Here is a 144,179-nt window from a genome sequence, read left to right on the forward strand (position 1 = left end):
GCTGTCCGGTCCTCTGGCAGTCTCTATGGGGGTGCCACAGGGTTCAATTCTCGGGCCGACTCTTTTCTCTGTATATATCAATGATGTTGCTCTTGCTGCGGGCGATTCCCTGATCCACCTCTACGCAGACGACACCATTCTATATACTTTCGGCCCGTCATTGGACACTGTGCTATCAAACCTCCAAACGAGCTTCAATGCCATACAGCACTCCTTCCGTGGCCTCCAACTGCTCTTAAATGCGAGTAAAACCAAATGCATGCTTTTCAACCGATCGCTGCCTGCACCCGCATGCCCGACTAGCATCACCACCCTGGATGGTTCCAACCTTGAATATGTGGACATCTATAAGTACCTAGGTGTCTGGCTAGACTGCAAACTCTCCTTCCAGACTCACATCAAACATCTCCAATCAAAAATCAAATCCAGAGTCGGCTTTCTATTCCGCAACAAAGCCTCCTTCACTCACGCTGCCAAGCTTACCCTAGTAAAACTGACTATCCTACCGATCCTCGACTTCGGCGATGTCATCTACAAAATGGCTTCCAACACTCTACTCAGCAAACTGGATGCAGTCTATCACAGTGCCATCCGTTTTGTCACTAAAGCACCTTATACCACCCACCACTGCGACTTGTATGCTCTAGTCGGCTGGCCCTCACTACATATTCGTCGCCAGACCCACTGGCTCCAGGTCATTTACAAGTCCATGCTAGGTAAAGCTCCGCCTTATCTCAGTTCACTGGTCACGATGGCAACACCCATCCGTAGCACGCGCTCCAGCAGGTGTATCTCACTGATCATCCCTAAAGCCAACACCTCATTTGGCCGCCTTTCGTTCCAGTACTCTGCTGCCTGTGACTGGAACGAATTGCAAAATCGCTGAAGTTGGAGACTTTTATCTCCCTCACCAACTTCAAACATCAGCTATCCGAGCAGCTAACCGATCGCTGCAGCTGTACATAGTCTATAGGTAAATAGCTCACCCTTTTTCACCTACCTCATTCCCATACTGTTTTTATACTGTTTTTATTTATTTACTTTTCTGCTCTTTTGCACACCAATATCTCTACCTGTACATGCCCATCTGATCATTTATCACTCCAGTGTTAATCTGCTAAATTGTATTATTCGCCTACTTCCTCATGCCTTTTGCACACATTGTATATAGACTGCCCATTTTTTCTACTGTGTTATTGACTTGCTAATTGTTTACTCCATGTGTAACTCTGTGTTGTCTGTTCACACTGCTATGCTTTATCTTGGCCAGGTCGCAGTTGCAAATGAGAACTTGTTCTCAACTAGCCTACCTGGTTAAATAAAGGTGAAATAAATAAAAATAAAATAAAAATATTTAGCGCACACCGCTAACTAAGCTAGCCGTTTCACATCCGTTACACTAACATTCCACTCCCTGTACCAGTCTTTTTAGCTAACATTCCACTCCCTGTACCAGTCTTTTCAGCTAACATTCCACTCCCTGTACGTCTTTTTAGCTAACATTCCACTCCCTGTACCAGTCTTTGTAGCTAACATTCCACTCCTTGTACCAGTCTTTTTAGCTAACATTCCACTCCTTGTACCAGTCTTTTTAGCTAACATTCCACTCCCTGTACCAGTCTTTTTAGCTAACATTCCACTCCTTGTACCAGTCTTTGTAGCTAACATTCCACTCCCTGTACCAGTCTTTGTAGCTAACATTCCACTCATTGTACCAGTCTCTTTAGCTAACATTCCACTCCTTGTACCAGTCTTTGTAGCTAACATTCCACTCCTTGTACCAGTCTTTTTAGCTAACATTCCACTCCTGGTACCAGTCTTTTTAGCTAACATTCCACTCCTTGTACCAGTCTTTTTAGCTAACATTCCACTCCTTGTACCAGTCTTTTTAGCTAACATTCCACTCCCTGTACCTCCGCTACAAGACCATGGTGCTTGCCTACGGAGCTGTGAGGGGAACGGCACCTCAGTACCTCCAGGCTCTGATCAGGCCCTACACCCAAACAAGGGCACTGCGTTCATCCACCTCTGGCCTGCTCGCCTCCCTACCACTGAGGAAGTACAGTTCCCGCTCAGCCCAGTCAAAACTGTTCGCTGCTCTGGCCCCCCAATGGTGGAACAAACTCCCTCACGACGCCAGGACAGTGGAGTCAATCACCACCTTCCGGAGACACCTGAAACCCCACCTCTTTAAGGAATACCTAGGATAGGATAAGTAATCCTTCTCACCCCCCTTTAAGATTTAGATGCAATATTGTAAAGTGACTGTTCTACTGGATGTCATAAGGTGAATGCACCAATTTGTAAGTCGCTCTGGATAAGAGCGTCTGCTAAATGACTTAAATGTAAATGTAAATGTACCAGTCTTTTTAGCTAACATTCCACTCCCTGTACCAGTCTTTTTAGCTAACATTCCACTCCTTGTACCAGTCTTTTTAGCTAACATTCCACTCCTTGTACCAGTCTTTTTAGCTAACATTCCACTCCCTGTACCAGTCTTTTTAGCTAACATTCCACTCCTTGTACCAGTCTTTTTAGCTAACATTCCACTCCCTGTACCAGTCTTTTTAGCTAACATTCCACTCCCTGTACCAGTCTTTTTAGCTAACATTCCACTCCCTGTACCTCCGCTACAAGACCATGGTGCTTGCCTACGGAGCTGTGAGGGGAACGGCACCTCAGTACCTCCAGGCTCTGATCAGGCCCTACACCCAAACAAGGGCACTGCGTTCATCCACCTCTGGCCTGCTCGCCTCCCTACCACTGAGGAAGTACAGTTCCCGCTCAGCCCAGTCAAAACTGTTCGCTGCTCTGGCCCCCCAATGGTGGAACAAACACCCTCACGACGCCAGGACAGCGGAGTCAATCACCACCTTCCGGAGACACCTGAAACCCCACCTCTTTAAGGAATACCTAGGATAGGATAAGTAATCCTTCTCCCCCCTTTAAGATTTAGATGCACTATTGTAAAGTGACTGTTCTACTGGATGTCATAAGGTGAATGCACCAATTTGTAAGTCGCTCTGGATAAGAGCGTCTGCTAAATGACTTAAATGTAAATGTAAATGTACCAGTCTTTTTAGCTAACATTCCACTCCCTGTACCAGTCTTTTTAGCTAACATTCCTCCCTGTACCAGTCTTTTTAGCTAACATTCCACTCCCTGTACCAGTCTTTCTAACATTCCACTCCCTGTACCAGTCTTTGTAGCTAACATTCCCTCCCTGTACCAGTCTTTGTAGCTAACATTCCACTCCCTTTGCAGTCTTTTAAGCTAACATTCCACTCCCTGTACCAGTCTTTGTAGCTAACATTCCACTCCCTGTACCAGTCTTTTAGCTAACATTCCACTCCTTGTACCAGTCTTTTTAGCTAACATTCCTCCCTTGTACCAGTCTTTTTAGCTAACATTCCACTCCCTGTACCAGTCTTTGTAGCTAACATTCCACTCCCTGTACCAGTCTTTTTTAGCTAACATTCCACTCCTTGTACCAGTCTTTTAGCTAACATTCCACTCATCGTACCAGTCTTTTAGCTAATGTAACAGTATAATTTTAAACCTCCCCTCGCCCATACCCGGGCGCGAACCGGGACCTTCTGCACACAACGACAACAGTCACCCTCGAAGCATCGTTACCCATCGCTCCACAAAAGCCGCGGCCCTTGCAGAGCAAGGGAACTACTAAACCAGGGTCTCAGAGCAAGTGACGTTAACCGATTGAAACGCTATTTAGCGCACACCGCTAACTAAGCTAGCCGTTTCACATCCGTTACACTCACCCCCCTTTGACCTTCACTCGCTTTTCATGAACCAGTAATCGGGTCAACAGCATCAATGTAACAGTATAATTTTAAACCGTCCCCTCGCCCATACCCGGGCGCGAGACAAGGGACCTTCTAAGCACAAACAGCAGTCACCCTCGAAGCATCGTTACCCATCGCTCCACAAAGCCGCGGCCCTTGCAGAGCAGAGGGGGGAACTTCTACTTCAAGGTCTCAGAGCAAGTGACGTAACCGATTGAAACGATATTTTTTTTTTTTATTTTTTATTTTTTTTTTAAACCTGGATAACACTTGCCAGCCCAGCTTCCCCTGCCCATCCACCGCTGCCCCTGGACACTGATCTCTTGGCTACATAGCTGACGACGCTGGACTGTCCATTAATCACGGTACTCCATTCTGCTTGTTTGTTTATCTGTCGGCCCAGTTGCCTAGTCAACGCCATTTTACCTGCTGTTTGTTGTGCTAGCTGATTAGCCTCGCCTACTGTTTTTAGCTAGCTTTCCCAATTCAACACCTGTGATTACTGTATGCCTCGCTGTATGTCTCTCCCAAATGTCAATATGCCTTGTATACTGTTGTTCAGGTTAGTTATCATTGTTTTAGTTCACAATGGAGCCCCTAGATCCACTCTGCATACCCCTGTTACCTCCTTTGTCCCACCCCCCACACATGCGGTGACCTCACCCATTACAACCAGCATGTCCAGAGATACAACCTCTCTCATCATCACCCAGTGCCTGGGCTTACCTCCATGTACCCGCACCCCACCATACCCCTGTCTGCGCATTATGCCCTGAATATATTCTACCATGCCCAGAAACCTGCTCCTCTTATCTCTGCCCCCAACGCTCTAGGGCGACCAGTTTTGATAGCCTTTAGCCGCACCCTCATACTACTCCTTCTCTGTTCCGCGGGTGATGTGGAGGTAAACCCAGGCCCTGCATGTCCCCAGGTACCCTCATTTGTTGACTTCTGTGATCGAAAAGTCTTGGTTTTATGCATGTCAACATCAGAAGCCTCTCCTAAGTTTGTTTTACTCACTGCTTTAGCACACTCTGCTAACCCTGATGTCCTTGCCGTGTCTGAATCCTGGCTCAGGAAGGCCACCAAAAAGTCAGAGATTTCCATACCCAACTATAACATCTTCCGTCAAGATAGAACTGCCAAAGGGGCGGAGTCGCAGTCTACTGCAGAGATAGCCTGCAAAGTAATGTCATACTTTCCAGGTCCATACCCAAACAGTTTGAACTACTAATTTTGAAAATTACTCTCTCCAGAAACAAGTCTCTCACTGTTGCCGCCTGCTACCGACCCGTCAGCTCCCAGCTGTGCCCTGGACACCATTTGTGATTGATCGCCCCCATCTAGCTTCAGAGTTTGTTCTGTTAGGTGACCTAAACTGGGATATGCTTAACACCCGGCAGTCCTACAATCTAATGCTGAATGCCCTCAATCACGCAAATCATCAAGGAACCCACCAGGTACAACCCTAACTCTGTAAACAGGGCACCCTCATAGGCGTCATCCTGACCAACTGGCCCTCAAATATACCTCCGCTGTCTTCAACCAGGATCTCAGCGATCACTGCCTCATCGCCTGTATCCGCCAGACGCAGTCAAACACCACCCCTCATCACTGTCAAACGCTCCTAAAACACTTCTGTGAGCAGGCCTTTCCTAATCGACCTGGCCCGTGTATCCTGGAAGGACATTGACCTCATCCCGTCAGTTGAGGATGCCTGGTCATTCTTTAAAAGTAACTTCCTCACCATTTTGGATAAGCATGCTCCGTTCAAAAATGCAGAACCAAGAACAGATACAGCCCTTGGTTCTCCAGACCCTGACTGCCCTCGACCAGCACAAAAACATCCTGTGGCGGACTGCAATAGCATCGAATAGCCCCCGTGATATGCAACTGTTCAGGGAAGTCAGGAACCAATACACGCAGTCAGTCAGGAAAGCTAAGGCCAGCTTCTTCAGGCAAAAGTTTGCATCCTGTAGCTCCAACTCCAAAAGTTCTGGGACACTGTGAAGTCCATGGAGAACAAAGAGCACCTCCTCCCAGCTGCCCACTGCACTGAGGCTAGGAAACACGGTCTCCACCGATAAATCCATGATTATCGAAAACTTCAATAAGCACTTCTCAGCGGCTGGCCATGCCTTCCGCCTGGCTACTCCAACCTCGGCCAACAGCTCCGCCCCCCGTAGTTCTCACCCAAGCCTCTCAGGTTCTCCTTTACCGTCAGATAGCAGATGTTCTGAAAGAGCTGCAAAACCTGGACCCGTACAAATCAGCTGGGCTTGACAATCTGGACCCGCTATTTCTGAAACTATCTGCCGCCATTGTCGCAACCCTATTACCAGCCTGTTCAACCTCTCTTTCATATCGTCTGAGATCCCCAAGGATTGGAAAGCTGCCCGCAGTCATCCCCTCTTCAAAGGAGGAACACCTGGACCCAAACTGCTATAGACCTATATCCATCCTGCCCTGCCTATCTAAGGTCTTCACCAAGTCAACAAACAGGTCACTGACCATCTCGGAGCCGTGCCTTCTCCCGCTGTGCAATCTGGTTTCGAGGCGGTCACGGGTGCACCTCAGCCACACTCCAAGGTACTAAATGATATCATAACCGCCATCGATAAAAGACAGTACTGTGCAGCCGTCTTCATCGACCTCGCCAAGGCTTTCGACTCTGTCAATCACCAAATTCTTATCGGCAGACTCAACAGCCTCGGTTTTCGGATGACTGCCTTGCCTGTTCACCAATTACTTTGCAGACAGAGAGTTCAGTGTGTCAAATCAGAGGGCATGCTGTCCGGTCCTCTGGCAGTCTCTATGGGGTGCCACAGGGTTCAATTCTCGGCCCGACTCTTTTCTCTGTATATATCAATGATGTTGCTCTTGCTGCGGGCGATTCCCTGATCCACCTCTCGCCAGACGACACCATTCTATATACTTTCGGCCCGTCATTGGACACTATGCTATCAAACCTCAAACGAGCTTCAATGCCATACAGCACTCCTTCCGTGGCCTCCAACTGCTCTTAAGCGGTAAAACCAAATGCATGCTTTTCAACCGATCGCTGCCTGCACCCGCATGCCGACTAGCATCACCACCCTGGATGGTTCCAACCTTGAATATGTGGACATCTATAAGTACCTAGGTGTCTGGCTAGACTGCAAACTCTCCTTCAGACTCATCAAACATCTCCAATCAAAAATCAAATCCAGAGTCGGCTTTCTATTCCGCAGCAAAGCCTCCTTCACTCACGCTGCCAAGCTTACCTAGTAAAACTGACTATCCTACCGATCCTCGACTTCGGCGATGTCATCTACAAAATGGCTTCCAACACTCTACTCAGCAAACTGGATGCAGTCTATCACAGTGCCATCCGTTTTGTCACTAAAGCACCTTATACCACCCACCACTGCGACTTGTATGCTCTAGTCGGCTGGCCCTCACTACATATTCGTCGCCAGACCCACTGGCTCAGGTCATTTTACAAGTCCATGCTAGGTAAAGCTCCGCCATCTCCAGTTCACTGGTCACGATGGCAACACCCATCCGGCACGCGCTCCAGCAGGTGTATCTCACTGATCATCCCTAGCCAACACCTCATTTGGCGCCTTTTCGTTCCAGTACTCTGCTGCCTGTGACTGGAACAATTGCAAATCGCTGAAGTTGGAACTTTTATCTCCCTCACCAACTTCAAACATCAGCTATCCGAGCAGCTAACCGATCGCTGCAGCTGTACATAGTCTATAGGTAAATAGCTCACCCCTTTTTCACCTACCTCATTCCCATACTGTTTTTATACTGTTTTTATTTATTTACTTTTCTGCTCTTTTGCACACCAATATCTCTACCTGTACATGCCCATCTGATCATTTTATCACTCAGTGTTAATCTGCTAAATTGTATTATTCGCCTACTTCCCTCATGCCTTTTTGCACACATTGTATATAGACTGCCCATTTTTTTCTACTGTGTTGATGACTTGCTAATTGTTTACTCCATGTGTAACTCTGTGTTGTCTGTTCACACTGCTATGCTTTATCTTGGCCAGGTCGCAGTTGCAAATGAGAACTTGTTTCTCAACTAGCCTGGTTAAATAAGGTGAAATAAATAAAAATAAAATAAAAATATTTAGCGCACACCGCCCCAACTAAGCTAGCCGTTTCACATCCGTTACACTAACATTCCACTCCCTGTACCAGTCTTTTTTGCTAACATTCCTGGTACCAGTCTTTTTTAGCTAACATTCCACTCCTGTACGTCTTTTTGCTAACATTCCACTCCCTGTACCAGTCTTTGTAGCTAACATTTCCACTCCTTGTACCAGTCTTTTTAGCTAACATTCCACTCCTTGTACCAGTCTTTTTAGCAACATTCCACTCCCCTGTACCAGTCTTTTAGCTAACATTCCACTCCTTGTACCAGTCTTTGAAGCTAACATTCCACTCCCTGTACCAGTCTTTGTAGCTAACATTCCACTCATTGTACCAGTCTCTTTAGCTAACATTCCACTCCTTGTACCAGTCTTTATGGCTAACATTCCTCCCCTTGTACCAGTCTTTTTTAGCTAACATTCCACTCCTGGTACCAGTCTTTTTAGCTAACATTCCACTCCCTGTACCAGTCTTTTTAGCTAACATTCCTCCTTGTACCAGTCTTTGTAGCTAACATTCCACTCCCTGTACCAGTCTTTGTAGCTAACATTCCACTCATTGTACCAGTCTCTTTAGCTAACATTCCCTCCTTGTACCAGTCTTTGTAGCTAACATTCCACTCCTTGTACCAGTCTTTTTTAGCTAACATTCACTCCTGGTACCAGTCTTTTTTAACTAACATTCCCTCCCCTGTACCAGTCTTTTTGCTTCTAACATTCCACTCCTGTTGCCAGTCTTTTTAGCTAACATTCCACTCCCTGTACCAGTCTTTTTAGCTAACATTCCACTCCTTTATGCCAGTCTTTGTAGCTAACATTCCTCTCCCTGTACCAGTCTTTGTAGCTAACATTCCCTCCTTGTACCAGTCTTTTTAGCTAACATTCACTCCTTTGGAAAACAACAGGAGTGGCAAGGAGTAGAATGTAAGCTGAACAGACACTGCGACCAGGCTAATATGCATGCTCTTTGGATGGATGTGGCTCCCCATGTCTCTGTCTCTCTGTCTGTCTTTCTTTCTTTTTCTCTCTATATGCCCTTCTTTCATCTCCCATCCTCCATGATCCCTCCCTCTCTCACCAACCGTCCTTGGTGCTTTCTCTTTCTCTTCACCCGTATCTCAGTGTGTTTACAGGCAACGTGTCCCAGTGGCTTACTACTGCAGGTGCATGCAGGTGTATGGGTGAAAACAACAAGCTCCCCTTTAAAGCCGCTAGGCCCCTAGGCTGCACCTATCCGTTTGACTGGCATGTTTTCCACCCCTCAATGTCAGGAAAGGACAGAAGGAGAACAGTAGGGTTATTTGAAGGTCTGTTCTCAAATCTTCCTATATACGTTAGCTAGCTATCACATGGACCGTTGAATGAAGCTCACGGTGTGTTGACGACTTTGTTGTGTAGTCTTACTTCAAATCTGTTGTTAACAATGGCTATGTTTTTGAGACTTATCTGAATTAGGTCAGTTATAGCTTCAGAAAATGTCAATGCGGCACACACTGCCATAGCGCTGCAGATTAACCTTCTCAATTATACAAACAAATGGTGGATTTTAAAAGTGTAATACTTTTTAATAATACAATAATAATATGATTCAAGTTTAAATATACCAAGTAGGCAACAGTTCCATCAATTTCTGCTTCCAGGAGAGCAAGGGATTATTTATAACTGCAGTATTGTTTCAGCCCTGGGTTTTAAGAGTCGCAGGTGGGGGGGGATTGCTTTCCACCCATAAATGTTTATTCAATAGGAAATAAACAAACCTGCAATTACATTGGTGCTTGGATTGTGTCAAGCCCGGCTTGCCTCTAGTGATAAATCTGTAGCCTCCATACTCTGGCTTGAACAGTGATGAGACTTATGAGGTCTCAGAGGAAGATGTAACGTTGTGGAGAGAGGAGAGAGGAAGACATAAGGCAAAAGACAAAATACTATTTTAGGGTTTTAATTGGTTTACAGATGTTGATGTTTTTTTTATTGACGCTTCATGAAATAGGTAGCATTAGACTGCACTGTACGGCATTCTACAGCTAAGTCTTGGATGAGTTGATGCATTTTGAAATACAATACAATCCATATGTAGGCCATTTTATTCATTTTTATTTATTTAACCTTTATTTAACCAGGTTAGTCCATTGAGATAAAACACATCTTTATCTCAATGAGATTAAACTTTGGTTGACTAAGAGTTAAATAAGTAAACTTATATAGCCTACATATTGATTGTGTGTATTCGCTCAACTCATCCCAAGTGGCAAATACCCAAGAGACGGGCACCCTTTCCCAGAGAAAAGAACACATTTTCAGTAGGGGCAGAGCTTCTCTGTTATGAATAACTCTTCTCTTTCCAGAGGGAAGAGCTTCTCTGTTATGAATAATACTTCTCTTCTCTTTCAGTAGGGAAGAGCTTCTCTGTTATGAATGACCACACATACTTCTCTTCTCTTTCAGAAGCGAAAAGCTTCTCTGTTATGAATAATACTTCTCTTCTCTTTCAGAAGGGAAGAGCTTCTCTGTTATGAATGACCACACACTTCGTCAACCATTTTGAAAAGAAGGTCGATGACATCCGATCCTCGTTTGCTAAGTCAAACGACACCGCTGGTTCTGCTCACACTGCCCTACCCTATGCTCTGACCTCTTTCTCCCCTCTCTCTCCAGATGAAATCTCGCGTCTTGTGACGGCCGGCCGCCCAACAACCTGCCCGCTTGACCCTATCCCCTCCTCTCTTCTCCAGACCATTTCCGGAGACCTTCTCCCTTACCTCACCTCGCTCATCAACTCATCCCTGACCGCTGGCTACGTCCCTCCCGTCTTCAAGAGAGCGAGAGTTGCACCCCTTCTGAAAAAACCTACACTCGATCCCTCCGATGTCAACAACTACAGACCAGTATCCCTTCTCTCTTTTCTCTCCAAAACTCTTGAGCGTGCCGTCCTTGGCCAGCTCTACCGCTATCTCTCTCAGAATGACCTTCTTGATCCAAATCAGTCAGGTTTCAAGACTAGTCATTCAACTGAGACTGCTCTTCTCTGTATCACGGAGGCGCTCCGCACTGCTAAAGCTAACTCTCTCTCCTCTGCTCTCATCCTTCTAGACCTATCGGCTGCCTTCGATACTGTGAACCATCAGATCCTCCTCTCCACCCTCTCCGAGTTGGGCATCTCCGGCGCGGCCCACGCTTGGATTGCGTCCTACCTGACAGGTCGCTCCTACCAGGTGGCGTGGCGAGAATCTGTCTCCTCACCACGCGCTCTCACCACTGGTGTCCCCAGGGCTCTGTTCTAGGCCCTCTCTTATTCTCGCTATACACCAAGTCACTTGGCTCTGTCATAACCTCACATGGTCTCTCCTATCATTGCTATGCAGACGACACACAATTAATCTTCTCCTTTCCCCTTCTGATGACCAGGTGGCGAATCGCATCTCTGCATGTCTGGCAGACATATCAGTGTGGATGACGGATCACCACCTCAAGCTGAACCTCAGCAAGACGGAGCTCCTCTTCCTCCCGGGAAGGACTGCCCGTTCCATGATCTCGCCATCACGGTTGACAACTCCATTGTGTCCTCCTCCCAGAGCGCTAAGAACCTTGGCGTGATCCTGGACAACACCCTGACGTTCTCAACTAACATCAAGGCGGTGTCCCGTTCCTGTAGGTTCATGCTCTACAACATCCGCAGAGTACGACCCTGCCTCACACAGGAAGCGGCGCAGGTCCTAATCCAGGCACTTGTCATCTCCCGTCTTGATTACTGCAACTCGCTGTTGGCTGGGCTCCCTGCCTGTGCCATTAAACCCCTACAACTCATCCAGAACGCCGCAGCCCGTCTGGTGTTCAACCTTCCCAAGTTCTCTCCACGTCACCCCGCTCCTCCGCTCTCTCCACTGGCTTCCAGTTGAAGCTCGCATCCGCTACAAGACCATGGTGCTCGCCTACGGAGCTGTGAGGGGAACGGCACCTCAGTACCTCCAGGCTCTGATCAGGCCCTACACCCAAACAAGGGCACTGCGTTCATCCACCTCTGGCCTGCTCGCCTCCCTACCACTGAGGAAGTACAGTTCCCGCTCATCCCAGTCAAAACTGTTCGCTGCTCTGGCCCCCAATGGTGGAACAAACTCCCTCACGACGCCAGGACAGCGGAGTCAATCACCACCTTCCGGAGACACCTGAAACCCCACCTCTTCAAGGAATACCTAGGATAGGGTAAGTAAGGGTAGGTAATCCTTCTCCCCCCAACAAGATTTAGATGCAAGTGGCTGTTCCACTGGTTGTCATAAGGTGTATGCACCAATTTGTAAGTCGCTCTGGATAAGAGCGTCTGCTAAATGACTTAAATGTAAATGTAAACATACTTCTCTTCTCTTTCAGAAGGGAAGAGCTTCTCTGTTATGAATAATACTTCTCTTCTCTTTCAGTAGGGAAGAGCTTCTCTGTTATGAATGACCACACATACTTCTCTTCTCTTTCAGAAGCGAAAAGCTTCTCTGTTATGAATAATACTTCTCTTCTCTTTCAGAAGGGAAGAGCTTCTCTGTTATGAATGACCACACATACTTCTCTTCTCTTTCAGAAGGGAAGAGCTTCTCTGTTATGAATAATACTTATCTTCTCTTTCAGAAGGGAAGAGATTCTCTGTTATGAATGACCACACATACTTCTCTTCTCTTTCAGTAGGGAAGAGATTCTCTGTTATGAATGACCACACATACTTCTCTTCTCTTTCAGAAGGGAAGAGATTCTCTCTTATGAATGACCACACATACTTCTTCTCTTTCAGGCGCACTGCGCCCGTACCGCCACAGGAGTCGCTGGTGCACGATGTTACAAGGATATCCCTCACGTCAAGCCTAGGCCAATTGTGTGTGGCCCCACGGACCTCCTGGTCGCGGACTGTTATGCGACAGAGCCTGGGCGCGAACCCAGAGTCTCTGGTGGCACAGCTGGCAGTCAGCGCCCTTAACCACTGCGCCACTGGGAGGCCCTCACATTGCTCTTTTCACTCTCTAGCTAGCATTCGTGCGCAAACACACACATACAAAGACACACCAACCTCTAAAACACACTCTTTAGGAAAGTCTGTCACCCAGTCAGAGACAATTAGTGGCTTCCAATAAATCAACATCTCGTTTTCAAGTGGTTGCGATAATATTGTAACTCACACAACACTGACATCAATATCCTGGGAGATTCGTTTCTGGGAGCGGAAACTAAATTACACATTTTTATAGATTCATGAAGACCACTTGTACTTGTGTTGCTGTTGATTACACAAAAGTTAAATAAAAACAAATTGATAACACATACAGTGCCTTGCGAAAGTATTATTTATGAACTTTGCGACCTTTTGCCACATTTCAGGCTTCAAACATAACATCTTTGCTTCAAACAAAGCTCTTGTCTAAATGTTTGCATCTGAGGGGACTACCCGTAAAGTACCCTCCCGTAACTGAACGTGTTGTGTGTTCTCAGCTCTCAAATGATTTCTTTCTGGGTTTTGCAGAGAAATGAGAGGTAAGCAAGGTCACTGTAGGAGACCTCAAGTATTTCCTCATTCTGATTTAAAGGCTACAGCAAGGCTTTGATGTATCTTGGTCTGTTAACTCAAAGGAATTGAGCTTGAGGTCTTTGACCTTGACCCACTAGAATTACTGCAGTGTAATCTTACGAAAGAAGTGAGACAGAATGAGCCTACTTTGCAGCCATCAGAAAACACAGGAAGAAAAGTTGAAATGGTTGAATTTGTTACCGTTTTTTTCTCCACTATACAGGCTTAGTTGTTATATCCACGTGAATGCTTAAGAAAGGTGAAGCCTTAACCCATTACCAGTGTCTTCCAGAAGACACCCTGAGTATCAGGTGAACATTTCTGGTTTTGTCTTTCTTTTTTACTCACTCTGGAGGAGGGGGCAGCCCACTTTTCTTATGTGGCAATCCTAGGAGTATGAGCACCACCACTTCTCAGTTATGTGGAGAAAAGTTTTCCATTGGGCGAAAAGAGGGGGAAGAACAGAGGGGATGAAAGTAGGAATGAGAAGGAGGACAGAAGGAGAGACAAGATAAGGCAGACAAGGAGGAGGTATAAGGTTTCTGTTCTACACATCCTCAGGACTGAAAGCCTTTATTGTTCTCTCCGGTGTTCCTCCCCACAGGTGTTTCTGTGACGGACAGATGAGTCCAGAGGGCTCGATGGGATGGGCTGAATAATAATTTATTGATTTGTCTAATGACGGAATGGATGACTGTTTAACAGAGGTGATAAATAACCTTGCCTGTGGCCTGTAGATTTGAGTTTGTCCTCAAGTTAATGCTAAAGCTTAAAGATGGAATCTGGTGAAACTGCCACATCCGTTTGGGCTATTACAACAACAAAGACGTTACTGCAAACAACAAACACTGTTTTTTGCCCTCAGACAAAACTGCACGCGTGGTAGAACAGAACATTATGTACAGAATGTTTTTACCACGCTCCTCCTCTCCATTTGGAAGCTCCTCCTCTCCGTTTGGAAGCTCCTCTCTCCATTTGGAAGCTCTCCTCTCCATTTGGAAGCTCCTCCTCTCCGTTGGAAGCTCCTCCCTCTCCGTTTGGAATCTCTCCTCTCCATTTGGAAGCTCCTCCTCTCCATTTGGAAGCTCCTCCTCTCCGTTTGGAGGCTCCTCCTCTCCATTTGGAAGCTCCTCCTCTCCGTTTGAAGCTCCTCCTCTCCGTTTGGAATCTCCTCCCTCTCTCCATTTGGAAGCTCCTCCTCTCCATTTGGAAGCTCCTCCTCTCCCGTTTGGAAGCTCCTCCTCTCCGTTTAGAACTCCTCTCTCTTTGGAAGCTCCTCCTCTCCATTTGAAGCTCCTCCTCCTCTCGGTTTGGAAGCTCCTCCTCTTCCGTTTGGAAGCTCCTCACCTCCGTTTGGAAGCTCCTCCTCTCCGTTTGAAGCTCCTCACCTCCGCTTGGAAGCTCCTCACCTCTCATTTGGAAGCTCCTCTCTCCATTTGGAAGCTCACCTCCGTTTGGAAGCTCCTCCTCGTTTGGAAGCTCCTCCTCTGCGTTTGGAGCTCCTCACCTCCGTTTAGTCAACAAAACAAAAACCATAACAAAGGCGCTGGGGTGAACAGGGACGCTGTTTCCCTAATGGAGACTCCATCTTTAATTGGTGAAACTGTCCATTTGGGATAGTACAATAACAAAGAAGTCACTACAAAACCATAAACACTGTTTTTTTCTCCTCAGACATCACTGCGTGATCAACCTTTTTTATCACACTGTGCAGATGCTCTCTTTTCAGTTTTCCTCCATTTCATGAACAAAACAAACAAAAAATAACAAAGGCTGTGGGGCTTAAGAGTGGTGCTGTTCCCACTTAATGCAGATTCCAGATTGAAGCTTCACTGGCTATAATAGTATTGTTTATTAGATGTGTAAAGGAGGTGGTTTACTGTGTTAGCCTGCTGATTAAAGCGCAACTGAAGGCAATAAACAACTTATCTGATCCAAAAACGGCCTATGTGGCATCCTTATTATTCAGAACATTTATTCTAGTGTCAAAATTTACTACAAAGTGTAAATAGGATAAAATGTTTCATAAAAGTCAGTCTTGTCCAAAACTGAGTTTTGTATGTGACTTTGTCATTACTAACTGGTTTTGATTTCGACAAGGCTCACTTGCCCACTAACACAGGGATACACAGCTGCATTGATTGCTCTCTATCCAATCCTACTGCAGAACACACAGACAATGAGACAAACCTGCCCAGCAGTGCAGCGGGTCGGACTTGGTTTACATAAGACAACACATTGCTAGATGTACAATTGGGTGACTAAAACCTTCTCAGTAAAAACTTCCTTGAGTTATCTTAGATTCCTTCTGACTATTTAGGAGAAATAACACTATTTCACCACCAGATGTGAAATTGTAATTCCACATGTGAAAGTGAGATTTCAACATGCAGAGTTTATCATATGTGAAACTGCATATCTGATTTTCATATGTGAAAGCGCAAGGTTGATTTAAACAATGTAAAAACACATGCAAATCGGTGTGTTCAGTCACTCTTTCAGCCCAGGCATTAGCTGGCTCAGGAGCTGTAAAAACAGGACATGCAAATGTGAAACTGCATTCTCTTTTCAGTGGCCAGGCATTAAAAACTTATGCTGGCTCCATTTGGGGTCTCTCATTTGGGTAGGACTATGTGTTACGGAGGGGATTCCATGCACCACACTTGCTTGATGAGTCACCTTGTCTGAGACCTGGAGACTTGAGTAAACTCCCAAGCTAGCTAATGGCTAGGCTTTAGCTCGGAGGCTATTGCAGTCTTGTGGCATGCAGGAGACTCCGATTCGAACCCAGTCACAGGGGGAAGTATTTGAGTATTTCAACTCATTGGTAACTGTATAACTGATGAACATGGGGTTTCAAACATAAACATTAACACACTGTCTGGTTTGGTAAATAGACATTTTATTTTCTACATCCAAGACCAAGCTGTGAGGTCTAAAGTAAGTGTGAGATGTGTCAATAGCAATCTGATAAATCTATACATTTTCTGTCTACAAACATGTTGAATATTCAGATGTGTTTGACACTGAGTCAAAGCAGATGTAGTGATGTCTAATTTAACAGAGATTAGCTTCTGTTTAGGATGTCCAGGTTTAAAATAGCATAGATGAGCTAATGATTATACATGCACCCAATGTTTCCAATCAATCAAAACGGATAACAGGCTGCTCGAGATGAGGAAGGATGATTTTAAATTAGAATTGTTCTTTGCGGCGGACCAGACCGTGAGGTCGTGCTGAACTTTTCAGGTTAGCTGCTAGTTAGCAGGAGAGAATAAATGTGGTTTGTTTTAATTGGTAAATGATACATACAATAGCCTACCACCAACACACTGCTATACACAGACAGGAATGGGGGAGGTGTGGGTCTTCTGGGATAGAACAAAGAGGAGGAGGATGTTATTGAGGAAATATGGAAGAGATCAGGTGAGGAAATAGGAGGTGTGGGGCCGCTGAGGGATGATGGGAAAAGGTGTTAATAGAGAGAAAAATATTAGGAGTTGTTGGGGGAAAAGGAGAGGAGAGAAGTGAAAAAATAAAGAACACTGGTTGTACAGTATGTTCTTGCTTCTGTTGCACGCTACACTTGAATAAAGTATCATTTTAAATGAAAGTTATATATTAGGTTTGTTTAAGTGGTAATTAAGGTATTTTTTACACTTCAGAAAGAGCTAATATCTTCAATGTGATAGATCAGCTCTTGATTAAATCTCTTCAACCTGGTTCTTGGAAAGCAACTGATGGTTCTAGTTTTTCCAAGTAATTCTCTGTTTTCCACTGCCCTCACTGTCTTTGTGTTTCAAACATGAGCTGGTCCGGGAGTGTCGTGTCGCACTCGACGGCAGTTGCTATCCATTGGAGCTCTGCGATTGGTTGCCCAAAATTCTGCGGCGGGGCTTGTGAAGGGTCCATTCAACTGAAAAAGGCCATGGGGTTTCAAACATCATCAACATTAACACAATGTCTGTTCTGGTGAATAGAAATGTGATTTATATTTTCTACTCATCCAAGAACAGGCTGTGTCTAAAGAACATGAGAGACGTGTCAATAGCAATCTGATGTCTATTCATTTCCTTTCTACGAACATGTTGTTACCTCAGTTGCATGATACATTTGGATAAAGTAATTTTTTTGTTGTTTAAGTGGTAATAAAAAATGTAAGTGGTATTATAAAAGATTATTGCATGAAATTAGGCCATTTTTTCCCTGAACAGGCAAATGACAGTTTCCAGGTTCCCACCTCATTGCTTTCACCAATCTAACCATGTCAGGATCAGATCGGGTCATCAAAAGAAGGAAGTAGCACTATCACACATGCACCCAATTTGTTCCAATCACTCTCAAAATGGCTGACGGGCTGCTTGAGAGGATGAAGGATGATTTGAAATTGTTCTTTGTGATGGAGCAGACCGTGAGTCGTGATTAACTTTTCAGGTTAGCTGTTAGTTAGCAGGAGAGGGTATGTAGTTTGTTTTAATTGGAAATCGCATATACAATAGCCTACATACACACTGTTTACACATAATCAAGAATGGGAATGTATTTTGGGAGAGAAAAAGAGGGTATGTATGTGATGGAGGAAATATGGAAGAGGTCATGTGTCACGTGAGGAGGTGTGAGGGATGATGGGAAAAAGGAGATGATAGAGAGAAAAAGATAAGGAGAGGAGAGAGGTGATCAAATACTGGCTGTACACAGAGACATGTGTGATGGTGTGTGTGTGTGTGTGGTGTCAATATTTTCTATGTGTGTGTGTTCCAGGTTTCTACCATGTGACTAATAACATAATCTAATCTAATCCTAAAAGGGTTCTTCAGCTGTCCCTCTAGGATAAACCTTTGAATAACCCTTTTTGTTTCCAGGTAGAACTATTTTGGGTTCCACGTACAACCTTCTGAGTAAAGGGTTCCACATAACTCAAAATATATATATATACACACAGTACCAGTCAAACGTTTGGACAGGTCTACTCATTCAAGGCCTTTTCTTTATCTTTAGAATTTTCTACAGTGTAGAATAATATTGAAGACATCAACACAAAACTATGAAATAGCGCATATAGAATCATGTAGTAACCGAAAAATATATTTTATATTTGAGATTCTTCAAAATAGCCACCCTTTGCCTTGATGACAGCTTTGCACACTCTGCACTCTCAACCAGCTTCACCTGGAATGCTTTTCCAACAGTCTTGAAGGAGTTCCAACATATGCTGAGCACTTGTTGGCTGCTTTTCCTTCACTCTGCAGTCCAACTCATCCCAAACCATCTCAATTGGGTTGAGGTCAGGTGATTGTGGAGGCCAGGTCATCTGATGCAGCACTCCATCACTCTCCTTCTTGGTCAAATAGCCCTTACACAGCCTGAGAGTGTGTTGGGTCATTGTCCTGTTGAAAAACAAATTATAGTTCTACTAAGCGCAAACTATAAGGAATGGCGTATCGCTGCAGAATGCTGTGGTAGCCATGCTGGTTATGTGTGCCTTGAATTATAAATAAATCACTGACAGTGGCACCAGCAAAGCACCCCCACACCATCACACCTACTCCTCCATGCGTCATGGTGGGACCCACACATGCAGAGATAATCTGTTCACCTACTCTGCGTCTCACAAAGACACGGTGGTTGGAACCAAAAATCTCAAATTTGGACTCATCAGATCAATGGACAGATTTCCACAAGACTAATGTTCATTACTCGTGTTTCTTGGACCAAGCAAATCTCTTATTATTATGTTTTAAATGACCTTCAAATCTTAAAGTAATAATGGACTGTCTTTTCTCTTTGCTTTTTTGAGCTGTTCTTGCCATAATATGGATGCAAGGGTTCAAATCAAATCAAAATGTATTTGTCACATACACATGGTTAGCAGATGTTAATGCGAGTGTAGCGAAATGCTTGTGCTTCTAGTTCCGACAATGCAGTAATAACCAACAAGTAATCTAGCTAACAATTCCAAAACTACTACCTTATAGACACAAGTGTAAGGGGATAAAGAATATGTACATAAAGATATATGAGTGAGTGATGGTACAGAGAGGCATAGGCAAGATACAGTAGATGGTATTGAGTGCAGTATATAGATATGAGATGAGTATGTAAACAAAGTGGCTAGTGATACATGTATTACATAAAGATGCAGTAGATGGTATAGAGTACAGTCTAAACATATACATATGAGATGAATAATGTAGGTTATGTAAACATTATATTAGGTAGCATTGTTTAAAGTGGCTAGTGATATATTTGACATAATTTCCCATCAATTCCCATTATTAAAGTGGCTGGAGTTGAGTCAGTGTGTAACTTTTGCTAGACGTTCTTGTTAAATGCCGACCAACCATCCTACTTTAATTTTTGCATTTATAAATGTTCTGTCTCCTGTAACCATACCAAACGTAACATATCATACTAATTTGCAAGTCCCGGATTTACATTTACTATGTTACGCCTAGTCTATGAGACCAGGCTGGGAGAAGTGTTGAAGGAAAACTTGAATGGCTATTCAGAGAAGAATAGTGTTGTTGGTTGCACATTTTATATCAAAAGCTTGGAAGATGGGACAACACAAGTTGTAGAACTGAAAGGTGTTTGTTTGATTAAAATATTTGTTCATTTCAGTAGGAATGCAAATGGGTGTGTATGTGTTTGTATGTGTGTGTGTATGTATGCATGTTTGTATGTATAAAGTTACGTATGTACAGTATGTATGGACGGGTATGCATATGTAAGTATGTTCATTTTCTTTGGATACAGCAAATACAGTGTCCATGTGGGATGGGCATCATGAAGATGAATGACACAATAATAAATAAAATAAAACATCTAATCACATACAAACACACAATAAATACATTGCTGGAGACAAAAGGAGGAACAAACAATGAATGAGGATGACGAGCATTCAGAATTCAGAAGACTAAAAGAACATATTGGCAGTCCAACAACCTTTGATAGGTTGTGGCAGCCACTTGCCCTCTGTCACAATCTATGATGCTCATCATTAATCATTGTCTTTCCTGAGGTCAGTTATGACAGCAGAGGGCTAAAGAGTCCTCCTCTTGGGGTAGCTTGGTTCCCATTTACAATGTGAACAATGTGCTTCCCGTTCAACATGTTAATGATGCCCTTGAGGAGCGGTGCATGTGTGTGTGTGTGTGTGTGTGTGTGTGTGTGTGTGTGTGTGTGTGTGTGTGTGTGTGTGTGTGTGTGTGTGTGTGTGTGTGTGTGTGTGTGTGTGTGTGTGTGTGTGTGTGTGTGTGTGTGTGTGTGTGTGTGTGTGTGTGTGTGTGTGTGTGTGTGTGTGTGTGTGTGTGTGAGCGTATGTGTGTGTTTGTGAGCGTATGTGTGTGTGTTTGTGAGCGTATGTGTGTGTTTGTGAGCGTATGTGTGCGTGTGTGTTTGTGAGCGTATGTGTGTGTGCGTGAGAGAAAAATAGAGAGAGAGTGAGTGAAATTGTGGCATATTTAAAAGAGATCCTAAGACACACATTTTTAGCTTGGCTTTTCCTCAGGGTGCATTTTTTTGTCTTTCAGTTTTTATTGTTATTCTTTTGTTCTTTCCATCCTCTTATGTTTGTTGTGTGGTAAATATTTCTTTTTTTATTTTTGTTGTTTGCTATATAATTAAAGTTAGATTTGATTTGATAGGGTTGAAAGCTACTGGTAATTTACAAAAGTTACCGAAATCTTCAGTAATTTTGGTAATTAACAGCAAGGGCAATGGGCAATGATCACAAGTTAGTCACAACGTGGCTAATAGGCTAGCACACATGTGTCAAACAAGGCCTGCGTGCCAAAAAGGACACACAGCGAGTATAATTAGTCAACAGTTGAGTGATCTACTTTATGAAACAACAGCTTGATGTCTTGATGTCTTTGAATTCAACTTCAATTGTGCTGCTTTCGTGTGTCCTGTTTACAGTGCGCAGCAGAGGGAAAGTGTACAGACATATGTCACAGTCTTAGCTAGGCTACTGAAATATTGCAGCCCGAAGCGGTTTTAATGCTTGACAATGAATAACCCAAAAACACCATGCAAAAGAGACACATGTAGGCCTATTACAGCAGCATTTGAGCAGAATCCTGCCTACTCAACTACAACTTGCAGACTTGTTTACATGTTGAGGGGTTTTGTGCGCTTTACCTGACAACTTTACGTTTTTACTTTTTAATTACCGTTTATATTTTGAATTTTTCCCTCACTCAACTTTTTTCATTCAACTTTTCCTCCTGACGCTTTATCTGGACGTGGTTCGTCAGGACCTCCAACAGCAGCTAAGTAGTAACATTAACATGATGAATAGTTTCATTAACATGATGGTTTATCTGGACGTGGTTGGTCAGGACCTCCATTAGCAGCTAAGTAGTAACATTAACATGATGGTTTTATCTGGGCGTGGTTCGTCAGGACCTCCAACAGCCGACTAGCTAAGTAGTAACATTAACATGATGGTTTATCTGGACGTGGTTCGTCAGGACCTCCAACAGCCGAAGCTAAGTAGTAACATTAACATGATGGTTTATCTGGACGTGGTTCGTCAGGACCTCCAACAGCCGAAGCTAAGTAGTAACATTAACATGATGCTTTATCTGGACGTGGTTCGTCAGGACCTCCAACAGCCGAAGCTAAGTAGTAACATTAACATGATGGTTTATCTGGACGTGGTTCGTCAGGACCTCCAACAGCCGAAGCTAAGTAGTAACATTAACATGATGGTTTATCTGGACGTGGTTCGTCAGGACCTCCAACAGCCGAAGCTAAGTAGTAACATTAACATGATGCTTCATCTGGATGTGGTTCGTCAGGACCTCCACCAGCCGAAGATAAGTAGTAACATTAACATGATGCCTTCTACAGTGCCTTGCGAAAGTATTCGCCCCCCTTGAACTTTGCGACCTTTTGCCACATTTCAGGCTTCAAACATAAAGATATAAAACTGTATTTTTGTGAAGAATCAACAACAAGTGGGACACAATCATGAAGTGGAACGACATTTTATTGGATATTTCAAACTTTTTAACAAATCAAAAACTGAAAAATTGGGCGTGCAAAATTATTCAGCCCCCTTAAGTTAATACTTTGTAGTGCCACCTTTTGCTGCGATTACAGCTGTAAGTCGCTTGGGGTATGTCTCTATCAGTTTTGCACATTGAGAGACTGAAATTTTTTCCCATTCCTCCTTGCAAACAGCTCAAGCTCAGTGAGGTTGGATGGAGAGCATTTGTGAACCGCAGTTTTCATTTCTTTCCACAGATTCTCGATTGGATTCAGGTCTGGACTTTGACTTGGCCATTCTAACACCTGGATATGTTTATTTTTGAACCATTCCATTGTAGATTTTGCTTTATGTTTTGGATCATTGTCTTGTTGGAAGACAAATCTCCATCCAGTCTCAGGTCTTTTGCAGACTCCATCAGGTTTTCTTCCAGAATGGTCCTGTATTTGGCTCCATCCATCTTCCCATCAATTTTAACCATCTTCCCTGACCCTGCTGAAGAAAAATCAGGCCCAAACCATGATGCTGCCACCACCATGTTTGACAGTGGGGATGATGTGTTCAGGGTGATTAGCTGTGTTGCTTTTACGCCTAACATAACGTTTTGCATTGTTGCCAAAAAGTTCAATTTTGGTTTCATCTGACCAGAGCACCTTTTTCCACATGTTTGGTGTGTCTCCCAGGTGGCTCGTGGCAAACTTTAAACAACACTTTTTATGGATATCTTTAAGAAATGGCTTTCTTCTTGCCACTCTTCCATAAAGGCCAGATTTGTGTAATATACGACTGATTGTTGTCCTATGGACAGAGTCTCCCACCTCAGCTGTAGATCTCTGCAGTTCATCCAGAGTGATCATGGGCCTCTTGGCTGCATCTCTGATCAGTCTTCTCCTTGTATGAGCTGAAAGTTTAGAGGGACGGCCAGGTCTTGATAGATTTGCAGTGGTCTGATACTCATTCCATTTCAATATTATCGCTTGCACAGTGCTCCTTGTGATGTTTAAAGCTTGGGAAATGTTTTTGTATCCAAATTCGGCTTTAAACTTCTTCACAACAGTATCTCGGACCTGCCTGGTGTGTTCCTTGTTCTTCATGATGCTCTCTGCGCTTTTAACGGACCTCTGAGACTATCACAGTGCAGGTGCATTTATACGGAGACTTGATTACACACAGGTGGATTGTATTTATCATCATTAGTCATTTAGGTCAACATTGGATCATTCAGAGATCCTCACTGAACTTCTGGAGAGAGTTTGCTGCACTGAAAGTAAGGGGCTGAATAATTTGCACGCCCAATTTTTCAGTTTTGATTTGTTAAAAAAGTTTGAAATATCCAATAAATGTCGTTCCACTTCATGATTGTGTCCCACTTGTTGTTGATTCTTCACAAAAAATACAGTTTTATATCTTTATGTTTGAAGCCTGAAATGTGGCAAAAGGTCGCAAATTTCAAGGGGGCCGAATACTTTCGCAAGGCACTGTAATTGCAGTCGCTGTACTCATAATATACAGGAGAACGATCACCTTATGGTGTAAGCCCAGCTTCAGACGCAATCGTTAGGCACGGGTAATTTCAGTGTAGGAAAGGATGAAACAGCATCTGTGCCACCAGTAAGTACAGATAGTAACATTAGTATAAATCCCCTCAAGCACGGTCCCCTCTCGCAACTTTCTCATGGCTTCTGGAGGGAAATGCTGTAGGAATGCTCAACCGGTGTTGCTCATTCAGCCGACAGAAACTTCCAACCAGTTTTCCCCATTAAGCAGCGAGTCGGAGTCTGAGGCCGAGCCTTCTCTTGTCTCTACTCCTCCGTTACGGGGTCTGAGACGCCTTGAAGCCTCCCACCATTAGCTCTGACGAATTGAAAACCCTAGTCATTGGCGACTCCATTACCCGCAGTATTAGACTTAAAACGAATCATCCAGCGATCATACACTGTTTACCAGGGGGCAGGGCTACCAACGGTAAGGCTAATCTGAAGATGGCTAAAGCTAAACGGGCGAGTGTAGAGAGTATAGAGATATTGTTTTCACGTCGGCACCAACGATGTTAGGATGAAACAGTCAGAGGTCACCAAGCGCAACATAGCTTCAGCGTGTAAATCAGATGTGAAAGAAAGATGTGTCTGCATCAAGTAATTGTCTCTGGCCCCCTCCCAGTTATGGGGAGTGATGAGCTCTACAGCAGAGTCTCACAACTCCATCACTAGTTGAAAACTGTTTTCTGCCCCTCCCAAAATATATAATTTGTAGATAATTAGCCCTCTTTCTGGGACTCACCCACAAACAGGACCAAGCCTGACCTGCTGAGGAGTGACGGACTCCATCCTAGCTGGAGGGGTGCTCTCATCTTATCTACCAATATAGACAGGGCTCTAACTCCTCTAGCTCCACAATGAGATAGGGTGCAGGCCAGGCAGCAGGCTGTTAGCCAGCCTGCCAGCTTAGTGGAGTCTGCCACTAGCACAGTCAGTGTAGTCAGCTCAGCTATCCCCATTGAGACCGTGTCTGTGCCTCGACCTAGGTTGGGCAAAACTAAACATGGCGGTGTTCGCCTTAGCAATCTCACGAGGATAAAGACCTCCTCCATTCCTGCCATTTTTGAAAGAGATCGTGATACCTCACATCTCAAAATAGGGCTACTTAATGTTAGATCCCTTACTTCAAAGGCAGTTATGGTCAATGAGCTAATCACTGATCATAATCTTGATGTGATTGGCCTGACTGAAACATGGCTTAAGCTTGATGAATTTACTGTGTTAAATGAGGCCTCACCTCCTGGTTACACTAGTGACCATATCCCCGTGCATCCCGCAAAGGCTGGGCGGAGGTGTTGCTAACATTTACGATAGCAAATTTCAATTTATAAAACAAAAAATGATGTTTTCGTCTTTTGAGCTTCTAGTCATGAAATCTATGCAGCCTCCTCAATCACTTTTTATAGCTACTGTTTACAGGCCTCCTGGGCCATATACAGCGTTCCTCATTGAGTTCCCTGAATTCCTATCGGACCTTGTAGTCATAGCAGATAATATTCTAATTTTTGGTAACTTTAATATTCACATGGAAAAGTCCACAGACCCACTCCAAAAGGCTTTTGGAGCCATCATCGACTCAGTGGGTTTTGTCCAACATGTCTCTGGACCTGCTCACTGTCACAGTCATACTCTGGACCTAGTTTTGTCCAAAGGAATAAATGTTGTGGATCGTAATGTTTTTCCTTATAATCCTGGACTATCGGACCACCATTTTATTACGTTTGCAATTGCAACAAATAATCTGCTCAGACCCCAACTAAGGAGCATCAAAAGTCGTGCTATAAATTCACAGACGACACAAAGATTCCTTGATGCCCTTCCAGACTCCCTCTGCCTACCCAAGGACGTCAGAGGACAAAAATCAGTTAACCACCTAACTGAGGAACTCAATTTAACCTTGCCCTAGATGCATACCCTAGATGCAGTTGCACCCTAAAAACTAAAAACATTTCTCATAAGAAACTAGCTCCCTAGTATACAGAAAATACCCGAGCTCTGAATCAAGCTTCCATAAATTTGGAACGGAAATGGCGCCACACCAAACTGGAAGTCTTCCGACTAGCTTGGAAAGACAGTACCGTGCAGTACCGAAGAGCCCTTACTGCTGCTCGATCATCCTATTTTTCTAACTGAATTGAGAAAAATAAGAACAATCCAAAATGTATTTTTGATATTGTTGCAAAGCTAACTAAAAAGCAGCATTCCCCAAGTGAGGATGGCTTTCACTTCAGCAGTAATAAATTCATGAACTTCTTTGAGGAAAAGATCATGATTATTGGAAAGCAAATTACGGACTCCTCTTTAAATCTGCGTATTCCTTCAAAGCTCAGTTGTCCTGAGTCTGCACAACTCTGCCAGGACCTAAGATCAAGAGAGACACTAAAGTGTTTTAGTACTATATCTCTTGACACAATAAATCCTGGGGCTGTAAATGAACAGATATGAATAACATTTAACATTGCTAAAATGCTGTCAGTTCCATTTAAATTTGAGCCAGTTTGCTACAGCAGGAAAATAATCCTGCAGCAACAGGAAATGTGAATTATTATTTGGATTATAATTAACATTTTTGTAGGGGTTGATGCAGTACATTTTTGTAAGGGAAAATCAAGTCTGGAATTTCTATGTGGAAATTACAAACTTCAGAAGCCTTTTTAAACCTCAGATACAGTACAAGTTCTACTTTTCCTGCAACCGGATGACAGAATGAAGATCCTACATCTGTATTATATGTGTCCATATTGTCCATGACTTTCTAGTAGATCGACCACATGGTTCAAGAGAAAATAGCCTAATTAATCATTAAGAAATAATTAAATCAAATGTGGCATTATTTTCAATTCAGAGTCAAAGATAGCTCAAAAGAAAACCAAGGGTTAGATCTATCTGAGCTCATTCAGATGAGAAATCAGGCCTGGGCCAAAGCAATGGAAACTGGCTCTATAGTGACTGGCAATCTTTCAGACAATTGAGAAACAGATGTACTATCTCGACTAAGAAAACTAACTCGAGCTACTTATCTCTGACTCTACGAATGATCCTTCTACATTTTGGAAAACAGTAAATGCACTGATGCTTGCAAATTCCTCTTATTCCCTGACTAAGCAAGTTCTCTCTGACTGGCATCATAACTGAGAAGAAGGGATAAGTGAGACTTTAATCATCATTTTATTTTGGCAGGCTTTTTATTTGAGATAAATGGTGGTTTAATTGACCCTGTTCAGTCAATCAACTGCTCTTCCCCGTTTAACCCATCTGCCAGCCTCTAGCTGTCATGACGCTTAACGTTTAATCAACTGCTCTTCCCTCTGCCAGCCTCTAGCTGTCATGACGTTTAACCAATCAACTGCTCTTCCCTCTGCCAGCCTCTAGCTGTCATGACGTTTAACCAATCAACTGCTCTTCCCTCTGCCAGCCTCTAGCTGTCATGACGTTTAACCAATCAACTGCTCTTCCCTCTGCCAGCCTCTAGCTGTCATGACGTTTAACCAATCAACTGCTCTTCCCTCTGCCAGCCTCTAGCTGTCATGACGTTTAACCAATCAACTGCTCTTCCCTCTGCCAGCCTCTAGCTGTTATGACTTTCAACCCATCAACTTCTAAGAAATGTTTTTTTAAATTTCAACAATTTACTACTTGCAATGTGCTAAATGCCTTGCTTAAGATTGATGTAATAAAACTCCACTGGGGCAGATATGCTTGATCCATTTTTGCTGCAGCTCTCTGTCGCCCTGATCCTGAATCATTAACCCATATATTTAACCAAACTATTATATCTGGTACTATCCCTAAGATTTGGAAGGCAAACCATGTACAGTGCTCCCTCTTCACAAAGGTGGTGACTCTTGTGACCTAAATAATGATCACCCTATTTATAAGCGTTCTTGTCTAGCTAAATTATTGGCATCCATTCTTTCTTATCTTTGAAATGTATATCAGCCAGATTTTAGACCAATAGCACGATCTCTGCTGCATCCCTAGTTTTTATCTAACTAGGCAAGTCAGTTAAGAACAAATCTTATTTACAATGATGGCCAACACCAGCCAAACCCGGACGATGCTGGGACAATTGTGTGCCGCCATATGGGACTCCCAACCACAGCCAGGTGTGATAAAGCTTGGATTCGAACCAGGGTGTCTGCACTGAGATGTTTTATTTTTTCATTTCACCTTTATTTAACTAGCACACCTTTTATTTAACCAGGTAGGCTAGTTGAGAACACCTTTATTTATTTTTGAGAACACCTTTATTTAACCAGGTTTCAGTTGAGAACACCTTTATTTAACCAGGTAGGCTATTTTTATTTAACCAGGTAGGCTAGTTGAGAACACATTTAACCAGGTAGGCTAGTTGAGAACACCTTTATTTAACCAGGTAGGCTAGTTGAGAACACCTTTATTTAACCAGGTAGGCTAGTTGAGAACACCTATTTAACCAGGTAGGCTGTTGAGAACACCTTTATTTAACCAGGTAGGCTAGTTGAGAACACCTTTATTTAACCAGGTAGGCTAGTTGAGAACACCTTTATTTAACCAGGTAGGCTAGTTGAGAACACCTTTATTTAACCAGGTAGGCTAGTTGAGAACACCTTTATTTGCAAGTTGAGAATATGTGGCCAAGATAAACCAAAGCAGTTTGACACGTACAACAACAGAGTTACACAAACATGGTAGTAAAACAAACATACAATCAATAATACAGTGGAAAATATATAAACAGCATGTGCAAATGAGGTAGGATAAGAGAGGTAAGGCAGTTGAGAACACCTAAACCAGGTAGGCCATGGTGGCGAAAGTGCAAGTAGAGATCTGGGGTGCAAAGGTTTGAGCAAGATTAATAAATAAATACAATATGGGGATGAGGTAGATTGGATGGGCTATTTAAATAAATACAGATGAGCTATGTGCAGTGATCTGTGAGCTGCTCTGACAGCTGGTGCTTAAAGCTAGTGAGGGAGGTAAGAGTCTCCAGCTTCAGAGATTTTTGCAGTTCGTTCCAGTCATTGGCAGTAGAGAACTGGAAGGAGAGGCGGCCAAAGGAAGAATTGGCTTTGGGGGTGACCAGCAAGATATACCTGCTGGAGCACGTGCTACAGGTGGGTGCTGCTATGGTGACCAGTGAGCTGAGATAAGGGGGGCTTTATCTAGCAGAAACTTGTAGATGACCTGGAGATGCAGGGCCTTAGACTGCTGCACCACTCGGGAGCCCAGCTATAAATGATATGGTTAAATGTATGGATAAAAAGCAACATTGTGCTGCCCTCTTCACTGACCTGTCAAAGACATTTGATACTGTTGCTCACTCACTGCTAATTCAAAGGCTTTAATCGATTGGCCTAGATCAGGCTGCATGCAACTGGTTTAAGAATGACTTGACAGATGGAACTCAATGTGTATCTACTGATGGTGTTAAATGAGGTTTCCTGGATATTATGAAAGGCTTCCTGCAGGAGTCGGTTCTGGGTCCTGTACTTTTTACTGCTTACATGAACAATATTGACTTGTCTGTAAAGAATTGTAACCTGCACTTGTATGCCGATGATACTGTTGTGTGCTATTGGTTGACCAGACGCCATCTGACCTATAGTCTGCCTTCATTGTATTACAGAAAACTTTATTGACCTGAAATGAGTATTGAATGCAGGTTAAACTAAGTATACATTGTTCTCTTGTGTATAAAAATCACTCTACTTTGGATTGTGTCCATATTGATTGTGTCCCTGCTTACAAATATCAAGGCATCTGGATAAAGGAAAAGCTGTCTTTAAAAAGCATATTGATGAGTCAGTTAAGAGGCTGAGAATAAACATGGGCTTCTATAGAAATAGGTCCTGGCTCTCGCTAAATAGTAGAAAGCAGATTATTTAGTCAACGATCCTATCGGTCCTACACTATTGCGACATCATCTAAATGAACGTAGCTGCCACTTCATTAAAGCCGTTTAAAGCGACAGTTTTACTATTCATCACTGCATTCTCAACCAGAAAGTTGGTTGGCCCTCTTTGATGTCACATAGGTCGATACATTGCTATGTTTTCATATACAGGATAAAGCCGTTTCACAAAAGGTCCCACTGTACCTAACATCATTACTAAACTTTAGACAAGAGTTACCACAACGGGATCAGGGATGGCCAACTCTGGAAATTCCTTTGGTCTCTACTGAGTTATCAGCTTTTAGTTTTCTTGCACCTTATTCGTAGAACAATCTTCAAAATGTTATTACATGTGATGTTTTGGTGGCCACAGGGCAATTCAGAAAGCTAATTGAGGAGCTTATTACTGATGAATGTGATGTTTTGGTGCCCATAGGGCAATTCAGAAAGATGATTGAGGAGATTATTACTGATGAATGTGATGTTTTGGTGCCCATAGGGCAATTCAGAAAGATGATTGAGGATCTTATTACTGATGAATGTGATGTTTTGGTGCCCATAGGGCAATTCAGAAAGATGATTGAGGATCTTATTACTGATGAATGTGATGTTTTGGTGCCCATAGGGCAATTCAGAAAGATGATTGAGGATCTTATTACTGATGAATGTGATGTTTTGGTGCCCATAGGGCAATTCAGAAAGATGATTGAGGATCTTATTACTGATGAATGTGATGTTTTGGTGCCCATAGGGCAATTCAGAAAGATGATTGAGGATCTTATTACTGATGAATGTGATGTTTTGTGCCCATAGGGCAATTCAGAAAGATGATTGAGGATCTTATTACTGATGAACGTGATGTTTTGGTGCCCATAGGGCAATTCAGAAAGATGATTGAGGATCTTATTACTGATGAATGTGATGTTTTGGTGCCCATAGGGGAAATGTTTTGGTGCCCATGATTGAAAGATGATCAATGATGAATGTGATGTTTTGGTGCAGAAAGATGATTGAGGATCTTATTACTGATGAATGTGATGTTTTGGTGCCCAATTCAGAAAGATGATGTTTTGGTTCAGAAAGATGATTGAGGATCTTATTACTGATGAATGTGATGTTTTGTGCCCATGGGGCAATTCAGAAAGATGATTGAGGAGCTTATTACTGATGAATGTGATGTTTTGGTGCCTCTAGGGCAATTCAGAAAGATGATTGAGGAGCTTATTACTGATGAATGTGATGTTTTGGTGCCCATAGGGCAATTCAGAAAGATGATAATTTCATATTGTTTAATTATTTAATGTATTTTGCCACACAGATGGCCATAGATGATTAGAGACACCTGTGATATTCTGAAGTACCCAAAGCAGCCACTAGATGTCCTGTGACAGATTACATAAAATCCTTGAAAGATAGCAAAATACTGGTAGTTTACTGGTAGACTTAGGTTTCCAGTAATATACCCTCCCTTTACACCCCTAGTCTGAGATGACTTTGCACATATTTCCCAAAGCGCTCTTTCTCTGTTGATCCTGAGTGATAGGTTGTCTCAATGTAATCCAGGTATGAAATTATCGTTAATTTCAAATACAATCTGTTTTGTGGCTTAGTTGTGGTCAATTTGCAGTGTACAAAATATTATAATTATGTTCTGGCCCCCCGAACATTTGCTCCGACAAAATTGGCCAAAATCGGTTGCCTAACCACTGGCCTACAGGATGTGTGTTTGGTGCCACCTGTGGATCACCCAGAGACACCAGCTGCTCTAATACAGACTGGTAGAGTTGAACTCTAATGGTAGTTCTGAGGGAAAGGAGAGATGAAGGGAAGGGAGATGAGGGGAGTGGAGGAAAGGGGAGGAGGTAGAGGAGTAGAGGGAAGGGTAGGAGATGAGATGATGAAGGGGTGGAGAGGAGGGGAAAGGTGTGGAGAGGAGGGGAAGAGAGGAGAGCAGAGCAGAGCAGAGAGGAAAGGATGCAAGGGGAGAGCCCTGAGTGGTTAATTATAACTGAAAGCAGTGCCCTTCTTTTTTTATCTCACGTGTCTTTTCATCCTTCCTTTCTCCAGAGACAGACAGAGAGAAAGCACAGAGAGTGCCTCTGCTGGTGCTAGGACTAAAACCTCTCCCTCAACGTCAGCAAGACTAAGAAGCTGATCGTAGACTACAGGAAATAGGGTGGAGGGAGGGTCAAGAGCTTCAAGTTCCTACGTGTCCACATCCAGAACAGTCATGAATGTACGGCAACCCCTCTTCTCTCTCAGGAGACTGAAACGATTTGGCATGGCCCCTCAGATCCTTAGGAACTTTTACAACAGCACCACTGAGAGCATCCGGACTGGTTGTATCACTGTCTGGTATGGCAACTGCACGGCCCGCAACAGGAAGGCTCTACAGAGGGTGTTGCGGACAGCCCAACAAATCACTGGGGGGCGAGCTCCCAGCCATCCAGGACATACATGCCAGTCACTGTCTGAGAAAGGCCTAAATAATTGCCAAAGATTCCAGCCACCCGAGACATGGACTGTTCTCCATGATCCTGTCCGGCAGGCGGCACCGGTGCAATCAAGGCTCAGGCAAAGAGTGATAAATACCTGGCCATAAGACTGTTAAATATCCAGGTTACAACACTCTATTTTCCCAGGGGGCAGTAGCAACCTTGTCCAGGTGCTGAGCCTGATTGATAAGGACACAGGTGATACCAATTAAGGTGATGGTCAGTCAGTGTCCCAGCTTGTGGAGGCTTGAGGCTGCTGGTTTAGTTTGGGCATGCCTGTGGTTTTATGTTTTGTATGTTTATTTTCATCACCATCTGAACAAATAAAGTCAAGACGGAGCTGGCACTGACCTCAGTAAGTTGCTGTCTCCTGAGCACATCCAACACAGTCCTCAAACGCTGATTTCTCACATAAATGCACACATTCATTCAGGTTACAGAGCACGTAACTAAGCCTAGGACCCATAGACAATGCGAGTGTAACAATATCCGTAGGCTGGTTATTGGGTTCATAACAATTGGTTCAATTATTTATTGAATGAGCAGAAATTACACATGGTGTATGTACAGCTTCATTAAAGCAAAAGAAGCAAACATATGTTAACACAGTCATTTTAAATGTATTGTGTAACTACAAAACTCAAGTGATTGATTGACAGTAGCTATTGAATGATACATACAGTATGTGTGAAGTGTGTGTGCTTGGGTGTGTTTCTCTGCTACATCTAGTTCACAGTACCATTCTACAAAAGTACAGTCTTTTTCAGACTGTCATTAAGATATTAGAGAGGTTATTTAACAGTAGTACAGTTACATTGCATGTCTCCCCATATTCCTTGACCTTATGGTATTTTTCTAAAATCCCTGCAGTTCTCAGATGCATGATTTCCATTCCCATGATATCTGCAGTAGAAACAGAGTTAGACTGGCCACTCTCTCAGAACCTAGAATCAGGAACAACAGAGTTAGACTGGCCACTCTCTCAAAACCTAGAATCAGGAACAACAGAGTTAGACTGGCCACTCTCTCAGAACCTAGAATCAGGAACAACAGAGTTAGACTGGAACCTAGAATCAGGAACAACAGTCTGGCCACTCTCAGAACCTAGAATCAGGAACAACAGAGTTAGACTGGCCACTCTCTCAGAACCTAGAATCAGGAACAACAGAGTTTGACTGGCCACTCTCTCAGAACCTAGAATCAGGAACAACAGTGTTTGACTGACCACTCTCTCAGAACCTAGAATCAGGAACAACAGAGTTAGACTGGCCACTCTCTCAGAACCTAGAATCAGGAACAACAGTGTTTGACTGACCACTCTCTCAGAACCTAGAATCAGGAACAACAGTGTTTGACTGAACTCAGAACCTAGAATCAGGAACAACAGTGTTTGACTGACCACTCTCTCAGAACCTCAGAATCAGGAACAAGAACCTAGAATCAGTTAGACTGGCCACTCTCTCAGAACCTAGAATCAGGAACAACAGAGTTAGAACCTGAATCCAACAGAGTTAGACTCTCTCAGAACCTAGAATCAGGAACAACAGAATGACCACTCTCTCAGAACCTAGAATCAGGAACAACAGAGTTAGACTGGCCACTCTCTCAGAACCTAGAATCAGGAACAACAGAACCTTCAGAACAACAGTGGACTGACCACTCTCTCAGAACCTAGAATCAGGAACAACAGTGTTTGACTGACCACTCTCTCAGAACCTAGAATCAGGAACAACAGAGTTAGACTGGCCACTCTCAGGAACAACAGAGTCAGAACCTAGAATCAGGAACAACAGTGTTTGACTGACCACTCTCTCAGAACCTAGAATCAGGAACAACAGAGTTAGACTGGCCACTCTCTCAGAACCTAGAATCAGGACTGGCCACAAGAACCTAGAATCAGGAACAACAGTGTTTGACTGACCACTCTCTCAGAACCTAGAATCAGGAACAACAGAGTTAGACTGGCCACTCTCTCAGAACCTAGAATCAGGAACAACAGAGTTAGACTGGCCACTCTCAGAACCTAGAATCAGGAACAACAGTGTTTGAGACCACTCTCTCAGAACCTAGAATCAGGAACAGAGTTTGACTGACCACTCTCTCAGAACCTAGAATCAGGAACAACAGTGTTTGACTGACCACTCTCTCAGAACCTAGAATCAGGAACAACAGTGTTTGACTGACCACTCTCTCAGAACCTAGAATCAGGAACAACAGTGTTTGACTGACCACTCTCTCTCAGAACCAGAATCAGGAACAACAGTGTTTGACTGACCACTCTCTCAGAACCTAGAATCAGGAACAACAGTGTTTGACTGGCCACTCTCTCAGAACCTAGAATCAGGAACAACAGTGTTTGACTGACCACTCTCTCAGAACCTAGAATCAGGAACAACAGAGTTAGACTGGCCACTCTCTCAGAACCTAGAATCAGGAACAACAGTGTTTGACTGGCCACTCTCTCAGAACCTAGAATCAGGAACAACAGTGTTTGACTGAACTCTCTCAGAACCTAGAATCAAACAGAGTTAGACTGGCCACTCTCTCAGAACCTAGAATCAGGAACAACAGAGTTAGACTGACCACTCTCTCAGAACCTAGAATCAGGAACAACAGTGTTTGACTGACCACTCTCTCAGAACCTAGAATCAGGAACAACAGTGTTTGACTGGCCACTCTCTAGAATCAGAACCTAGAATCAGAACCTAGAACAGGAACAGAGTTTGACTGAGAACCTAGAATCAGGAACAACAGAGTTTGACTGGCCACTCTCTCAGAACCTAGAATCAGGAACAACAGAGTTAGACTGGCCACTAGAATCAGGAACAACAGAGTCAGAACCTAGAATCAGGAACAACAGTGTTTGACTGACCACTCTCTCAGAACCTAGAATCAGAACAACAGTCTGGCCACTCTCTCAGAACCTAGAACAAACAGAGTTCTCAGAACCTGAATCAGGAACAACAGTGTTTGACACTCTCTCAGAACCTAGAATCAGGAACAACAGTGTTTGACTGGCCACTCTCTCAGAACCTAGAATCAGGAACAACAGTGTTTGAACCTAGAATCAGGAACACTCTGACTCAGAACCTAGAATCAGGAACAACAGTGTTTGACTGACCACTCTCTCAGAACCTAGAATCAGGAACAACAGTGTTTGACTGGCCACTCTCTCAGAACCTAGAATCAGGAACAAACAGAGTTAGACTGACCACTCTCTCAGAACCTAGAATCAGGAACAACAGTGTTTGACTGGCCACTCTCTCAGAACCTAGAATCAGGAACAACAGTGTTTGACTGACCACTCTCTCAGAACCTAGAATCAGGAACAACAGAGTTAGACTGGCCACTCTCTCAGAACCTAGAATCAGGAACAACAGAGTTGACTGGCCACTCTCTCAGAACCTAGAATCAGGAACAACAGTGTTTGACTGACCACTCTCTCAGAACCTAGAATCAGGAACAACAGTGTTTGACTGACCACTCAGAACCTAGAATCAGGAACAACAGTGTTTGACTGACCACTCTCTCAGAACCTAGAATCAGGAACAACAGTGTTTGACTGACCACTCTCTCAGAACCTAGAATCAGGAACAACAGTGTTTGACTGACCACTCAGAACCTAGAATCAGGAACAACAGTGTTTGACTGAACCAGAATCAGGAACAACAGTCTGACTCAGAACCTAGAATCAGGAACAACAGTGTTCTCAGAACCTGAATCAGGAACAACAGTGTTTGACTGACCACTCTCTCAGAACCTAGAATCAGGAACAACAGAGTTAGACTGGCCACTCTCTCAGAACCTAGAATCAGGAACAACAGTGTTTGACTGACCACTCTCTCAGAACCTAGAATCAGGAACAACAGTGTTTGACTGACCACTCTCTCAGAACCTAGAATCAGGAACAACAGTGTTTGACTGACCACTCTCTCAGAACCTAGAATCTCCTAGAATCAGAACAACAGTGTTTGAGAACAGAACCTAGAATCAGAACAACAGTGTTTGACTGACCACTCTCTCAGAACCTAGAATCAGGAACAACAGTGTTTGAACCACTCTCTCAGAACCTAGAATCAGGAACAACAGTGTTTGACTGACCACTCTCTCAGAACCTAGAATCAGGAACAACAGTGTTTGACTGACCACTCTCTCAGAACCTAGAATCAGGAACAACAGTGTTTGACTGACCACTCTCTCAGAACCTAGAATCAGGAACAACAGTGTTTGACTGACCACTCTCTCAGAACCTAGAATCAGGAACAACAGTGTTTGACTGACCACTCTCTCAGAACCTAGAATCAGGAACAACAGTGTTTGAGACCACTCTCTCAGAACCTTCAGAACTGACCACTCTCTCAGAACCTAGAATCAGGAACAACAGTGTTTGACTGACCACTCTCTCAGAACCTAGAATCAGGAACAACAGTGTTTGACTGACCACTCTCTCAGAACCTAGAATCAGGAACAACAGTGTTTGACTGTTTCAGAACCTAGAATCAGGAACAACAGTGTTTGACTGACCACTCTCTCAGAACCTAGAATCAGGAACAGACCTAGTGTTGTGACTGACCACTCTCTCAGAACCTAGAATCAGGTGTTTGACTGACCACTCTCTCTAATGGTCTGGGTGATTTAGTACTTTACCAGTTCAGTACCTTATCAGACTGTTTTCCTTACTCTGCTTTTGTTATTTTGAGGTTACAGAGACTACCTTGTAATCTTGTTTATCTCCCTAATAAACCTGTAGTTAACCTGATATTTTTAATCGGACAGACTTGTTTTGTGTTGTATTTACACCAGGGTAGTCAGTCTTTTGGATATCTACCCACCTGTAGGTCTGCGAATTTGAAGTTAAAACCGCCAGGAGCATAGATACCAAGAAAAAGAGAACAATTTAATAAATAATACTAAAACCCTTCCAAAATTGCAATAATAATTTCTATTTGATAGGTAAAGAATACACAAATATTGTTTCTCACAAAATGTATTGTTTCCCACACAAACTTCCCTTATTTACAAATGATTTATAAGTTTGGTTGTAAGGCCCCCCTCTTTCAACAACATTTCTGAGTACTCTGTAGGTTTTCAGGCTTCCTGGGAGCCACCAAGTCTGACAATAGGGAAAGCTCATGTCCTTCCACACTCAAAGGTGTGCTAACTGCTTCCTGTGTTGCGACATCTCCTTGAAGTTATAGAAGCTCAACCGTAGTTGGTGATGGCACTTCAGGGAGTCTTGGTTCATTTGATCTCAGGATCATTCTCCTTGGTAGCCCCAGTTGAGAGCCAAGTCTTAACATTGTTCTTTTCAAGTTCTGGGATGTAGGTGTAGTCCTTTGCTGTTTTCAATGTGAAGAAACCTTATTTTATAGTCTGAATGATAGAATAATATTTGAGTATTTTGTCTATTGAATTTCATTATCAGTGCAGACAATATTGACAATATAACGGCAATGACATGTATTATGACATAATATAAAAATATAACAGCGCTAACATGTGACTCATTATATATTGATTTGTACTAATGACATTTTCTTGGTTGCACATCATACAAATATTTTTCACAACCACGAGGATGACTAACACTTGCAAAACCCTTACAAAAAAACACGTCAAATTTGCATTTGCTCTTGTCAAATCAAATGTTCACATGTGAAATAGCTGTTTTCACATGTTGAGCTTAAAAATGTGAGTGATTACAGCACTTTTTTATGTGAGAAGAAAACTTATTTTCACATCAGAAAATTGTATATGCATTCTCATGTGAAAAACTTTCTCATGTGAAATCTACCATTTACATGTGAAATTGCAAGTTCACAAGTGAAAACCATTCACATGTGTAAATATAATTTTTAGTTTCACAATTTATTGCAAGATCACATGTGGTGAAATGGGGTTATTCTCCTCACATGTGAAGAGTTGGCATTAACATGTTGCAGTAGCAATGTTTCCACATATGGAATTGTAAATTCTGTAATGCCTGAATATGAAAGTTTAAGTGTGTTAAATATTTAGATTTTCAATTTCTGAGCATTCCATTCAGAATGTTACTGCTGCAGGCACCCACCTCTCTTCTTCAGACATTGGAAGAAACCCAGTGAAAAGAACAGAGAAGCTAGCACTCTGTGTCTCCTTATTTATATTTTGTAACATGTTAAAAGTAGCACTGTTAGAGTTCTAATTGGCGCTGTTAACTCAAGATTTAGTGCACTATTGTTTTTATCACATTGTCTGAAAGCGTAAAAATACACTGAACACATACAATACATCATCTCTTCAGCTAAAAACAACAACGCAATGTCAAAACAAGTTAACTTTGAGGTAATTCACCTGATTTTGCTAACCGTTACCGGCAATATTCTTGTAAACGAAAATGCTCGCCTAACCTGCTACGAAAATCACTTAGTATCAAATTGGAGTGAAAATAATGTGTCCTGAAAAAAACTTCAGTCTCTACTGCTACCTTTAGTCAACAAGTTTGGGAGTAAAGACCCCCTATTGGCAACTACTCCTAGTGGTGAAAGTAAGAACTGCAATTGAAGCCAGAAAATTAATGCAGTGAAATAGGAGGATAATCATTCTGTCAAATGTTTTTTTTATTTTATCCATGTGTATGTGTAGTGTATGTTATCGTGTGCATGTGTCTGTGCCAATGTTTGTGTTGTTTCACAGTCCCAGCTGTTCCATGAAGTGTTTTTTAAATCTAATTTTACAGCTTGCATCAGTTACTTGATGTGGAATAGAGTTCCATGTAGTCATGGCTCTATGTAGTCTGTTCTGGGGACTTGGGACTGTGAAGATGACTCTTGTGGCATGTCTTGTGGGGTATGCATGGGTGTAAGAGCTGTGTGCCAGTAGTTTAGACAGATTCAACATTCAACCTCTCATAAATAAAAGCAGCGATGAAGTCAATCTCTCCTCCACTTTCAGGCTCTCCTCCACTTTCAGCCAGGAGAGATTGATATGCATATTATTAATATTAGCTCTCTGGGTACATCCAAGGGCCATCCTTGCGGCCCTGTTCTGAGCCAATTGCCATTTTCCTAAGTCCTTTTTTGTGGCACCTGACCACACGACTGAACAGTAGTCAAGGTGCGACAAAACTAGAGCCTGTAGGACCTGCCTTGTTGATAGTGTTGGCTGAGCATCGCTTATTACAGACAGACTTCTCCCCATCTTAGCTACTACTGCATCAATATGTTTTGACCATGACAGTTCACAATCTAGGGTTACTCCAAGCAGTTTAGTCATCTCAACTTGCTCAAATTCCACATGATTTATTAGAAGATTTAGTTGAGGTTTAGGGTTTTGTGAGTATTTTGTTCCAAATACAGTGCTTTTAGTTTTAGAAATATTTAGGGCAAACTTCTTCCTTGCCACCCACTCTGAAACTAACTGCAGCTCTTTGTTGAGTGTTGCAGTCATTTCAGTCGCTGTAGTAGCTGCTGTGCATAAATCACATCATAGTTTATTTGTCACGTGCGCCGAATATAAAAGTCAAATGCTTACTTCCAGGTTCTAACCAATAGTGCAAAAAAAAGGTATTAGGTGAACAATTGGTAAGTAAAGATATAAAACAACAGTAAAATGACAGTGAAAAATAACAGTAGCGAGGCTATAGAAGTAGTGAGGCTATAAAAGTAGCGAGGCTATATACAGACAGCGGTTAGTCAGGCTGATTGAGGTAGTATGTACATGTAGATATGGTTAAAGTGACTATACATATATGATGAACAGAGAGTAGAAGTAGCATAAAAGAGGGGTTGGCGGGACACAATGCAGATGGCCAACCGAGCTATGTGTGGGAGCACTGGTTGGTCGGGCCAATTGAGGTAGTATGTACATGAATGTATAGTTAAAGTGACTATGCATATATGATAAACAGAGTAGCAGCAGTGTAAACGAGGGGTTGGGTTGGGGGGTGGCGCACACAATGAAAATAGCCTGGGTAGCCATTTGATTACCTGTTCAGGAGTCTTATGGTTTGGGGGTAAAAACTGTTGAGAAGCCTTTTTGTCCTAGACTTGGCACTCCGGTACCACTTGCCATGCGATAGTAGAGAGAACAGTCTATGACTGGGGTGGCTGGGGTCTTTGACAATTTTAAGGCCTTCCTCTGACACGGCCTGGTGTAGAGGTCCTGGATAGCAGGCAATTGCCGTACCAGGCAGTGATGCAACCAGTCAAGATGGTCTCGATGTTGCAGCTGTAAAACCTTTTGGGGATCTCAGGACCCATGCCAAATCTTTTTAGTTTCCTGAGGGGGAATAGGCTTTGTCGTGCCCTCTTCACGACTGTCTTGGTGTGTTTGGACCATTCTAGTTGGTTGTTGATGTGGACACCAAGGAACATGAAGCTCTCAACCTGCTCCACTACAGCCCTGTTGATGAGAATGGGGGTGTGCTCAGTCCTCCTTTTCCTGTAGTCCACAATCATGTCCTTAGTCTTGGTTACGTTGAGGGATAGGTTGTTATTCTGGCACCACCCAGCCAGGTCTCTGACCTCACTATAGGCTGTCTCATCGTGTAGTGTTGAGTCATCCATATATAGACACTCTGGCTTTACTCAGTCAGTGGCATGTCGTTAGTAAAAATGTTTAAAAAAGCAAGGGGCCTAAACAGCTACCCTGGGGAATTCCTGATTCTAACTGGATTATATTTGAGGCTTCCATTAAATAACAGCCTCTGTGTTCTGTTAGGCAAGTAACTCTTTATCCACTTTTTCCAGCAGCGGACTATGATCAAAAATGTAAATCTGCACTGAAGTCTAACAAGACAGCCCCCACAATCATTTAATCATCAATTTCTCTCAGCCAATCATCAGTCATTTGTGTAAGTGCTGTGCATGTTGAGTGTCCTTCCCTATAAGGTCCCTCAGTTGATTTTCAAGCTAGATGCAACTACAACGACCAGGGACCTTTTCAAAAGCCTCATCAAAATGGCAGTGATTGGTACTGTAGATGGTTAACAATAACAAAACAGACATAGAATATTTCTTTAAGCATGGTCAAGTTAATAATTATGCTTTGCATTATGTATTAAACAACCCAGACACATCAAAGATAGTCGTCCTTCTGAACTGAACACGGAAAAATAATTCACTTTTTGTCCTAAACACATATTCTTACAGTATGATTGGGGCAAATCCAACACAACTGTGTAACTGCCTCCTTATTTCCATGCATGGTGGTGCCTGCATCATGGTATGGGTAAGCTTGACATCGGGAAATGGGATGGAGCTAAGCACATTCAAAATCCTAGAGGAAAACCTGCTTCAGTCTGCTTTACACCAGACACTGGGAGAGGAATTCACCTTTCAGTATGACAATAACATACACCTTAAGACCAAATCTACACCAGAGTTGCTTACCAAGAAGACAGGAAATGTCCCTGTGTGGCCAAATTACAGTTGAGACCTAAATCTGCTTGAAAATATTTGGAAAGACTTGAAAATAGCTGTCTAGCCATGATCCCATCCTCTTGACAGAGGTTGAAGAATTACGAAAAGAATAATGGTCTAATATAACGGGTAATATGTATACCGCTCTTAGACACTTACCCAAGAAGAATCACAGCTGTAATCTTCTGCCAAACATGTTGTGACTCAGGAGCTGAATACTTATCAAATAACTCAAATCTAGTCGTTGTAGTTATATCAATCTTTAAAAAGGTACATTTTTTCTTCTACTTTGACATTACCGAGTATTTTGTGTAGATTGTTCATTAAATTGTGATCCATTTGAATCCCACTTTGTAACAATACAATGTGAAGAAATCCAAGGGGTATGAATACTTTTGCAAGGCACTGTAAGACAAAAGAAACATGACACAGTGTGTGACTGATGAATCAGAGCAGGAATTGAAGAAATTTATTCAAATGCTGCAAGTGAACTCTAGAATTGAACAAATAACTATGCAAATGGAAATCATTGGTCGATAACCAGAGTAAGTTACAAAAATAGGATTTAGATTCCTATGCAATGTTCTACAAATAGTTCATTTTGTCTGCCAGAGGGGCTGCTCGTCCTGGAGTGAAGGGGTGGCATCGCATATGTGGGGTAGACCTGGGGCTCATTAGGATATAAGGGGGCAGTAGGGGGTACGTGGGCGACCCATGTGATAGCTGTTTTGAGGAGGTGCATGGGGTCCTCTGGGTAACAGGGAGCTTTGCATGCCCCGGCTGAGGAAGAGACAGCAGAGGAGGAGCAGGAGGGCAACATGTCCTGGGAGGGTAACCACTGCTGGTCAACGACCCAGTGTTGTATCCAACATGTCTGACAGAAAGAAGGTTTTGATAATACAAAAGTTGCCACATTGATTGCAATCCTAATGAATAGAAAAATATATATAATTTTTATAATAACAATGCGTGTATAAATGCTCAGCCATAACCTCATGTTATTTATTACATTTATTTCTTTTAAAATAATCTTCCAAAGACAAAAAAATATCACCTCAGGCGGGTCACCCCCAAGACTGACCTGGCAACAGCGTACTAGCCCGAGTCCTGTGAGAACGAGGAGTTCAGGGTATTCCTCCCCTGGGAGGTAGCAGAGGAGATTGGGGTGTAGGGATATTGAGTAGAATAATTGTTCATGTCTCCATAAAACACCTCTATGCTTCAATATCGATCACAAGTTTTTCCCTACACTCACAAAAACAAAAGACATCACTTCCCTGCAATAGGACACAGTGTGCTCGTAAGTCTTATTACCTTGATAAACAGCTTATTTTATAAGGCATTCAATCACCTTGCAACAACTAACCCCTAAACTCTTGCTTAACACAAAGTAGCCAGCTAGTAAATGAATTGAAATGTACAACCACCACACTAACGTAAGACCTACTGTGTAAATTGTTCCTAGACCATGGTTCTTTTGAAGTCCTTCAATGTCGACTTTGCTGAAAGTCTTGTTGAAGTCTTCTCGTTGAAATCACAGCTAATGTTGCGGACAGGCAGTGAGTGGATCTCTACGGAGGTGTCTACGGATCTAGGGATCTCTCTAGCTAACTGACACTGCAATTCAAATATTCCCGCCCCAACGTAAGTGGTACTAGCTAGTTGGTTGGGTGTGTATTGACATGACGCTATGACGTCTCCTCTTTCCAAGTGCAAGTGTCATGCAGGTCAGACACCAGAAAATAACAGTTTAAGTTCATGCACAATAATTGGGAGTGTACGATCCCAGAAATCCTTGATAACGAGTAACTGGGTATAAAAACGTCCAGCTGGAGCCATCTGAGCGTTTGGCTTCTGAACCCTCAGCAGCTAATGACTTAACGCTGGCTGTACTTTGGTCTGACCCACTACAGGCAGTCCGGCAGAAACCAGGCAGATGTTTTCATATCCAGAGCTTTATTCTCTAGGTCACCACCACACAGCTGCACAAACCCACACATCATTGAAGTATCTTTGTGGTTACAGTTAGAAATGGACTTGTGGTTCTGAAAGATAAGAACAGAAACACAGTGTTGGAAACTAAACAATAGGAAGATCTACACAGGAAGGAATGTCCTAACATTACACCTGAACAGGGATATTCACACAGCATATCAACATGTGGATAAATATCTCACTGGAGAGAGAGAGAGAGCTAACTAGTCTGACAAGCTAGATATAAGGCCCGCTCTCTCAGGCCTGGTGAGGATCTTATCAAATCTGTCTCTGGGGTCATAAATTATACTGCACCTGCATGAGCTCCAGTTCTGAAACTTCTAATCTAGACTGTTCTAGAGGCTTGCCCTGACACCTGCAAATGGCAACCATAATGGCTACTATGAAAACGCTGCGGTAGCATGGGTATACAGACTATACAAATGACTCTAGACAAATAAGCATCTACTGCGCAGATGCTCATGCAATCAAGGCGAAACTGGCACTTATGCAATATAAACAACATGGAGTATCTGAAATATACATAAGCCGCAGGATAAGAACATTACTTTAATACAGTTACAGATGTGACAAGGTAACTTAAGGTAAATGACTTGCAGTCAATCATCATTGCGTAGCATAAAACATCCCAACAATAAACCCCACAACTCACTTTCTTGGATGCACGCACAATCTTCTTAGTAAACACAATGAAAAACCTTGATTGCAAGCCAAAACTTGCGTCTTCTTCTTGGAACTACATAAACACTCTGAGCTAGAGTGGGCGGGTGCAGTGTCCAAATGTGCATTCAGGCATGCTGATTGGCTGAAACTTCAGCGTTCTGATTGATAGCTGAGATGGAGAGATATCCACCCTAACTGGACTCTGGGAAAGGTCAGGTGCAAACTAATGGACTTTTTTTTTTACATCAGGAGTGTACGATCCCGGAAATACTTGTGCCAGTGCGTGGTCAGGAGTGTGCTCCCGCTCACAATACATTTCACTGATTGTGTACAGGTTGGAAAATACCCGGAAACACCTATTTTCATGCAGTTATCACTGGCTGTCTAACTGCACCCATACCGACCACACACACACACACACACACACACACACACACACACACACACACACACACACACACACACACACACTTCACCCTGCTGCTGAGCCTATTGATCTACCTCCACAGTGTTCCTGCACACTGTTTCACATAGTTTATTATGGTCAATTCTTGTGTTCATTTATTAAATATTGTATTACCTTCTCTTTTTTAATGTACTATTTAATTGTACCGTTACACCCGCTGCATTCTGTGCATGTGACAAATAAACTGTGGTTAGATTTGATCAACATAGTCCTTCATTATCTCTCTGCAGTTACACAGGGTTCTACTCCATGTAGTCTGTCTGTCCTGTCTGTCTGTCCTGTCTGTCTGTCCTGTCTGTCTGTCTGTCTGTCTGTCTGTCTGTCTGTCTGTCTGTCTGTCTGTCTGTCTGTCTGTCTGTGTCTCTCACCCATTGCTGCTTTATCCCCAACTTCTTTGCAATGAACACAATCTATTGACTTGTGCATCAATACTCTTGATGCATATCTTTTTGCATTGAACGCAATGTATGATTCATAGTTCGTGACGCATATCACTTTGCAAAAGGTTCACATTTTGTGGCTTATCAATTGATACCTGCCTGGTGTGGGAAATGTATGTTTGAGTCTTTCTCAGAAGATTTTAATAGTTTGCTTCACGCCATGAGAATCTCCGGTGGCCAACTTCGTTTAAAGAGGAACTTCAGCACTTTATAACCTCATATTCATTATCTTTACAAGGATACTATGTAATATTTCACTTCAAATGACAGGCATATAGAGACAGTCACGCAGACAGAGCGAGACAGACAGAGACAGACAGATAGACAGTCACGCAGACAGAGCGAGACAGACAGAGACAGACAGATAGACAGTCAGGCAGACAGAGCGAGACAGACAGAGACAGACAGATAGACAGTCAGGCAGACAGAGCGAGACAGACAGACAGATAGACAGTCAGGAAGACAGAGCGAGACAGACAGACAGATAGACAGTCAGGAAGCTGCATGGTGTTCCACTCTAGCTGACAGACAGAGCAGACAGTTATGCTGCATGGTCCACTTAGGCATGGTGTTCAGACAGATGCTGCATGGTGTTCCACAGAGGTGTTCCATGCTGCATGGTGTTCCACTCAGCTGGTGTTCCATCCTGCATGGTGTTCCACTCTAGCTGGTGTTCCATGCTGCATGGTGTTCCAGTCTGCTGGTGTTCCAGCTGGTGTTCCATGCTGCATGGTGTTCACTCTAGCTGGTGTTCCATGCTGCATGGTGTTCCACTCTAGCTGGTGTTAATGTCTCTAGCTTGTTCCATGCTGCATGGTGTTCACTCTAGCTGGTGTTCCACTCTAGCCACCACTCTAGCTGGTGTTCCATGCTGCATGGTGTTCCACTGCTGTGTTCCACTGCTGGTGTTCCATGCATGGTGTTCCATGCTGGTGTTCCATGCTGCATGGTGTTCCATTCTAGCTGGTGTTCCATGCTGCATGGTGTTCCACTCTAGCTGTTCCATGCTGCATGGTGTTCCACTCTAGCTGGTGTTCCATGCTGCATGGTGTTCCACCACTCTAGCTGGTGTTCCATGCTGCATGGTGTTCCACTCTAGCTGGTGTTCCATGCTGCATGGTGTTCCATTCTAGCTGTTTCCATGCTGCATGGTGTTCCACTCTAGCTGGTGTTCCATGCTGCATGGTGTTCCACTCTAGCTGGTGTTCCATGCCATGCTGCATGGTGTTCCACTCTAGCTGGTGTTCCATGCTGGTGTTCCATGGTGTTCCACTCTAGCTGGTGTTCCATGCTGCATGGTGTTCCACTCTAGCTGGTGTTCCACGCTGGTGTTCCATGCTGCATGGTGTTCCACTCTAGCTGGTGTTCCATGCTGCATGGTGTTCCACTCTAGCTGGTGTTCCACTCTAGCTGGTGTTCCATGCTGCATGGTGTTCCACTCTAGCTGGTGTTCCATGCTGCATGGTGTTCCATTCTAGCTGGTGTTCCATGCTGACAAGGTACAGATCTGTCGTTCTGCCCCTGAACAGGCAGTTAACCCAGTGTTCCTAGGCCATCATTGAAAATAAGAATTTGTTCTTAACTGACTTGCCTAGTTAAATAACGGTAAAAAAAATTGTGCGCCGCCCTATGGGACTCCCAATCACGGCCGGATGTGATACAGCCTGGATGTGTGTATGTGTATGATAATAGCTTTAATAGGATTTGCTGGGGAGAAGTAGCTGGCAGGGGAATATAGCAGAAACTATGCTAGATGGTCATATACAAGAAAGAGAGGCAGAGAGAGCGCATTAAGACCTTTCACTTCTGCTTTTTACAAAGGCGCTGCACCGCGGCTGACCCTTTGCTTTCAACCCTTTCGTGTGTGCGTGCATGTGCATGTGCAGGACCAAGAGAGAGAGATGTCTAAGATGAGTATGAAAATATTTCCCAAAGCTCTCTCTTTGGGTTGATCCTGAGTTGATAGGAGGTTGCCTACAGGATGTGTGTTTGGTGCCACCTGTGGTTCACCAAGAGACATCAGCTGCTCTGATAGAGCATCGACTGGTAGAATGGATCTGGGGCTTCAGAGGCAGAGGAGAGGGGAGAGGAGAAGGGGAAAGGAAATAAAAGGAGAGGAGGGGGTAAGAAATGAGAGGAGAACAGGGGAGAAGAATTGAGAGAATAGAAGAGAGGCGAGTAGATAAGAGGTAAAGAGAGGGAAGGACAAAAGAGAAGATAATAAGAAAGGAGGTTATTTATAACTGAAAGCAATGGTCCAATCTGCTCTCCTCCCAGTTTCCATTCAAAGCGGTGAGGTAGTAACAGTTGAAGCCAAACTTCATCCATTCTTGTGAACTGTACCCTTTGACCATTAAAGACTGTTTCAGTCTTTCTGTTTCACTCTGTAACTGGTCTCTCTCTTTAATCAAGTTGTTGTGGCTGGTCTCTAGCTGGTTTCGCTCTTCAGTCAGATTGTTAGGGCTTTTCTGCAGCTGGTTTCTCTCTTTAGCCAGGTTGTTGTAACTGGTCATTTGATTTCTATGATAGACTAACAGACTTATGATCCCAGCCAGTAGGAGTGCACACAGCAGCCCCAGACACACTGCACCAACGCCGGAGGGTTTCTTCCACCACTGAAAAGATACTGAATGTTGAGCACCAACTCCACCCTTCTTGTTGGGCTTGTCGGATCTTACATTGACAATCATCATCAATATCGTCATCATCAATAACCATGGAGTTCATTGCATTAGGTTCATCATATTCAACTTTATCTGGATTTAATCACAGGAGGTTGGTGGCATCTTTATTGGAGAGGATGAGCTCGTAGTAATGGCTGGAGCTGAATGAGTGGAATGGTATCAAATACATCAAACACATGGTTTGGTGCCATTCCATTCGCTCCATTCCAGACGTTATTATGAGCCGTCCTCAAATACAATACATGCACTTTTTCTGTTACCTCAGTTGCAGGTCTGTATCTGTCCTGTATGTTCGCTGAACTACTCTGGTCGATGTCTGTGACTAACTGCAAGTAACACTGTTTTAACTGTCAACCAAAAAGAAAGGCAAACTGTCAATCCTGTCAAAACAACAGGACACTGACGGAGAGCCACATGACTTCCACCGACCCCAAAAACATGAATCAGTAAGTTCACACCTCCTTATATACTCTTATTGTGCTTCAGTTTTGCCAGGTGATGAGATTAGTCTGTGTTGGTAATCTATGTGAAAAGGTATTCAGAAGTAATGCGTCGGTCAGCTGTTTGTTCACCCACACCTGCACGCAATTGCTAAAACCCCATCTGCAACCGCCTGACTTTACGTGATAAAGTGAAAATCTGAGGCCTTGTACCAAACCCTAACCTGCAAACATAGAAAATGGTTCCCAACCTTTTTCTGTTACTGTACCACCAACTAGGTGTGGTATCCGAAGGACCCCTAGGGGTGATTGGCCTATCTAGAGGGGGTACTAGGACCCCTAGGGGTAATTGGCCTATCTACAAGGGGTACTTGAGAAGACTCGTGAGACCATAGGCCTACTGGGAAAATACTTCAGGGGTACTCAGGGCAGAGCAAAATTCAGATATTTTGTATTTATTTTGATTGAACCTTTATTGAACTAGGCAAGTCAGTTCAATAAAGGTAAAAAAATAAATAAATAATGAACTGAATTTTGCTCTGCCCTGAGTACCCCTGGAGTACCCACTTAAGTGCATTTTCCCAGTAGGCCTATGGTCTCACGAGTCTTCTCAAGTACCCCCTGTAGATAGGCCAAGAGTACCCCTAGGGGTCCTAGTACCCCTGGTTGGGAACCACTGCCCTAGACGACTAAACACACCCTTTCTCACCAGAAAATATGTCACACATCGATAGAATGAATGCTTCAATCTAGTTGACATCTGCACAATTTAGTCTTTCATCTCTGCTTCTTTCGCCCAGCAAAGTTTTTTAGGGACCGGGAGAAATGCAACATTTCCAAATACTAGACCGGTTTTAAGGGAATTAAAATCTATGAAAACGACCCCAACATGTTTCTGATTAGATTTCAGTTCGGCTTTTGGATGCATATTTTTTTGTGGTTGAAATAATATCAGCTTTTATGATGCTCATAAAGAACCATTTCGCAGGTTTTCTCTTTTTGAATTCAACTCTGACATGGTCCTTTTTGCCTCTGTGGATCATAGTGAATGTTTTTTGCTTAAGTTCCTGAAAGCATTTGGAAGTACCATGTATTTGGCACACGTACAGTTAGGCCCTAAAGCTTAGGCTTATGCCCTAATTCCAGATACAAAGAATGAAAGAAAAAGCTAAATGTAGTCTATAGATACGAATTGCACAAGAATGATACATGTATAGGCTCTAAATCCATGTTATTTTAGCCCGGTGTTGAGGTTACTCTCTGTGAGTAGTTATTCAGAGATGTGTGTTTGACAGAGAAAGACACTCAGGCATACAGAGACAGACATGAAATAAAAATGATATTCTGGTATTTACAGTGTTTACATAATCAACATGAGAACTTTTCAAATAAATGTTCCAACATGAAGAATTTCTCAGCTGTGTGATTGGTCAGTGAACTATTTTGGTAATGGCTTACAGTCCTACTATAAACACAATGTTTTGAAGCATTTACAATCCAGTGTTATTTCCCAGTGGTTAGGCCATAATACACGAGTGGGAGAATGAGTCAATCTATAAAGTACATCATGTGACTTTTTATTCAATTTCTACCTGCTTACTCTTACCTTCTGATAACAGTCCCTCTCAACAAGATCTCGCAGTCTCACTGCAAAATGAGACGTTCATCCACGTTCTCCAAATGTCAAATTTTGAAGTTGCTCCAAACGGCACATTTCAAAGTGTTTTTGTTGCTCCTGGTGCTCTGTACCGTTCCATAAAGGTTACGTTTAGGCACTCATTCCGTGAGGTTAATGTGAGGGTTAAGGCCTGGGATAGGATTTAAACATTAAGTTAAGACACTCATTCCGTAAGGTTAATGTGAGGGTTAAGGCCTGGGATAGGATTTAAACATTAAGTTAAGACACTCATTCCCTATGGTAAAGGTGAGGGTTAAGGCCTGGGATAGGGTTTAAACATTAAGTTAAGGCACTCATTGCCTATGGTAAAGGTGAGGGTTAAGGCCTGGGATAGGATTTAAACATTAAGTTAAGACACTCATTCCGTAAGGTTAATGTGAGGGTTAAGGCCTGGGATAGGATTTAAACATTAAGTTCAGGCACTCATTCCCTATGGTAAAGGTGAGGGTTAAGGCCTGGGATAGGGTTTGAACATTAAGTTAAGACACTCATTCCCTATGGTAAAGGTGAGGGTTAAGGCCTGGGATTTTGAACATTAAGTTAAGACACTCATTCCTATGGTAAAGGTGAGGGTTAAGGCCTGGGATAGGGTTTGAACATTAAGTTAAGACACTCATTCCCTATGGTAAAGGTTAAGGCCTGGGATAGGGTTTGAACATTAAGTTAAGACACTCATTCCCTATGGTAAGGGTTAAGGCCTGGGATAGGGTTTGAACATTAAGTTAAGACACTCATTCCCTATGGTAAAGGTTAAGGCCTGGGATAGGGTTTGAACATTAAGTTAAGACACTCATTCCCTATGGTAAAGGTTAAGGCCTGGGATAGGGTTTGAACATTAAGTTAAGACACTCATTCCCTATGGTAAAGGTGAGGGTTAAGGCCTGGGATAGGATTTAAACATTAAGTTCAGGCACTCATTGCCTATGGTAAAGGTTAAGGCCTGGGATAGGGTTTGAACATTAAGTTAAGACACTCATTCCCTATGGTAAAGGTTAAGGCCTGGGATAGGATTTAAACATTAAGTTCAGGCACTCATTGCCTATGGTAAAGGTTAAGGCCTGGGATAGGGTTTGAACATTAAGTTAAGACACTCATTCCCTATGGTAAAGGTGAGGGTTAAGGCCTGGGATAGGGTTTGAACATTAAAGTTCAGGCACTCATTGCCTATGGTAAAGGTGAGGGTTAAGGCCTGGGATAGGATTTAAACATTAAGTTCAGGCACTCATTGCCTATGGTAAAGGTTAAGGCCTGGGATAGGGTTTGAACATTAAGTTAAGACACTCATTCCCTATGGTAAAGGTGAGGGTTAAGGCCTGGGATAGGGTTTGAACATTAAGTTCAGGCACTCATTGCCTATGGTAAAGGTGACGGTTAAGGCCTGGGATAGGGTTTGAACATTAAGTTAAGGCACTCATTCCCTATGGTAAAGGTTAAGGCCTGGGATAGGATTTAAACATTAAGTTAAGACACTCATTCCCTATGGTAAAGGTGAGGGTTAAAGCCTGGGATAGGGTTTGAACATTAAGTTAAGACACTCATTCCCTATGGTAAAGGTGAGGGTTAAAGTTTGGGATAGGATTTAAACATTAAGTTAAGACACTCACTCCCTATGGTAAGGGTTAAGGCCTGGGATAGGGTTTGAACATTAAGTTAAGACACTCATTCCCTATGGTAAAGGTTAAGGCCTGGGATAGGGTTTGAACATTAAGTTAAGACACTCATTCCCTATGGTAAAGGTGAGGGTTAAGGCCTGGGATAGGGTTTGAACATTAAGTTCAGGCACTCATTGCCTATGGTAAAGGTGAGGGTTAAGGCCTGGGATAGGGTTTGAACATTAAGTTAAGGCACTCATTCCCTATGGTAAAGGTTAAGGCCTGGGATAGGATTTAAACATTAAGTTAAGACACTCATTCCCTATGGTAAAGGTGAGGGTTAAAGCCTGGGATAGGGTTTGAACATTAAGTTAAGACACTCATTCCCTATGGTAAAGGTGAGGGTTAAAGTTTGGGATAGGATTTAAACATTAAGTTAAGACACTCATTCCCTATGGTAAAGGTTAAAGCCTGGGATAGGGTTTGAACATTAAGTTAAGACACTCATTCCCTATGGTAAGGGTTAAGGCCTGGGATAGGGTTTAAACATTAAGTTAAGACACTCATTCCCTATGGTAAAGGTGAGGGTTAAGGCCTGGGATAGGATTTAAACATTAAGTTAAGGCACTCATTCCCTATGGTAAAGGTGAGGGTTAAAGCCTGGGATAAGGTTTAAACATTAAGTTAAGGCACTCATTCCCTATGGTAAAGGTGAGGGTTAAGGCCTGGGATAGGATTTAAACATTAGGTTAAGACACTCATTCCCTATGGTAAAGGTGAGGGTTAAGGCCTGGGATAGGATTTAAACATTAAGTTAAGGCACTCATTCCTTATGGTAAAGGTGAGGGTTAAGGCCTGGGATGGGGTTTAAACATTAAGTTAAGACACTCATTCCCTATGGTAAAGGTTAAGGCCTGGGATAGGATTTAAACATTAAGTTAAGGCACTCATTCCCTATGGTAAAGGTGAGGGTTAAGGCCTGGGATAGGATTTAAACATTAAGTTAAGACACTCATTCCCTATGTTGAGGGTTATGGCCTGGGATAGGGTTTAAACATTAAGTTAAGGCACTCATTCCCTATGGTAAAGGTGAGGGTTAAGGCCTGGGATAGGATTTAAACATTAAGTTAAGACACTCATTCCCTATGGTAAAGGTGAGGGTTAAGGCCTGGGATAGGATTTAAACATTAAGTTAAGACACTCATTCCCTATGGTAAAGGTGAGGGTTAAAGCCTGGGATAGGGTTTGAACATTAAGTTAAGACACTCATTCCCTATGGTAAAGGTTAATAATAATAAATAATAAATGCCATTTAGCAGACGCTTTTAAGGCCTGGGATAGGATTTAAACATTAAGTTAAGGCACTCATTGCCTATGGTAAAGGTGAGGGTTAAAGCCTGGGATAGGGTTTAAACATTAAGTTAAGACACTCATTCCTTATGGTGACGGTTAAGGCCTGGGATAGGGTTTAAACATTAAGTTAAGGCACTCATTCCTTATGGTGACGGTTAAGGCCTGGGATAGGGTTTAAACATTAAGTTAAGGCACTCATTCCTTATGGTGACGGTTAAGGCCTGGGATAGGGTTTGAACATTAAGTTAAGACACTCATTCCCTATGGTAAAGGTTAAGGCCTGGGATAGGGTTTGAACATTAAGTTAAGACACTCATTCCCTATGGTAAGGGTTAAGACCTGGGATAGGGTTTGAACATTAAGTTAAGACACTCATTCCCTATGGTAAAGGTTAAGGCCTGGGATAGGGTTTAAACATTAAGTTAAGGCACTCATTCCTTATGGTGACGGTTAAGGCCTGGGATAGGATTTAAACATTAAGTTAAGGCACTCATTCCTTATGGTGACGGTTAAGGCCTGGGATAGGGTTTGAACATTAAGTTAAGACACTCATTCCCTATGGTGAGGGTTAAGGCCTGGGATAGGGTTTAAACATTAAGTTAAGGCACTCATTCCCTATGGTAAAGGTTAAAGCCTGGGATAGGGTTTGAACATTAAGTTAAGACACTCATTCCCTATGGTAAAGGTTAAAGCCTGGGATAGGGTTTGAACATTAAGTTAAGACACTCATTCCCTATGGTAAGGGTTAAGGCCTGGGATAGGGTTTAAACATTAAGTTAAGACACTCATTCCCTATGGTAAAGGTTAAGGCCTGGGATAGGGTTTAAACATTAAGTTAAGGCACTCATTCCCTATGGTAAAGGTTAAGGCCTGGGATAGGGTTTAAACATTAAGTTAAGGCACTCATTCCCTATGGTAAAGGTTAAGGCCTGGGATAGGATTTAAACATTAAGTTAAGGCACTCATTCCTTATGGTGACGGTTAAGGCCTGGGATAGGATTTAAACATTAAGTTAAGGCACTCATTCCCTATGGTAAAGGTGAGGGTTAAGGCCTGGGATAGGGTTTAAACATTAAGTTAAGGCACTCATTCCCTATGGTAAAGGTGAGGGTTAAGGCCTGGGATAGGGTTTAAACATTAAGTTAAGACACTCATTCCCTATGGTAAAGGTGAGGGTTAAAGCCTGGGATAGGATTTAAACATTAAGTTAAGACACTCATTCCCTATGGTAAAGGTGAGGGTTAAGGCCTGGGATAGGGTTTAAACATTAAGTTAAGGCACTCATTCCCTATGGTAAAGGTGAGGGTTAAGGCCTGGGATAGGGTTTAAACATTAAGTTAAGGCACTCATTCCCTATGGTAAAGGTGAGGGTTAAAGCCTGGGATAGGGTTTAAACATTAAGTTAAGGCACTCATTCCCTATGGTAAAGGTGAGGGTTAAAGCCTGGGATAGGATTTAAACATTAAGTTAAGACACTCATTCCCTATGGTAAAGGTGAGGGTTAAGGCCTGGGATAGGGTTGAACATTAAGTTAAGGCACTCATTCCTTATGGTGACGGTTAAGGCCTGGGATAGGGTTTAAACATTTAGTTAAGGCACTCATTCCCTATGGTAAAGGTGAGGGTTAAAGCCTGGGATAGGGTTTAAACATTAAGTTAAGACACTCATTCCCTATGGTAAAGGTGAGGGTTAAAGCCTGGGATAGGATTTAAACATTAAGTTAAGGCACTCATTGCCTATGGTAAAGGTGAGGGTTAAAGCCTGGGATAGGGTTTGAACATTAAGTTAAGGCACTCATTGCCTATGGTAAAGGTTAAGGCCTGGGATAGGGTTTAAACATTAAGTTAAGACACTCATTCCCTATGGTAAAGGTGAGGGTTAAAGCCTGGGATAGGGTTTGAACATTAAGTTAAGGCACTCATTCCCTATGGTGAGGGTTAAGGCCTGGGATAGGGTTTGAACATTAAGTTAAGGCACTCATTCCCTATGGTGAGGGTTAAGGCCTGGGATAGGGTTTGAACATTAAGTTAAGACACTCATTCCCTATGGTGAGGGTTAAGGCCTGGGATAGAGTTTGAACATTAAGTTAAGACACTCATTCCCTATGGTAAAGGTGAGGGTTAAGGCCTGGGATAGGATTTAAACATAAAGTTAAGACACTCATTCCCTATGGTAAAGGTTAAGGCCTGGGATAGGGTTTGAACATTAAGTTAAGACACTCATTCCCTATGGTAAAGGTTAAGGCCTGGGATAGGGTTTGAACATTAAGTTAAGACACTCATTCCCTATGGTAAAGGTTAAGGCCTGGGATAGGGTTTGAACATTAAGTTAAGACACTCATTCCCTATGGTAAAGGTTAAGGCCTGGGATAGGGTTTGAACATTAAGTTAAGGCACTCATTCCTTATGGTGACGGTTAAGGCCTGGGATAGGGTTTAAACATTTAGTTAAGGCACTCATTCCCTATGGTAAAGGTGAGGGTTAAAGCCTGGGATAGGATTTAAACATTCACCATTGCCTATGGTAAAGGTGAGGGTTAAGGCCTGGGATAGGATTTAAACATTAAGTTCAGGCACTCATTCCCTATGGTGAGGGTTAAGGCCTGGGATAGGGTTTGAACATTAAGTTAAGACACTCATTCCCTATGGTAAAGGTGAGGGTTAAGGCCTGGGATAGGGTTTAAACATTAAGTTAAGACACTCATTCCCTATGGTAAAGGTGAGGGTTAAGGCCTGGGATAGGGTTTGAACATTAAGTTAAGGCACTCATTCCCTATGGTGAGGGTTAAGGCCTGGGATAGGGTTTGAACATTAAGTTAAGACACTCATTCCCTATGGTAAAGGTTAAGGCCTGGGATAGGGTTTAAACATTAAGTTAAGGCACTCATTCCCTATGGTAAAGGTGAGGGTTAAGGCCTGGGATAGGGTTTGAACATTAAGTTAAGACACTCATTCCCTATGGTGAGGGTTAAGGCCTGGGATAGGGTTTGAACATTAAGTTAAGACACTCATTCCCTATGGTAAAGGTTAAGGCCTGGGATAGGGTTTAAACATTAAGTTAAGACACTCATTCCCTATGGTAAAGGTGAGGGTTAAAGCCTGGGATAGGGTTTGAACATTAAGTTAAGGCACTCATTCCCTATGGTGAGGGTTAAGGCCTGGGATAGGGTTTGAACATTAAGTTAAGACACTCATTCCCTATGGTGAGGGTTAAGGCCTGGGATAGGGTTTAAACATTAAGTTAAGACACTCATTCCCTATGGTAAAGGTGAGGGTTAAAGCCTGGGATAGGGTTTGAACATTAAGTTAAGGCACTCATTCCCTATGGTGAGGGTTAAGGCCTGGGATAGGGTTTGAACATTAAGTTAAGGCACTCATTCCCTATGGTGAGGGTTAAGGCCTGGGATAGGGTTTGAACATTAAGTTAAGACACTCATTCCCTATGGTGAGGGTTAAGGCCTGGGATAGAGTTTGAACATTAAGTTAAGACACTCATTCCCTATGGTAAAGGTGAGGGTTAAGGCCTGGGATAGGATTTAAACATAAAGTTAAGACACTCATTCCCTATGGTAAAGGTTAAGGCCTGGGATAGGGTTTGAACATTAAGTTAAGACACTCATTCCCTATGGTAAAGGTTAAGGCCTGGGATAGGGTTTGAACATTAAGTTAAGACACTCATTCCCTATGGTAAAGGTTAAGGCCTGGGATAGGGTTTGAACATTAAGTTAAGACACTCATTCCCTATGGTAAAGGTTAAGGCCTGGGATAGGGTTTGAACATTAAGTTAAGGCACTCATTCCTTATGGTGACGGTTAAGGCCTGGGATAGGGTTTAAACATTTAGTTAAGGCACTCATTCCCTATGGTAAAGGTGAGGGTTAAAGCCTGGGATAGGATTTAAACATTAAGTTAAGGCACTCATTGCCTATGGTAAAGGTGAGGGTTAAGGCCTGGGATAGGGTTTGAACATTAAGTTAAGGCACTCATTCCCTATGGTGAGGGTTAAGGCCTGGGATAGGGTTTGAACATTAAGTTAAGACACTCATTCCCTATGGTAAAGGTTAAGGCCTGGGATAGGGTTTAAACATTAAGTTAAGACACTCATTCCCTATGGTAAAGGTGAGGGTTAAAGCCTGGGATAGGGTTTGAACATTAAGTTAAGGCACTCATTCCCTATGGTGAGGGTTAAGGCCTGGGATAGGGTTTGAACATTAAGTTAAGACACTCATTCCCTATGGTAAAGGTTAAGGCCTGGGATAGGGTTTAAACATTAAGTTAAGACACTCATTCCCTATGGTAAAGGTGAGGGTTAAAGCCTGGGATAGGGTTTGAACATTAAGTTAAGGCACTCATTCCCTATGGTGAGGGTTAAGGCCTGGGATAGGGTTTGAACATTAAGTTAAGACACTCATTCCCTATGGTAAAGGTTAAGGCCTGGGATAGGGTTTAAACATTAAGTTAAGACACTCATTCCCTATGGTAAAGGTGAGGGTTAAAGCCTGGGATAGGGTTTGAACATTAAGTTAAGGCACTCATTCCCTATGGTGAGGGTTAAGGCCTGGGATAGGGTTTGAACATTAAGTTAAGACACTCATTCCCTATGGTGAGGGTTAAGGCCTGGGATAGGGTTTAAACATTAAGTTAAGACACTCATTCCCTATGGTAAAGGTGAGGGTTAAAGCCTGGGATAGGGTTTGAACATTAAGTTAAGGCACTCATTCCCTATGGTGAGGGTTAAGGCCTGGGATAGGGTTTGAACATTAAGTTAAGGCACTCATTCCCTATGGTGAGGGTTAAGGCCTGGGATAGGGTTTGAACATTAAGTTAAGACACTCATTCCCTATGGTGAGGGTTAAGGCCTGGGATAGAGTTTGAACATTAAGTTAAGACACTCATTCCCTATGGTAAAGGTGAGGGTTAAGGCCTGGGATAGGATTTAAACATAAAGTTAAGACACTCATTCCCTATGGTAAAGGTTAAGGCCTGGGATAGGGTTTGAACATTAAGTTAAGACACTCATTCCCTATGGTAAAGGTTAAGGCCTGGGATAGGGTTTGAACATTAAGTTAAGACACTCATTCCCTATGGTAAAGGTTAAGGCCTGGGATAGGGTTTGAACATTAAGTTAAGACACTCATTCCCTATGGTAAAGGTTAAGGCCTGGGATAGGGTTTGAACATTAAGTTAAGGCACTCATTCCTTATGGTGACGGTTAAGGCCTGGGATAGGGTTTAAACATTTAGTTAAGGCACTCATTCCCTATGGTAAAGGTGAGGGTTAAAGCCTGGGATAGGATTTAAACATTAAGTTAAGGCACTCATTGCCTATGGTAAAGGTGAGGGTTAAGGCCTGGGATAGGGTTTGAACATTAAGTTAAGGCACTCATTCCCTATGGTGAGGGTTAAGGCCTGGGATAGGGTTTGAACATTAAGTTAAGACACTCATTCCCTATGGTAAAGGTTAAGGCCTGGGATAGGGTTTAAACATTAAGTTAAGACACTCATTCCCTATGGTAAAGGTGAGGGTTAAAGCCTGGGATAGGGTTTGAACATTAAGTTAAGGCACTCATTCCCTATGGTGAGGGTTAAGGCCTGGGATAGGGTTTGAACATTAAGTTAAGACACTCATTCCCTATGGTAAAGGTTAAGGCCTGGGATAGGGTTTAAACATTAAGTTAAGACACTCATTCCCTATGGTAAAGGTGAGGGTTAAAGCCTGGGATAGGGTTTGAACATTAAGTTAAGGCACTCATTCCCTATGGTGAGGGTTAAGGCCTGGGATAGGGTTTGAACATTAAGTTAAGACACTCATTCCCTATGGTAAAGGTTAAGGCCTGGGATAGGGTTTAAACATTAAGTTAAGACACTCATTCCCTATGGTAAAGGTGAGGGTTAAAGCCTGGGATAGGGTTTGAACATTAAGTTAAGGCACTCATTCCCTATGGTGAGGGTTAAGGCCTGGGATAGGGTTTGAACATTAAGTTAAGACACTCATTCCCTATGGTGAGGGTTAAGGCCTGGGATAGGGTTTGAACATTAAGTTAAGACACTCATTCCCTATGGTGAGGGTTAAGGCCTGGGATAGAGTTTGAACATTAAGTTAAGACACTCATTCCCTATGGTAAAGGTGAGGGTTAAGGCCTGGGATAGGATTTAAACATAAAGTTAAGACACTCATTCCCTATGGTAAAGGTTAAGGCCTGGGATAGGGTTTGAACATTAAGTTAAGACACTCATTCCCTATGGTAAAAGGTTAAGGCCTGGGATAGGGTTTGAACATTAAGTTAAGACACTCATTCCCTATGGTAAAGGTTAAGGCCTGGGATAGGGTTTGAACATTAAGTTAAGACACTCATTCCCTATGGTAAAGGTTAAGGCCTGGGATAGGGTTTAAACATTAAGTTAAGGCACTCATTCCCTATGGTAAAGGTTAAGGCCTGGGATAGGATTTAAACATTAAGTTAAGGCACTCATTCCTTATGGTGACGGTTAAGGCCTGGGATAGGATTTAAACATTAAGTTAAGGCACTCATTCCCTATGGTAAAGGTGAGGGTTAAGGCCTGGGATAGGGTTTAAACATTAAGTTAAGGCACTCATTCCCTATGGTAAAGGTGAGGGTTAAGGCCTGGGATAGGGTTTAAACATTAAGTTAAGACACTCATTCCCTATGGTAAAGGTGAGGGTTAAAGCCTGGGATAGGATTTAAACATTAAGTTAAGACACTCATTCCCTATGGTAAAGGTGAGGGTTAAGGCCTGGGATAGGGTTTAAACATTAAGTTAAGGCACTCATTCCCTATGGTAAAGGTGAGGGTTAAGGCCTGGGATAGGGTTTAAACATTAAGTTAAGGCACTCATTCCCTATGGTAAAGGTGAGGGTTAAAGCCTGGGATAGGGTTTAAACATTAAGTTAAGGCACTCATTCCCTATGGTAAAGGTGAGGGTTAAAGCCTGGGATAGGATTTAAACATTAAGTTAAGACACTCATTCCCTATGGTAAAGGTGAGGGTTAAGGCCTGGGATAGGGTTGAACATTAAGTTAAGGCACTCATTCCTTATGGTGACGGTTAAGGCCTGGGATAGGGTTTAAACATTTAGTTAAGGCACTCATTCCCTATGGTAAAGGTGAGGGTTAAAGCCTGGGATAGGGTTTAAACATTAAGTTAAGACACTCATTCCCTATGGTAAAGGTGAGGGTTAAAGCCTGGGATAGGATTTAAACATTAAGTTAAGGCACTCATTGCCTATGGTAAAGGTGAGGGTTAAAGCCTGGGATAGGGTTTGAACATTAAGTTAAGGCACTCATTGCCTATGGTAAAGGTTAAGGCCTGGGATAGGGTTTAAACATTAAGTTAAGACACTCATTCCCTATGGTAAAGGTGAGGGTTAAAGCCTGGGATAGGGTTTGAACATTAAGTTAAGGCACTCATTCCCTATGGTGAGGGTTAAGGCCTGGGATAGGGTTTGAACATTAAGTTAAGGCACTCATTCCCTATGGTGAGGGTTAAGGCCTGGGATAGGGTTTGAACATTAAGTTAAGACACTCATTCCCTATGGTGAGGGTTAAGGCCTGGGATAGAGTTTGAACATTAAGTTAAGACACTCATTCCCTATGGTAAAGGTGAGGGTTAAGGCCTGGGATAGGATTTAAACATAAAGTTAAGACACTCATTCCCTATGGTAAAGGTTAAGGCCTGGGATAGGGTTTGAACATTAAGTTAAGACACTCATTCCCTATGGTAAAGGTTAAGGCCTGGGATAGGGTTTGAACATTAAGTTAAGACACTCATTCCCTATGGTAAAGGTTAAGGCCTGGGATAGGGTTTGAACATTAAGTTAAGACACTCATTCCCTATGGTAAAGGTTAAGGCCTGGGATAGGGTTTGAACATTAAGTTAAGGCACTCATTCCTTATGGTGACGGTTAAGGCCTGGGATAGGGTTTAAACATTTAGTTAAGGCACTCATTCCCTATGGTAAAGGTGAGGGTTAAAGCCTGGGATAGGATTTAAACATTAAGTTAAGGCACTCATTGCCTATGGTAAAGGTGAGGGTTAAGGCCTGGGATAGGGTTTGAACATTAAGTTAAGGCACTCATTCCCTATGGTGAGGGTTAAGGCCTGGGATAGGGTTTGAACATTAAGTTAAGACACTCATTCCCTATGGTAAAGGTTAAGGCCTGGGATAGGGTTTAAACATTAAGTTAAGACACTCATTCCCTATGGTAAAGGTGAGGGTTAAAGCCTGGGATAGGGTTTGAACATTAAGTTAAGGCACTCATTCCCTATGGTGAGGGTTAAGGCCTGGGATAGGGTTTGAACATTAAGTTAAGACACTCATTCCCTATGGTAAAGGTTAAGGCCTGGGATAGGGTTTAAACATTAAGTTAAGACACTCATTCCCTATGGTAAAGGTGAGGGTTAAAGCCTGGGATAGGGTTTGAACATTAAGTTAAGGCACTCATTCCCTATGGTGAGGGTTAAGGCCTGGGATAGGGTTTGAACATTAAGTTAAGACACTCATTCCCTATGGTAAAGGTTAAGGCCTGGGATAGGGTTTAAACATTAAGTTAAGACACTCATTCCCTATGGTAAAGGTGAGGGTTAAAGCCTGGGATAGGGTTTGAACATTAAGTTAAGGCACTCATTCCCTATGGTGAGGGTTAAGGCCTGGGATAGGGTTTGAACATTAAGTTAAGACACTCATTCCCTATGGTGAGGGTTAAGGCCTGGGATAGGGTTTGAACATTAAGTTAAGACACTCATTCCCTATGGTGAGGGTTAAGGCCTGGGATAGAGTTTGAACATTAAGTTAAGACACTCATTCCCTATGGTAAAGGTGAGGGTTAAGGCCTGGGATAGGATTTAAACATAAAGTTAAGACACTCATTCCCTATGGTAAAGGTTAAGGCCTGGGATAGGGTTTGAACATTAAGTTAAGACACTCATTCCCTATGGTAAAAGGTTAAGGCCTGGGATAGGGTTTGAACATTAAGTTAAGACACTCATTCCCTATGGTAAAGGTTAAGGCCTGGGATAGGGTTTGAACATTAAGTTAAGACACTCATTCCCTATGGTAAAGGTTAAGGCCTGGGATAGGGTTTGAACATTAAGTTAAGACACTCATTCCCTATGGTAAAGGTTAAGGCCTGGGATAGGGTTTGAACATTAAGTTAAGGCACTCATTCCTTATGGTGACGGTTAAGGCCTGGGATAGGGTTTAAACATTTAGTTAAGGCACTCATTCCCTATGGTAAAGGTGAGGGTTAAAGCCTGGGATAGGGTTTAAACATTAAGTTAAGACACTCATTCCCTATGGTAAAGGTGAGGGTTAAAGCCTGGGATAGGATTTAAACATTAAGTTAAGGCACTCATTGCCTATGGTAAAGGTGAGGGTTAAAGCCTGGGATAGGGTTTGAACATTAAGTTAAGGCACTCATTGCCTATGGTAAAGGTGAGGGTTAAGGCCTGGGATAGGGTTTGAACATTAAGTTAAGGCACTCATTCCCTATGGTGAGGGTTAAGGCCTGGGATAGGGTTTGAACATTAAGTTAAGACACTCATTCCCTATGGTAAAGGTTAAGGCCTGGGATAGGGTTTAAACATTAAGTTAAGACACTCATTCCCTATGGTAAAGGTGAGGGTTAAAGCCTGGGATAGGGTTTGAACATTAAGTTAAGGCACTCATTCCCTATGGTGAGGGTTAAGGCCTGGGATAGGGTTTGAACATTAAGTTAAGACACTCATTCCCTATGGTGAGGGTTAAGGCCTGGGATAGGGTTTGAACATTAAGTTAAGGCACTCATTCCCTATGGTGAGGGTTAAGGCCTGGGATAGGGTTTGAACATTAAGTTAAGGCACTCATTCCCTATGGTGAGGGTTAAGGCCTGGGATAGGGTTTGAACATTAAGTTAAGACACTCATTCCCTATGGTAAAGGTTAAGGCCTGGGATAGGGTTTAAACATTAAGTTAAGACACTCATTCCCTATGGTAAAGGTGAGGGTTAAAGCCTGGGATAGGGTTTGAACATTAAGTTAAGGCACTCATTCCCTATGGTGAGGGTTAAGGCCTGGGATAGGGTTTGAACATTAAGTTAAGACACTCATTCCCTATGGTGAGGGTTAAGGCCTGGGATAGGGTTTGAACATTAAGTTAAGGCACTCATTCCCTATGGTGAGGGTTAAGGCCTGGGATAGGGTTTGAACATTAAGTTAAGGCACTCATTCCCTATGGTGAGGGTTAAGGCCTGGGATAGGGTTTGAACATTAAGTTAAGACACTCATTCCCTATGGTGAGGGTTAAGGCCTGGGATAGGGTTTGAACATTAAGTTAAGGCACTCATTCCCTATGGTGAGGGTTAAGGCCTGGGATAGAGTTTGAACATTAAGTTAAGACACCCATTCCCTATGGTAAAGGTGAGGGTTAAGGCCTGGGATAGGATTTAAACATAAAGTTAAGACACTCATTCCCTATGGTAAAGGTTAAGGCCTGGGATAGGGTTTGAACATTAAGTTAAGACACTCATTCCCTATGGTAAAGGTTAAGGCCTGGGATAGGGTTTGAACATTAAGTTAAGACACTCATTCCCTATGGTAAAGGTTAAGGCCTGGGATAGGGTTTGAACATTAAGTTAAGACACTCATTCCCTATGGTAAAGGTTAAGGCCTGGGATAGGGTTTGAACATTAAGTTAAGACACTCATTCCCTATGGTAAAGGTTAAGGCCTGGGATAGGGTTTGAACATTAAGTTAAGGCACTCATTCCTTATGGTGACGGTTAAGGCCTGGGATAGGGTTTAAACATTTAGTTAAGGCACTCATTCCCTATGGTAAAGGTGAGGGTTAAAGCCTGGGATAGGGTTTAAACATTAAGTTAAGACACTCATTCCCTATGGTAAAGGTGAGGGTTAAAGCCTGGGATAGGGTTTAAACATTAAGTTAAGACACCCATTCCCTATGGTAAAGGTGAGGGTTAAGGCCTGGGATAGGATTTAAACATAAAGTTAAGACACTCATTCCCTATGGTAAAGGTTAAGGCCTGGGATAGGGTTTGAACATTAAGTTAAGACACTCATTCCCTATGGTAAAGGTTAAGGCCTGGGATAGGGTTTGAACATTAAGTTAAGACACTCATTCCCTATGGTAAAGGTTAAGGCCTGGGATAGGGTTTGAACATTAAGTTAAGACACTCATTCCCTATGGTAAAGGTTAAGGCCTGGGATAGGGTTTGAACATTAAGTTAAGGCACTCATTCCTTATGGTGACGGTTAAGGCCTGGGATAGGGTTTAAACATTTAGTTAAGGCACTCATTCCCTATGGTAAAGGTGAGGGTTAAAGCCTGGGATAGGGTTTAAACATTAAGTTAAGACACTCATTCCCTATGGTAAAGGTGAGGGTTAAAGCCTGGGATAGGGTTTAAACATTAAGTTAAGGCACTCATTGCCTATGGTAAAGGTGAGGGTTAAAGCCTGGGATAGGGTTTGAACATTAAGTTAAGGCACTCATTGCCTATGGTAAAGGTGAGGGTTAAGGCCTGGGATAGGGTTTGAACATTAAGTTAAGGCACTCATTCCCTATGGTGAGGGTTAAGGCCTGGGATAGGGTTTGAACATTAAGTTAAGACACTCATTCCCTATGGTAAAGGTTAAGGCCTGGGATAGGGTTTAAACATTAAGTTAAGACACTCATTCCCTATGGTAAAGGTGAGGGTTAAAGCCTGGGATAGGGTTTGAACATTAAGTTAAGGCACTCATTCCCTATGGTGAGGGTTAAGGCCTGGGATAGGGTTTGAACATTAAGTTAAGACACTCATTCCCTATGGTGAGGGTTAAGGCCTGGGATAGGGTTTGAACATTAAGTTAAGACACTCATTCCCTATGGTAAAGGTTAAGGCCTGGGATAGGGTTTTAAAAGGCACTCATTCCTTATGGTGAGGTTAAGGCCTGGGATAGGGTTTAAACATTTAGTTAAGGCACTCATTCCCTATGGTAAAGGTGAGGGTTAAAGCCTGGGATAGGGTTTAAACATTAAGTTAAGACACTCATTCCCTATGGTAAAGGTGAGGGTTAAAGCCTGGGATAGGATTTAAACATTAAGTTAAGGCACTCATTGCCTATGGTAAAGGTGAGGGTTAAAGCCTGGGATAGGGTTTGAACATTAAGTTAAGGCACTCATTGCCTATGGTAAAGGTTAAGGCCTGGGATAGGGTTTAAACATTAAGTTAAGACACTCATTCCCTATGGTAAAGGTGAGGGTTAAAGCCTGGGATAGGGTTTGAACATTAAGTTAAGGCACTCATTCCCTATGGTGAGGGTTAAGGCCTGGGATAGGGTTTGAACATTAAGTTAAGGCACTCATTCCCTATGGTGAGGGTTAAGGCCTGGGATAGGGTTTGAACATTAAGTTAAGACACTCATTCCCTATGGTGAGGGTTAAGGCCTGGGATAGAGTTTGAACATTAAGTTAAGACACTCATTCCCTATGGTAAAGGTGAGGGTTAAGGCCTGGGATAGGATTTAAACATAAAGTTAAGACACTCATTCCCTATGGTAAAGGTTAAGGCCTGGGATAGGGTTTGAACATTAAGTTAAGACACTCATTCCCTATGGTAAAGGTTAAGGCCTGGGATAGGGTTTGAACATTAAGTTAAGACACTCATTCCCTATGGTAAAGGTTAAGGCCTGGGATAGGGTTTGAACATTAAGTTAAGACACTCATTCCCTATGGTAAAGGTTAAGGCCTGGGATAGGGTTTGAACATTAAGTTAAGGCACTCATTCCTTATGGTGACGGTTAAGGCCTGGGATAGGGTTTAAACATTTAGTTAAGGCACTCATTCCCTATGGTAAAGGTGAGGGTTAAAGCCTGGGATAGGATTTAAACATTAAGTTAAGGCACTCATTGCCTATGGTAAAGGTGAGGGTTAAGGCCTGGGATAGGGTTTGAACATTAAGTTAAGGCACTCATTCCCTATGGTGAGGGTTAAGGCCTGGGATAGGGTTTGAACATTAAGTTAAGACACTCATTCCCTATGGTAAAGGTTAAGGCCTGGGATAGGGTTTAAACATTAAGTTAAGACACTCATTCCCTATGGTAAAGGTGAGGGTTAAAGCCTGGGATAGGGTTTGAACATTAAGTTAAGGCACTCATTCCCTATGGTGAGGGTTAAGGCCTGGGATAGGGTTTGAACATTAAGTTAAGACACTCATTCCCTATGGTAAAGGTTAAGGCCTGGGATAGGGTTTAAACATTAAGTTAAGACACTCATTCCCTATGGTAAAGGTGAGGGTTAAAGCCTGGGATAGGGTTTGAACATTAAGTTAAGGCACTCATTCCCTATGGTGAGGGTTAAGGCCTGGGATAGGGTTTGAACATTAAGTTAAGACACTCATTCCCTATGGTAAAGGTTAAGGCCTGGGATAGGGTTTAAACATTAAGTTAAGACACTCATTCCCTATGGTAAAGGTGAGGGTTAAAGCCTGGGATAGGGTTTGAACATTAAGTTAAGGCACTCATTCCCTATGGTGAGGGTTAAGGCCTGGGATAGGGTTTGAACATTAAGTTAAGACACTCATTCCCTATGGTGAGGGTTAAGGCCTGGGATAGGGTTTGAACATTAAGTTAAGACACTCATTCCCTATGGTGAGGGTTAAGGCCTGGGATAGAGTTTGAACATTAAGTTAAGACACTCATTCCCTATGGTAAAGGTGAGGGTTAAGGCCTGGGATAGGATTTAAACATAAAGTTAAGACACTCATTCCCTATGGTAAAGGTTAAGGCCTGGGATAGGGTTTGAACATTAAGTTAAGACACTCATTCCCTATGGTAAAAGGTTAAGGCCTGGGATAGGGTTTGAACATTAAGTTAAGACACTCATTCCCTATGGTAAAGGTTAAGGCCTGGGATAGGGTTTGAACATTAAGTTAAGACACTCATTCCCTATGGTAAAGGTTAAGGCCTGGGATAGGGTTTGAACATTAAGTTAAGACACTCATTCCCTATGGTAAAGGTTAAGGCCTGGGATAGGGTTTGAACATTAAGTTAAGGCACTCATTCCTTATGGTGACGGTTAAGGCCTGGGATAGGGTTTAAACATTTAGTTAAGGCACTCATTCCCTATGGTAAAGGTGAGGGTTAAAGCCTGGGATAGGGTTTAAACATTAAGTTAAGACACTCATTCCCTATGGTAAAGGTGAGGGTTAAAGCCTGGGATAGGATTTAAACATTAAGTTAAGGCACTCATTGCCTATGGTAAAGGTGAGGGTTAAAGCCTGGGATAGGGTTTGAACATTAAGTTAAGGCACTCATTGCCTATGGTAAAGGTGAGGGTTAAGGCCTGGGATAGGGTTTGAACATTAAGTTAAGGCACTCATTCCCTATGGTGAGGGTTAAGGCCTGGGATAGGGTTTGAACATTAAGTTAAGACACTCATTCCCTATGGTAAAGGTTAAGGCCTGGGATAGGGTTTAAACATTAAGTTAAGACACTCATTCCCTATGGTAAAGGTGAGGGTTAAAGCCTGGGATAGGGTTTGAACATTAAGTTAAGGCACTCATTCCCTATGGTGAGGGTTAAGGCCTGGGATAGGGTTTGAACATTAAGTTAAGACACTCATTCCCTATGGTGAGGGTTAAGGCCTGGGATAGGGTTTGAACATTAAGTTAAGGCACTCATTCCCTATGGTGAGGGTTAAGGCCTGGGATAGGGTTTGAACATTAAGTTAAGGCACTCATTCCCTATGGTGAGGGTTAAGGCCTGGGATAGGGTTTGAACATTAAGTTAAGACACTCATTCCCTATGGTAAAGGTTAAGGCCTGGGATAGGGTTTAAACATTAAGTTAAGACACTCATTCCCTATGGTAAAGGTGAGGGTTAAAGCCTGGGATAGGGTTTGAACATTAAGTTAAGGCACTCATTCCCTATGGTGAGGGTTAAGGCCTGGGATAGGGTTTGAACATTAAGTTAAGACACTCATTCCCTATGGTGAGGGTTAAGGCCTGGGATAGGGTTTGAACATTAAGTTAAGGCACTCATTCCCTATGGTGAGGGTTAAGGCCTGGGATAGGGTTTGAACATTAAGTTAAGGCACTCATTCCCTATGGTGAGGGTTAAGGCCTGGGATAGGGTTTGAACATTAAGTTAAGACACTCATTCCCTATGGTGAGGGTTAAGGCCTGGGATAGGGTTTGAACATTAAGTTAAGGCACTCATTCCCTATGGTGAGGGTTAAGGCCTGGGATAGAGTTTGAACATTAAGTTAAGACACCCATTCCCTATGGTAAAGGTGAGGGTTAAGGCCTGGGATAGGATTTAAACATAAAGTTAAGACACTCATTCCCTATGGTAAAGGTTAAGGCCTGGGATAGGGTTTGAACATTAAGTTAAGACACTCATTCCCTATGGTAAAGGTTAAGGCCTGGGATAGGGTTTGAACATTAAGTTAAGACACTCATTCCCTATGGTAAAGGTTAAGGCCTGGGATAGGGTTTGAACATTAAGTTAAGACACTCATTCCCTATGGTAAAGGTTAAGGCCTGGGATAGGGTTTGAACATTAAGTTAAGGCACTCATTCCTTATGGTGACGGTTAAGGCCTGGGATAGGGTTTAAACATTTAGTTAAGGCACTCATTCCCTATGGTAAAGGTGAGGGTTAAAGCCTGGGATAGGGTTTAAACATTAAGTTAAGACACTCATTCCCTATGGTAAAGGTGAGGGTTAAAGCCTGGGATAGGGTTTAAACATTAAGTTAAGACACCCATTCCCTATGGTAAAGGTGAGGGTTAAGGCCTGGGATAGGATTTAAACATAAAGTTAAGACACTCATTCCCTATGGTAAAGGTTAAGGCCTGGGATAGGGTTTGAACATTAAGTTAAGACACTCATTCCCTATGGTAAAGGTTAAGGCCTGGGATAGGGTTTGAACATTAAGTTAAGACACTCATTCCCTATGGTAAAGGTTAAGGCCTGGGATAGGGTTTGAACATTAAGTTAAGACACTCATTCCCTATGGTAAAGGTTAAGGCCTGGGATAGGGTTTGAACATTAAGTTAAGACACTCATTCCCTATGGTAAAGGTTAAGGCCTGGGATAGGGTTTGAACATTAAGTTAAGGCACTCATTCCTTATGGTGACGGTTAAGGCCTGGGATAGGGTTTAAACATTTAGTTAAGGCACTCATTCCCTATGGTAAAGGTGAGGGTTAAAGCCTGGGATAGGGTTTAAACATTAAGTTAAGACACTCATTCCCTATGGTAAAGGTGAGGGTTAAAGCCTGGGATAGGATTTAAACATTAAGTTAAGGCACTCATTGCCTATGGTAAAGGTGAGGGTTAAAGCCTGGGATAGGGTTTGAACATTAAGTTAAGGCACTCATTGCCTATGGTAAAGGTGAGGGTTAAGGCCTGGGATAGGGTTTGAACATTAAGTTAAGGCACTCATTCCCTATGGTGAGGGTTAAGGCCTGGGATAGGGTTTGAACATTAAGTTAAGACACTCATTCCCTATGGTAAAGGTTAAGGCCTGGGATAGGGTTTAAACATTAAGTTAAGACACTCATTCCCTATGGTAAAGGTGAGGGTTAAAGCCTGGGATAGGGTTTGAACATTAAGTTAAGGCACTCATTCCCTATGGTGAGGGTTAAGGCCTGGGATAGGGTTTGAACATTAAGTTAAGACACTCATTCCCTATGGTGAGGGTTAAGGCCTGGGATAGGGTTTGAACATTAAGTTAAGACACTCATTCCCTATGGTAAAGGTTAAGGCCTGGGATAGGGTTTAAACATTAAGTTAAGACACTCATTCCCTATGGTAAAGGTGAGGGTTAAAGCCTGGGATAGGGTTTGAACATTAAGTTAAGGCACTCATTCCCTATGGTGAGGGTTAAGGCCTGGGATAGGGTTTGAACATTAAGTTAAGACACTCATTCCCTATGGTAAAGGTTAAGGCCTGGGATAGGGTTTGAACATTAAGTTAAGACACTCATTCCCTATGGTAAAGGTTAAGGCCTGGGATAGGGTTTGAACATTAAGTTAAGACACTCATTCCCTATGGTAAAGGTGAGGGTTAAGGACTGGGATAGGGTTTGAACATTAAGTTAAGACACTCATTCCCTATGGTAAAGGTTAAGGCCTGGGATAGGGTTTGAACATTAAGTTAAGACACTCATTCCCTATGGTGAGGGTTAAGGCCTGGGATAGGGTTTAAACATTAAGTTAAGGCACTCATTCCCTATGGTAAAGGTTAAAGCCTGGGATAGGGTTTGAACATTAAGTTAAGACACTCATTCCCTATGGTAAAGGTTAAAGCCTGGGATAGGGTTTGAACATTAAGTTAAGACACTCATTCCCTATGGTAAGGGTTAAGGCCTGGGATAGGGTTTAAACATTAAGTTAAGACACTCATTCCCTATGGTAAAGGTTAAGGCCTGGGATAGGGTTTAAACACACTCATTCCCTATGGTAAAGGTTAAGGCCTGGGATAGGGTTTAAACATTAAGTTAAGGCACTCATTCCCTATGGTAAAGGTTAAGGCCTGGGATAGGGTTTAAACATTAAGTTAAGGCACTCATTCCCTATGGTAAAGGTTAAGGCCTGGGATAGGATTTAAACATTAAGTTAAGGCACTCATTCCTTATGGTGACGGTTAAGGCCTGGGATAGGATTTAAACATTAAGTTAAGGCACTCATTCCCTATGGTAAAGGTGAGGGTTAAGGCCTGGGATAGGGTTTAAACATTAAGTTAAGGCACTCATTCCCTATGGTAAAGGTGAGGGTTAAGGCCTGGGATAGGGTTTAAACATTAAGTTAAGACACTCATTCCCTATGGTAAAGGTGAGGGTTAAAGCCTGGGATAGGATTTAAACATTAAGTTAAGACACTCATTCCCTATGGTAAAGGTGAGGGTTAAGGCCTGGGATAGGGTTTAAACATTAAGTTAAGGCACTCATTCCCTATGGTAAAGGTGAGGGTTAAAGCCTGGGATAGGATTTAAACATTAAGTTAAGACACTCATTCCCTATGGTAAAGGTGAGGGTTAAGGCCTGGGATAGGGTTTAAACATTAAGTTAAGGCACTCATTCCCTATGGTAAATGTGAGGGTTAAAGCCTGGGATAGGGTTTAAACATTAAGTTAAGGCACTCATTCCCTATGGTAAAGGTGAGGGTTAAAGCCTGGGATAGGATTTAAACATTAAGTTAAGACACTCATTCCCTATGGTAAAGGTGAGGGTTAAGGCCTGGGATAGGGTTTGAACATTAAGTTAAGGCACTCATTCCTTATGGTGACGGTTAAGGCCTGGGATAGGGTTTAAACATTAAGTTAAGGCACTCATTCCCTATGGTGAGGGTTAAGGCCTGGGATAGGGTTTGAACATTAAGTTAAGACACTCATTCCCTATGGTAAAGGTTAAGGCCTGGGATAGGGTTTAAACATTAAGTTAAGACACTCATTCCCTATGGTAAAGGTGAGGGTTAAAGCCTGGGATAGGGTTTGAACATTAAGTTAAGGCACTCATTCCCTATGGTGAGGGTTAAGGCCTGGGATAGGGTTTGAACATTAAGTTAAGACACTCATTCCCTATGGTGAGGGTTAAGGCCTGGGATAGGGTTTGAACATTAAGTTAAGACACTCATTCCCTATGGTAAAGGTTAAGGCCTGGGATAGGGTTTAAACATTAAGTTAAGACACTCATTCCCTATGGTAAAGGTGAGGGTTAAAGCCTGGGATAGGGTTTGAACATTAAGTTAAGGCACTCATTCCCTATGGTGAGGGTTAAGGCCTGGGATAGGGTTTGAACATTAAGTTAAGACACTCATTCCCTATGGTAAAGGTTAAGGCCTGGGATAGGGTTTGAACATTAAGTTAAGACACTCATTCCCTATGGTAAAGGTTAAGGCCTGGGATAGGGTTTGAACATTAAGTTAAGACACTCATTCCCTATGGTAAAGGTGAGGGTTAAGGACTGGGATAGGGTTTGAACATTAAGTTAAGACACTCATTCCCTATGGTAAAGGTTAAGGCCTGGGATAGGGTTTGAACATTAAGTTAAGACACTCATTCCCTATGGTAAAGGTTAAGGCCTGGGATAGGGTTTAAACATTAAGTTAAGGCACTCATTCCTTATGGTGACGGTTAAGGCCTGGGATAGGATTTAAACATTAAGTTAAGGCACTCATTCCTTATGGTGACGGTTAAGGCCTGGGATAGGGTTTGAACATTAAGTTAAGACACTCATTCCCTATGGTGAGGGTTAAGGCCTGGGATAGGGTTTAAACATTAAGTTAAGGCACTCATTCCCTATGGTAAAGGTTAAAGCCTGGGATAGGGTTTGAACATTAAGTTAAGACACTCATTCCCTATGGTAAAGGTTAAAGCCTGGGATAGGGTTTGAACATTAAGTTAAGACACTCATTCCCTATGGTAAGGGTTAAGGCCTGGGATAGGGTTTAAACATTAAGTTAAGACACTCATTCCCTATGGTAAAGGTTAAGGCCTGGGATAGGGTTTAAACATTAAGTTAAGGCACTCATTCCCTATGGTAAAGGTTAAGGCCTGGGATAGGGTTTAAACATTAAGTTAAGGCACTCATTCCCTATGGTAAAGGTTAAGGCCTGGGATAGGGTTTAAACATTAAGTTAAGGCACTCATTCCCTATGGTAAAGGTTAAGGCCTGGGATAGGATTTAAACATTAAGTTAAGACACTCATTCCCTATGGTAAAGGTTAAAGCCTGGGATAGGGTTTGAACATTAAGTTAAGACACTCATTCCCTATGGTAAGGGTTAAGGCCTGGGATAGGGTTTAAACATTAAGTTAAGACACTCATTCCCTATGGTAAAGGTTAAGGCCTGGGATAGGGTTTAAACATTAAGTTAAGGCACTCATTCCCTATGGTAAAGGTTAAGGCCTGGGATAGGATTTAAACATTAAGTTAAGGCACTCATTCCTTATGGTGACGGTTAAGGCCTGGGATAGGTTTAAACATTAAGGGCACTCATTCCCTATGGTAAAGGTGAGGGTTAAGGCCTGGGATAGGGTTTAAACATTAAGTTAAGGCACTCATTCCCTATGGTAAAGGTGAGGGTTAAGGCCTGGGATAGGGTTTAAACATTAAGTTAAGACACTCATTCCCTATGGTAAAGGTGAGGGTTAAAGCCTGGGATAGGATTTAAACATTAAGTTAAGACACTCATTCCCTATGGTAAAGGTGAGGGTTAAGGCCTGGGATAGGGTTTAAACATTAAGTTAAGGCACTCATTCCCTATGGTAAAGGTGAGGGTTAAAGCCTGGGATAGGATTTAAACATTAAGTTAAGACACTCATTCCCTATGGTAAAGGTGAGGGTTAAGGCCTGGGATAGGGTTTAAACATTAAGTTAAGGCACTCATTCCCTATGGTAAAGGTTAAGGCCTGGGATAGGGTTTAAACATTAAGTTAAGGCACTCATTCCCTATGGTAAAGGTTAAGGCCTGGGATAGGGTTTAAACATTAAGTTAAGGCACTCATTCCCTATGGTAAAGGTTAAGGCCTGGGATAGGATTTAAACATTAAGTTAAGGCACTCATTCCTTATGGTGACGGTTAAGGCCTGGGATAGGATTTAAACATTAAGTTAAGGCACTCATTCCCTATGGTAAAGGTGAGGGTTAAGGCCTGGGATAGGGTTTAAACATTAAGTTAAGGCACTCATTCCCTATGGTAAAGGTGAGGGTTAAGGCCTGGTTTAGGGTTTAAACATTAAGTTAAGACACTCATTCCCTATGGTAAAGGTGAGGGTTAAAGCCTGGGATAGGATTTAAACATTAAGTTAAGACACTCATTCCCTATGGTAAAGGTGAGGGTTAAGGCCTGGGATAGGGTTTAAACATTAAGTTAAGGCACTCATTCCCTATGGTAAAGGTGAGGGTTAAAGCCTGGGATAGGATTTAAACATTAAGTTAAGACACTCATTCCCTATGGTAAAGGTGAGGGTTAAGGCCTGGGATAGGGTTTAAACATTAAGTTAAGGCACTCATTCCCTATGGTAAATGTGAGGGTTAAAGCCTGGGATAGGGTTTAAACATTAAGTTAAGGCACTCATTCCCTATGGTAAAGGTGAGGGTTAAAGCCTGGGATAGGATTTAAACATTAAGTTAAGACACTCATTCCCTATGGTAAAGGTGAGGGTTAAGGCCTGGGATAGGGTTTGAACATTAAGTTAAGGCACTCATTCCTTATGGTGACGGTTAAGGCCTGGGATAGGGTTTAAACATTAAGTTAAGGCACTCATTCCCTATGGTGAGGGTTAAGGCCTGGGATAGGGTTTGAACATTAAGCACTCATTCCCTATGGTAAAGGTTAAAGCCTGGGATAGGGTTTGAACATTAAGTTAAGACACTCATTCCCTATGGTAAGGGTTAAGGCCTGGGATAGGGTTTAAACATTAAGTTAAGACACTCATTCCCTATGGTAAAGGTTAAGGCCTGGGATAGGGTTTAAACATTAAGTTAAGGCACTCATTCCCTATGGTAAAGGTTAAGGCCTGGGATAGGGTTTAAACATTAAGTTAAGGCACTCATTCCCTATGGTAAAGGTTAAGGCCTGGGATAGGGTTTAAACATTAAGTTAAGGCACTCATTCCCTATGGTAAAGGTTAAGGCCTGGGATAGGATTTAAACATTAAGTTAAGGCACTCATTCCTTATGGTGACGGTTAAGGCCTGGGATAGGATTTAAACATTAAGTTAAGGCACTCATTCCCTATGGTAAAGGTGAGGGTTAAGGCCTGGGATAGGGTTTAAACATTAAGTTAAGGCACTCATTCCCTATGGTAAAGGTGAGGGTTAAGGCCTGGGATAGGGTTTAAACATTAAGTTAAGACACTCATTCCCTATGGTAAAGGTGAGGGTTAAAGTCTGGGATAGGATTTAAACATTAAGTTAAGACACTCATTCCCTATGGTAAAGGTGAGGGTTAAGGCCTGGGATAGGGTTTAAACATTAAGTTAAGACACTCATTCCCTATGGTAAAGGTGAGGGTTAAGGCCTGGGATAGGGTTTAAACATTAAGTTAAGACACTCATTCCCTATGGTAAAGGTGAGGGTTAAGGCCTGGGATAGGGTTTAAACATTAAGTTAAGGCACTCATTCCCTATGGTAAATGTGAGGGTTAAAGCCTGGGATAGGGTTTAAACATTAAGTTAAGGCACTCATTCCCTATGGTGAGGGTTAAGGCCTGGGATAGGGTTTGAACATTAAGTTAAGACACTCATTCCCTATGGTAAAGGTTAAGGCCTGGGATAGGGTTTAAACATTAAGTTAAGACACTCATTCCCTATGGTAAAGGTGAGGGTTAAAGCCTGGGATAGGGTTTGAACATTAAGTTAAGGCACTCATTCCCTATGGTGAGGGTTAAGGCCTGGGATAGGGTTTGAACATTAAGTTAAGACACTCATTCCCTATGGTGAGGGTTAAGGCCTGGGATAGGGTTTGAACATTAAGTTAAGACACTCATTCCCTATGGTAAAGGTTAAGGCCTGGGATAGGGTTTAAACATTAAGTTAAGACACTCATTCCCTATGGTAAAGGTGAGGGTTAAAGCCTGGGATAGGGTTTGAACATTAAGTTAAGGCACTCATTCCCTATGGTGAGGGTTAAGGCCTGGGATAGGGTTTGAACATTAAGTTAAGACACTCATTCCCTATGGTAAAGGTTAAGGCCTGGGATAGGGTTTGAACATTAAGTTAAGACACTCATTCCCTATGGTAAAGGTTAAGGCCTGGGATAGGGTTTGAACATTAAGTTAAGACACTCATTCCCTATGGTAAAGGTGAGGGTTAAGGACTGGGATAGGGTTTGAACATTAAGTTAAGACACTCATTCCCTATGGTAAAGGTTAAGGCCTGGGATAGGGTTTGAACATTAAGTTAAGACACTCATTCCCTATGGTAAAGGTTAAGGCCTGGGATAGGGTTTAAACATTAAGTTAAGGCACTCATTCCTTATGGTGACGGTTAAGGCCTGGGATAGGATTTAAACATTAAGTTAAGGCACTCATTCCTTATGGTGACGGTTAAGGCCTGGGATAGGGTTTGAACATTAAGTTAAGACACTCATTCCCTATGGTGAGGGTTAAGGCCTGGGATAGGGTTTAAACATTAAGTTAAGGCACTCATTCCCTATGGTAAAGGTTAAAGCCTGGGATAGGGTTTGAACATTAAGTTAAAACACTCATTCCCTATGGTAAAGGTTAAAGCCTGGGATAGGGTTTGAACATTAAGTTAAGACACTCATTCCCTATGGTAAGGGTTAAGGCCTGGGATAGGGTTTAAACATTAAGTTAAGACACTCATTCCCTATGGTAAAGGTTAAGGCCTGGGATAGGGTTTAAACATTAAGTTAAGGCACTCATTCCCTATGGTAAAGGTTAAGGCCTGGGATAGGGTTTAAACATTAAGTTAAGGCACTCATTCCCTATGGTAAAGGTTAAGGCCTGGGATAGGGTTTAAACATTAAGTTAAGGCACTCATTCCCTATGGTAAAGGTTAAGGCCTGGGATAGGATTTAAACATTAAGTTAAGACACTCATTCCCTATGGTAAAGGTTAAAGCCTGGGATAGGGTTTGAACATTAAGTTAAGACACTCATTCCCTATGGTAAGGGTTAAGGCCTGGGATAGGGTTTAAACATTAAGTTAAGACACTCATTCCCTATGGTAAAGGTTAAGGCCTGGGATAGGGTTTAAACATTAAGTTAAGGCACTCATTCCCTATGGTAAAGGTTAAGGCCTGGGATAGGGTTTAAACATTAAGTTAAGGCACTCATTCCCTATGGTAAAGGTTAAGGCCTGGGATAGGGTTTAAACATTTTAAGGCACTCATTCCCTATTAAAGGTTAAGGCCTGGGATAGGGTTTAAACATTAAGTTAAGACACTCATTCCCTATGGTAAAGGTTAAGGCCTGGGATAGGGTTTAAACATTAAGTTAAGGCACTCATTCCCTATGGTAAAGGTGAGGGTTAAGGCCTGGGATAGGGTTTAAACATTAAGTTAAGGCACTCATTCCCTATGGTAAAGGTGAGGGTTAAGGCCTGGGATAGGGTTTAAACATTAAGTTAAGACACTCATTCCCTATGGTAAAGGTGAGGGTTAAAGCCTGGGATAGGATTTAAACATTAAGTTAAGACACTCATTCCCTATGGTAAAGGTGAGGGTTAAGGCCTGGGATAGGGTTTAAACATTAAGTTAAGGCACTCATTCCCTATGGTAAAGGTGAGGGTTAAAGCCTGGGATAGGATTTAAACATTAAGTTAAGACACTCATTCCCTATGGTAAAGGTGAGGGTTAAGGCCTGGGATAGGGTTTAAACATTAAGTTAAGGCACTCATTCCCTATGGTAAATGTGAGGGTTAAAGCCTGGGATAGGGTTTAAACATTAAGTTAAGGCACTCATTCCCTATGGTAAAGGTGAGGGTTAAAGCCTGGGATAGGGTTTAAACATTAAGTTAAGACACTCATTCCCTATGGTAAAGGTGAGGGTTAAGGCCTGGGATAGGGTTTGAACATTAAGTTAAGGCACTCATTCCTTATGGTGACGGTTAAGGCCTGGGATAGGGTTTAAACATTAAGTTAAGGCACTCATTCCCTATGGTGAGGGTTAAGGCCTGGGATAGGGTTTGAACATTAAGTTAAGACACTCATTCCCTATGGTAAAGGTTAAGGCCTGGGATAGGGTTTAAACATTAAGTTAAGACACTCATTCCCTATGGTAAAGGTGAGGGTTAAAGCCTGGGATAGGGTTTGAACATTAAGTTAAGGCACTCATTCCCTATGGTGAGGGTTAAGGCCTGGGATAGGGTTTGAACATTAAGTTAAGACACTCATTCCCTATGGTAAAGGTTAAGGCCTGGGATAGGGTTTAAACATTAAGTTAAGACACTCATTCCCTATGGTAAAGGTGAGGGTTAAAGCCTGGGATAGGGTTTGAACATTAAGTTAAGGCACTCATTCCCTATGGTGAGGGTTAAGGCCTGGGATAGGGTTTGAACATTAAGTTAAGACACTCATTCCCTATGGTAAAGGTTAAGGCCTGGGATATGGTTTGAACATTAAGTTAAGACACTCATTCCCTATGGTAAAGGTTAAGGCCTGGGATAGGGTTTGAACATTAAGTTAAGACACTCATTCCCTATGGTAAAGGTGAGGGTTAAGGACTGGGATAGGGTTTGAACATTAAGTTAAGACACTCATTCCCTATGGTAAAGGTTAAGGCCTGGGATAGGGTTTGAACATTAAGTTAAGACACTCATTCCCTATGGTAAAGGTTAAGGCCTGGGATAGGGTTTAAACATTAAGTTAAGGCACTCATTCCTTATGGTGACGGTTAAGGCCTGGGATAGGATTTAAACATTAAGTTAAGGCACTCATTCCTTATGGTGACGGTTAAGGCCTGGGATAGGGTTTGAACATTAAGTTAAGACACTCATTCCCTATGGTGAGGGTTAAGGCCTGGGATAGGGTTTAAACATTAAGTTAAGGCACTCATTCCCTATGGTAAAGGTTAAAGCCTGGGATAGGGTTTGAACATTAAGTTAAGACACTCATTCCCTATGGTAAAGGTTAAAGCCTGGGATAGGGTTTGAACATTAAGTTAAGACACTCATTCCCTATGGTAAGGGTTAAGGCCTGGGATAGGGTTTAAACATTAAGTTAAGACACTCATTCCCTATGGTAAAGGTTAAGGCCTGGGATAGGGTTTAAACATTAAGTTAAGGCACTCATTCCCTATGGTAAAGGTTAAGGCCTGGGATAGGGTTTAAACATTAAGTTAAGGCACTCATTCCCTATGGTAAAGGTTAAGGCCTGGGATAGGGTTTAAACATTAAGTTAAGGCACTCATTCCCTATGGTAAAGGTTAAGGCCTGGGATAGGATTTAAACATTAAGTTAAGGCACTCATTCCTTATGGTGACGGTTAAGGCCTGGGATAGGATTTAAACATTAAGTTAAGGCACTCATTCCCTATGGTAAAGGTGAGGGTTAAGGCCTGGGATAGGGTTTAAACATTAAGTTAAGGCACTCATTCCCTATGGTAAAGGTGAGGGTTAAGGCCTGGGATAGGGTTTAAACATTAAGTTAAGACACTCATTCCCTATGGTAAAGGTGAGGGTTAAAGCCTGGGATAGGATTTAAACATTAAGTTAAGACACTCATTCCCTATGGTAAAGGTGAGGGTTAAGGCCTGGGATAGGGTTTAAACATTAAGTTAAGGCACTCATTCCCTATGGTAAAGGTGAGGGTTAAAGCCTGGGATAGGATTTAAACATTAAGTTAAGACACTCATTCCCTATGGTAAAGGTGAGGGTTAAGGCCTGGGATAGGGTTTAAACATTAAGTTAAGGCACTCATTCCCTATGGTAAATGTGAGGGTTAAAGCCTGGGATAGGGTTTAAACATTAAGTTAAGGCACTCATTCCCTATGGTAAAGGTGAGGGTTAAAGCCTGGGATAGGATTTAAACATTAAGTTAAGACACTCATTCCCTATGGTAAAGGTGAGGGTTAAGGCCTGGGATAGGGTTTGAACATTAAGTTAAGGCACTCATTCCTTATGGTGACGGTTAAGGCCTGGGATAGGGTTTAAACATTTAGTTAAGGCACTCATTCCCTATGGTAAAGGTGAGGGTTAAAGCCTGGGATAGGGTTTAAACATTAAGTTAAGACACTCATTCCCTATGGTAAAGGTGAGGGTTAAAGCCTGGGATAGGATTTAAACATTAAGTTAAGGCACTCATTGCCTATGGTAAAGGTGAGGGTTAAAGCCTGGGATAGGGTTTGAACATTAAGTTAAGGCACTCATTGCCTATGGTAAAGGTGAGGGTTAAGGCCTGGGATAGGGTTTGAACATTAAGTTAAGGCACTCATTCCCTATGGTGAGGGTTAAGGCCTGGGATAGGGTTTGAACATTAAGTTAAGACACTCATTCCCTATGGTAAAGGTGAGGGTTAAAGCCTGGGATAGGGTTTGAACATTAAGTTAAGGCACTCATTCCCTATGGTGAGGGTTAAGGCCTGGGATAGGGTTTGAACATTAAGTTAAGGCACTCATTCCCTATGGTGAGGGTTAAGGCCTGGGATAGGGTTTGAACATTAAGTTAAGACACTCATTCCCTATGGTGAGGGTTAAGGCCTGGGATAGAGTTTGAACATTAAGTTAAGACACTCATTCCCTATGGTAAAGGTGAGGGTTAAGGCCTGGGATAGGATTTAAACATAAAGTTAAGACACTCATTCCCTATGGTAAAGGTTAAGGCCTGGGATAGGGTTTGAACATTAAGTTAAGACACTCATTCCCTATGGTAAAGGTTAAGGCCTGGGATAGGGTTTGAACATTAAGTTAAGACACTCATTCCCTATGGTAAAGGTTAAGGCCTGGGATAGGGTTTGAACATTAAGTTAAAGCACTCATTCCTTATGGTGACGGTTAAGGCCTGGGATAGGGTTTAAACATTTAGTTAAGGCACTCATTCCCTATGGTGAGGGTTAAGGCCTGGGATAGAGTTTGAACATTAAGTTAAGACACTCATTCCCTATGGTAAAGGTGAGGGTTAAGGCCTGGGATAGGATTTAAACATAAAGTTAAGACACTCATTCCCTATGGTAAAGGTTAAGGCCTGGGATAGGGTTTGAACATTAAGTTAAGACACTCATTCCCTATGGTAAAGGTTAAGGCCTGGGATAGGGTTTGAACATTAAGTTAAGACACTCATTCCCTATGGTAAAGGTTAAGGCCTGGGATAGGGTTTGAACATTAAGTTAAGACACTCATTCCCTATGGTAAAGGTTAAGGCCTGGGATAGGGTTTGAACATTAAGTTAAGACACTCATTCCCTATGGTAAAGGTTAAGGCCTGGGATAGGGTTTGAACATTAAGTTAAGGCACTCATTCCTTATGGTGACGGTTAAGGCCTGGGATAGGGTTTAAACATTTAGTTAAGGCACTCATTCCCTATGGTAAAGGTGCGGGTTAAAGCCTGGGATAGGGTTTAAACATTAAGTTAAGACACTCATTCCCTATGGTAAAGGTGAGGGTTAAAGCCTGGGATAGGATTTAAACATTAAGTTAAGTCACTCATTGCCTATGGTAAAGGTGAGGGTTAAAGCCTGGGATAGGGTTTGAACATTAAGTTAAGGCACTCATTGCCTATGGTAAAGGTGAGGGTTAAGGCCTGGGATAGGGTTTGAACATTAAGTTAAGGCACTCATTCCCTATGGTGAGGGTTAAGGCCTGGGATAGGGTTTGAACATTAAGTTAAGACACTCATTCCCTATGGTAAAGGTTAAGGCCTGGGATAGGGTTTAAACATTAAGTTAAGACACTCATTCCCTATGGTAAAGGTGAGGGTTAAAGCCTGGGATAGGGTTTGAACATTAAGTTAAGGCACTCATTCCCTATGGTGAGGGTTAAGGCCTGGGATAGGGTTTGAACATTAAGTTAAGACACTCATTCCCTATGGTGAGGGTTAAGGCCTGGGATAGGGTTTGAACATTAAGTTAAGACACTCATTCCCTATGGTGAGGGTTAAGGCCTGGGATAGGGTTTGAACATTAAGTTAAGACACTCATTCCCTATGGTGAGGGTTAAGGCCTGGGATAGGGTTTGAACATTAAGTTAAGACACTCATTCCCTATGGTGAGGGTTAAGGCCTGGGATAGGGTTTGAACATTAAGGGCACTCATTCCCTATGGTGAGGGTTAAGGCCTGGGATAGGGTTTGAACATTAAGTTAAGACACTCATTCCCTATGGTGAGGGTTAAGGCCTGGGATAGAGTTTGAACATTATTAAGACACTCATTCCCTATGGTAAAGGTGAGGGTAAGGCCTGGGATAGGGTTTGAACATAAAGTTAAGACACTCATTCCCTATGGTAAAGGTTAAGGCCTGGGATAGGGTTTGAACATTAAGTTAAGACACTCATTCCCTATGGTAAAGGTTAAGGCCTGGGATAGGGTTTGAACATTAAGTTAAGACACTCATTCCCTATGGTAAAGGTTAAGGCCTGGGATAGGGTTTGAACATTAAGTTAAGACACTCATTCCCTATGGTAAAGGTGAGGGTTAAGGACTGGGATAGGGTTTGAACATTAAGTTAAGACACTCATTCCCTATGGTAAAGGTTAAGGCCTGGGATAGGGTTTGAACATTAAGTTAAGACACTCATTCCCTATGGTAAAGGTTAAGGCCTGGGATAGGGTTTGAACATTAAGTTAAGACACTCATTCCCTATGGTAAAGGTTAAGGCCTGGGATAGGGTAAATCAAATCAAAACAAAATAGTGTCCACGAATGGGATCAAACATGCAACCTTCTGATCCAGAGCCACAGAAATCATCCCTGTATGAAGCATTTCACATCATATGATGCTAAATACATCATATGGGGATGATTTCTTTCTTTTGAAGTTACATATCTTGAAAACTTGAGTTGTGACATTTTGGGACGATGTCAACAAAGGTCTAATGAAGCAAATACAAAGAGAGAGTTTTTGGGTGGTGTTTGTCTTTAAGTACAGTGGTGGAAAAAGTAATAAATTGTCATTCTTGAGTAAATAGTAAAAGTAAATGCTTTGCATCAAATTTCCTATATTAAGTAAACCAGAAGGCACAAATGTTATTTATTTTTTATTTAAGGGCAATCAGTCACAGACAACTCCAACACTCAGACATAATTTACAAATGCAGTATTTGTATTTAGTGAGTACGCCATATGAGAGGCAGTAGGGATGACACCACGTTATATTGTTAGGTGCGTGAATTGGACCATACTCTGCTGTTCTGCCCCTGAACAAGGCAGTTAACCCACCTCGGCCGTCATTGAAAATAAGAATATGTTGTTAACTGACTTGCCTAGTTAAATAAAGGTAATAAAATACTGTGGTCCTGCCTGAGCATTCGAAATGTAACGAGTCAGGGAAAATGTATAGAAGTAAAAACTACTTATTTTCTTTAGGAATGTAGTGGAGTTAAAGTAAAACTTGTCCAAAATATAAATAGTGAAGTAAAGTACAGATACCAAAAAACATCTTATTTACTTTACACCACTACCAATTTATACGTCAATCTTGAACAATCTCCCTGGTCCTTCCTGATCCATTTAACCTATATGGTTATATATATATATACAGTATGTGTGCCCTGTTATAGAGACTCAGACAATCCCCTCCATCTATCTGAGTGACTGAATCACAGCGTCTCAGACTGATGAATAGAAAATGTCTTGAGATTTCCCCTCTGGTGGCAGGTGCTTTGACAGAGCATTGTTCATGTTTAACAGTAACTTCACTTATCCAAGAATCATTTGTTTTCACTGTGGTGTTGAACAATGTGAAAAGTTGCTGTTAGGTGGGTTTGAGTTAAGATAGAATGGACTAGAATGGAATGGACTTGGACTTTTTCTCTCACCCTCCGTCCTTCTCTCCCTCTCTCTCTCTCTCTTTTCCTTTTCCCCCCTCCCCTCTCCCCGACTGTCTCTGTCTCTCTGTCTCTTTGTCTCTGTCTCTCTTTTCCTTTTCCCCCTCCCCTCTCCCCACTGTCTGTCTCTGTCTCTTTGTCTCTGTCTCTTTGTCTCTCTCTTTTTCCCCCCTCCCCTCTCCCCCACTCTGTCTCTTCTCTTTGTCTCTCCCCCTTTCTGTCTCTCTGTCTCTGTCTCTTTGTCTCTCTCTCTTTCCTTTCCCCCTGTCCCTCTCTCCCCCACTGTCTCTGTCTCTCTGTCTCTTTGTCTCTCTCTCTTTCCTTTCCCCCCCCTCCCCTCTCCCCCTCTGTCTCTCTGTCTCTTTGTCTCTCTCTTTTCCTTTCCCCCCCTCCCCTCCCCCCACTCTGTCTCTCTCTTTGTCTCCCTTTTCCTTTCCCCCTGTCTCTGTCTCTCTGTCTCTTTGTCTCTCTCTCTTTTCCTTTCCCCCTCCCCTCTCCCCACTCTGTCTCTCTGTCTCTTTGTCTCTCTCTCTTTTCCTTTTCCCCCTCCCCTCTCCCCGACTCTCCCTCTGTCTCTCTCTCTCCTTTCCCCACTGTCTCTGTCTCTGTCTCTTTTTGTCTCTCTTTTCCTTTTCCTTTCTCTGTCCCTGTCTCCCCTTTTCCTTTCCCCACTGTCTCTGTCTCTGTCTCTTTGTCTCTCTCTTTTCCTTTCCCCCTCTCCCCCACTCTGTCTCTGTCTCTCTCTCTCTCTTTCCTTTCCCCCCTCCCCTCTCCCCCACTCTCTCTCTCTGTCTCTTTGTCTCTCTCTCTTTCCTTTCCCCCTCCCCTCTCCCCCACTGTCTCTGTCTCTGTCTCTCTTTGTCTCTTTCTCTCCCCTCTCCCCCACTCTCTCTGTCTCTCTGTCTTTTGTCTCCCTTTTCCTCCCCTCTCCCCACTCTGTCTCTGTCTCTCTGTCTCTTTGTCTCTCTTTCTTTTCCCTCCCCTCTCCCCACTGTCTGTCTCTGTCTCTCTGTCTCTCTCTCTTTGTCTCTGTCTCTTTCCTTTTCCCCCTCCCCTCTCCCCCTCTCTGTCTCTCTGTCTCTCTCTGTCTCTCTGTCTCTCTCCCCCACTCTGTCTCTGTCTCTCTGTCTCCTGTCTCTCTCTCTTTTCCTTTCCTTTCCCCTCTCCCCCACTCTGTCTCTGTCTCTCTGTCTCTTTGTCTCTCTCTCTTTCCTTTCCCCCCCTCCCCTCTCCCCACTCTGTCTCTGTCTCTCTGTCTCTTTGTCTCTCTCTCTTTCCTTTCCCCCTCCCTCTCCCCTGTCTCTCTGTCTCTGTCTCTGTCTCTTTGTCTCTCTCTCTTCCTCTCTCTTTTCCTCCCCTCCCCTCTCCCCCACTCTGTCTCTGTCTCTCTGTCTCTTTGTCTCTCTCTCTTTCCTTTCCCCCTCCCCTCTCCCCCACTCTGTCTCTCTGTCTCTTTGTCTCTCTCTCTTTCCTTTCCCCCCTCCCCTCTCCCCTCTGTCTCTGTCTCTCTTTGTCTCTCTCTTTTTCCTTCCCCCTGTCTCCCCCACTCTGTCTCTGTCTCTTTGTCTCTCTCTCTTCCTCTCTTTCCCTGTCTCCTGTCTCTCTGTCTCTCTGTCTCTTTCTCTCTTCCTTTCCCCCCCCTCTCCCCTCCCCCACTCTGTCTCTGTCTCTCTGTCTCTGTCTCTCTCTCTTTTCCTTTCCCCTCCCTCTCCCCCCACTCTGTCTCTCTGTCTCTTGTCTCTCTCTCTTTTCCCCCCCTCCCCTCCCCCCACTGTCTCTGTCTCTCTGTCTCTTTGTCTCTCTTTTCCTTTCCCCCCCCTCCCCTCTCCCCACTCTGTCTCTGTCTCTCTCTCTCTTCCTCTCTCTCTTTTCCTTTCCCCCCCCCTCTCCCCCACTCTGTCTCTGTCTCTCTGTCTCTTTGTCTCTCTCTCTTTCCTTCCTTTCCCCCTCCCCTCTCCCCACTCTGTCTCTGTCTCTCTGTCTCTTTGTCTCTCTCTTTCCTTTCCCCCTCCCTCTCCCCCACTCTGTCTCTGTCTCTCTGTCTCTTTGTCTCTCTCTCTTTCCTTTCCCCCTCCCCTCTCCCCCACTCTGTCTCTGTCTCTCTGTCTCTTTGTCTCTCTCTCTTCCTTTCCTTTCCCCTCCCCTCTCCCCCACTCTGTCTCTGTCTGTCTCTTTGTCTCTCTCTCTTTTCCTTTCCCCCTCCCCTCTCTCTCCCCACTCTGTCTCTGTCTCTCTGTCTCTTTCCTCTCTCTCTTTTCTGTCCTTTCCCCCTCCCCTCTCCCCCACTCTGTCTCTGTCTCTCTGTCTCTTTGTCTCTCTCTCTTTTCCTTTCCCCCTCCCCTCTCCCCACTCTGTCTCTGTCTCTCTGTCTCTTTGTCTCTCTCTCTTTCCTTTCCCCCCTCCCCTCTCCCCACTCTGTCTCTCTGTCTCTCTCTCTCTCTCTTTTTCCTTTCCCCCCCCTCTCCCCCACTCTGTCTTGTCTCTCTCTCTTTCCTTTTCCCCCTCCCCCCTCCCCCTGTCTGTCTCTGTCTCTTTGTCTCTCTCTCTTTTCCTTCCCCCTCCCCTCTCCCCACTCTGTCTCTGTCTCTCTGTCTCTTTGTCTCTCTCTCATGTTGGTTGAGTTATTCAGGCCTCCATGTGAAACAGTGACAGGGTTCACTTACATGTCAACTGTTTGTCTGTTAGCTTCACTAAACAGAGGTCAAATACCACTTAGTCACAAACAACATCATTAGGTATCTGCTTAATGTTCCCCCCAGAACACATGTTGGAGGAAATGAATTCCAAGCAGTGGGTCTCTTCCCTGTACAGCTCAGGGTGGAACATCTGAAGCTGAACCACATGTATAATATTGGAAAAAAGTTCATTTCACTTTAACGTGTTATCCCCTGGGATGTACTCAGTGCATATTTCCCCCCCATTGAATCAAATCAAATCAAAATCCCTTACAGACTTAGTGAACAATGCCATTGTTGTTGTGTGTGTGTGTTTGATTTCGAAGCCTAACTGTACACATGCATGTGTTAATTTCAGAGCGGTTACACAATGCATGTGTTTAAAATAAATTGTGGCTGACCTGTGCTTCTAACCCCTTCGACTGTGTGTGTGTGTGTGTGTGTGTGTGTGTGTGTGTGTGTGTGTGTGTGTGTGTGTGTGTGTGTGTGTGTGTGTGTGTGTGTGTGTGTGTGTGTGTGTGTGTGTGTGTGTGTGTGTGTGTGTGTGTGTGTGTGTGTGTGTGTGTGCGCGTGCATTGTTTCTGAAATTGTCCGATAGAAATTCTTGTTCGCCACTGATGATTACAGCCTAGATCAGCGAGAGGCAGGCAAGAGTGTGCAAGGCGATATTGAATGTGTCACTGTCTGTCACCATGATTACAAAAATTGTTCTCTCGACGTTGTAAACTTTCATTCAGAGGCTAGTTTGTAGCAACCTCATGATGGATATAGGGACCATTTGAGTATCATGTAGTAGCCTTAACCTATCGATGTTACATTGAGCTGTGTGAATGGAATATGAATGACAGTTATCCAATACGCTGAAAAAAATAAGACCAGGATCATCTTAAATGGCACCGACCGCCACTGTCGTGTAGAGAACAGAAATGTGTATTTTTGCGTAGTTACAACCCAACTCCTGAGAAACAATGGAGGCATGCACACACACACACACACACACACACACACACACACACACACACACACACACACACACACACACACACACACACACACACACACACACACACACACACACACCACCATGACCAACAACAACATGTCATCATAATCAATATTTTATCTATAAAAACTGTGTCTTGATCCTCTGTTGTCCCTCTGATCTCAAATCAGATCAATACTTATATGGTTAATAATACCATGTTGTATTATTAACCATATAAATGGTTGCACAACAACACTATCCAGTCCACTGTCATGTGAGAGGTCCATGTTACCGTGATGCAATGTTGACTTATTATGGTAATGATACTTTATTAAGATAAGATCACTTTATTGTTCAATTGCACACAAGGTCCAACAGAAATGTGAGTTCTTCTTTTAACCCAACATCCGAAAGACACCCATACATACACATACACTAACAGGTTTAGGAGAGGTGTGGGGGATGTCTTTCTCAAGGGCACAACAGCTGGCAATGGCATCTAGGATTTGATACCAGCATCCCTCCGTTTGCCAGTTCACTTCCTGCCAGATTAAGGTATTATTCAATTGTAAGTATTGGTCATTTGTCAACACTCTTGACTCCTACTGATGATTTGTTAGAATGAGAAATGACAATGTTACTGACCTTTACTCATCCTGCCCGCATCTGATTGACTCAGGCTCTTTTGGCAGTCCTGTGACTGGCCATTCTCAACACGTCACTACAAAAAACTTCCAATCATTACTTTTTTTGAATCGCCAATTTCTGTCTCAGATGAATGCTGCCCTCTGCTGCATATAGTATGATACTGTCACGACTACTTCAAACAATCTGGAGAAAGCCTATCTATCTCAAAGGAAAAGTGTGTCTGGGAAGGCTACTGAGAAATGTTACCTACTTTGTATGGATAAACAACTCCACTACTCAACTAGTATGGAAACATCTACTTCATGCAGGTCTGCTCTATCCAGCCTGTAATGATTTCCATGTTCAGCTCTAAATCAAATCAAATCAAATCAAATCTAATTTTATTTGTCACATACACATGGTTAGCAGATGTTAATGCGAGTGTAGCGAAATGCTTGTACTTCTAGTTCCGACAATGCAGTGATAACCAACAAGTAATCTAACTAACAATTCCAAAACTACTGTCTTATACACAGTGTAAGGGGATAAGGAATATATATGTACATAAGGATATATGAATGAGTGATGGTACAGAGCAGCATACAGTAGATGGTATCGAGTACAGTATATACATATGAGATGAGTATGTAGACAAAGTAAACAAAGTGGCATAGTTAAAGTGGCTAGTGATACATGTATTACATAAGGATGCAGTCGATGATGTAGAGTACAGTATATACGTATGCATATGAGATGAATAATGTAGGGTAAGTAACATTATATAAGGTAGCATTGTTTAAAGTGGCTAGTGATATATTTACATCATTTCCCATCAATTCCCATTATTAAAGTGGCTGGAGTTGGGTCAGTGTCAATGACAGTGTGTTGGCAGCAGCCACTCAATGTTAGTGGTGGCTGTTTAACAGTCTGATGGCCTTGAGATAGAAGCTGTTTTTCAGTCTCTGGGACCCAGCTTTGATGCACCTGTACTGACCTCGCCTTCTGGATGATAGCGGGGTGAACAGGCAGTAGTTCGGGTGGTTGATGTCCTTGATGATCTTTATGGCCTTCCTGTAACATCGGGTGGTGTAGGTGTCCTGGAGGGCAGGTAGTTTGCCCCCGGTGATGCCTTGTGCAGACCTCACTACCCTTTGGAGAGCCTTACGGTTGAGGGCGGAGCAGTTGCCGTACCAGGCGGTGATACAGCCCGCCAGGATGCTGTCGATTGTGCATCTGTAGAAGTTTGTGAGTGCTTTTGGTGACAAGCCGAATTTCTTCAGCCTCCTGAGGTTGAAGAGGCGCTGCTGCGCCTTCTTCACGACGCTGTCAGTGTGAGTGGACCAATTCAGTTTGTCTGTGATGTGTATGCCGAGGAACTTAAAACTTGCTACCCTCTCCACTACTGTTCCATCGATGTGGATAGGGGGGTGTTCCCTCTGCTGTTTCCTGAAGTCCACAATCATCTCCTTAGTTAGAGGGCCCTCACCTCCTCCCTGTAGGCCGTCTCGTCGTTGTTGGTAATCAAGCCTACCACTGTTGTGTCGTCCGCAAACTTGATGATTGAGTTGGAGGCGTGCGTGGCCACGCAGTCGTGGGTGAACAGGGAGTACAGGAGAGGGCTCAGAACGCACCCTTGTGGGGCCCCCGTGTTGAGGATCAGCGGGGAGGAGATGTTGTTGCCTACCCTCACCACCTGGGGGCGGCCCGTCAGGAAGTCCAGTACCCAGTTGCACAGGGCGGGGTCGAGACCCAGGGTCTCGAGCTTGATGACGAGCTTGGAGGGTACTATGGTGTTGAATGCCGAGCTGTAGTCGATGAACAGCATTCTCACATAGGAATTCCTCTTGTCCAGGTGGGTTAGGGCAGTGTGGAGTGTGGTTGAGATTGCATCTTCTGTTGACCTATTTGGGCGCTAAGCAAATTGGAGTGGGTCTAGGGTGTCAGGTAGGGTGGAGGTGATATGGTCCTTGACTAGTCTCTCAAAGCACTTCATGATGACGTAAGTGAGTGCTACGGGGCGCTAGTCGTTTAGCTCAGTTACCTTAGCTTTCTTGGGAACAGGAACAATGGTGGCCCTCTTGAAGCATGTGGGAACAGCAGACTGGTATAGGGATTGATTGAATATGTCCGTAAACACACCGGCCAGCTGGTCTGCACATGCTCTGAGGGCGCAGCTGGGGATGCCGTCTGGGCCTGCAGCCTTGCGAGGTTTAACACGTTTAAATGTCTTACTCACCTCGGCTGCAGTGAAGGAGAGACCGCATGTTTTCGTTGCAGGCCGTGTCAGTGGCACTGTATTGTCCTCAAAGCGGGCAAAAAAGTTATTTAGTCTGCCTGGGAGCAAGACATCCTGGTCCGTGACTGGGCTGGGTTTCTTCTTGTAGTCCGTGATTGACTGTAGACCCTGCCACATGCCTCTTGTGTCTGAGCCATTGAATTGAGATTACACTTTGTCTCTGTATTGACGCTTAGCTTGTTTAATAGCCTTGCGGAGGGAATAGCTGCATTGTTTATACCTCTAGGTTTCCATGTTCAGCTCTAGGTTGAGCAGGTAGTGTGAAGTAGAGCAGGCCAGACTCTAGTGGATGACATAATTATGCATATTTGAAATGGTCAAAATATGGCATCCTGGTTTATTTGACTTCCGTAGCAATTTACTATCATCTACTAGGGGCAACGCAAGCACCTATTACCAGCTAGCGGGCCTCGTTACAGATCTACGGCTCAGAGGATGTTGGGTTCAATCCCAGTGCTAGTGCTAGGGTATAGAGTTTTAAATGTTTTAGCATATGCCTATTTATTTCTGCAACAACACACTCACTCATCACAAATGGTAAGCAAGCTAGTTACAGTGACTCCTATAGACATGATTGACATCAGGAAAAGAGGGTAGGCTATCAGCTGATCGTTGATATTGATGATTGATTTAAATCTGCTAGTTAGCGAGCTCAATACTTTTTTTTTTACTGATTGTGATTCATCTTCAATGCTCTTAAATAATAACTTCATCATATAGCCATGATATATGGCTGGCCATATAGAGAGAGGTTTGTGAGGATATTTTAGTATAGGGTGGTTAGCTGGAGTCTAGACTACCTGTGTTCAGTGCTTCATTTGTACCAGAATGCATAAAAACATCCCCTTTATAATAAAGCATTGCATGCATATCAGTGCATTTGCATAGTGGCATAGAGCAGAACAGTAGAGGCGCATACAGAAGTTAGGGAACATAGGGAACATTTTTATTAGCATAGGGTCCGGGAGAAAATGGGCCTTTAATAAACACATTTGATGCAATTATATGTCCTTTTACATGACTGGAGGCTGAGCAAAATCTTTTTTTCAGCACAAATGATGGAAATGACAGGCTACTTTGACGCTGACAATCTGAGAATCTAAGTTCAATAAAAACAACCTTGTCTTGAATCAATCAATAGCTCAGGCCTCTGTCTGTGGAGACTCACATATGAGGAGGAAATTATAGTCCTAAAAAATCTTTCCAGTATCACTGACTCAGATGCTCAGATCACTCTCTGGCGATGGCAGATGAGCTCATTCCAAAAGCATATCGCTCCTGTACACAGCTCGTCTCATAGACTAGAAGTAAATAGCAAATGTAAATCCAGGACACTGAAATTAGTATGATATGTTACATTTGGTATGGTTAAATAAGATAGAAGGTCCCACAACAACACCTGTGCATTTTGGACTTCTAACCACTTTTAAACTTTGTTTTAGCTACAGAAGTGTATCATTGGATTGATAAATATCTGTGCATGTGCTTAACAGAAAGGGTAGTCATTTTTCACATGTAATACACAGCAATGGGAAGTTTCCATACAAGTTGAGTAGTAGCAAAAAAATACAGGAAATTCAATGAGCAGCCCAACCCTAATTTTGACCTATGCACATCAATAGCAGTACCAGGTCCAGTAAGCTGAGTTTGCGGTAAAAGCCCTGTGCAATATCTCACATTTAGGGTTAGGCTGTTCATTCATGTTTTTCTCCTATTTCCATGCCATGGGATCATGTTAGATTGTGTTGAAGTGAATGAAATGAACTCTATTTGGAAAAAAACAAATCATGGGGAAGAGCCCCCTAGGCCAGAACCCCCCTAACCCACCCCCCACATCTCCAATCAAAGTTATTCCCCTGTCTGTCACCATGTGCTGTGCCTAATGTTCATAATGTGGAGTCATACACAGGCAGAGAATACAAATATTAACAGATGCATGTTTTCCATTGTGTGCTACTATTTTGTCCAGGTCTGTCTTGTAAAACAGGTTTCTACTCTCAATGTGACTAAACTGGTCAAATAAAGGTTCAAAGATGTCATAAGGTGAATGCACCAATTTGTAAGTCGCTCTGGATAAGAGCGTCTGCTAAATGACTTAAATGTAAAATGTAAAGAGAGACTATTAAATCAAATTCACCATCCAGGAAGTTCAAATTACAACAGGTTGTGGAAATATTCATTTTATACTAATTTGTTTCTAGAAGTAATATCTAGAATATGTCCAATATTTCTCAGACCTCTCATAGTAAATTAATTGGCTATTGATCAGCTGTTTTCTTGATGTTTCCACTCCTTCTCACAGTAAGATTTTCCCCTATTGACTAAAATAGGTGGTGCGTTTTTATAACTATTTAATACAGCTGATATTTCCATCTATTCTTACAATTATGTCATATAGACTATAGTCCATGATATTTCATGCCCAGTGTTAACTGTAGGATTAAGCTATGAGCACACTGAACCCTTTGTAAATAGCACCCTAAACAATGCATGCGTTGGTGTGTGACCACTGAAAGGTTGAGGTCAGGCATCACATGAGTTTGTGAAGGGCGTGGATTCTCCTGAAAGCTAATGACGGAACAGTCAGCCCAAACTGCTTTGAAATACAATCAATTTTTCAAACACAATCATTATTTTTATGAATGTCTTACTCCCTCGCTCTCCTCTGTTTCCATTTCTCTCTCTCAATCTCTCTCCCCCTCCCATCGTGCCCTCCCTCTCTCTTCATCTGTTTCTCTTTCACTGAAACTGTATTGGAGCAGGCTCTTTTGTTTGCATGTTATTGTGGAACTCTTTCATTCCTTCAACCTACATTGGTATTTCAACACTTTCCTTTGATTGCAACCGCTTGAACAGCATCACAAAACACAGCAGGTCCCAATGCTAACGTAAGGTCAGAGTTTCAATTTCCCGTAATATCAGAAACTGTAGGAGGTCTTGGGAAGTTTGCTTTTACTCCTCCCTCTCATACACTCTCCTCCTCCCACCAATTCTTTTTCGCTCTTAAATCAAAGGTACCTCAGTCTTTCTTTTCTCCCAGGACCGGATAGTTCCAGGCCATCAGCCCAGTCGTTCACCCCAGGAATCCTTCAGGTATTTGGGCCAGGGATTAGAGATTCTCCCTTTAGGAGACCATGGACTGGGGGGGATAAGGAGGAGAGGAGTATTACGCTCTGCAGTATGCGACGCCGTTCAGGTCACGGTCGTCTTGGTTATTTGACGCGTGAAATAGTCTTATTTGATTGACCAAATAGTGTTATTTGATGTGTTCATTTTAACACACAAGACCTGAACGGCCTCTCATACTGTAGTAGAGGTTTGGGGTTAAGAGCTAGCCTAAAGCCTGGGATACAGACCGTCACTTGTAAATGTTTGTCGTCTAATTCATCTTGTATGGAGCCTACACATGTAGGATCTTAATTTGATCACCCTCTTGTTGGAGAACTTAAACGTTCGTAATTTCCACTTTGAAAAGTATCAACCCCTACAAAACGTCAATGTAATTATAATCTACATAATAGTTCACATTTCCTGTTGCTGCAGGATATTTTCCCTGCTGTAGCAAACTGGTCAAATTAAGATCCAACATCTGTATTTTAACCTGTTTTCTACAGCAGTATTTGTGTTATAGGAGAGATTTATGTTGGTCTGTCCTCTGTTAAATAGTATTATTATGAGAAGAGAGGAGAAGATGTTAAAATTACTGTGTTAGTTACAGTTAGTCGTGAGGAAATCCTTGTTAGGGTGTGGCACTACTTGTGTATTTACTCTGAGTAGGAGCCAACTCAGGGTAGAGTGCACAGGAGGTTGGTGGCACCTTAATTGGGGAGGATGGCTCGTGGTAATGGCTGGAGCGGAATGAGTGTAATGGTATAAAAACAAAATATCAAACACAAGGTTTACATGTGTTTGATGCCATTCCATTCACTCCGTTCCAGACATTATTATGAGCCGTCCTCCCGTCATCAGCCTCCACTGGTAGAGTTTAAACACTGACACACAACCTCATACACACTGTATGTTTACTGTATAGACTCAACTTAATATAGCTTGAATATACAGTTACAGTAAGCAATTTCATACTATAGAAAAACACAACCATACTAACAGCTTTACTGTACAATACAGATACACTACTTCAGAATGCAGATGTATTATTCACTACAATACAGATACACTACTTCAGAATGCAGATGTATTATTCACTACAATACAGATACACTACTTCAGAATGCAGATGTATTATTCACTACAATACAGATGTATTATTCACTACAATACAGATGTATTATTCACTACAATACAGATGCACTACTTCAGAATGCAGATGTATTATTCACTACAATACAGATACACTACTTCGTCCAAGTACACCATTTAGATAATGTGAAAGCTTTAGTAGGCTATCCAGAGGCTTTATCAAATCAATAAGAGGAGAGATGGAGGGAAACGGGGAAGTCCACTGTCTCAAGGCAACATTTACAACATTACTCCTTCTTAATGGGTTTATACAGCAGCCAGATAACATATAGCTTGCCTCAATTTCCAAGCTTAGTTATAAGCCGAGTGATGAACAGGATGTGGGAGTATTAACATATAGCAGGGTTTCTTTATCCTGGTTCTGGGGACCAACAGAGGTGCACATATTTGTTCTTGCCCATCACTAACACCACCTGATTCAGCCAGTAAAATGCTTGATATTAAGTTGATTTGTTTAAACAGGTGGGTTAGTAATGATCTTATAGTAGTACAGACTAATGAACAGTGGTGGTTCTAGGTTGTATGGCTCCCTGGGTGAACCCCACCTTCAGGGTAGACAACGTGCGGGGGCACCGGTTAGTCGGGCTAATTTAAGGTAGTATGTACATGAATGTATAGTTTAAGTGAATATGCATATATGATAAAAAGAGAGTAGCAGCAGCGTAAAAGAGGGGATGGCTGGACACAATGCAAATAGTCTGGGTAGCCATTTGATTACATGTTCAGGAGTCTTATGGCTTGGGGGTAAAAGCTGTTGAGAAGCCTTTTAGTCCTAGACTGGCGCTCCAGTTCCTCTTGCCAGGCGGAAGTAGAGAGAACAGTCTATGGCTTGGGTCTTTGACAATGTTTAGAGCCTTCCACTGACACCGCCTGATGTAGAGGTCCTGGATGGCAGGTAGCTTAGCCCTAGTGATGAACTGAGCCGTACGCACTACCCTCTAGTGCCTTGCGGTCGGAGGCCGAGCAGGTGCCGTACCAGGCAGTGATGCAACCAGTCAAGATGCTCTCGATGTTGCAGCTGTAGAACCTTTTGAGGTTCTGAGGACTCATGTCAAATCTTTTGAGGGATAGGTTGTTATTCTGGCACCACCTGGCCAGGTCTCTGACCTTCTCCCTTTCGGCTGTCTCATCGTTGTCGGTGATCAGGCCTACCACTGTTATGTCGTCTGCAAACTTAATGATGGTGTTGGAGTCGTGCCTGGCCATGCAGTCGTGGTTGAACAGGAGTACAGGAGGGGACTGAGCATGCACCCTGAGGGGCTCCAGTGTTGGGGATCAGTGTGGCAAATGTGTTGCTACCTACTCTTACCACCTGGGGGCGGTCCGTCAGGAAGTCCAGGATCCAGTTGCAGAGGGAGATGTTTAGTCCCAGGATCCTTAGCTTAGTGATGAGTTTTGAGGGTACTATGGTGTTGAACACCATAGTACAGCTGTAATCAGCTGTAATCAATGAATAGCATTTTCACGTAGGTGTTCCTTTTGTCCAGGTGGGAAAGGGCAGTGTGAAGTGCAATGGAGATTGCATCATCTGTGGATCTGTTGGGTGGTATGAAAATTGGAGTGGGTCTATGGTTTCTGGGATGATTGTGTTGATGTGAGCAATTACCAGCCTTTCAATGCACTTCATGGCTACGGACATGAATGCTCGGGTCTGTAGTCATTTAGGCAAGTTGCCTTAGTGTTCTTGGGAACAGGGACTATGGTGGTCTCCTTGAAACATGTTGGTATGACTCAATCAGGGATATGTTGAAAATGTCAGTGAAGACACCTACCAGTTGGTCAGCACATGCTCGGGGTACACGTCCTGGTAATCAGTTTGAATGTTGACCTGCTTAAAGGTCTTACTCACGTCGGCTACGGAGAGCATGATCACACAGTCGTCCGGAACATCTAATGCTCTCATGCATGCCTCAGTGTTGCTAGCCTCGACGCGAGCGTAGAAGTGATTTAGCTCATCTGGTAGGCTCATGTCACTGCGCAGCTCGCGGCTGTGCTTCCCTTTGTAGTCTGTAATAGTTTGCAAGCCCTGCCACATAAGACGAGCATCAGAGCTGGTGTAGTATGATTCAATCTTAGCCCTGTATTGGCACTTTGCCTGTTTGATAGTTCGTCTGAGGGCATGGCAGGATTTCTTATACGCTTCTTGTTAGAGTCCCGCATCTTGAAAGCGGCAGTTCTACCCTTTAGCTCAGTGCGAATGTTGCCTGTAATCCATGGCTTTTGGTTGGGGTATGTACGTACAGTCACTTTGGGGATGACGTCCTCGATGCACTTATTGATAAAGCCAGTGACTGATGTGGTGTACTCCTCCATGCCATTGGAAGAATCCTGGAACATGTTCCAGTCTGTGATAGCAAAACAGTCCTATAGTATAGCATCTGCTTCATCTGACCACTTTTTATAGACCGAGTCACTGGTGCTTCCTGCTTGATTTTTGCTTGTAAGCAGAAATCGGGGGGGGGGATAGAATTGTGGTTAGATTTACCAAATGGAGGGTGAGGGAGAGCTTTTTACGTGTCTCTGTGTGTGGAGTACATGTGATCTAGAGTTATTTTCCCTCTGGTTGCACATTTAACATGTTGATAGAAATGAGGTAAAACTGATTTAAGTTTTCCTGCATTAAAGTCCCCAGCCACCAGGAGTGCCGCCTCTGAGTGAGCAGTTTCCTGTTTGCTTATTTCCTTATACAGCTGACTGAGTGCAGTCTTAGTGCTAGCATCTGTCATTGGTGGTAAATAAACAGCCACGAAAAGTATAGATGGCAAATAGTGTCTTACTGTGTCTTACAAATAGTGTGCTGTTCTTACAAATAGTGTGCTGTTCTATCTACCGGTGCAACGTATATCCCGCTAGCTGAATATCCATGTCATCATTCAGTCACGATTCCATGAATCATAAGATAACATTTTTGATGTCCCGTTGTTAGGATATTGATGATCGTACCTCGTCTAATTTATTGTCCAATGATTGTACGTTGGCAAGTAATATTGACGGTAGCGGAAGCTTTCCCACTCGCCTTCTGCGGATCCTTACGAGGCACCCTGCCCTGTGACCTCTGTACCTGCATCTCTTGCTCTTGCCAATAACGGGATGTTGACCTTGTCGGGTGTTTGAAGAATGTCCTCTGCGTCCTGCTTGTTGACGGAAAAAAAAATTTGTCTAATCTGAGGTGAGTGATCGCTGTCCTGATATCCAGAAGCTATTTTCTGCATTAAGATACGGTGACAGAACATTTATGTACAAAATAAGTTACAAATAACGCAAAAAGAAAACCACATAGCGCAATTGGTTAGGTGCTCATAAAACTGCGGCCATTTACTCTGTGCCATTTTTTTAGATGAGGGACAATGGTCGCATCTGTTTCTCTCCATGCTTTGAGTTAAGTCTCTTCTGGGACCCCCTTAACAACCCCAATGTGTTATTGTCTGAAGTGTTTCATTGGTTAGACCAGATAATAGGGAACTAACTCACATTTCAGTTCCACAATTCAAGATCCCCAGTCTAGAAAAGTACAAGATCCCCAGTCTAGAAAAGTACAAGAAGTTTTTGTGAAATCTGTGACATTTATCACCACTCAACAACACCATAAGACTGTTTGTCCACTGAGCTAAAGCTTGGGCTTCAAAGACAGATGGTCATAGGATAGTCACACGCTAATGAGAGATGAGGAAAAACAGTTTTCCACTTCCTCCTTAGTATTCTACAGCAATTGACCACATTGTTTCACATTCACTTTTTCTTTTAAGAAAAATGATAGAATAAGAGTTTTGTAGGAGTAGCTATAGGTAAACAAACACATGCTTTTTGTGAAGTTGTCATGGCAACCCACGGGAAGTGTGGTAGGAAGAAAAAGGAGATGGAAATAAGTATGGTAGGTATAGAAACTCTGACCAGGTGCTTAATACAACATAATAATATAATGCAACACAACAACATAACATTGTGACAATAACAAGGAAAGCCAAAGTGCCAAAGCTTGGGCCTAAAGTAAGCTGTAAGAGATCATACAAAATATTTTCTCAGGACTCTTTTGTTGAAGATGTAAAACATTTATGTTGATCTGATGCGTATGGGGAAGTGAATCCAGATGCAGAACTGGAAGTATTTGTAAAATGATTTATGCAAATTGTTGATGTGTAAGAAATCCAACTGTGAGCACTGTAGAGCCCCTGAATTGTTGATGTGTAAGAAATCAACTGTGAGAACTGTAGAGCCCCTGAATTGATGATGCATTGAACAATTGTATGGTTCAAAGACTGATTTTGTGCAAAGAACTGAAGATGTGTAAAAATTTATGTTGAACTGTAGAGCCCCTGAATTGATGTGTAAGAAATCAACTGATCTGATGCAACTGGGAGAAATGTGAATCCAGATGCAACAAAAATGGAATTTGTAAAATTGATGTTAAGAAATCAACTGTGAAACTGTATTGAATTGATGTGTAAGAAATCAACTGTGAGAACTGTAGACCCTGAATTGATGATGTGTAAGAAATCAACTGTGAGAACTGTAGAGCCCCTGAATTGTGATGGTTCAAAGAACTGTGAGCCCCTGAATTGATGTGTAAGAAATCAACTGAGAACTGTAGAGTCCCTGAATTGATGTGTAAGAAATCAACTGTGAGAACTGTAGAGCCCCTGAATTGATGATGCATTGAACAATTGTATGGTTCAAAGACGTGATTCTAAAGAGCTGCTCAGGTTATTGGTTGACATACTGTCAATTGAGAAATGTTGTGACTAAGCCTAACAAAAATAATAAATTATATTACCAAACCAAGATAAATGACATAAAACACAATGGAAAAATACTTTGGAGTACCTAAACTGATAACATGTGCTGAAAACCCAATGAATCTCCATTGTTCATTGAAGTTGATGGGTCATTTACAACTAAACCTTTTGGTGTTGCCATCATTTCAATGACTCTCACTAGTGAAGTGGAACATCTCAGAAGGGAAATGACAACACTGAACAGGGAACTGTCATATTTTTGTATAAAATATCTAATAATGAAATGGAAGGGTTATTGTTTTGAATTTGGTCAAGTTAGTGTGGGAGAGGTGGAAAAACTACTGTTATCCATCACTAATGATAAACCACCAGGTAAAGACAATCTTGATGGGAAACTATTGAGAATGGTAGCGGACTGGATTGTCACCACTATCTGCTATATCTTTAACCAAAGCCTACAGGAGTGTGTGTCCACAGGTGTGGAAGGAAGTTACATGAATTCCATTTCCTAAAAATAGTCAAATACCCTTTGCTGGCTCTAACAGCCGCCCAATCAGTTTGCTGCCTGTTCTTAGTAAACTGATGGAGAGAATTGTGTTTAACCAAATACAATGCTGTTTTTCAGAGTTAACTACTGATTTTCAGCATGTATATAGAGAAGGGCACTCAACTTGTACTGCACTGACTTAGGGGACAGGTGATTGGTTAAAATAGATTATAATAGTTGGAGCTGTAGTGTTAGATTTCAATGCAGCTTATCATGTTATTGATCATAAATTGGTATTGAAGAAACTCACTTGCTTTGGCTTTACATCACCTGCCATCACATTGTTGGAGAGTTATTTATCCAATAGAACCCAATGAAAACTGTTCTAACATCAGACATGTACAATGTGATGTCCCTCTGGGCAGTTGCCTTGGGCCATCACTTTTCTCTATTTTTACCAATGAATTGCTACTGGTCTTACACAAAGCTAGAATGACTGTATGTGGATGATTATACACTATATGTCAGCACCCAAAGCCAGGGAGCTCACTGAAAGTCTAAATAAGGAGTTAGTCAATATCAGAATGAGTGATTAATAATAAACTGTACTAGTTGTTAAGGCTCTGGTCTCATCTTGATTACTGTCCGGTAATATGGTCAAGTTCAGAAAAGACCTAGCAAAGCTATAGCTGGCTCAAAGCATAACAGCACGCCTTGCCCTTAACTGCACACATACCTAACATCAACCAGATGCATTCCAGTCTTTCCTGGTTAAGGGGTGGATGAGAGATGAACTGCTTCTTAGTTTTTATTTGACTTTATCATTTTTTTCCTTAAATGAATAATCTAATCTCTGCTCAGGCAGTAGCAGTCAGCCAGCGAGGCCATCTAAAGTTATGTGGTCCCTATACAGTACTGTCTTTACTAATACTATTTAGCTACCCTGCCTATGTAGAGTGCCTTCTGAAAGTATTCAGTCCGCTTTACTTTTTCCACATTTTGTTATGTTACAGCCTTAATCTAAAATTTAATAAATTGTTTTTTTCTCATCAATCTACACATAATACTCCATGACAAAGCTATTTTTTTTAAATGTTTGATAATTTATTAAAAATAGAAAACTGAAATATCACATTTACATAAGTATTCAGACCCTTTACTCAGTACTTTGTTGAAGCACCTTTGGCAGCGACTACAGCATTGAGTCTTCTTGGGTATGACGCTACAAGCATGGCACACCTGTATTTGGAATTTCTCCAATTTCTCTCTGCAGATCCTCTCAAGCTCTGTCAAGTTGGATGGGGAGCGTCACTGCACACCTATTTTCAGGTCTCTCCAGAGATGTTCGATCGGGTTGAAGTCTGGGCTCTGGCTGGGCCACTCAAGGACATTCAGAGACTTGTCCTGAAGCCACTCCTGCATTGTCTTGGCTGTGTGCTTAGGGTCATTGTTCTGTTGGAAGGTGAACCTTTGCCCCAGTCTGAGGTCCTGAGCGCTCTTCAGCAGGTTTTCATTAAGGATCTCTGTACTTTTCTCTGTTCATCTTTCCCTCAATCCTGACTATTCTCCCAGTCCCTGCAGCTGACAAACATCCCCACAGCATGATTCTGCCAACACCATGATTCACCATACGGATGGTGTCAGGTTTCCTCCAGACATGACGCTTGGCATTCAGGCCAAAGAGTTCAATCTTGGTTTCATCAGACCAGAGAATCTTGTTTCTCATGGTCTGGTAGTCTTTAGGTGCCTTTTGGCAAACCCCAAGTTGGCTGTCATGTGCCTTTTGCTGAGGGGCTTCCGTCTGGCAACTATACCATAAAGGCCAGATTGGTGGAGTGCTGCAGAGATGGTTGTCCTTCTGGAAGTTTCTCCCATCTCCACAGAGGAACTCTGTGAGCTCCTTAAGCAAGGCCCTTCTCCCTGGATTGCTCAGTTTGGCCGGGCGGCCAGTTCTAGGAGGAGTCTTGGTGTTTCTACAGCTACATTGCTTGCTGTTTGGGGTTTTAGGCTGGGTTTCTGTACAGCACTTTGAGATATCAGCTGATGTACGAAGGGCTATATAAATACATTTGATTTGATTTGTTTCCAAACTTCTTCAATTTAAAAATGATGGGGGCCACTGTGTTCTTGGGGACCTTCAATGCTGCAGAACATTTTTGGTACCCGTCCGCAGATCTGTGTCTCAACAAGCCATGAATTCCTTTGAATTCATGGCTTGGTTTTTGCTCTGACATGCAATATCAACTGTGGGTCCTTATATAGACAGGTGTGTGCCTTTCCAAATAATGTCCAAACAATTGAATTTACCACAGGTGGACTCTAATCAAGTTGTAGAAACATCTCAAGAATGATCAATGGAAACAGGATGCACCTGAGCTCAATTTTGAGTCTCATAGCAAAGGGTCTGAATACCTATGTAAATAAGTTGTTTCTGTTTTTTATTTTGAATACATTTGCAAACATAAAAAATAAAAATAAATGTTTTCGCTTTGTCATTATGGTGTATTGTGCGTAGATTTCTGAGGAATAACACTGTAAAGTAACAAAATGTTGAGAAAGGGGTCTGAATAGTTTCTGAAGGCATTATATGCTGCAGAGCTGTTTGACATCAATCATTTTACTCGTTTGTCAAAGTAGATAAGGTATACTTTTTCACAAACTGTCTCTGTCCCTGTCGTACATTCCTCATTGATGTGGTCTGTGTGCATCAAACCTAATTTAGCAGGCTTAAAAGAGTATCCATCCAGAGATATGCATACAATGATGATGCCCTAACAATGAGAGTATTTTCCCAAAGCCAGTAAGGCAGGTGAAAGGTTTAGGTCCAAAATAAGCCCATAGAAACTCACTTGGCTTATTTTGGACAGATTTTGGCGAGAGTGAAACCTCTTGCTTCGTCTCTTCCTCTCTGATCTGTCTTTGAGCTAAAAAAAAAAAAAAAAAAACTGCGCAATTATGATCATTGCAGTTACCACATTTCTGCACTGTATTACTTTGAATATTTGCTTAATAAAAACTCCCTTCAGCCCAGCATCCCACATGATTCTTAACTTGATTTCTCTTGTTAATTATTTAATTTCTCTCTAGAGAAATGACATGTTCGCTCACAAAAAAATAACTAAATTGAACCAACTTCGGTCAATTAGTTGTTTAACTAATGATTAGTTATTAAAAATAAAATGTTGGTTAATCACTCAGCAAACCTACAGGACATGCCACCAGGGGTCTCTTCACAGTCCCCAAGTCCAACATGAATTCACGGCAACGCACAGTATTATTCAGAGCCATGATCGATCCATCTCCAATTACTAAAGCAAAAAGCTAAATACCTTTTTTAAAAACATATGGAACGGCAGGGACTGTATGTGGACACGCACACAAACACACACAGACGCACTCTTAAAACACACAACATTTTTTAGTTGCATTGTTTGTATTATGCTTTAGTTGTTTGTATATCATTGTATTTTAAATTTGTATCACTGTCCTTGTCAAACCAATACATTTTTCCACCAACTTTAGCATCCCTCCAACTTTGTTTCACCTTTTCTCTATGTCTGAAAAGTGTAGCCGGTATCAAAGCCTTTTATTTCCGCGAACTGGCCTAGTCATGATTGTGGTAAAGTTCTACCTATGGTTTAGTATGAAATGTAGCCGTAATGCTGAGGCGGCATTGGCATGCACTACACTCTTGATAACCTCTTGAGACTTGGGGGGCAGTATTTTGATGTTTGATGAAAAACGTACCCGAATGAAACTGCCTATTTGTCAGGCCCAGAAGCTAGAATATGCATATAATTGGCAGATAGAAAACACTCAAGTTTCCAAAACAGTCAAAATATTGTCTGTGAGTATAACAGAACTGATATTGCAGGTGAAAACCTGAGGAAAATCCAACTAGGAAGTGCTGTTATTTTGAAACCTCTCTGTTCCATTGCATGCCTTCCCTCCATTTAAAGGGATATCAACCAGATTCCTTTGCCTATGGCTTCCACATGGTGTGAACAGTCTTTAGACATAGTTTCAGGCTTTCATTCTGAAAAATGAGAGGGAATGATCACATCGCGTCAGTGCATAGCTGGGTGTCCCCAGAGTTTTGCATGCACCACCAGCTTGGAGCAGACCTTTTCTCTCTCTCTCTCTCTCTCTCTCTCTCTTATTGAAAAAGCTAAAGTCCGGTTGAAATATTATCGATTATTTATTGTAAAAACAACCTGAGGATTGATTATAAAAAACGTTTGACATGTTTCTACGAACTTTACGGATACTATTTGGAATTTTCGTCTGCCCGTCGTGACCTGCACGAGCCTGTGGATTACTGAACAAAACGTGCCAACCAAATTGAGTTTTTTGGATATAAAAATAATCTTTATGGAACAAAACTAACATTTATTGTGTAACTGGGAGTCTCGTGAGTGCAAACATCCGAAGATCATCGGATGATCTTAAGCGATTCGTTTTATTGCTTTTCTGACTTTTGTGACCAATCTACTTTGCTGTTTTAATGTTTTGTCTGCCGAGAGAGCTGTCCTAACAAACGCTTGGATAGCTTTCGCTGTAAAGGTTTTTTGAAATCTTACACGCCAGTTGGATTAACAAGCTCAGCTGTGTTTTGGTATATTGCACATGTGATTTCATGAAAATTAAATATTTTTAGTAATTTAATTTGAATTTGGCGCTCTGCGATTCAGCAGATATTGACAAATGATCCCGCTAAAGGGATGGGTGTGCCAAGATTTAAGGTCTTGATGGTTGCTAGGCAGTGGTCATTACTACTATCGTCCTTTCTGAACTTTGCGAGACATGTCACTTCATCCATCTTCGCAAAGCCCACCACCATATGCACTGTTTCTTAATAACCACAACTGGATGGATCCATCAAGAATTACTTTGGGAATGAATATCACTGAATGACCAAAATATTTGAATAAAAGTAGGCTAATGCAATTGAAGGCATCAAATTGTTGCTTACTGAATCTCCCAAAGTCATCCAATTGTTATAATACATTTTATTGAAGCAATAGCCTGCTGCGTGTGGCCAACAACTTCAGTGCTGTTTCAGGTTGCTCTGAGACAAGTGGGAACTGGTCTTAATAATTAAATGAATGTCAGATGTATTTCCTTTTCACTGAGGCTCCGTTTGGATATTGGTTATAGGCCACAGCTAGGTTGTAGAAGTGTTAGCTACGTTGAGGTGAGTACTGCTCATGATCATCTGGTCAGGTTGGCTAATTTATTGCCCATGATCAGAACATTTTGCCAACATGTGAATGTAGCTTAAATAGATGATTTTCCTCTTCAGTCGCTTAGTAGCCTAGACCTACTACTGACAAAAAACCTTTGACTTGTCTTCATCAATGTGATTTTATTTCACTGAATCTCTGTGTGTATATTTGGTTCATTCTCTGGCTGGGCAAATAAGTGAAGGTGGTATAGCTTATCTATTTGTTTTCTTATCTATCTGATCTTTAATTACTTGTTACTTTTATTCCTTATTTTTATCTGTATTTTTTAAAACTGTATTGTTGGTTAGGGGCTCGTAAGTAAGCATTTCACTGTAAGGTTGTATTCGGCGCATGTGACTAATACGATTTGATTATCACTGATCAGAACCATTTGGCATGCAATAATGTAGCCTAAATTAAGTGCATGATTTTGCTCGATCTCGTATAGACAACTCCAAAAACCTGCAGAGGTTGAAAAAGAGATGAAATGTGGATATATGACAGTGGTTCCACATGTTCCCGTGATGGAAAAATATTATTTGTATTTTATTCCGTTATATTCCATTTTATATTCTTAGCCTACTATAATATATATATATATATATATTAGTTGTTGACAGTGGTCAGGGTAAGTGTGTTTAACAAACAATAACCTTTGATTTCATGTAGCCTGTAGGCTCAAAATAAATTATTTTTATTAATCTTATAATGTTTCATAGGACTTCTTAAACATTGTCAGATTTATTTTTATTTACTTTTTCTCCCTTTTCTCCCCGATTTCGTGGTATCCAATTAGTAGTTACAGTATTTTCTCATCGCTGCAACTCTCGTACAGACTCGGGAGAGGCGAAGGTCGAGAGCCCTGCATCCTCCGAAACACAACCCAACCAAGCCGCACTGCTTCTTGACACAATGCCCATTTAACCCGGAAGCCAACCGCACCAATGTGTCGGAGGAAACACCGTACACCTGGCGACCATGTCAGTGTGCACTGTGGCCGGTCCGCCACAGGAGTCACTAGTGCGCAAAGGGACAAGGACATCCCTGCCAGTCAAACCCTCCCCTAATCCAGACGACGGTGGGCTAATTGTACGCCACCCCATGGGTCTCCCGGTCTCAGCCGGCTGCGACAGAGCCTGGTCTCAAACCCAGGATCTCTAGTGGCACAGCTAGCACTGCGATGCAGTGCCTTAGACCACTGCACCACTCAGGAGGCCCTTTTTTCTTTCTGTAGGGTATCAGTGTGTCAGAGTTTTTTTACTATTCATGTTTTTGTTTTATTGTGGACCCCAGGAAGAGTAGCTGATGCTTCTGCAAAAGCTAATGGGGATACAAATAAATAAACACAACACAACAGTTTCCCTCATTGCAGGTAGAGATCAGTCGAGATGGAGAAAGGTTATCCCGGGGATGGTACTTCCGCCCCTCACCCAGAACCTCCCATGAACTATGGGGGGATAGCCACGGGCCAGGGCCCCCAGCCAGGCTTGTACCCCCAGCCCCCAGGCGGATACCCTGCCTCCCCTGGTCCTCCACAACCAGGGTTCCAGCCTGGTCCCTACCAGGGAGGTGAGTGTCTACTGGTTCATATTGTACTTTAGAAGGCTGGATTTACTGTATATTCTGTGTATGAGAACCAAGCATTTTCACATGAGTTTTTGTAACAAAAAAATACCTCTTAGAATGTTTTTCTTCTTCGCCATTATCAACTCCATCTTAAAGACGACAGGACACACAACAAACTCGTCTAAAATACACATGTGGGTCTATGGAGATGAACTGAACATTCTCTGCCCCTTGTGGCAACTACTGTAGATATGATACAATCAGCCCAAGCCAAGTGAGAACACACAACAACAAACAGCTTGATTGGCGGTTGTCTGTCTCTGTCTGTCTGTCTGTCTGTCTGTCTGTCCTGCTCTTTGGCTACACTGGTGGAGAATGGAGGCATTGGAAAGTACCCTATTTCTTCAGTTCTCCCAAACCATTCAAGCACTTATAAAGTATGAACATACTGTTTCAAAAGTTCTGTGTTCTTTCCCCTCCTTTGAATCATTTTGATTGTGTTGTGGATTACAGCACAGAAAACACTTACCTCCTTCAAGTACTATTTTACAACACCACTTTGGAAGCACTCCCCTTCAATGTCAATAATGTGTGGTGCCAGATATGTGTGGAAAAACAGTCAAACACCTACGCACACAATAAACCCTGACCATTTATATGTAGCTATGCACATTCTAGTAATTTATCACAGTACATGCTCTTATCCAGACATATGTAAACAAGTTCTTATCAAGGGAAGAACATGGGGTGGAACCCATTGAACTGGAAATGGGGTGGAACCCATTGGATGGGGGGTGGAACCCATTGGAACTGGGGTGGAACCCATTGGGAAATGGGGTGGAACCCATTGGAACTGGAAATGGGGTGGAACCCATTGGAACTGGAAATGGGGTGGAACCCATTGGAACTGGAAATGGGGTGGAACCCATTGGAACTGGAAATGGGGTGGAACCCATTGGAACTGGAAATGGGGTGGAACCCATTGGCACTGGAAATGGGGTGGAACCCATTGGAACTGGAAATGGGGTGGAACCCATTGGAACTGGAAATGACTTTCACTGGGGGTGAATTTAGTTGATGATATGGTGCAACTATCTGAATCAGTTTGCCCCCTGACCCCCCTTTGTGGGTTAACCCAGTTAAAATGATAGTTCAGCAATGTTACATATTTAGAACATGTTTTCCTTACCTTGAAAGGAGTCTGAGCAAAGCAACCTTCAACAGACTGCTTTCCAGGTAAGAAACAACATCTAAATAAATGCAAACCGCTATGTAAAACTGTAAAACTCCCTTAAATGTAAAACTCCCTTTAATCAAGTCCATTTCCACCACTAGGTACAATCTTATTCCACAGTACGTGGTGGTATAGTAATAACATGTTCATTGCATTGTGACCACATTGTGATTGGGATCTTACTCTCCTATTCAAGGTCCCCAAGCAGGTGTGTACACACCTCCACCACAGTACACCTCTGGACCAGGTGGACCGGTGCCAGTCGGTGAGTTGATACTTCCACTTCCACCACACACAGAGTGATGTACAGCTAAACTTGTGGGGACACAAAATTCAGTCCCATTAAAAATCCTATTTTCCCTAACCCTAACCCCAAACGTAACCCTAGCTATTAACCCTGACCCTAAAACTAACGCTAGCGCCTAACCCTAAACCTAATTCTTATCCTAACACTAATTCTAACATGAACACTAAAACCCCCTTGTGACCTGACTAGAATTATGGCCCCGGAATTGACCCAAACTGCCAATCTCCAACAATGGCTGTACATAGTTCAGACTGAAACAGTATCGTTTTGTCCGGTTGCCCGCCACAGCGCATTCATATGACACTCTAACACTCTAACACTGATGTTATTGTGCTGTGCCAGAGAGGTGCCAGCCAATCATGGTTGATTTCATTTGGAGGCACTCTAAAATGTGTAACAGACTGGTGGGAATGAATGGTCTCTGATGCTGGATCAGCTTTCCTTCCTCAGCTCTCAGGCAGACTCGACTAGCATTGGTCCCAGATGTGCAATCTACAACGCCATTGCTGTAATTGTCACAATGAGCACAAACAGGTCTGCGACCAAGTTAATATTCTACATTAAACTGGTTCAAAGGAAATAACCTCATCTGCTGTGGAGAACTGTTTAGCAGAACAAAACGATGCCTGAGTAAATATTTAGTCTTTAGAAAGGGAAGGTTATTTGATTCTCTTTGGGCTTCTATTCCGGAAGTGCAATTCAACTGTGTTTGTGTGTGTGCACGTGCACGTGCGCATGTGTGTAGAAAGTGTATAAAGCGCAGTTGTACTCAGCAGACCACCAGGTGTCAGCATTGACTTTCACATATTTATTTCTGTCGTTCTAGATAAGGGAAATTTAAGTTGTATTCATGATCCACTAAACAGTTCCTTTTACATTACTCTTCAATTACGCTACAATCCGTGTCACATCGGTGCCCCTTTTAAAGTTGTAAAGAAGGATGGACGGAAAGTGAGAGAGACAAATGACATGGGAAGAGGCAAGAAAAGAAAGATGGACAGAAGAAGAAAAACAAAAGATTGGGAAATGTTAGGAAAAATAATAATGAAAAAATGGAACTTGGTGGGGAACTTGGTGGGGAACTTGGTGGGGAACTTGGTGGGGAACTTGGTGGGGAACTTGGTTACCTTGACTCTCCTTAGTGACCCATGTAATAATGTCTCCTAACCTTGTCTCTCTCTCTCGTTCTCCTCAGTGACAAATGCAATAATGTCTCCTAACCTTGTCTCTCTCTCGTTCTCCTCAGTGACAAATGCAATAATGTCTCCTAACCTTGGGTCTCTCTCTCGTTCTCCTCAGTGACAAATGCAATAATGTCTCCTAACCTTGTCTCTCTCTCGTTCTCCTCAGTGACAAATGCAATAATGTCTCCTAACCTTGGGTCTCTCTCTCTTTCTCCTCAGTGACCCTTGTAATAATGTCTCCTAAAGTTGTGTGTGTCTCTCTCTCTCTCTCCTTAGTGACCCAGGTAATAATGTCTCCTAACCTTGTGTGTGTCTCTCTCTCTCTCCTTAGTGACCCAGGTAATAATGACTCCTAGCCTGATGGAGGTCGGAGGTTCGACCATGTGTCCCCACTGCCAGCAGCACGTGGTCACCAAGACAGAGACCAATGCTGGCCTGCTCACCTGGCTCATCTGTGGTGGCCTCTTCATTGTTGGGTGAGAGAAATCATTCTGTAATGCTATGCTGTAGTATAGCTGTGTATATGACCGACTGGGGTAGGAAACCCGTGCACCACACAAGTGTTAGCCCTCTCAACTAAAGCCTATAGGCATACCTTTAATTAGTGCATTATGGAATAGGGTACCATTTTGACAGAGAGAATTCATTAACTCCACTGTTTACCCTCTAGGTGCTGGCCATGCTGCGCCATCCCTTTCTGTGTAGACTCATGTAAAGACGTGAATCACAGCTGTCCCAACTGCAACAATATCATCTACGTCTACAAACGCATTTGATATTAATTTGACTGTACTACCTTTATCTGAAGGACTGGGACATGGCACTTCAATCAAATCAACATTTCTGTAAATGTATGAGGTTCGTATTCACTAGGGCATATGATGTTGGAAAATGTTTTACAACGAAGAAACAAAAACTAATTCTTATTGGACAAGTCCAGATAGTCCCTCCCTTTTTCAGTCCATTTTCTTCCATTTGGTGCCTAATGAATACAACCCAGGGGTAGCCAAAAGGGTTATGTCTATCCTATATAGTCCCTGAGCAGGTGGTGAGCTTCCCTCAGCTCCACAAAATACTACATAATATATGCCATTTAGCAGATGCTTTTATCCATTTTTGTATGGGTTGTCCTAGTGGAAATTCAAACCCACAAGTGCCAAGCTCCATCAGGTCCCTGGCCAGACTTGACCCTTGTAGTGACTACCAAAGAGAATCCTGATACCAAAGACTGGTAGTAGCTGCGCTATAGTTGTTTCACTGTAGTTCTGTCACTTCGTCTGAAGTCCATGAAAGTAAAGGAACTTCTAAACCACTCTACTTATTGTAATATTGTTACATTGAGATGTATTTATCACCATCACTTCTTATTGTATTATTGTTACATTGAGATGTATATATCACCATCACTTCTTATTGTAATATTGTTACATTGAGATGTATATATCACCATCACTTCTTATTGTATTATTGTTACATTGAGATGTATTTATCACCATCACTTCTTATTGTATTATTGTTACATTGAGATGTATATATCACCATCATACTTCTTATTGTAATATTGTTACATTGAGATGTATATATCACCATCATACTTCTTATTGTAATATTGTTACATTGAGATGTATATATCACCATCACTATTGTAATATTGTTACATTGAGATGTATATATCACCATCACTCACTTCTTATTGTAATATTGTTACATTGAGATTACATTGAGATGTATATATCACCATCATACTTCTTATTGTAATATTGTTACATTGAGATGTATATATCACCATCACTTCTTATTGTATTATTGTTACATTGAGATGTATTTATCACCATCACTTCTTATTGTATTATTGTTACATTGAGATGTATATATCACCATCATACTTCTTATTGTAATATTGTTACATTGAGATGTATATATCACCATCATACTTCTTATTGTAATATTGTTACATTGAGATGTATTTATCACCATCACTTCTTATTGTAATATTGTTACATTGAGATGTATATATCACCATCACTTCTTATTGTAATATTGTTACATTGAGATGTATATATCACCATCACTTCTTATTGTAATATTGTTACATTGAGATGTATATATCACCATCACTTCTTATTGTAATATTGTTACATTGAGATGTATATATCACCATCACTTCTTATTGTAATATTGTTACATTGAGATGTATATATCACCATCACTTCTTATTGTAATATTGTTACATTGAGATGTTTTATTACACTCTTGCAGTCGTTTCCTTACTGATCCTGTTCTCTTTTTTTCCTCTGAACGTTCTACTACTCATTTGTCATAAAAGACCATTGTCAATAATTACAATGGATCTTATGGTTGTCTTTTCACTTCCTGTCTAGTTGCTCTGTAAAGCTCTGATTAAAGTTGTCTGTATTGAAGAGATGACTCAGCATTTTTTATTATGAACAGATAGGAAGCTTGAGCAGACTGCCAACAGTTATTTGTCATCCATAAACTGTGACTACTTCAAACCTCACTGGTTTCACAGCTACAGTGTTAGAACTTTATCTCACCAGGATTGCGTCCCAATTATCTCTCCTTTTTTCCAAGGTGTGTACTTGTTCATTTCTCTTCATGGATTTGAGAGGAAATGACTTGTTCTCTCTCTAGCCCATGGACACAACAGGAAGAAGATGTGATTATTGGAACGCTCCAATTCCTGTAAATCTCATTGTATAAATTTCCTGCAACAGTCCAACTTTCTGTAACTAACATTTCATCTGTCCAGACCAGTATCACAATTGAGAAATTGTCCCCTAGATAGAGGAAGTGGAAATTAAACTGGAGACACAGCTAGCCTGATAGAATAAGTGCTCTTCACGAGTTTAAGTGAGTTTTCGTTGCAATTAAACATACTTGAGCTCCCGACTGAATGCAGTTGTGCACGTCTGATAGAATAAGTGGGGGAGAGATCAATCAGTACGAGTTTGTTTTGTAAACTCCAGTGTGCTGTTTCAAGTCCTTTGCAATTCAATGACAGTACGGTTTAATGATAATTGCTCTGTTCTACTGCTGAGTTCTGAACCTCTTATTAGCTCAACAGTTTAGGTCTCACTCTTATTAGCTCAACAGTATTGTGGAGTCTTGCACCAATTATTAGCTCAACAGGGAATGTGGAGTTCATGCAATCGTTAGATGTTGTATTGTGAAGCTCCAGTGTGCTTATTAGCAAAGTACACTCAAGTCCTTTGTCTTGCTCAACAGTATTGTGAAGCTTCCTGCACCTCTTAGCTACAACGGTCATTAATGTGGAGCATATTCACCTCTTAGCTCTACTGCTTGTGGAGCCTGCACCTCTTATTAGCTCAACAGTATTGTGGAGTTCCTGCACCTCTTATTAGCTCAACAGTATTGTGGAGTTCCTGCACCTCTTATTAGCTCAACAGTATTGTGAAGTTCCTACACCTCTTATTAGCTCAACAGTATTGTGGAGTTCCTGCACCTCTTATTAGCTCAACAGTATTGTGGAGTTCCTGCACCTCTTATTAGCTCAAACAGTATTGTGAAGCTCCTGCACCTCTTATTAGCTCAACAGTATTGTGAGGGTCCTGCACCTCTTAGCTCAACAGTATTGTGAAGTTCCTGCACCTCTTAGCTCAACAGTATTGTGGAGTTCCTGCACCTCTTACTCAACAGTATTGTGGAGTTCCTGCACATCTTATTAGCTCAACAGTATTGTGGAGTTCCTGCACCTCTTATTAGCTCAACAGTATTGTGAAGTTCCTGCACCTCTTATTAGCTCAACAGTATTGTGAAGCTCCTGCACCTCTTAGCTCAACAGTATTGTGGAGTCCTGCACCTCTTATTAGCTCAACAGTATTGTGGAGTTCCTGCACCTCTTATTAGCTCAACAGTATTGTGGAGTTCCTGCACTCTTATTAGCTCAACAGTATTGTGGGTTCCTGCACCTCTTATTAGCTCAACAGTATTGTGAAGCTCCTACACCTCTTATTAGCTCCTATTGTGGAGTTCCTGCACCTCTTATTAGCTCAACAGTATTGTGGAGTTCCTGCACCTCTTATTAGCTCAACAGTATTGTGGAGCTCCTGCACCTCTTATTAGCTCAACAGTATTGTGAAGTTCCTGCACCTCTTATTAGCTCAACAGTATTGTGGAGTTCCTGCACCTCTTATTAGCTCAACAGTATTGTGGAGTTCCTGCACCTCTTATTAGCTCAACAGTATTGTGGAGCCCCTGCACCTCTTATTAGCTCAACAGTATTGTGGAGTTCCTGCACATCTTATTAGCTCAACAGTATTGTGGAGCTCCTGCACCTCTTATTAGCTCAACAGTATTGTGAAGTTCCTGCACCTCTTATTAGCTCAACAGTATTGTGGGAGCCCTGCACCTCTTATTAGCTCAACAGTATTGTGGAGCTCCTGCACCTCTTATTAGCTCAACAGTATTGTGGAGCTCCTGCTCCTCTTATTAGCTCAACAGTATTGTGGGTTCCTGCACCTCTTATTAGCTCAACAGTATTGTGGATCTTATTAGCTCAACGGTATTGTGGGTTCCTGCTCCTCTTATTAGCTCAACAGTATTGTGGATTAGCTCAACTGCTGCACCTCTTATTAGCTCAACAGTATTGTGGAGGTCTGCTCCTCTTATTAGCTCAACAGTATTGTGGAGCTCCTGCACCTTTATTAGCTCAACAGTATTGTGGAGCTCCTGCACATCTTATTAGCTCAAGTATTGTGAAGTTCCTGCACCTCTTAGCTCAACAGTATTGTGAAGCTCCTGCACCTCTTAGCTCAACAGCAGGTGCCTTTGCACCTCTTAGCTCAACAGTATGGAGCTCCTGCACTCTTAAGCTCAACAGTATTGTGAAGCTCCTGCACCTTTTATTAGCTCAACTGTATTGTGAAGCTCCTGCACCTCAATGTATTAGCTCAACTGTATTGTGAAGCCTCTGCCTCTTTATTAGCTCAACTGTATTGTGAAGCTCCTGCACCTCAATGTAAATATAACTGGCACCTATTCCTGTCAGTCAATCTTATTGCACTATTGGATTCAGTGAGAATAATGGGTTGTGAAGTTCATTAGTACATTCTGTGAACCTCTTATAAACAGTATTGTGGAGTTCCTGCATTTAGAACCTAACAGGATTATTAGCTCAACAGTATTGTAGGTTCCTGTCCACTCACAAAGCCTTTGAAGAACCCTTATTGTGTTCCTGCACCTCTTATATAAAATCACTTTTTAGCTCAACAGTTCCTGCCTCTTATGAAGAAGGTCCCTCTTATTAGCCACAGTGTGGAAAAAAGGTTCTAACTCAGAAACTCAAGAAGGGTTTATTACTCAACAGTATTGTGGATCCCAAAACAGTATTGTGGAGCTTCTCCTCATATTGGGGACATCTGAAAACCCAGTTTTGGAACCTCTTTTTTGTGGGTTCCCTAAGAGTGTACACACCATAGCACATTTTTTTAAATGAAAATTAGTTTCCCATTTTGGGCCGCTTGCCTCCTCTTAGCTCAACATTGGTTCCTAGTGAATACTCCTGCACTTTTTATTAGCACAGTGAAACCTTTTATTAGCTCAACGGTTCCAATATGCCAGTAGTAGGGCTCCTGCACCTCAATGTAAATATAACTGGCACCTATTCCTGTCACAAGCACTGAAGTGAGAATGGCTGTTCTTGAAATAAAAGTTGTTATTAGTACTACAAAGTCTTGAGGAACAGAGAACCCTTTCCACAGTGTGAAAAAATGTTCTAACTGAAACCAAAAAGTCTCTGGATCAAAACATGAGTGATTCAAACTATTTTTTTTGAATGCCGTTAGTGACTTCTAGTCCTGAAACTGTGACATAGGGCTTTATCATTTCTCTACAAAGTCTTGAACATTGGAGTGATTACATTGGTTTTGACTTCTTCTTGAGAGGAGTTTTTTATGAATTTGGTTAATTGAAAAATGTCCTCGCTACAACTCAAGTGGGCTAATAAGCTACTGAAGTTTACCCCTTGAGGTTTGGGTAAGCTCTAATATATTACAGATACACACAAATAGTGAAGTCTCTGGGCTGAAGACATGGTGAAGTGGATTTGAACCATGGAGGGAGTGGGAGAGAGAGGAGAAAGAGAGTCCCATTGGAGTGGTGAAGACAACCTATTGGAGCCTTCGTTGCTACCGACCATTCAAATGAATCACACCCTGTTGTATTAAGCAGAGTGGAGAACGATTGGGAAAGCGGGAGAGAGAGAGAGAGTGCATACCTCCTCAGACTGTTAAGCACTGTGAACTCACTGAACTGAGAGTAAAGAAGAAACTGTAATGCAGTAGATCAAGCTGAGAGGAGAGAGAGACCAAATATTGTACGGTACCTATTGTTAATTTACTGGTACAGTGTGTGGGTGAGGGGGTCAATTATTAGCTGATGGATTAAATATGGGGATGAGCTACCCAAATCAAGGCCTAGCGGGAACACATGATACATTCTCAGTATGGAAAAATATGTTTTATAGTATGTTCATTTTTGAAAATGAATTGTGCTTTAAATGCCAGGATATTATACTCATTTGGGGTTTTCATTTAGTAGAATTTGCTGCACACTTTAAAGGAATTTCAAAGCCACAATGCATTGGAAGAGGGGGAGTTTTGATCACAAGATCTCTTCACGTAAACAACATAACTTTGAAGATGGAGAATAGCGAAGCTTCTTGTTCTCCTTCAAATGATCAAAACAATTTAATCGTAACATTACATCTATGAAAATAGATCTGCTTTATAAGTTATCACAGTTCGAACAGTAACATTATCTACAGGGTTAGCTATTGGCTTGCTGTTGAGCGATAACTTCATGTTTAATATTAGCATTGTTAGCTAACTACTTGCAGTAAATACCACGGCTTGTGTTCAAACTGTTACAGGATCTGATGACAAAAGAGCTAGCCAGTTTGTAGTCCTAAAAAACAGAAATGCTTTACCTCTTTACCTCTCATTCAGCCATTCCTATGGGGAAAATGACAGGGAAAGAATAGTGTTTTGGGATTAACACTGAAAATAAGGTCTGAGGTTAACACAGGCTTAGAAGATCTTAAACGTTTTGATCTATGAGGTATTACCAGTCAGTTAACATTACCTTTTGTATTATGAAGCCTTTTGTGTGCTTTATGTGTTTTTTTTATGACAAATGCTAGCACAAGATGGCGCCGAAGAACATGGCTGACGTTTTACATTCTCCCAACCAATTGTGCTATTTTGTTAGTTTTTTAATTTTGTACAACTTATTTTTTAACTTATTGTGTACATAATGTTGCTGCTACCATCTCTTATGACCGAAAATAACTTCTGGACATCAGAACAGTGATTAATCACCGCGGACTGGAAGAAGCTTTTTCCTTTAACGAGTCCGAAGAGAAGTATATCCTGCTTTCACTGGAACAGGCCCAGATCCCCGCCTTTTGCGTGAAGAAAAGACGCAGGAAAAGGGGCCGCAGATGGCCAGCCTTCTAGAATCCATAGGTGAGTGAGTAAACTCACTGTCATCTGTTCTTCTTGCTAAGTGCAGTTATTGGAAAATAAAATTATTGACCTACAATTAAGATTATCCTACCAATGGGACATTAAAAACTGTAACATCTTATGTTTCACCGAGACATGGCTGAACGATGATACGGACAATATAGGGGCTAGAGGAATTTTCCATGCACCAGCAGAACAGAGACGCTACCTCTGGTAAGACGAGGGTGTGTCTATTTGTCAATAACAGCTGATATTATTAGACATGATTAGACAATATTAGACATCCTCCTGGATGTCTAATATTAAAAAAAAGAAGTCTCGAGTATTGCTCGCCTGAGGTAGAGTACCTTATGATAAGCTTTAGACCACACTATCTACCAAGAGAGTTCTCATCCATATTATTCATAGCCATCTATTTACCACCACAGAACGAAGCTGGCACAAAGACCACTCTCAACCAACTCTATAAGGCCATAAGCAAAGAAAATGCTCACTGAGATCGTTACTCCTAGTGGGACTTTAATGCAGGCAAACTTAAGTCCATTTTACCAGCACGTTACATGTGCAACCAGAGAAAAAAAAAATCCTAGACTACCTTTACTCCACACAAAGATATGCATACAAAGCTCTCCCCCACCCTCCATTTGGCAAATCTGACCATAATTCTATCCTCCCGATTCCTGCTTTCAAGCAAACACTAAAGCAGGAAGTACCAGTGACTCGCTCAATACGGAAGTGGTCTGATGTACAGGACTGTTTTGCTAGCACAGACTGGAATATGTTCCCAGGATTTATCCAATGGCATTGAGGAAGGAGTACACCACCTCAGTCATCCGCTTCATCAATAAGTGCATTGACGACTTCGTCCACACAGTGACTGTACGTACATATCCCAACCAGAAGCCATGGAAAGCTGCTGCTTTCAAGGAGCGGGAGACTAATCCAGACACTTATAAGAAATCCCGCTATGCCCTCAGACAAACTATCAAACAAGCAACGCGTCAATACAGGATTAAGATTGAATCCTATTACACCGGCTCTGACGCGAGCTTACCAGATGAGCTAAATGCCTTTTATGCTCGCTTCGAGGCAAGCAACACTGAGGCATGCACGAGAGCACCAGCTGTTCCAGATGACTGTATGATAACACTTTCGGTAGCCGATATGAACAAAACCTTTAAACAGGTCAACATTCACAAAGCCGCTGGGCCAGACGGATTACCAGAACGTGTACTCAAGCATGCGCAGACCAACTGTCAAGTGTCTTCACTGACATTTTCAACCTCTCCCTGACCGAGTCTGTAATGCCTACATGTTTCAAGCAGACCACCATAGTTCCTGTGCCCAGCGAAGGTAACCTGCCTAAATGACTACCGCTCTGTGGCACTCACGTTGGCAGCCATGAATTGCTTTGAAAGGCTGGTCATGGCTGACATCAACAACATCCTCCTGGACACCCTAAGCCCACTCCAATTTGCATACGCCCCAACAGATCCACAGATGACGCAATCTCAATCATACTCCACACTGCCCTTTCTCACCTGGACAAAATCTACACATATGTGAGAATGCTGTTCATTCACTACAGCTCAGCATTCAACACCATAGTGCCCACGAAGCTCATCACTAAGCTAAGTACTCTGGGACTAAACACGTCCCTCTGCCACTGGATCCTGGACTTCCTGACGGGCTGCCCCAGGTGGTAAGAAGAGGCAACAACACATCTGCCACGCTGATCCTTAACACTGGGGCCCCTCAAGGGTGTGTACTTAATCCCCTCCTGTATTCCCTGTTCACCCATGACTGCGTGGCCAAACACGACTCCGACACCATGATTACGTTTGCTGACGACACAACAGAGGTAGGCCTGATTACCGACAATGATGAGACGGCCTATGGGGAGGAGGTCAGAGAACCGGCAGTGTGGTGCCAGGACAACGACCTCTCCCTCAATGTGAGCAAGACAAAGGAGATGATTGTGGACTACAGGAAAAGGTGGGCCATAAAGGCCCCCATTAACATCAACGGGGCTGTAGTGGAGAGGGTTGAGAGTTTCAAGTTCTTTGGTGTCCACATCACAAATGAACTATCATGGTCCAAACATACCAAGACAGCCGTGAAGAGGGCAGAACAAAACCTTTTCTCCCTCAGGAGACTGAAAAGATATTGCATGTGTCCCCCGATCCTCAAAAGGTTCTACAGCTGCACCATCGCGAGTATCCTGACCGATTGCATTACCGCCTGGTAGGGTAACTGCTCGGCATCTGACGTAAGGCGCTACAGAGGGTTGTGCGAACGGCCAAGTACATCACTGGGGCCAAGCTTCCAGCCATCCAGGACCTATATAATAGGCAGTGTCAGAGGAAAGCCCATAAAATTGTCAGACTCCAGTCACCCAAGTTATAGACTGTTTTCTCTGCTACTGCACCGCAAGCGCTACCGGAGTGCTAAGTCTAGGACCGAAAGGCTCCTAAACCACTTATACCCCCAAGCCATAAGACTGCTGAACAATTAATAAAATCTCCACCAGACAATTTACATTGACCCCCCTCCCCTCCCTTTTTGTACACTGCTGCTACTCTCTGTTTATTATCTATGCATAGTCACTTCACCCCCACCTACATGTACAGATTACCTCAACTATCCTGTACCCCTGCACACTGACTCGGTACCGGTGCCCCCTGTATATAGCCTCGTTATTGTTACTTATTGTGTTACTTTTTATTATTACTTTTTACTTCAGTCTGCAGTACTTGGTCAATATTTTCTTAACTCTTCTTGAACTGCGGTGTTGGTTAATTAAGGCCTTGTAAGTAAGCATTTCACGGTAAAGTCTACACTTGTTGTATTCGGTGCATGTGACAAATACAGTTTGATTTGATTAAGATTATCTCATAGAACAACATGTAGAAGATCTGCTAAGCCTGTATTTACCACAGGCCTTTTTTATTTCCATAGGCCTTGTCCAACCAACCATGACTGTCACACCCTGATCTGTTTCACCTGTCTCCACCCCCTCCAGGTGTCGCCCATCTTCCCATTATCCCCTGGGTATTTATACCTGTGTTTTCTGTCTGTCTGTTGCCAGTCTTTGTTTGTTCAAACCTACCAGCATTTTGTCTCAGCTCCTGTTTTTCCCTAGTCTCTCTCTTTTCTCGTCCTCCTGGTTTTTGACCTTTGCCTGTCCTGACTCTGTACCTCCTGTGTTCCCTGAGTCTGCCTGTCTGTTGCCAGTTATCGTCTTGACCTTAAACCTGTTCAAACCTACCAGCATTTTGTCCTCAGCTCCTGTTTTTCCTGTACCTTTTCTTCACCTCTGGATTACTCTCTTTGACCCTAAACCTGCCTGCTGTCCTGTACCTGGTTTTGACCTTTGCCTGACCTGACTTGTATCCACCCTCCTGACCTGCCTGACCCTAAGTCTGCCTGCTGTCCTGTACCTTTGCCTCTGCCTCTGGATTACCGACCTCTGCCTGACCTGACCCTAAACCTGCCTGCCGTCCTGTACCTTTTCTTCACCTCTGGATTACCGACCTCTGCCTGACCTGACCCTAAACCTGCCTGCCGTCCTGTACCTTTTCTTCACCTCTGGATTACCGACCTCTGCCTGACCTGACCCTAAACCTGCCTGCCTGCCTTTTCTTCACCTCTGTTACCTGCCTGACCTGACCCTAAGCCTGCCTGCCGTCCTGTACCTTTTCTTCACCTCTGGATTACCGACCTCTGCCTGACCTGACTGGATTACCGACCCTAAACCTGCCTACCTTTTTCTTCACCTCTGATTACCGACCTCTGACCCCCTAAACCTGCCTGCCGTCCTGTACCTTTTCTTCACCTCTGGATTACCGACCTCTGCCTGACCTGACCCCTGCCTGCCGTCCTGTACCTTTTCTTCACCTCTGGATTACCGACCTCTGCCTGACCTGACCCTAAGCCTGCCTGCCGTCCTGTACCTTTTCTTCTGCCCTGGATTACCGACCTCTGCCTGACCTGACCCTAAGCCTGCCTGCCGTCCTGTACCTTTTCTTCACCTCTGGATTACCGACCTCTGCCTGACCTGACCCTAAGCCTGCCTGCCGTCCTGTACCTTTTCTTCACCTCTGGATTACCGACCTCTGCCTGACCTGACCCTAAGCCTGCCTGCCGTCCTGTACCTTTTCTTCACCTCTGGATTACCGACCTCTGCCTGACCTGACCCTAAGCCTGCCTGCCGTCCTGTACCTTGGCCTCTCCCCTGGATTACCGACCTCTGCCTGACCTGACCCTAAGCCTGCCTGCCGTCCTGTACCTTTTCTTCACCTCTGGATTACCGACCTCTGCCTGACCTGACCCTAAGCCTGCCTGCCGTCCTGTACCTTGCCTGCCGGATTACCTCTGCCTGACCTTAAGCCTGCCTGCCGTCCTGTACCTTGGCCTCACCCCTGGATTACCGACCTCTGCCTGACCTGACCCTAAGCCTGCCTGCCGTCCTGTACCTTGGCCTCACCCTGACCGACCTCTGCCTGACCTGACCCTAAGCCTGCCTGCCGTCCTGTACCTTGGCTTCACCCCTGGATTACCGACCTCTGCCTGACCTGACCCTAAGCCTGCCTGCCGTCTGTACTGGATTACCGACCTCTGCCTGACCTGACCCTAAGCCTGCCTGCCGTCCTGTACCTTGGCCTCACCTCTGGCCGACCTCTGCCTGACCTGACCCTAAGCCTGCCTGCCGTCCTGTACCTTACCGGATTACCGACCTCTGCCTGACCTGACCCTAAGCCTGCCTGCCGTCCTGTACCTTGGCCTCTGCCCTGGATTACCGACCTCTGCCTGACCTGACCCTAAGCCTGCCTGCCGTCCTGTACCTTTTCTTCACCTCTGGATTACCGACCTCTGCCTGACCTGACCCTAAGCCTGCCTGCCGTCCTGTACCTTGGCCTCTGCCCTGGATTACCGACCACTGCCCTGACCCTATTGACCTGTCACCCCTGTTACCGACCACTGCCTGACCCCTGTGTGGTTGTACAATAAACTTTGCCTGCCGTACTTCACACAGTCTGGACTTGGGTCTTACCTTGAAACCTGATAATGACTGAGTTAGTGCCTACAAAGACGCCATTATGATATTGCTCTCTATACCAGGCATTTAATTCAGTGGTGAACATGGCAGGAGAAATGCAGCTATAAAGGTTGTGAGTTAGTCATGTAGTCATAGTTACTGTAGCTCTCTTGCCACTGCACTATGCACTGCCACTAGTTATAGCTAACGTTAGTAACGTGGTAACTACTACTACATTCCTATTTTCCTCAGCGGTGCTGCTCCCAACACTTCTATTTTCTTCTAGTTCTCCTGACTTGTCAAGTCGGTGTGTGTTGTGATGTTCATGCGATGCAATATTACTTTCTACCTGAATGGTTACAGCCTGAATGGGTCTAGGCTAGTTTCGTTGCACATAACCTTTGATTTTTAAAATTATTTTATTTCACCTTTATTTCATTAACCAGGTAAGGTAGTTGAGAGCAAGTTCTCATTTACAACTGTGACCGTACCAAGATAAAGCAAAGCAGTACGACACTAACAACAACACGGAGTTATACATGGAATAAACAAACACACAGTCAATAATACAATAGGAAACGTCTACATACAGTGTGTGCAAATGAGGTAGGATAAGGGAGGTAAGGCAATAAATAGGCCATAGTGGCAAAATAATCGCAATATAGCAATTAAACACTGGAGTGATAGATGTGCAGAAGATTCATGTGCAAGTAGAGATACTGGGGTGCAAAGGAGCAAAATAAATAACAGTATGGGGATGAGGTAGCTGGTGGTGAAAGTAATGGGAAGCTGCTCTCGTTATTGTTTCACCTTGGCACTCCAGTTTGATAAAGTATTTAGCTACAGAAAGTTCTACTATCCGCATGTTTTGGTTAATGTTGTACTTGGTCTTACGTCTTTTCATGATCTATGTGAAGGGGCAGCTGTTGCCCTCGTGAGTGAAAAATATGTGAGATAACCATAAGCAAAAATACACAATACTCTACTATATGTTATCTTGACATTTATTGCGGTGCTGTACTTGGATAATAAAGTTTCCCTTTTTCTCTGAGAGCAACAACACTTTTCCATCTATTTCCTATGTATACCAGAAATTTCATCTCAGTGTGAAGATGCAGTAGACGCGTTAGAAAGGAGTATTCTAGAGAATAGCATAACACCTTTTACAGGCCTTTATGTGTAGCTAGTATGTTAGATGCTGAAAGCTTCCCCACCAGAATCAGCACGGTGGAGACCACAGCCACTCCATCACCCAATCACGTCCTCTCCCTCCCAGAAGGGTCCAGATGTGGAGGAGGAGAAGGAGGGGACTGCCAGAAGGGTCCAGATGTGGAGGAGGGAGAAGGAGGGGACTGCCACTCCATCACCCAATCACGTCCTCTCCCTCCCAGAAGGGTCCAGATGTGGAGGAGGGAGAAGGAGGGGACTGCCACTCCATCACCCAATCACGTCCTCTCCTCCCAGAAGGGTCCAGATGTGGAGGAGGGAGAAGGAGGGGACTGCCACTCCATCACCCAATCACGTCCTCCCCCTCCCAGAAGGGTCCAGATGTGGAGGAGGGAGAAGAAGGGGACTGCCACTCCATCACCCAATCACGTCCTCTCCCTCCCAGAAGGGTCCAGATGTGGAGGAGGGAGAAGAGGGGACTGCCACTCCATCACCCAATCACGTCCTCTCCCTCCCAGAAGGGTCCAGATGTGGAGGCGGGAGAAGAGGGGACTGCCACTCCATCACCCAATCACGTCCTCTCCCTCCCAGAAGGGTCCAGATGTGGAGGAGGGAGAAGAGGGGACTGCCACTCCATCACCCAATCACGTCCCCTCCCAGAAGGGTCCCTCCCTCCAGAGAAGGGTCCAGATGTGGAGGAGGGAGAAGGAGGGGACTGCCACTCCATCACCCAATCACGTCCTCTCCCTCCCAGAAGGGTCCAGATGTGGAGGAGGGAGAAGGAGGGGACTGCCACTCCATCACCCAATCACGTCCTCTCCCTCCCAGAAGGGTCCAGATGTGGAGGTCCTCTCCCTCCCAGGGAGAAGGAGGGGACTGCCACTCCATCACCCAATCACGTCCTCTCCCTCCCAGAAGGGTCCAGATGTGGAGGAGGGAGAAGGAGGGGACTGCCACTCCATCACCCAATCAGATGTGGAGGAGGGAGAAGGAGGGGACGTCCATCTCTCTCCCAGAAGGGTCCAGATGTGGAGGCGGGAGAAGGAGGGGACTGCCACTCCATCACCCATCACCCAAAGGGTCAGGAGGGAGAAGGAGGGGACTGCCACTCCATCACCCAATCACGTCCTCTCCCTCCCAGAAGGGTCCAGATGTGGAGGAGGGAGAAGGAGGGGACTGCCACTCCATCACCCAATCACGTCCTCTCCCTCCCAGAAGGGTCCAGATGTGGAGGCGGGAGAAAGAGGGGACTGCCACTCCATCACCCAATCACGTCCTCTCTCTCCCAGAAGGGTCCAGATGTGGAGGCGGGAGAAAGAGGGGACTGCCACTCCATCACCCAATCACGTCCTCTCCCTCCCAGAAGGGTCCAGATGTGGAGGCGGGAGAAAGAGGGGACTGCCAAGGAGACACACCTTATGGTCTGGAATTAACAAGTAGTTTTATGTATACTGTATGTATTATTTGATACAGGTACAGCCGCTGTTGGTGTGTTTTATTTGATACAGGTACAGCTGCTGTTGGTGTGTTTTATTTGATACAGGTACAGCCACTGTTGGTGATGCTGTTGGTGTGTTTTATTTGATACAGCCACTGTTGGTGTGTTTTATTTGATACAGTTTTATTTGATACAGGTACAGCCTCTGTTGGTGTGTTTTATTTGATACAGGTACAGCCACTGTTGGTGTGTTTTATTTGATACAGGTACAGCTGTTGGTGTGTTTTATTTGATACAGGTACAGCCACTGTTGGTGTGTTTTATTTGTTGGTGTGTTTTATTTGATACAGGTACAGCCGCTGTTGGTGTGTTTTATTTGATACAGGTACAGCCACTGTTGGTGTGTTTTATTTGATACAGGTACAGCCACTGTTGGTGTGTTTTATTTGATACAGGTACAGCCACTGTATTTGATACAGGTACAGCCACTGTTGGTGTGTTTTATTTGATACAGGTACAGCCGCTGTTGGTGTGTTTTATTTGATACAGGTACAGCCACTGTTGGTGTGTTTTATTTGATACAGGTACAGCCACTGTTGGTGTGTTTTATTTGATACAGGTACAGCCACTTTATTTGATACAGGTACAGCCGCTGTTGGTGTGTTTTATTTGATACACTGTTGGTGTGTTTTATTTGATACAGGTACAGCCACTGTTGGTGTGTTTTATTTGATACAGGTACAGCCAGCTGTTGGTGTGTTTTATTTGATACAGGTACAGCCTGCTGTTGGTGTGTTTTATTTGATACAGGTACAGCCACTGTTGGTGTGTTTTATTTGATACAGGTACAGCCACTGTTGGTGTGTTTTATTTGATACAGGTACAGCCACTGTTGGTGTGTTTTATTTGATACAGGTACAGCCACTGTTGGTGTGTTTTATTTGATACAGGTACAGCCACTGTTGGTGTGTTTTATTTGATACAGGTACAGCCGCTGTTGGTGTGTTTTATTTGATACAGGTACAGCCACTGTTGGTGTGTTTTATTTGATACAGGTACAGCTGCTGTTGGTGTGTTTTATTTGATACAGGTACAGCCACTGTTGGTGTGTTTTATTTGATACAGGTACAGCCACTGTTGGTGTGTTTTATTTGATACAGGTACAGCCACTGTTGGTGTGTTTTATTTGATACAGGTACAGCCACTGTTGGTGTGTTTTATTTGATACAGGTACAGCTGCTGTTGGTGTGTTTTATTTGATACAGGTACAGCCACTGTTGGTGTGTTTTATTTGATACAGGTACAGCTGCTGTTGGTGTGTTTTATTTGATACAGGTACAGCCACTGTTGGTGTGTTTTATTTGATACAGGTACAGCCGCTGTTGGTGTGTTTTATTTGATACAGGTACAGCCGCTGTTGGTGTGTTTTACCTTTCAACATCAAAAAGTGCACTCTCACATCTAAGCTATATTGTTGCAGTTGCATGGCAGGTACAATTATTTGATAAATTAAAAGGTACAGCCACTGTTGGTGTGTTTTATTTGATACAAATAAACCTGCTCACTGTAGTGGTGTAGTATCACCTTATTGTTTTATTGATGCTTTCCTTGTTGGTGTGTTTTATTTGATACAGACCTTTTGGCCTTCTTCATTTGAGACCCTTGCTTCAAATAAATTGATATCAGGTTTGGTGTGTTTTAATAATAATTGATTACATGTCTATAGTGCTTTTCATAACATTCTGAAAGCAGCACATCAAAATATGAAAACAAACAAGCAATACATCATGAGTATCCTAGCTATCGTTGGCTGGGTCAACCAATAGAGGACAAGTCTGAGTGCATCTTCCAAAGATGGAGAGGGACAGTTCAAGGCCTGATCAGAGGAAGGTGGTCAGGGAGATGGGTGATGAAGGACTCTGGTGACGATCTTGTAGAGGTGAACCAGCATGAGTTGTGTAGCCACTGCACTTCTCCTTTGCAATGTATGTTACCCACTTGGGTGATGCCTCAGCAGCTCAGGGCGCCAGAAAGCTCTCCACACAATATTCTAAGTAGTAGCCAGTCCTCCTCATTACGAGCCTCAGCACTGCATTCCTCTACTGCATCTCCCATTCAAGCTTCAGGGGACTCTTCAATTGATTCATGGTTAGGCCTACGGTACACTCATGTTTACTCCAAATACATCATTCCAAATGCTAGCTACTTAGCTAACATTAGCCAAAACAACAACACGAAAGGTCACTGGGTGGGGCTACAGAAGTTCCTTCCTGGTTCATATGAAGCTGTACAAGACAACAGGGAACTCAGAACTTGTTTTTATCCAACTGGGGAAAATCGATTTAAACTGTCACCCAACTCAAAATAAAAAGTCATAAACTCAGGCATCGTCCTAGAGCTACGACTTCTGTGACTTTCCCAGTCAGAGCTCATTATGTTTCTGAAATCACACATTTACACAAGCCAGATTTTGGCCATGGCCAGTGTGTGTCTGTGTGTGTATGCCTGCACACTCCTGTGTGTATATGTGTGAGTATGCTGAATAGACTACAATTACAGACACCTGCGTTAGCGTCACACAGATTGGAGCTCAGACTTTGATCGATGGGCTGTCAGGATACCCCCATTTGCGTTCCCTGATACTGAAAAAAATATCAGGGAGAGGGAAGGAGCTATGAAGTGAAAGAATAGAGAAAAAAACATCCCTTATAGTGGGGACTTCTGTTGGCTTTTGTCCTCTGGTCTCTAGTCTTCTACTCCATGACCCCCTGTCTTAGCCTGGTCCCAAATCTGTTTGCATTGCCTTGTCAACTCATATGGTCATTGTCATTGTTCCTCTGTCACCTGTGCATCATACTGGAATGAGAGGACGTACAGAGAGGACAGGTGTTTACAGGCAGGAGTTTAAGGACAGTTGTTTAAAGACAGGTGTTTAAAGACAGGTGTTTAAAGACAGGTGTTTAAAGACAGGTGTTTAAAGACAGGTGTTTAAAGACAGGTGTTTAAAGACAGGTGTTTAAAGACAGTTGTTTAAAGACAGGTGTTTAAAGACAGGTGTTTAAAGACAGGTGTTTAAAGACAGTTGTTTAAAGACAGGTGTTTAAAGACAGTTGTTTAAAGACAGGTGTTTAAAGACAGTTGTTTAAAGACAGGTGTTTAAAGACAGGTGTTTAAAGACAGGTGTTTAAAGACAGGTGTTTAAAGACAGGTGTTTAAAGACAGGTGTTTAATAATGTCACGACTTTCAACAAAGTTGGTTCCTCTCCTTGTTCGGGTGGTGTTCGGCGTCACCGGTCTTCTAGCCATCGTCAATCCATTTTTAATTTTCCATTTGTTTTGTCTTGTTTTCCTACACACCTGGTTCTCATTTCCCTCATTATGTGTTGTGTATTTAACCCTCTGTTCTCCCCATGTCTTTGTGTGGAAGTGTTTGTTTTTAGTGCTTGTGCACATTTGTTACTGGGTGCGCGTCGGGTTTTGTACCCATGATGGTTATTATATTAAACTGCTCTGGCTATTACCTAGTTCTGCTCTCCTGTGTCTGACTTCACTGCCACCAGTTACGCACACCTTTACAAATAACAGTTGTTTAAAGACAGGTGTTTAAAGACAGGTGTTAAAGATGGATGCTTGGTTTTTGTCATAGGACATAAGGAAATGGAAGTGATCTGGTTTGTTCTCTCTTTGTTCTTCCCACATCCTTTCTCCTCCTCTCCCCCTCCATCCCTCCATCCTCCTCTCCTCCCTCCCTTTCTCCTCCTTCCTCTCTCTCTGTTCCTCTCTTTGAAGTTGCACAGGATCTACCGGCCAACAGCTGGAAGCAGGAGAACAAATGTTCCTTTAAACCTGCTTTAAATGTCCCTTTCATCATTGTCAAACATAATATAGTCCCTTAAATCAATGTTCCTGTCATTTTCCCTCCTGTTTTGGGTTCCTGGGGGAGGCTGGGTAGAGACAGGGGGAAGTGGAGGTCAGGTGGGGGGTGGGGGGGTCAAAGGCAGCCACCTGGAGAGTGGTAAAGGGCGATGCGGAGGATGAGGTCAGATCCTTACCCCCAAAGCGACCCTCGTCACTTGCCCCCCCCCCCTCCCCCTTTAGCTCTGTGACCCCAGGAGGTTGTGACCTTTCAGGTGTGGCTTTCATAACAGTTTTTTTGTTCCATCCAGTCACATACTGTACTGACGCACATACACTCACACGGATAAACTCACATAGCTGTGAGGGAGCATGAACAAACACACCTGCACGTACACACACATACACACGTACACACACATACACACACACATATACAGACGGACAAACACTGAGGCAAGCACAGACACACACGCATGCACACACACTTTAACATATACAGACACCCATTTGCCGAGATGAATATACAATCATTTCTGACTCTAAGGCATCATTATGAACCCACACTTTGACAGTATTCAGTATCTTGATTTTACAATAAATTACCTTCTTTATTGATTAAGCATTTCACTTTTAATTATAATGAATCAACAGCAACAATATTTATTCTCCTGGTCCCACCGCAATTTATTGATCAACACTTTTTCCATTCTAACCAGATGTAAAATCCATAAAGCGTTACATACTATGACTGTAAGTATATTTTTGTGCTGGGTTCAGCAGGTTTACAGTGAAAGACTGTGTTTTGATGAAAGGTTTTTGTCATAGAACAGGCTCAAAGAGTTAAAGTCCTGAATTTCCCTTGTGGGTACTTCGCAGATAACGGAGGTGTGTGTGTGTGTGTGTGTGTGTGTGTGTGTGTGTGTGTGTGTGTGTGTGTGTGTGTGTGTGTGTGCGTGTGCGTGTGTGTGTGTGTGTGTGGACACTCCTTATCTTGTCATTTGTGTATGAGAGAGGAGTGCGAGAGGGAGCAAGAGAGCAAGATAGAGAGAGAGGGGAGATAGAGAGAAAGAGGGGACAGAGAGAGAGAGAGAGAGAGAGAAAGGGAGAGAGTTTAAAACTGACCCACCACCTTCTCAGCTCTGCACATTTATCAGGCATGTTGATCAGCAGAAAGAACAGATAGAGTCAGAAGAAGAGAGGATGGAAGATGGGGAGGAGTGCCAGAGAGAGTGAGTTAATCATTATGGTTGTCGTAGGGTTCTTTCATCCATCACTCTGTGTTCCATTGAGATGGCCTGCCCTGGGTAGAATACTGTTCCTTCGTCCATAACTCTGTGTTCCACTACGATGGTCTGGCCTGGGTAGAATAATGCTCCTTCATCCATCACACTGTTCCACTGAGATGGCCTGGCCTGGCCAAGACCTCAGAAAAGAAAGGGGGAAGAGAAAGAGTAAGGAGAGAGAGAGAGTAAACTGGTCGTAGAGGATACAAGGTAAAGACAACCCTGGATCAATTCTGGATGTGCGTCTTAAATGGCACCCTATTCCCTATATAGTGCACCTTTGACCAAGGCCCCGTGGGCTGGGATGCAGTCCCATTGGGGATGCAGTCTGGTTCTTCCCGGCTGCCTTCCTCTACAGTCTCATTAAATCTCTAGCCATCCTTCTGTCCATTCCTTTATGACCTCTGCAGGGAGGTGAGTGTTTCTCTGTCTGCCTCTAAATGGCACCCTATTCCTACATAGTGCACTACTTTTGACTAATACCCTATGGGATGCCTCTATGTGGCCTGGTCTAAAGTAGAGCACTTTTTTAGGGAATAGGGTGCCATCCTTATTAAATACTGTACGGTCTGAAGCCAGGGACAGGATTTATGCAGTGTGTGTGTGTGTGTGTGTGTGTGTGTGTGTGTGTGTGTGTGTGTGTGTGTGTGTGTGTGTGTGTGTGTGTGTGTGTGTGTGTGTGTGTGTGTGTGTGTGTGTGCGTGTGCGTCAAGGACAAAGAGAACTGAAGTTGTTAGCTTGTTAATCCTAGCTCCGTGTAAAGAGTTGCTGCAGCACAATGCAATATATCTTACCGTACATCCATTTTTCTTCTGGCAAAAAAACGGTGAGGGTTTCTCCATCTAGTTTGTCTGTGTTTGTTGTGTTCATTTAAATATTTACAAATCTATTAATATTAAGAATAATTGCAAAGATACAGAGAGATCCCCCCCCCCTCACCCCCCCCTCCCATCCAAACTAATATTAGAGAGTTGCTACGTGTCCCCCACTCTCCCTTCATTAACCATCCCTGTTGTCTTTGTAGTTTGTGTTTGTGTTGATGTATCTGGAGCCCCGGTCCTCTTTGTTGTCCTGTGGCTTTAACTATGCTGATTTAAACACTGTTCTAAGACCAGGCCCTTTATCTGTCCAGATGAAAGGAGAGGCAGCTGAATGAAACAGAATACATTAGACAGGTACAGTGTTCACATGGAGGGGCTGGGAAACTGAGAGGAGAGAGGTGCAACACACACATGCACACACACACAAACACACATACTGTATACACAAACACACACGCACACAAACACACACATACACACGTGCACACACACACATATACACAAACACACACGCACACAAACACACACACACACAAACACACATACTGTATACACACACGCACACAAACACACACGCACACAAACACACACGCACACACACACACACACACTGAGAGGATAGATGTGTCAGGAGAGTCAATCAAATAGTACCTGAGTTTAAATCTGGTTTGTCACAAATACTTCATCTGTGCTTGATTGAGCATGCCTGGCGCAATGGAACCAATGCAAATGAACTGCAGGCAGGCAGGCAGCCTCATTCAAATGCTCAAAGTATTTTAAGGGGAGAAAAGACTATTCGAAGCCAGGTGTAATACGTCTAGCAGAGGAGGAGGCTGCAGTGTTAGCCCCTTGGCTTGATGGAAAGGGAGGAGAGCAGATCCAACAACTAGTTCCTTCATGAAGGTAATAGGATCAGGTGGAAGCACAAGGCCACTCTGTTCAGCACTCGAAAGCCCTGAACCTGATCTATGAACCTTCAGTTTGATGTATTGTTTATCTAAAAAATACTGTATTTATATGTAGATGACAGTAGTATTTCTCTCTCTCTCTCTATATATATATATATAGACAGTTCAGATACAGTAGAATTGTAAATGCAGATAATTGCCCATGTGACTATTGCCCCCGTGTTATCCTCTTTACATGTTGTTATACTGACACAGATGAGAAAATTACAGCTAATGTACAAACTGCTGAAGTTATGAGTTCATTTGCATGCAAACACTACACTCTCTGAGAGTCAGAGGATTCGTCCCAAATGGCACCCATATGCCCTATATAGTGCACTACTTTGGTCCAAGGAGCATAGGGTGCGATTTGAGACACATACAACTGTGCACAGAACAGTCAGTCAATCTGTGTTTCAGTTGGGTCACAGTGACCTGGAGGCACATGGACCTGCAGGAAAATGGGGTCACTCTAACCCTGGGTCTATCAGAGTCATCATAATAATGTTTGCGTTTCCATTTGAGTCATTTAGCAGTGCTCACCGTGGGATTCATTTAAGATACTCTTTGCAACATGGTCTTGTAGTGGATGCGAGCTTAGACTGGAAGCCAGTGGCGTGTGCAGAGGAGTGGGTGACAAGAGTGAACTTGGGAAGGTTGAACACTAGTGGTGTTGCGGTGTTCTGGATAAGTTGCATGGGTTTGATTGCACAAGCAGAGAACCCAGCCAATGGAGAGTTGCAGTAGTCTAGACAGGAGTTGACAAGAGCCTGGATTAGGACCTACGCTGTTTCCTGTGTGAGGAAGGGTTGTACTCTACGGATGTTGTAGACCATGAACCTACAGGAGCGAGTCTCTGTTTACCATATACCCTGATGCCTAGTCACCTTACCCCTGTATATACACACACAACATGACCAAAAGTATGTGGACACCTCCAAAATCACTTTTTGTTTTTGATTGCTTAAGCACGATTTTCAAAACAGGGCCGTGTTTTCAAAACACTACACACAATTAGCAAAACACTACAGATCCTTTGCAAAATTAAACACTCTTGTAAAAACGATACACTTCTTTTTAAAGACCACACTTTGTTACCATATGAAACACACACGTTTCACATTACTATACTCTGTTTGACGTTACACTCTGCTGTGATAAACCTAAAACACATTCAGCACTTCTACTTCCCTATGATTAGAGTAGGCTACTGTCAACAAAGTACAAATATAATGTCAATTCACCAAACACTACACAAGACCAATGTTGCAGACTGAAGAAACTCATTTATTTCTCAACACGCCCAAAATGTTGACATGGAGATGCATAATACTGTAAGCAAATGTCACTTTACGTATTTTAAGTAAAAAATATATATATAAAAAAATAACTAGACATTGTCTCTTCGCCGAGCTGGATCTGGCCAGAGAATTTCATCAACATCGCAGGCAATGTTGTCATTAGCAAGACACCTTGGAAAGAAACGTCTTGAATGACGAATCCATCCTTGCATTGCTGCTACCTCCATCTGGTCACAGGCCTCCTCCATGGCTTGGATGAGGGGTACCTCAGCCTGGAGACGGAGATCATATACCTTCCACCGCCATGCTGAGAAAAACTCTTCTATAGGGTTGAGGAATGGAGAGTATGGTGGAAGATATAGGACGGTGAAATGTGGATGTTGCTGAAACCAGATCTGAACCAGAGCAGAGCGGTGGAAAGACACATTGTCCCAGACAACAATGTATCGCATATGATCGATTTGATTTGCTGCTGTTATGTTGTGCAATTGGTCCAAGAATGTAAGTATGAGTGCTGTGTTGTAAGGGCCCATATGGGCATGGCGGTGGAGGACACCATTCTGTGTAATGGCTGCACAGAGTGTTATATTACCCTCACTTTGCCCTGGGACATTGACTATAGCCCTGTGGCCAATGATGCTTCTTCCCCTCCTTCGTGTTCTCGTCAGGTTGAACCCAGCCTCATCTACGTAAATAAACTCATGCTGGATCTCCTCTCCATCCATTCGTAAAACTCTCTGAAAAACAGTGTCAGGCAAAATTGTGTAGTTCAGTGTAGATCTAGTATACATATTACAGTACAGTAAAAGATTATGAGACAGTATGCAAGATCACACTGCTAAAGTGAATACATACCTCTGCATAATCATGCCGCAGTCGTTTCACCCTTTCGGAATTGCGCTCGAAAGGCACTCGATAAATTTGCTTCATTTGAATAGGTTCTCTTTTAGGATGCGTGCCAGTGTTGATGTTGAGACCTGATGGATATCGTTGAAAATGGCGTGGTTATTGACTATGTTAGCTTGGAGCTGCTTGAGTGGTATAGCATTGCTGGCCAAAACCATGTTCACTATCTCCCTCTCTTGCTGTTCTGTGAACATAGGAGGCCTTCCCCCTTGTCGTCCCTGACCCTCAATCCTATGTAGAAAAAAAACAGTATAAAATAGTACAGTAATTTCACAGGAAAAGGTAACAGAAGTGCTGATAGTGCATAGAATACAGTACTGTAAGCAGTTACTGAAACCGTGCAGATGTTTTTGATATGATGATATTTTTACAATACCTATTTTCCAGTCTAAATGTTCTCATCACACTTGCCACTGTATATCGGCTTAGATTTGGCTGTACTCGCAGTCCAGCCTCCCTCAGCATCAGGCCGTGGTTGACAACGTGGTCAACCAGTGTTGCGCGGATCTCATTTGTCAGATTCGGTCCTCTTTGAACACCTTCTTGTCTTCCTCCTCGTCCTCCTCGTTCTTCTCGTCCTCCTCGTCCTCCTTGTTCTACTCGTCCTCCTCGTCCTCCTCGTTCTCTTCGTTCTTCTCGTCCTCCTCGTCCTCCTCCTCCTCTTTCTCTGACTCTTTCCATTGTGCTTGAAGGCCGATGAACTCACCTGCTGCTTTTTATAGTGCTAATACATCTGATTGGTGTGTCTACAATTAAGCAAACGAGTGTTTGCACACCTGATGACTGTGTTGAACCAATAGGTTGGAGGGTGTGGTAATCTGACAGTCAGTGCTTTGGTATTGCAAGGATGTGACTTCATGATACATTTTTGTGTGTAATGTATGTTAAGTGTGTTTAATGTTTTGCAAATCACTGTGTAGAGTTTGCAACAAGTGTGAGGTTGACAATGTGCTTATAGTTGTGCAAATGTGGGCTGATGTTTTGCTTCTTGAGTGCAAGGTTTTGCTAATAGTGTACTACTTTTAATTTTAGCAATCCAAAAAAACTGTAATATGGAGTTGGTCCCCATTTTGCTGCTATAACAGTCTCATTCTCCTGGGAAGGCTTTCCACTAGATGTTGGAAAATTGCTGCGGGGACTTGCATTCATTCAGCCACAAGAGCATTAGTGAGGACGGGCACTGATTTTGGGCAATTAGGCCTGGCTCGTAGTCGGCGTTCCAATTGATCTCAAAGGTGTTCGATGGGGTTGAGGTCAGGGCTCTGTGCAAACCAGTCAAGTTCTTCCAAACCAATCTCAGAAAAAAAAATGTATGGACCTCTCTTTGTGCACGGGGCATTGTCATGCTGAAGCAGGAAAGGACCTTCCTCAAACTGTTGCCACAAAGTTGGACTCACAGAATCATCTAGAATGTCATTCTATGCTGTAGTGTTAATATTTCCCTTCACTGGAACTAAGGGTCCTAGCCCAAACCATGAAAAACAGCCCCAGAACATTATTCCTCCTCCACCAAACTTGGCACTATGTATTCGGACAGGTAGCGTTCTCCTGGCATCCGCCAAACTCAGATTTATGGTAAAGCGTGATTCATCACTCCAGAGAACGCATTTCCACTGCTCCAGAGTCCAATGGCAGCAATCTTTACACCACTCCGGCCGACGCTTGACATTGAGCATGGTGACCTTAGGTTTGTGTGCGACTGCTCGGCCATGGAAACCCATTTCATGAAGCTCCCGACGAACAGTTCTTGCACTGACGTTGCTTCCAGAGGCAGTTTGGAACTAGGTAGTGAGTGTTCCAACTGAGGACAGATGATATTTACGCGCTACGCACTTCAGCACTCGGTGGTCCCATTCTGTAAGCTTGTGTGGCCTACCACTTTGCGGCTGAACCGTTGTTGCTCCTAGACATTTCCACTTCACAATAACAGCACTTAAAATTGACGGGGCAGCTCTAGCAGGGCAGAAATTTGACGAACTGACTTGTTGGAAAGTTGGCACCTGTGAAGGTGCCACGTTGAAAGTCACTGAGCTCTTCATTAAGGCCACTCAGCTGCCAATGTTTGTCTATGGAGATTGCATGGCTGTGTGCTTGGTTTTATACGCTCGTCAGCAACGGGTGTGGCTGAAATAGCCGAATCCAGGAACATACCTTTGTACGTACAGTATAGTGTATCTACCGCTATCACTTCAGTATCCCTGGACATTGTAAATACGCTACTGGAACTGACCATGTATATAGTATGCTTACTTCTCATGTTCTTCTTATTTCTTATTTTCTCTCTCATGTGTTGTTGCTCTACCTTATAGTTTTTTACTACTACATTTTGTAATTGATTACTGCATTGTTGGGTTTAGAGCTTTCAAGAGAGGCTTTTCACCGTACTTGTCCATGAGACGTTAAAACTTGAAGCTGAAACTTGATGTTTGCAGAGAATGACAGGGTGTTGTCCAGGGTAACACCAAGGGTTTTTTTTCATTCTGAAAGGGGGACACCGTGGATTTGTCCTGGACAACACCCTGTCGACCATGATGGAGAGGCCTTGGAGCTTGAGGTGGTGGGCCGACATCCAAGCTGAGATATCTGCCAGGCATGCAGAGATGTGTGTCGCCACCTGGGTATCAGAATGGGGGAGGGAGAAAAGTAGTGTTATTCGAAAAGCAGTGTCATTCGCATAGCAATGATAGGAAAGACCATATGAGTATATGACGGAGCCGAGTGACTTGGTGTATAGAGAGAAGAGAGAAGACGAGAGAAGAGGAGAGGGCCAAGAACCGAGCCCTGGGAGACACCAGTAGTGAGAGCATGTGGTGCAGACTCAGATCCTCTCGACGTCACCTGGTAGGTGCAACCTGCTGGATACAGTTACGGTTGGATACAACCCAAGAGTGTGCAGAGCCTGAGATGCACATACCCGAGAGGGTGGATCTGATGGTCCACGGTGTCAAAGGCAGTGGATAGATCTAGGAGGATGAGAACAGAGGAGAGAGAGTCAGCTTTGGCAGAGCGGAGAACCTCTGTGACGCAGAGGAGAGTGGTATCAGTTGAGTAAGACATCTTGAAGCCTGACTGGTTAGGGTCAAGAAGACAAGTGACAGCGACAGCATGAGGAAATAGACAGGTGAGAAAGGGGAAAAGAGAAAATCTCCACTTAGGAGAAATTAGTAGCCCTCCGTCAGGGCCAAAAAAGTTTAAGGACCTAAGGACAACATATTGGCAGTTCCAAATGCTGCCGGAGACAAGGAATTCCACATGGTTTGTGTGTGCAGGGTACATTAAATTAGAAGGGTTTCAGCCACGGAGAGGAGCGTCTGTAAAGCCTACAGGGAGAGGAGCGTCTGTAAAGCCTACAGGGAGAGGAGCGTCTGTAAAGCCTACAGGGAGAGGAGCGTCTGTAAAGCCTACACGGAGAGGAGCGTCTGTAAAGCCTACACGGAGAGGAGCGTCTGTAAAGCCTACACGGAGAGGAGCGTCTGTAAAGCCTACACGGAGAGGAGCGTCTGTAAAGCCTACACGGAGAGGAGCGTCTGTAAAGCCTACACGGAGAGGAGCGTCTGTAAAGCCTACACGGAGAGGAGCGTCTGTAAAGCCTACACGGAGAGGAGCGTCTGTAAAGCCTACACGGAGAGGAGCGTCTGTAAAGCCTACACGGAGAGGAGCGTCTGTAAAGCCTACACGGAGAGGAGCGACTGTAAAGCCTACACGGAGAGGAGCGACTGTAAAGCCTACACGGAGAGGAGCGTCTGTAAAGCCTACACGGAGAGGAGCGACTGTAAAGCCTACACGGAGAGGAGCGTCTGTAAAGCCTACACGGAGAGGAGCGTCTGTAAAGCCTACACGGAGAGGAGCGTCTGTAAAGCCTACACGGAGAGGAGCGTCTGTAAAGCCTACACGGAGAGGAGCGTCTGTAAAGCCTACACGGAGAGGAGCGTCTGTAAAGCCTACACGGAGAGGAGCGTCTGTAAAGCCTACACGGAGAGGAGCGTCTGTAAAGCCTACACGGAGAGGAGCGTCTGTAAAGCCTACACGGAGAGGAGCGTCTGTAAAGCCTACACGGAGAGGAGCGTCTGTAAAGCCTACACGGAGAGGAGCGTCTGTAAAGCCTACACGGAGAGGAGCGTCTGTAAAGCCTACACGGAGAGGAGCGTCTGTAAAGCCTACACGGAGAGGAGCGTCTGTAAAGCCTACACGGAGAGGAGCGTCTGTAAAGCCTACACGGAGAGGAGCGTCTGTAAAGCCTACACGGAGAGGAGCGACTGTAAAGCCTACACGGAGAGGAGCCAACTGGGATAGAAAGCACACACAGTTAACAAAGCTACGAAAGAGCTAAATGAGATCATCTGAAAATAATGAGGTGATTTAAACAAGTGAGAGAGATTTGTCATATAATAGGACTGGTCCCAAACAGTCTTAAAATGCTTCCTGTCCTTGATTCCCACTGACCCTGTGACCATTCTCAGATGAGTCACTGTCATGGGACTAGTCCCAACATTCCTACATGGGATTAGTCCTAATGTAACCGATGTGAAATGGGTAGCTAGCCTAGCGGTGGTGCGCGCTAAAAGCCTTTCAATCGGTGACTCCCTCTGCAAAGGGCTACAGCGGAGAGGAGCGTGATGGGTAACGCCTTTTGGAGTTCAGCTGTGTGGAGAGGAGCGTCTGTAAAGCCTACACGGAGAGGAGCCTGTAAAGCCTATTGATGTGGCAGAGGGTCCCTGGTTCAAGGCGACGGAGAGGGACTGTAAAGCTATACTGTTACATTGATGCTGTTGACCCGGATCACTGGTTGCTGTGGAAATGGAGGAGGTCAAAAGGGGTGATTGTAACCAATGTGAAATGGCTAGCTAGTTAGCGGTGGTGTGCGCTAATAGCGTTTCAGATTGCGTGACCTCACTCGGAGAGACCTTGAAGTAGTGGTTCCCCTTGCTCTGTAAGGGCTTTGTGGAGCGATGTAAAGCCTACACGGAGAGGGTGACTGTTGTCTGTGTGCAGAGTGTCCCTGGTTCAAGCCCAGGTTGGGGCGGGAGTGGGACAGGAGCTATCTGTTACCTAACAAGTCCCTTCATTCCTAACGGAGATGCCCTGGCTGGGCATTGCACTGACTTTTTAAAAGCGTTTACACTTGTGTCGACATCCTAAAGTGTAAAGCCTAATACACGGAGAGTCCCTTCATTCCAACTAAATGCCCTGGAGGGATTGCACGTCTGTAATATACACGGAGAGGAGCATCTCAGTGAAAGCCTGACTGTGATCCCTGGAACGTCAGGGAAATTGTCTTTAAAGGGGCAATCTGGGGATTCAAACAACACCAAGCGTTTTCCCTGCCACTCTTTCGTTTCTCTGTAAACAGCTATGGGATGGGGTTCCTAGACGGAGCTGTTGATGCAGGACTGACGATCCATGAGATCAGAAGGATAGTTTTAACGCCTATACAGTGTTTCTTTGAAGTGAAATGGCATTTTGTCCTTTATTCCTACACGGACCTGGAAAAATACACGGAGGAGGGGCTGTGATAGGAGAGAGTCAATCAATACACGGGCTGACGCGTCTGTCACCTATCACTCACAGGAGTCACTCACCCAAGGAGAGGAGCGTCTGTAAAGATACACGGAGACAAAACGTCTTCAAGCTCACGGAGAGGAGCGTCTGTAAAGCCTACACGGAGAGGAGCGTCTGTAAAGCCTACATGGTGTAAAGCCTACACGGAGAGGAGCGTCTGTAAAGCCTCACGGAGAGAGCGTCTGTAGCCTACAGGGAGAGGAGCGTCTGTAAAGCCTACACGGAAGAGCGTCTGTAAAGCCTACACGGGTCAGAGGGGACAAATACAATAGGAGAGACATTGTAAAGCTGGCTAATGTTTTAAATGTTAATAAAGCCATGATGAGGAGCGACTGTAAATTGCTCACTGCAGGAGCGTCTGGTCAAAGTAGAATAGTGCCATTTGGGACTCCTAGCTTTACTCTCTGTGTCTTATAATAAGGGCATAAAGGAGCGTCTGTAAAGCCTGACGGAGGGAGGACTGTCACACGGAGAGGAGGTTAAAGATGACACGGAGAGGCTGCTGGCGTTTGTAAAGCCTAGGTAACTGGTTTGACTGTAAGTCACGGAGTTTAGCGTATGCAAAGCCTACACGGAGAGGAGCGTTTCTTTCTTTCTTTCTTTCTCTTTCTCTATCCTCTGCTCCTACTTTCTTCTGTAAAGCCTCACGGAGAGGAGCGTCTGTAAAGCCTACACGGGAGAGGAGCGTCTGTAAAGCCCAGCGTATTACCACCACAGGACGAGTCCTGAAGGCAGTCCTAACCACGGACCGTTGTAAAGCCTACACGGAAGGAGCGTTGTCCAAGCTCTGATGCTGCTGAGGAGTCATTTGTAGCCTACACAAAGCATGCTAACTGCCTGGTAGAGGACTCTGTTTACCCTACTAAGGACGTCTGAAAGCAATGGAAATGTATTCAAAAATCTAACACTTCATGAGATCCCATGTTGCCTCATGTTGCGGAACATCTCAAAGGCTATTTAAGTGTATAGATGACTGTATTTTCCACTGCTCTGTTTCCTACAGGTGCATGATAACAATGTAATTCCTAAATAAATACAAATGTCACACAGATAGCGTCTGTAAAGCCTACACGGAGAGGAGCGTCTGTAAAGCCTACACGGAGAGGAGCGTCTGTAAAGCCTACACGGAGATAGCGTTCATTCTAAATAAATACAAATGCTGTAAAGTATATGCCTACAGGATGATGGAGCGACAATGTAAAGCCTACACGGAGATGAGCGTCTGTAAAGCCTACACGGATAGGAGCAATACAATAAATCCTAGTCGGAGACCGTCTGTAAAGCCTAGCACGGAGAGGAGCCTGTAAAGCCTTAATGGAGAGGAGCGTCTGTAAAGCCTAAATAGGAGCGTCTGTAAAATTACACGGAGAGGAATCTGTAAAGCCTTACGGAGATGGCGTCTGTAAAGCCTACACGGAGAGGAGCGTCTGTAAAGCCTACATTAAGTAAGCGTCTGTAAAGCCTACACGGAGAGGAGCGTCTGTAAAGCCTACACAGAGAGGAGCGTCTGTAAAGCCTACACGGAAATCGTCTGTAAAGCCTACACGGAGAGGATTCGTCTGTAAAGCCTACACGGAGAGGAACACTGTAAAGCCTACACGGAGAGGAGCGTCTGTAAAGCCTACACTGAGAGGAGCGTCTGTAAAGCCTACACGGAGAGGAAAGCGACTGTGAAGCCTACACGGAGAGGAGCGTCTGTAAAGCCTACACGGAGAGGAGCGTCTGTGAAGCCTACACGGAGAGGAGCGTCTGTGAAGCCTACACGGAGAGGAGCGTCTGTAAAGCCTACACGGAGAGGAGCGTCTGTAAAGCCTACACGGAGAGGAGCGTCTGTAAAGCCTACACGGAGAGGAGCGTCTGTAAAGCCTACACGGAGAGGAGCGACTGTAAAGCCTACACGGAGAGGAGCGTCTGTAAAGCCTACACGGAGAGGAGCGACTGTAAAGCCTACACGGAGAGGAGCGACTGTAAAGCCTACACGGAGAGGAGCGACTGTAAAGCCTACACGGAGAGGAGCGTCTGTAAAGCCTACACGGAGAGGAGCGTCTGTAAAGCCTACACGGAGAGGAGCACTACACACTGTAAACCTACACGGAGAGGAGCGACTGTAAAGCCTACACGGAGAGGAGCGTCTGTAAAGCCTACACGGAGAGGAGCGACTGTAAAGCCTACACGGAGAGGAGCCAACTGGGATAGAAAGCACACACAGTTAACAAAGCTACAAAGAGCTAAATGAGATCATCTGAAAATAATGAGGTGATTTAAACAAGTGAGAGAGATTTGTCATATAATAGGACTGGTCCCAAACAGTCTTAAAATGCTTCCTGTCCTTCATTCCCACTGACCCTGTGACCATTCTCAGATGAGTCACTGTCATGGGACTAGTCCCAACATTCCTACATGGGATTAGTCCTAATGTAACCGATGTGAAATGGGTAGCTACTAGCGGTGGTGCGCACACACAGCGTTTCAATCGGTGACTCCACTGCAAGGGCTACAGCTTTCGTGGACATGGGTAACATGCTTTTGTGGTCAGCTATTGATGTGTGCAGAGGGTCCCTGGTTCAAGGCGAGGAGAGGGACAAAGCTATACTGTTACATTGATGCTGTTGACCCGGATCACTGGTTGCTGTGGAAATGGAGGAGGTCACACAGAACATGGCACACACAGTGGTGTGCGCTAATAGCGTTTCAACACACACCTCACTCGCTTTGAGACCTTGAAGTAGTGGTTCCCCTTGCTCTGTAAGGGCTTTTGTGGACGACACACAACGATGCTTCGTGGGTGACTGTTGTCTGTGTGCAGAGTGTCCCTGGTTCAAGCCCAGGTTGGGGCAGTGGGACAGAAGCTATACTGTTACACTAACAAGTCCCTTCATTCCAACTGATATGCCCTGGCTGGGCATTGCACTTGACTTTTAAAAGTAATTTACACTTGTGTCGACATCCTCAGTGATAACCGTGACTGTGATCCCTGTGAACGTCAGGAAATTGTCTTTAAATTCAATCTGGGATTCAAACAACACAAGCTTTTCCCTGCCACTCTTTCGTTTCTCTTTTGGTAAACAGCTATGGGATGGGGTTCCTAGGCGGAGCTGTTGATGCAAGGACTGACGATCCATGAGATCAGAATTATAGTTTTAACGGGGCTATACAGTGTTTCTTTGAAGTGAAATGGCATTTTGTCCTTTATTCCCACTGTTCTGGAAAATTAGGGAGGGAGGGGAGGGGGCTTGATAGGTAAGAGTCAATCAATCTTAGGGCTGACGCCATATTGCTGTCACCTATCACTCACACAAACACTCACCCAAGGGGCTGGTGCAATAGGTGATCAGGATGACAAAACGAACTTCAACTCCTTGAGATGCACCCATTTACAACCCAGTGTCCTTCTATATTTCTGTGAGGTAGCACAGGGGTCAAACAAATACAATAGCATGAGACATTGTTGAGCTGGCTAATGTTTTAAATGTTAATAAACCATGATGAAGCACGTACATATTGCTCTCTGCAGCTGCGTCCTGGTCAAAAGTAGAATGTGCCATTTGGGACTCAGCTTTACTCTGTGTCTTATAATAAGGGCATAAAGTGTAGCTTAAGATGAGGTGGTCACAGGTGTCACTGTCGGCAGGAGGTTATGGATGACATTATGGCTGCTGGCATTTACCTGCCAGGTAACTGGGTTGACAAAGGAGTCACTGACTTTAGGGTATAGCATAGTCATAGTTCTATCGATCAATAATATAATTTCTTTTTGGAAAAAATCTTTCTTTCTTTAATTTTTCTTTCTTCTTTCTTTGCTTTCTTTCTTTCCTTTCTTCCCTTCTTTCCCTTCTTTTTCTTTTCAACTTTCTTCTTTCTTGCTTTCTTTCTTTCTTTCATTATGATTACTCTTTCTTCCCAGCTCTTTCTTTCCTTTCTTTCTTTCTTTCTTTCTTTCTGTCTTTTTCCTTTCTTTCTTCAAATCTTTCAGAATGATTTCTTTCTTTCTTTAATCATTTCAAAGTTCTTTGAAAGAAGCTTCTTTCCTTTCTTTTTTTCCCATCTTTCTTTCTTTCTTTCTTTCTTTCTTTGGGTCAGCTTTGTTTCTTTCTTTCTTTCTTTCCATTTCTTTCTTTCAGGTATTTCTTTCTTTCTTTCTTTCTTTCTTTCTTTCTTCCCTTCTTTCTTTTTATCTTTCTTTACAATCTTTCTTTCTTTCCCTTCTTTCTTCTTCTTTCTTTCTTCCTTCTTTCTTCCCTTCTTTCTTTCTTTCTTTCTTTCTTTCTTTCTTTCTTTCTTTCTTTCTTTCTTTCTTCCCTTCTTTCTTCCCTTTATCTTTCTTTCTTTCTTTCTTTCTTTCTTTCTTCTTTCTTTCTTTCTTTCTTTCCTTCCCTTGATTCTTCTTCTTTCTTTCTTTGTTTCTTTCTTTCTTGTTTCTTTCTTTCTCTATCCTTCTTTCTCCTTTCTCTCTTTCTTTCTTTCTTTCTTTCTTTCTTCCCTTCTTTCTTTCTTTCTTTCTTCCCTTCTTTCTTCCTTCTTTCTTCCCTTCTTTCTTCCCTTCTTTCCTTCTTTCTTTCTTTCTTTCTTTCTTTCTTCCCTTCTTTCTTTCTTTCTTTCTTTCTTTCTTTTTCTTTTTTTCTTTCTTTCTTCCCTTCTTTCTTCCCCTTCTTTCTTCCCTTCTTTCTTCCCTTCTTTCCTTCTTTCTTTCTTTCTTTCTTTCTTCCCTTCTTTCTTTCTTTCTTTCTTTTCTTTCTTTCTTTCTTTCTTTCTTTCTTCCTTCTTTCTTTCTTTCTTTCTTTCTTCCCTTCTTTCTTCCCTTCTTTCTTCCCTTCTTTCTTTCTTTCTTTCTTTCTTTCTTCCCTTCTTTCTTTCTTTCTTTCTTTCTTTCTTTCTTTCTTTCTTTCTTCCCTTCTTTCTTCCCTTCTTTCTTCCCTTCTTTCTTCCCTTCTTTCCTTCTTTCTTTCTTTCTTTCTTTTTTCTTTCTTCCCTTCTTTCTTTCTTTCTTTTTCTTTCTTTCTTTCTTTCTTTCTTTCCTTCCCTTCTTTCTTTCTTTCTTTCTTTCTTTCTTTCTTCCCTTCCTTTCTTCCCTTCTTTCTTCCCTTCTTTCTTCCCTTCTTTCCTTCTTTCTTTCTTTCTTTCTTTCTTTCTTCCTTCTTTCTTTCTTTCTTTCTTTCTTTCTTTCTTTCTTTCTTTCTTCCCTTCTTTCTTCCCTTCTTTCTTCCCTTCTTTCTTCCCTTCTTTCCTTCTTTCTTTCTTTC

At 43.1% G+C, this 144,179-nt stretch overlaps 1 protein-coding gene and 1 long non-coding RNA gene across 5 annotated transcripts; both read left to right on the forward strand.

Annotated features, from left to right (window-relative positions):
• Window positions 1-32,622: 32,622 nt before the first annotated feature.
• On the forward strand, window positions 32,623-111,536 carry LOC118371197 (lipopolysaccharide-induced tumor necrosis factor-alpha factor homolog). 4 transcript variants are annotated; one of them, XM_052519437.1, is made up of 6 exons: window positions 32,623-32,753; window positions 106,198-106,394; window positions 107,822-107,890; window positions 109,448-109,592; window positions 109,787-110,727; window positions 110,831-111,536. In XM_052519437.1, the coding sequence occupies exons 2-5, from the start codon at window positions 106,214-106,216 to the stop codon at window positions 109,890-109,892; spliced, it is 501 nt and encodes a 166-aa protein (XP_052375397.1). In that variant the 5' UTR covers window positions 32,623-32,753; window positions 106,198-106,213; the 3' UTR covers window positions 109,893-110,727; window positions 110,831-111,536. The 4 variants fall into 4 exon arrangements, with proteins under 4 accessions (XP_052375397.1, XP_052375394.1, XP_052375395.1 ...); XM_052519434.1 differs by lacking the exon at window positions 32,623-32,753 and adding an exon at window positions 93,059-93,213; XM_052519435.1 differs by lacking the exon at window positions 32,623-32,753 and adding an exon at window positions 93,059-93,213 and having other exon boundaries at window positions 109,787-110,585.
• Window positions 111,537-124,318: 12,782 nt separating this feature from the next.
• On the forward strand, window positions 124,319-124,937 carry LOC127929947 (uncharacterized). The gene is made up of 4 exons (XR_008136381.1): window positions 124,319-124,369; window positions 124,461-124,495; window positions 124,779-124,813; window positions 124,908-124,937. It is a non-coding gene; the product is annotated as an uncharacterized LOC127929947 (long non-coding RNA).
• Window positions 124,938-144,179: the final 19,242 nt, after the last annotated feature.

The sequence above is a fragment of the Oncorhynchus keta genome, chromosome 5, assembly GCF_023373465.1.
Source record: "Oncorhynchus keta strain PuntledgeMale-10-30-2019 chromosome 5, Oket_V2, whole genome shotgun sequence".
In the NCBI taxonomy this organism is placed as follows: Eukaryota; Metazoa; Chordata; class Actinopteri; order Salmoniformes; family Salmonidae; genus Oncorhynchus; species Oncorhynchus keta.

What these genes read in the sequence shown, in the direction of transcription:
- LOC118371197 (XM_052519437.1), top strand. Translation starts at nt 106,214, where the DNA reads ATGGAGAAAGGTTATCCCGGGGATGGTACTTCCGCCCCTCACCCAGAA. An exon ending in AGGTGGACCGGTGCCAGTCG is followed by an intron (nt 107,891 to 109,447) that starts GTGAGTTGATAC and finishes CTCTCTCCTTAG; the next exon opens with TGACCCAGGTAATAATGACT. An exon ending in GGTGGCCTCTTCATTGTTGG is followed by an intron (nt 109,593 to 109,786) that starts GTGAGAGAAATC and finishes TTTACCCTCTAG; the next exon opens with GTGCTGGCCATGCTGCGCCA.